We start from the raw sequence: 144179 nt of genomic DNA, 5'->3' as shown, positions 1-144179 counted from the left end.
CATAAGGTTTAAGCTGAGAAACATGAAAAACCGGATGGATCTTCCATGTATGGGGTAAGTGAAGACGGACAGTGACAGGATTGACCAACTGGAGAATACGGAAAGGCCCATAGTAACGAGGTGTGAACTTGTTTTGAGAGAGACGTGAGGGCAAGAATTTGGAGGAGAGCCAGACTTTATCTTGCAGATGATAATTTGGATTGGTTGTACGTCTCTTGTCTGCAGCCTTCTTCATATACCTCTTGGTATGTAACAAATTAGATCGAATTAGTTTATGGAGTTGGAGAAGGCGTTTGGAGAAATAGTTAATAGCAGGTAGAGGAGAGTTGGATTGTGGAGAAGTAGGGAAAGAGGTAGGATGAAAACCATAGGAACAGAAAAAGGGAGTGACCTTGGAGGCACTATGGACTGAGTTATTGTAGGAAAATTCAGCTAAAGAGAGGTAAGTGCTCCAGTTACTTTGGGTAGAATTGCAAAAGCATCGAAGATATTGCTCTAGTCCTTGGTTCAGACGCTCAGTCTGTCCGTTGGTCTGAGGATGGAACCCTGAAGACAGGGCTCTATTCATATTCAGTGTTTTACAAAAATGCTTCCAAAATCGGGAGATGTACTGAGGTCCTCTATCAGAGATTATGGTATGTGGAAGTCCATGGAGACGGAAGACATGATCTATGAATATTTGACCTAGTTCTTGGGAAGTAGGCAGCTTTTTTAGGCCAGTGAAATGAGCCATCTTTGTGAAAGAATCCACTGTGACCATGATAACCCGGTTTCCTGCTGATGGTGGGAGCGAACACATAAAATCAGTAGAGATAGTATGCCATGGGGCCGATGGAACAGGCAAAGGTTGTAGTAATCCTGCCGGTCTGGTGTGAGGTATTTTGACTTGGGCACATATGGGACAGGCCTGAACGTATCTTTCCACATCCAGTTTCCAGGTAGGCCACCAAAAAAATCGTGAAAGTAATTCTTGTGTGGCCTTGATGCCTCTGTGACCAGCTACAGGGGAATCATGGCACATTTGTAATGCTTTCTTTTGCACCTTGTTTGTAGGGAGGAATATCAGGTCTTGGTAATAAAAATATCCTTGTCTTTTGTACAATAATGGTCTTAGTTCTTCTATGTCATGGTCCGATAGGTTGGCGTATTCTTGTTGTACTTCTTCCAGGAAAGACTGAGCCACTCCAATGATCTTACTGGGTTCTAGAAGATACTGGGATGAGGAAGGAGAACACTCTGGATATCGGCGAGACAGAGCATCAGCCAGAATGTTTTGAGATCCTGGAATATATGTAATATAAAAATCGTACTGACTGAAGAAAAAGGCCCAGCGGGCCTGACGACTATTCTGGCATACAAAATTTCTTAAACATTGTAAATTACGGTGGTCTGTCCTCACCTCAAATGGTTCCTTGGAACCCATCAGAAACTGCCTCCACTCAAGGCAGGCTGTTTTCAGAGCCAATAATTCCCTTTCAAGTACGGAATAATGTTGTTCAGCTGTGGAAAGGATATGAGACAAATAGAAAACAGGATGTTCAAGGCCATCATCCTCTTGTCGTTGGAGTAAGACAGCTCCGATGGCTCTCTCAGAAGCATCAGTTACTACTATAAATTGCTTGGTGGTATCTGGATGTCTTAAGATGGGGGCTTGGGTGAAGGCTCTCTTTAAGCTTTGAAAGGCTGCTTCAGCAGCCTCAGTCCAGACAAACCCCTTCTTTAAATTGTCCTTCTTTAAGGTGTGAGTTATGTGGCTAGTCTGACTGGCAAAGTCTAGAATGAATTGTCGATAGAAGTTTGCTAAACCTAGGAAACATTGTGTTTCTTTTATGGTAGAAGGAGAAGGCCACTCTAGGATAGCTTGTACCTTTTCTTGATCCATAGCTATGCCGGTGGGACTTAAATGATAGCCCAGATATTTGACTTCCGTTATGTCGAACTCACATTTCTCTGGTTTGCAAAATAGTTGATGATCACGAAGTCTTTGAAGAACTTGTTTCACATGGGAAGTATGGAGTTCAGGATTTCTAGAATAAATAAGAATGTCATCTAGGTAGATCACGACTGTCTGATTAAGTAGGTCTGAAAACACTGAGTCCATAAATCTCTGGAAGATTGCCGGGGCGTTAGTAAGACCAAACGGCATAACCCTATATTCAAAATGGCCAAATGGGGTCCTGAATGCTGTCTTCCATTCGTCGCCTTCTCTTATGCGTAAAAGGTGGTAGGCTCCTCGTAAATCCAATTTAGTAAAACGTTGGGCCCCTCTGATTGCTTCCAGTATGTCCCTGATGAGAGGCAAAGGATAACGATCCTTAATGGTGATTTTATTCAGACCTCGAAAATCCAGGCACGGACGAAGATCCTTAGTCTTCTTGGGCACAAAAAAGAGAGGGGCCCCAGCCGGAGACGACGATGGAACAATAAGACCACTCTGTATATTTTCGTCCAGATACTCCTTTAGAACTTCCCTTTCGGGTTCCGTGAGGGAGTACATCCTCCCAAAAGGAACAATTGTGCCGGGTTCTAATGGAATTGCACAATCATATTCTCGATGTGGAGGTAGCACAGGTTTTGACGGTTTTTGGAAAATATCCTGAAACTCCAAATAGTGGTCTGGGACCCCTTGGACCGTATTAATGGACATACCAGTGGCACCTTCAGTAGCTAAGGATCTTTTCGGAGACCAATACTTGTCGGAAGTAAAACAGTTCTCGTGACAAAATTGCGAAGACAAAGAGACTGTCCGGGTAACCCAATTTATATATGGGTTATGTCTAATGAGCCACGGAATTCCAAGAATGATGGTATGGTTAGGGGACGTAATAAGATCGAAGGAGATGTGTTCTTGATGGTTTCCCACCTGTAGACTTAACATCAGGGTAGTGGTGTCTACAGGACCAGAGGATATCAAAGATCCATCCACAGTGTGTACCTGTTCGGGTACTTCTTTTGCTTGAGTAGGAACTAGGTTAGCAGCAGCCCATGTCTTGTCCATGTATATACCACTAGCACCACAGTCTAGTAATGCCATAGTCTTTTCTTGACGACCGTCAGGAAGTTGTAACAGGACAGGAAAGATGAACAAGGCAGTTGTATTGTCATTAAAGGAGCTGATGGAAGGTATAGCTGTAGATCCCGTCCCCTCCCTTCTTACAGAGGACGGGAGGTGGCGTTTCCCGAAGGTCTGGACGGACGTACTGGACAGGTACGGAGTATGTGACCAGCAGAACCACAATACAGGCACAACCCTCTCTTGCGTCTGTCTTCTCGTTCACTAGCAGAGAGCGGACCTCGGGTAGTATCCACCTGCATGGGTTCCCCTTCGATGTCTCTAGCAGGAGTGCGAGGTTCCTCGGAACGCTGCAGGTATGCACGTGAGCTACTTGGCTGGGTAAACCCTCTACTCCTTTTCTTTTCCGATCTCCGTTCCTGAAGACGATATTCGATGGACAGTGCTTGATCCATCAGGCCACGAAGATCTTCCGCTCTGGTAGAATGCACTAGTTCATCCTTTATTTCTTCTTTGAGTCCTCTACGAAATAATGTTACCAGAGTACGTTCCACCCAAGTGGTCTCTGCCGCCAGCTGACGAAAACGGGTTATATATTGCAGGACGTCTTGGGAGCCTTGTTGGATGTCGCACAAGGCTTCTTCAGCGGAGGCTTCCAATCCAGGACGGCTAAACATTTGTTTGAAGCGACTCACAAAGGCGGAATAGTCTGACAATACAGGGTCGTCGGAGGACACCATCGGGGTTGCCCAGGCCAAGGCTGGGCCGGATAAGGCACTGATAAGGTAACCCACCTTGGTCCTGTCGTGGGAGAATTGAGTAGGTCGGAAGGCGAAATACACCGTTAAAGCATCCAAGAACTCGCGAAGCTTGGTTGGTTCACCAGAGAAACAAGGGGTAGAAGCGGAGATTGTCGGAACATCACTGGTGCGGAGGGCCAAAGCCTGTCGTAACGCAGCATTTTCATTACGTAGTTGTTGCAACTCCTGGGCTTGTTGCTGAATCGTGGTTAACAGAGATTGCTCCGGATCTGCAGCAGCCGCCACTGTATTATCCATGGTGTTTGAGGACGTCGGAATGGTTGGGCGCTGCAATCTGTCACGACTCACGTGCTGCTTGCGCCTGGAATTTGCAGATCTGGTGGCGTAAATCTTCAATGTTCGGCTTTGGCCCAAAAAGGGGCGACTCTTTCTGGTAGCCACGGTGCTGTAGGCAATGGAGACACCAAGAACAGACCGTGCCCTTCAGAAAGTAGCGCCAGAGGGAAAAACCCCTTCCAAAGGGGAAAAACCTCCAAACAGGAAAAGTCCTGGAGAAAAACAAGAACAAACAAACAGGAATCCAAAAGGAGCAAAATTCAGAAAACACAGAATGCTGAGTCCAAAACCAAAAGGCAAGGAAATCAGGAGCGAAGACACCAACTGAGCAGAAAGTGTTGCAGCGCAAGGAAAGAGGAAAAACACAGCCCTTATATACCAACAAACAGGAAGTGACCCACAGGAAGTAAAAGGACACCATCTTAGATAGGGAAACAATATATAGAACAGAATAGTAGAGGAACCATAGAGAATAGGGAACAAGGAATGCTGGGAAAGCACAGGAATCTGGGAAGGAGGAAAAGACATAAAGAAAGGCACACAACAGACTGCAAACAGAAGAAAGGACAAGGAAACGAAGAAAAACAGGTAAGAGGGTTCAGAGACCCCTGGGACAGTGAAAGGCAGAAGGAAGAACGAGGCCCCAAGCAAATCTGGGGCCTCGAAACGCGCAGGAGAGGCTGGGGGCGCGCCGCGTCTTAATAACGCGGTGCGCGGCCCGAGCCGAACGCCCGGCCGAAGTCGAGCTCTCGGCTCGCGCCGCACCGCGCGGCGCGACAATAGGTGCTGCCCGGCGAGGGCCACATGTGGCGGGCACATGAGTATCACATTCCAGGGTAAACATTTGTATTACTATTGGCAGTCTCCAAAGCAGCAATATACAACATTGGTTCATTCTTCTCAGGTAACAGAGAGAACATGGCGGCCGGCTAACGCGGGTCATGGAGGACTCCCTGGACCGGCCCGTTTGGATATGCTGTGCGACGCGCACAGCGCTCCGTAGCCAAATTAGTTGCTGCAATATAATCAGGGGCAAAACTTACCTGCTCTGGAGGGGGTGATGTTAAGTTTCCGACCCGCAGTTTGGATGCGGGCTCCCTACTAAAGGAAAGAAAAGGCTAAGCTCTCACATTCTGGAATATTAAGGGGACATGAGGCCACCTTGACGGTGTCCTTAAAAATAATAGCAATTCCTCCCCCTTTCCCAACATCTCTGTCCAGCCTAATGATTGAATAATCCTTGGGCAAGGCCAGGGACACATCGGGTCCTGAACCCTCATGTAGCCATGTCTCAGCTAGGAACAATGCTGTAGGTTTCTGCGTATCCAAAAGAATATTGATATCTAGCTTATGAGCAGCTAGTGATCTACAATTTGCCAGAAGGAACCTACTTTGTAGGGCCTTCTGAGATGAGACTATGGTCTGTGCCGGTGTTTCCGGGTGCCCCTGATGGACTGGACTGGTCCCATACTGATTCCCTAACTGCTCAATTATATTTGATGGAGCGGGTCTAAGAGAATATAAGAATTCCGGGTCATACGTTATCCTATCTGACCTGATTTGGGCATAAGTACTGGCCCTTGGTCCTGACCGGGTGTGGCCGGGCGCAGAGAGGCTTGCCTAGGGCACGCCTTTGGCTTGGTCGCACTGCGCACACTACTCGGTCGCAGCATCGCCGGCTTTCACTGATGCCGATAATGGGAGAAAAAGGGCAACTAGCGCGATGACCTCCCAGATGGCGTGCATTTAGGGTGTCAATTGTGAGAGGGAAAGATGGCTGCCAATTATTACTGCCTCCAAAGGGGTATGCCGCCTTAGAGAAGTGCAGCACACAATTAGCGAACCAGCTGCCATGCCCCAGACACCACCGGCCTCTAAACAAGGGCCGGGGTGACCAAAGATCCACAGAGTGGAACAGAGAAAGCGAGGGTAAGGCTTTAAAATGCTAAAATCACACAGTGCCCTATGTAAATGCAATCAATAAAAAATAGCTGTGATACTCTGCCTAAGTTAAAAAATAATTAAACAATAGATAGCTCTATAAAATAACAGATTCCTTGGGGGCTAAATCCACTTGGAGGTACTGTCTCCTACCCGTCTGAAGAAGGAATTCAGCTGCACGGTCGCAGCATCGCTGGCTTTCACTGGTGCCGGTAATGGGAGAGTCAGGCAACTAACATGCTGACCTCCAAGATGGTGTGCATTTAGGGTGTCAATCGTGGGAGGGAAAGATGGCTGCCAATTATTACTGCCTCCCAAGGGGTATGCCGCCTTAGAGAAGTGCACCACACAATTAGCGAACCAGCTGCCATGCCGCAGACACCACCGGCCTCTAAACACGGACCGGGGGTGACCGAAGATCCACACAGTGGAACAGAGTAAGCGAGGGTAAGACTTTAAAATGCTAAAATTACACAGTGTCCTATGTAAATGCAATGAATAAAAAATAGCTGCGATACTCTGCCTAAGTTAAAAAATGATTAAACAATAGAAACCTCTATTAAAAATAACAGATTCCTTGGAGGCTAAATCCACTTGGAGGTACTGTCTCCTACCCGTGTGAAGAAGGAATTCAGCTGCGCGGACGCAGCATCGCTGGCTTTCACTGGTGCCAGTAATGGGAGAGTCAGGCAACTAGCGTGCTGACCTCCAAGATGGCGTCCATTTAGGGTGTCAATCGTGAGAGGGAAAGATGGCTGCCCATTATTACTGCCTCCCGAGGGGTATGCCTCCTTAGAGAAGTGCATCACACAATTAGTGAACCAGCTGCCACCCCCCAGACACCACCGGCCTCTAAACACGGACCGGGGGTGACTGAAGATCCACACAGTGGAACAGAGTAAGCGAGGGTAAGACTTTAAAATGCTAAAATTACACAGTGTCCTATGTAAATGCAATGAATAAAAAATAGCTGCGATACTCTGCCTAAGTTAAAAAATAATTAAACAATAGAAACCTCTATTAAAAATAACAGATTCCTTGGGGGCTAAATCCACTTAGAGGTACTATCTCCTACCTGTATGAATAAGGAATTCAGCTGCGTGGTCGCAGCATCGCCGGCTTTCACTGGTGCCGGTAATGGGAGAGTCAGGCAACTAGCGCTCTGACCTCCAAGTTGGCGTGCGTTTAGGGTGTCGTTCGTGAGAGGGAAAGATGGCTGCCAATTATTACTGCCTCTCAAGGGGTATGCCGCCTTAGAGAAGTGAACCACACAATTAGTGAACTAGCTGTCACGCCCCAGACACCACCGGCCTCTAAACATGGACCAGGGGTGACCGAAGAGACACACAGTGGAACAGAGAAAGCGAGGGTAAGGCTTTAAAATGCTAAAATCACACAGTGCCCTATGTAAATGCAATCAATAAAAAATAGCTGTGATACTATGCCTAGCATAAAAAATAATTAAACAGTAGAAACATGTATTAAAAATAACGGATTCCTTGGGGGCTAAATCCACTTGGAGGTACTGTCGCCTACCCGTGTGAAGAAGGAATTCACCTGCGCGGTCGCAGCATCACCAGCTTTCACTGGTGCCGGTAATGGGAGAGTCAGGCAACTAGGACGCTGACCTCAAAGATGGCGTGCGTTTAGGGTGTCAATCGTGAGAGGGAAAGATGGCTGCCAATTATCACTGCCTCCCAAGGGGTATCCCACCTTAGAGAATTGCACCACACAATTAACAAAACAGCTGCCACGCCCCAGACACCACCGGCCTCTAAACATGGACCGGGGGTGACCGAAGATCTACACTGTGGAACAGAGAAAGCTAGGGTAAGGCATTAAAATGATAAAATCACACCGTGCCCTATGTAAATGCAATCATTAAAAAATAGCTGTGATACTCTGCCTAAGTTAAAAAATAATTAAGCAATAGAAACCTCTATTAAAAATAACGGATTCCTTGGGGGCTAAATCCACTTGGAGGTACTGTCTCCTACCCGTGTGAAGAAGAAATTCAGCTGTGCGGTCACAGCATCGCCAGCTTTCACTGGTGCCGGTAATGGGAGAGTCAGGCAACTAGCGTGCTGACCTCCAAGATGGCGTGCGTATAGGGTGTCAATCGTGAGAGGGAAAAATGGCTGCCAATTATTACTGCCTCTCAAGAGGTATGCCGCCTTAGAGAAGTGTACCACACAATTAGCAAACCAGCTGCCACGCCCCAGACACCACCGGCCTCTAAACACGGACCGGGGGTGACCGAAGATCCACACAGTGGAACAGAGAAAGTGAGGGTAAGGCTTTAAAATGCTAAAATCACACAGTGCTGTATGTAAATGCAATCAATAAAAAATAGCTGCAATACTCTCCTAGGTAAAAAAAAAAAAAAACCAATAGAAACCTCTATTAAAAATAACGGATTCCTTGGGGGCTAAACCCACTTGGAGGTATGCTGTGAATAAAGGTAAAACAGAAGTTATGTCTTGGAATATGCCTGAGGATATGCCGGAGGGGAGTGCTAAGGTTAGCAGAGAGTTTAAATATTTGGGCATTCCGATAACAAGTGTGGTGGGAAAGATCGCAGAAAGAAATCTTAATAGAGTTATGACCGAGTCCTGTAAGCAGATGAGGAGTTGGGCTAATTTACCTCTGACTATTATAAGTAGGGCCAATTTGGTTAAAATGATGATCCTACCGAAAATGCTTTTTATTTTTAATGCACTTCCTTTGAGATTTGATAAAGAAAGGATGAATACATTTCAAGGTAAGATTAGTAGCTTTATATGGGGCAATAGGGGAGCATGTATAGCATGGAAGAAGTTGAAGCGGAGGAGAGAGAAAGGTGGACTAGCACTACCAGATTTAAAACTCTATGCATGGGCAACCTTTATTAAAAATATGAAGAGAGCTTTTGGTGGGTCCACAACCTCGGAACTGGGGGCTGATTCTAAAAGTTATGATGAAATTTGAGAAGGTTGTGGTTTCTTGTACAAATTTGAAGATCCAAAATTTTTCAAGAAAGTGAGGCTCAGAGTACGGTTTGATGCAGCAAAGGTTTGGTGTGAGGAAGGCCACAAATTTACCATATTATAGTAAACACACCCCTATAAGGACCTCACCGGGTTCGCCAGAATGGACCAAAGATGTTTTAGCTGTTTCTTTTAGGGAGACTGGGTTCCTGCAAAGGGGCCTATTGTGTACAGTGGAGGGTTTGGTTCCCTGTGAAGATCTTGTTAGAGACACAGGAGGAAACGTTTCTAAAATTAAATATATCCAAATAAGGAGTTGGGTGAAAGAGAGCAGAGGGGAGAGGGTGGTTCTAACGCGGTGGAAAGACTACTTCAGAAGGGCGATATGAACAAAAAAGAACTATTGAGTTGGTATTGTACTCTCTTGGATACGATAGATGGAGAATTTCTTATGCCAGAGGACATCTGGAAAGATCATCTCCCAGGAGTACAGAGAACAGATTTATGGCAAGTAGCTATAGCATTGTTGTATTCCACAGTCAAACCAGCATGTTTAAGAAGGTATCATCTGTTTTCAATCCACAGGGTTTTTTGGACCCCCGGAAAGTTAACAAGAGTGAAGTCCAGTAATAAGGTTAATTGTCGGAAATGTGGTCTGGAATCTGCAGATGATTTGCATATGTTCGTGGAATGTCCTTGTGTAAGCCGGTTTTGGACAGAGGTTGGTGACTGTATTAATAAAATACTATCCATTAAGTATAAGATAACTGCTTCTTTGATTATCTTTGGCTGTATACAGGGAGATAGGGTCAAAAAGGACAGTGTCAAGTTGCTGTTTTATATGATACTGCTGGCTAGAAAAGAGATATGTATGATAGGGGTCAGCCAGACTCCCCCAATATTTGTGGAATGGAAAGATTCCTTAATGTATAATTTAATGTGTGACACTAAGGGGAAGGGGCGCAGTGGGAAGAGGTGTGAGTTCTGGGGCCCACTAATCAATTGGTTTGCTGGGAAATAGTGCCTGTCCTATGATTATACATGTTTGAGTCCAAAGGAACAAAGTGCCACAGTGTTCCAGAGGGTCAACCCAGCCCTAAGACAAGGACCGCCCGTGATCTGATCTGATAGTCCCACATGGCAAACTAATTGGAAGGAATCTATTCCTGGTGGTTCTTTTGGTGGACCTTTCAGGCTACAGGGCTAAGCAAATGAGGACAGAAAAAATAACAAAAAGACCTTGGTTTGAAAAATAAAAAACTCTCCCTGGTTTAGAATGAGAAAGCCAGTGGCATCATAGCCTGAAAACGACTGCAGGAGATTGCGGTGATACATGTTTTTAACTGACGGATTGTACTTGCCAGCATGCCAGTAAAGAGTCAGTGCTTACAGGAGAATTGGGAGAACTAGGTGCCTGTTGCCATCTGGAGAGTGTCCCTGCTGCCACCAGAAAACCTGGAGGGAGCACATGCTGGCGGGCTTCATCGCAGCAGGGAGCATGGGAGCTGTGGTGCTGGGAGTGGCCACGCTGTATTTGACCCTTTGTGCTCAGAACAACTCTTAATGGGGAAAGATCACCACGTGCAGTCGGGTTTGCTGTTCTAAGTGCAACTCGAAGGGTCAATGATTGTACTGTTTGGTAATATTCCTCTGGTTACTTAAAATCCTCTTACAAGCACGTTGTATTTCTATATTAAGGGTCAATTATTCACGTTTCTGTAAAGTGCCACTCAATGTGTCACGAATAAGACCAGGAAATGTCACTCATTAGAATACTGCAACTATGGAAATTTCACATATAAGAAAATTCAAAACTTGAAAGCTGTGTATTCAGTGTCAGCAAATTAAGTCACAGCTTAGGAAAAATAAGAGTCAGTTTAGCTGTGGAGTATTAGATCTAAAAAATAAACGACACAGAGTACAACATATTGTGTAGTCCACTAAGTTTAGCTTTATTGCACTTAATGCTAACAATTTGTTTCTTAGCGGGTGGAGGTCATTGGTTAAAGGCAAGTGGAGCCTTGGGCGAGGGGGAGAGAGTGGGGGCAGAGGACAGGATAACCACAACAACCTGTCCTCTTTTTGGCACTTGAAATTGGTTAGCAGGATCCATGAAGTCTAGAGGGGGTGTTGTTGATGTAAGCACCACATGGTGCAGTGAAGAACTCCGCAGCACTGCTGAGGATACACGTCAGATATGTGCCTGCTGGGCCCCGAGCACCAAGGTGCCACCAGTAAAGCATTTATACCAAAAAAAGGGGTCCTGACTATGACCGGTCCCTAGTGGGAGGTATGGTCATACAGCCAACCAAACGCTTGGCCAGGCCGCGGAAGTACAGAGCCTCTTGTCTCGTCAGTGACACACGCCATTGTAGACAGGAAGGTTCAGCCTGCATTCCTCAGACTGCTGCTTGCACTGAGGTCTACCCAGTTAAGAAAGAATGGGAGCAGCAGCCAGACAAGCACAGGTAAAGAGAGATGTTCAGACTGTCAGGATTAATTACCGCCCTTGTACCTGTCTGCTCTGGCATAAGGCCCATAAAGGAAGTGAGTGAGGCACTCAGCAACATGAGGCCCAACTAAGTCACAGAGGCGCTATCCCCTTTAGCATGCCCAGCGGCACCAGAGAACTCTCTGCGCTCTTATTAGAAATCTAGTTATTGATGGGACTTAGCAGAAGCCTGAACCAATGTTACACAGACAGCAGCCACACATAGTATGTAAAATAGTATACCACTTTTCACAGTAGCTTGGAGGGTGAAAACAAACTTGGTCATGTGAAGGATAGCTGCAGCAGTAACAACTGTGTCCAGCAGTGCCTTGGAATTACTAGGGGACTTCGTCAGTATGCATAGCCCACTTCTCCCAGCAGTGCCTTCTCAGCACTTGAGGACTCTTGAAAAGTCAGCTTTTTTCCAGGTGTCTTTTCAGTGTTAAGAGATCCCATTCATGAAATCTTCATTTGTAAATGGCTTCTTAGTGACTTTGTGATCCAATATAGCATCACTGCGCTTCAGCGGTATCTTGTTGCCACTAGAAGACTCCTGAGCTTTTCTTCAGTATCTTGTTAGTATTACACGACATCCTCAGTGAGGCCTTACTCTCGTAATGCCTTCTCCCACCTTAGGATACTAACCAGGAACTGGAAGTGCCAGTTTCCTCTAGAAGTACCTTCTTGGTACCAGAGGACTCTTGTTCCATCAGCATCTTGTTCGTAATACAGACCATCTGGTCAATGCAACCCTCCTGGGCCCTGCTGCTTCTGGTATTGAAAACTTTGCTTATGTCTGTCCTCAGCAGAATTTTATGGTCTCCTTGCCCATGAGTTAGGGGTTTGCTTTTAGGCCTGTCTGGGCAGCCACGATCCACTCCAAAAGAGCCCATAGGCCTATTCTAGCCACAACCCCTTGGTATTGACTCCGCCCATCTAAACAGCTTATTGCCTTGCATGTCACCCTGTTGAAAATGGCACCCAAAACATAGCAAATACAATTCACAAAGCCATGAATCCGCACCTATATGTTTACTACCTCGCAAGGGCATTCACAGAGCAACAGCAGCTGCAAGGTTCAAAAAGTACTTCTGTAAAAAAATGTAAATTGCTATTTGCATAATACTTATCCTACCAACATTTGCATAATGTTAGAAAGCCCCTACAAATGATGTCATCTAACTATTATGTATTTAATTTACCACAAAGATATGACGTTAATGCATGGAATACTGAGAGCACAAGACTAAGCTAATAACCAACTAGTCACTGAATTTAAACGCAAAAAATTGGTCTCGGAGTAGCATGCTAACTGTGTAAAGTGTTTCAGTGTTTTGTGAGAAGTAACAAGCGCTATATAAATTCAGTTACAAAACCACCACCAATACTTTCTCCACAGTGCTTAATTTGAGCCAATGATTGCACGTGGGGCCACTGGCACTAATTTTCCAGCATCTATTTTCCCTCATCACACATTTCCCAAAGCAAGATAGGGAAAAACACACAAACAGGAAAAAAGTTAAAAGCTTCATAAAGGGAGAAACTGGAACCTGCAAGAGTGCAATAAAGAGTCAGGGTCTGAGGTGGATCCAGGACTGCACTGATTTGGTATTCGGCACGCTGACATTCAATTGCACCGACTGCAGGTTTCTGAATAGGGTTTTTTGCAAATTAAGCACTATCCTACCAATATCAGTCCCACCACCAATGTCAATAATATCACTACCCGACTCCACCAGGGCCACAACAGTATGATTTGTACCACCACCAATAAGATCACAACCAATACTGTCAATTATCAACAATGCCAAAAGCCAATAGCACCAAGAGCTCCACCAGTACCACCAGCAGCACAGCCACCAACGCCACCACCTGCACTGCCATGCCACTGCCACGAGGACCAGGCCCTTGAAAGCCAAACGCTCTGCACCTTGGCTGGCTTTTGCTCAGATAGTGCCTTTGGCAAAGCCAAACCTGGTGCAATTTGGGACCCTCCTCAACTCTGCTTTCACCAATCCTTTTCAAAGCGCTGTGGATAATAGGAGCTACTACTTAACAGAAAATAGTAAAGTTGTTGCACTATTCGTTTTCTACCGGACACAGGTGTACCCGTTGTGTGAGCAAGATGAACATTTTAACTGTTGATATTCTGGCTGTTGACAACATTAAGCATTTTCACTGGTATAAACACATTCATCAGCTGCCCACCAGTAGAGTGTGCCTTGGGGTATAAAAGGCGTGATGCTGCTGGCTAGTGACAGAGAATTAGGAGAGAACTACTTTCTTCAACTTTCATTGCCAGCTACTTTAACATTTTTCCTCCTCTTTCACCTTGCTCCTGCTGTGATCTTAGAGGGGGCTTTTGTGTTCGCGGGTCAGGCTGATTACATCAGAGCAGTGACTGACCTGTGAACACATTTCCAAATACCCTACTTACCTGAATCACTTATGCCTTCCACACCTGAGTTCTTTTGCACTGGCGCATAATTAGGATGTGAGAGCCTAGGGGAGAAGCAAGGGGGAACGGCAAGAAAGGGACAGTAGCTTAGTCGATAATGTTACAGGGTGTGAGTCTGAGATTTCCCAACAAGCAATGAGGTGTACCCAACTAAAGTAGGCGGCAAATCCATTAAAAAGGAAAGCATAATGAACTGAGTTTATTATCCTTTTGTTGTTAAAGGGGCGGGGCATTGGGGATGACAGGGATGAGGGGAGTGCACTGTGCACTCCCCTCAGTGCATGTGTGTGTTTGGCCATCCAAACACCATGCGCACTGTGCTCTCTCCAGCCCGGCACTACGTAGAGAGAGCAGCCACAGGCTCCCAGCTCTAAGCAGTGTCAGGATTGGCTGCAGGGCAGACTGGGAGCCTGTGCCTGCAGTGATGAGGGAAAGAAGAGTGGCGCACCGGCAGAACAGGTAAGTTTGTATTGTTTATTTTTATTAGTTATTAAATGTTTCTGTTACCCCCGTCCCTCCCCCCTCTGCGCTCCACCCCACCCCTTTAGAGAGCAACGACCTACGACTGAAAATAGGTAGTTGGGCCTGGGACAGCTGGATGAGGTAATGGACAGGGGTAGTAGCATTCGTTTTCAGTTACTTAGAAAAGTAAGGATAGTCAGCACAGGACAGGGTAGAACGTGTTGGTATAACCTGAAAGAATGTACCAAAACATAACCAACTCTAAGGTGTGGGGATATGTTATGTGCAGGATGAGGATAGGAGTTGTGTCTTATGAGTACTGATGTTGGCAGGGTGATGTGTAAATAAGGTTTAGTCTGAATGTGCTATCAAGCTAGCAAAAACTGAGCCTTCTGGATTGCTTTAGCAGGTTTATGTGCACACTGGTCCCAGAAACTGGGTTTCCTCACCTGCTGGCAATAAAGTGGACACCACAATGCACTACTTATAAGAGCATAACTTTAAGGGATATAGTGATAGGATGGGTAGATGAGGTGGATAGAAGATTGGTGACACTGAGTACAAGCCAAAACAAAGCACCACCACTGCCTGCACAGCAGATAATAAGGGCCTCTTGAGTAGAGGCAAAATGAAGGATGGTACAGGAGGAGGGAGCAAAGGTTAGTACTCAGGAAAAGTTTCCATATGATCCATAGTGGAAAAATCAACCCCTTCCCCCTCTCTAAGCAGATAATTTCAGAAATGAATCACATCACCCTAACCCAGCACACACCTGCCCTCCATAGCACAACAATGCTACAGATGTTCCTTCCTTTTTCCAGATCCTCCACAGATGAGGCTGAACAGATGGAACCCCACTACCAGCACAGGCAGGCCAGGCAAGGATCACAACAAGGTGGCAAAGGAGAAACATGTTTGTGTATAATTGAAGTACTACTAACCATTTATGTTGTACTATACAAACTGATTTTTATCGGCGCTTGATGGTGTTTATAGCTACACAGCCAAACAACTTTTGTATGTCTTAGAAGAATGAAAGACCGAGGGAAAACCTGCAGGTTCCAGTTTATGCCTTGATTGTGAGATGCAACTGATTGTAGTGGATGCATCATTCATTACGGTGTATTACTGTTCTGGTGATTCGCATGTTATACAAGGATCTCTGCAACAAAAGCATTAACCAACTGAACTATCCCACTTACAATACAAATCTAACCCCCAACAAGACGCGCTCTGCTGCGTGCACATTACTCCACCAAGGATTTGTGAGAATTGAAACTATGACCAAAGATTTACCAGTATGTTCCTGCTCGTTCAGGAATACAATTTGAAATACAATCTTAAAGCAGAAACTACAAAATGAAAACATGTCAAACGTATTTTAGAGTTGATGATTTTAAATGACTTTAATGTTAATAAAGTGGCACTACTATATTTAAAACGAATAATGAGATTTATGCAAAAACTGGTGTTTAAATACCATCGCATAGTCCTTGCAGAACCACAGAACATGCACAAATGTCCAGTATTTTCCTCTGAGAGAAGTGGCATAAGTCCAGTCCTGCAGATCATCAAAGAAGATGTGGACGTGCACTGGATACTCAGTCAAGTTCACTTGCTTAGTATCTATACCCACATGCACCCCTTGGGCACCAGCAGGCAGGTACACCACAGCATGTGTGCTTGTGAGACAATAAAAGGGCAGCTGCAAGTGTCCCTACCTCACATAATAGGAAGAGCACATCATCAGGGGTGTAAGCATCCCTTAAATAACGGGTGCAGCTTGACAGCAGCAGTGCAAGTTTCTCTCCTGCACTGCTCAGATACAACATAATAACATCAGTATAAGCTTTCCTCCCTGAGAGACACCTTCTAGCACTACATCAGCAAAACCAGCTTTCTAAATATAACAGGTACTGCACAGCCTATCCCAACAGTGCAAAAACTCTTACTTATTTGATGTGTTTGCTTCAGTATGGTTGTGTGGATTGGTTGTGTGGATCAGTAAGGGTGAACGGTTAATTATGGATGGGTAAAGTGGGAGGTGGATGGCTATAAGAATGTGTGATTGGATGGAGAAGCGAGTGGTAGAATGTTGGGGTGAGTTGGTGGACAGTTGGGTGAGTGGGAGGCTTGCTGACCCATGAATTTATGTTTGGATGAATGCTGAATTTGTGTGGAAGGATAGATAGATGAGTAGATGTCTGTGGATGGACAATGAATGTGAAAAAATGATGTCTGTGGATTGGTGGGTATTTGTGCAAAGGTGAGTGCTGGTCAGTTTGTGTGTTTACGTGTGGATTGCCACTTTGTGTATGACGTATATGTATGGTATGTAGGTGGCTGTAAGTATGGACAGATCTTGTGTCTGTACACACATGCACATGAATCCATGTACCATGATGCTGATAAACTTGGAGCTGCACTCCTTGGGACATGGTGCACTGTAAAAAGAGGCTTGTGACTTAGTAGGGCACTAATAACTCCATGCTGGGAAATAAAGCACTGTGAACGACTGCTATGGGACAGCACCACCACCTAATATCACTGTGAATCCTGATACTACGACTGTGATCCTGGCTTTTGTGCACTTAGGTGTCATACTCAAATAAAAGAAGATACTGAAAGCATGCTATCAAACAAGATGTCTTTCATATAAATCGGGGTCTCTGACGCTGCTGGCAGTACGATAGAGACATTACAAATAAGCTCATAACCTAATGCTAAGGCTATCTCAGAATGAAGTATACTATGTGGTAGCACTGAATTAAAGGGTTGACATCTACATTCTAAAAAGTAAGACATCTCAGATTGAGATCTAGCAGGCAGTAGTACTGATAATAAAGAGAGTGACATGGATATGCTAAAAAGGGAGCCATCTCATGATCAAGTATAACATATGGTAGCACTGAAATTAAAGGGTTGACATGCACAGTCCAAAATGTGATCCACCTCAAAATTAAGTATAACATATGGTGGTGTTCGTAATAAAGGGGGTGACATGGACATTCCAAGAAGTGAGCCATCCCAGAATGAGGTTTAACACGCAATAGTAGTGAAAATAGAGGGGTGCCATGAACATTACAAGAAGTGAGCCATCCCAGAACAAGGTATACACTGGTAACAAAGAGAGTGACATGCACATTCCAAGAAGAGAGCCATCTCAGACATGCAATAGGACTGGTAAATAAAGTGATGAAATGGACATTCCATGAAGCGAACTATCCCAGAACGTAGTACTGAAATAAAGAGGTGACAGGCACATTCCAAGAAAAGAGCCATTTCTGAACAAAGTATACCATGCAGTAACACTTGTAAAAATGGAGGTACCATTCACATCCCAAGAAGTGAACCATTTCATAATGAGGTATAACATGGGGTAGCACTGAAATAAAAGGATTGACATGCACAATCCAAAAGGTGAGTCACCTCAGAATGAGGTAAAACATGTGGTAGCACTGGTAACAAAGTAGGTGGCATGCACATTACACAAAGTGAGCCACCTCAGAATGAGGTATAACATACGGTAGCACTAAATTAAAGCATTGACTTGCACAGTCCAAAAATGTGAGCCACCTCAGAATGAGGTTTAAATTAAAGGGTTGACATGCACTGTCCAAAAAGTGATGCATTTTAGAAAGCGGTATAACATATCATATGGTAGAGTTGATAACATTTGGGGTAACAATCCAAGAAGCAAGCCATTCCAAAATGAGGTATAACATGCAGTAGTACTGAAAATAAAAAGGTGACAAGCACATTGCAAGAAGCGAGCCATTCCAAAATGAGATATGACATGGGTTAGTACTGAAAATAAAGGGGTGACATGCACAATCTGAAAAGCAAGCCATCCCAGAGTTACAACATGCAGTAGTGCAGACATGTGCAGACATTTACATTCAAATTCTAAGATCGTATGCACACAACTGTAACTCCAACAAGCGTGTTAACCAACTGACCAGTTATCAAATCGCTCTTTATTTACAGTGCAGGGCTGACATAGCAAGAAGAGCTATGAGAACCAATCATCTCTGTATGCTAATAAACTTTGATTACCTGTACATGTTTGCTCTGCAATTGTCATGCAGTGCAGAGAACCGAGGTTCCAACTTTCACTGCTTGAGCCTTGTGCCCTGAGCCCCACACACAAGGTCTGGCAGTAGCTCGAAGCTCTGACACTGTGCGAGATCGGATCATCATCCCAGGCAGCATGGAGCAGTGAGGTGAGTGACAGCAAGGAGCTCTCGGCACCTAAGCCATTTATAATCAGATCAACGCTGTTAGCCCTGCCTGCACATCTGTGGCACTCAGGGAGCAGGACCCGACTGGCACTGCCAAAAATATTCGGGGAGCGGGAGTGCCCCATCCCATACACTACCCCTCACTGTCTGCCCCCTACTACAGGAAGGGAAAGAGAGCCTGGAGTCACTGACGGCCTGGAATTTAAAAAAATAGAATTAATATCAGCTTGCTAAGTAAGTTCAATGATCCACTTGTTAATGCTGAGTTTTTAATGAAATTATTAATATATATTAATGTATTTTGAGTGTTAAATTTGCGTAGAAAAAATAATAATCTTAGAGAAAAATAATGCACGCATTTGAAGGTGCGTGTAGGAAAGTACCATCTTGCCTGGCATGTTACCCCCATTTTTCATAAGTGTGCCTGAATGTGTTACCTGTGTAGTGACTAACTGTCTCACTGAGGCTCTGCTAACCAGAACCTCAGTGGTTATGCTCTCTCATTTCTTTCCAAATTGTCACTGACAGGCTAGTGACCATTTTTACCAATTTACATTGGCTTTCTGGAACACCCTTATAATTCCCTAGTATGAGGTACCCAGGGTATTGGGGTTCCAGGAGATCCCTATGGGCTGCAGCATTTCTTTTGCCACCCATAGGGAGCTCTGACAATTCTTACACAGGCCTGCCACTGCAGCCTGAGTGAAATAACGTCCACGTTATTTCACAGCCATTTTACACTGCACTTAAGTAACTTATAAGTCACCTATATGTCTAACCTTTACCTGGTAAAGGTTAGGTGCAAAGTTACTTAGTGTGAGGGCACCCTGGCACTAGCCAAGGTGCCCCCACATTGTTCAGAGCCAATTCCCTGAACTTTGTGAGTGCGGGGACACCATTACACGCGTGCACTACATATAGGTCACTACCTATATGTAGCTTCACAATGGTAACTCCGAATATGGCCATGTAACATGTCTATGATCATGGAATTGCCCCCTCTATGCCATCCTGGCATAGTTGGCACAATCCCATGATCCCAGTGGTCTGTAGCACAGACCCTGGTACTGCCAAACTGCCCTTCCTGGGGTTTCACTGCAGCTGCTGCTGCTGCCAACCCCTCAGACAGGCAGCTGCCCTCCTGGGGTCCAGCCAGGCCTGGCCCAGGATGGCAGAACAAAGAACTTCCTCTGAGAGAGGGTGTGACACCCTCTCCCTTTGGAAAATGGTGTGAAGGCAGGGGAGGAGTAGCCTCCCCCAGCCTCTGGAAATGCTTTGTTGGGCACAGAGGTGCCCAATTCTGCATAAGCCAGTCTACACCGGTTCAGGGACCCCTTAGCCCCTGCTCTGGCACGAAACCGGACAAAGGAAAGGGGAGTGACCACTCCCCTGACCTGCACCTCCCCTGGGAGGTGTCCAGAGCTCCTCCAGTGTGCTCCAGACCTCTGCCATCTTGGAAACAGAGGTGCTGCTGGCACACTGGACTGCTCTGAGTGGCCAGTGCCACCAGGTGACGTCAGAGACTCCTTGTGATAGGCTCCTTCAGGTGTTAGTAGCCTATCCTCTCTCCTAGGTAGCCAAACCCTCTTTTCTGGCTATTTAGGGTCTCTGTCTCTGGGGAAACTTCAGATAACGAATGCAAGAGCTCATCCGAGTTCCTCTGCATCTCTCTCTTCACCTTCTGATAAGGAATCGACTGCTGACCGCGCTGGAAGCCTGCAAACCTGCAACATAGTAGCAAAGACGACTACTGCAACTCTGTAACGCTGATCCTGCCGCCTTCTCGACTGTTTTCCTGCTTGTGCATGCTGTGGGGGTAGTCTGCCTCCTCTCTGCACCAGAAGCTCCGAAGAAATCTCCCGTGGGTCGACGGAATCTTCCCCCTGCAACCGCAGGCACCAAAAAGCTGCATTACCGGTCCCTTGGGTCTCCTCTCAGCACGACAAGCGAGGTCCCTCGAATCCAGCGACTCTGTCCAAGTGACCCCCACAGTCCAGTGACTCTTCAGTCCAAGGTTGGTGGAGGTAAGTCCTTGCCTCACCTCGCTGGGCTGCATTGCTGGGAACCGCGACTTTGCAGCTACTCCGGCCCCTGTGCACTTCCGGCGGAAATCCTTTGTGCACAGCCAAGCCTGGGTCCACGGCACTCTAACCTGCATTGCACGACTTTCTAAGTTGGTCTCCGGCGACGTGGGACTCCTTTGTGCAACTTCGGCGAGCACCGTTTCACGCATCCTCGTAGTGCCTATTTCTGGCACTTCTCCGGGTGCTACCTGCTTCAGTGAGGGCTCTTTGTCTTTCTCGACGTCCCCTCTCTCTTCAGGTCCAATTTGCGACCCCCTGGTCCCTCCTGGGCCCCAGCAGCGTCCAAAAACGCCAAACGCACGATTTGCAACTAGCAAGGCTTGTTGGCGTCCTCCCGGCGGGAAAACACTTCTGCACAACTCTCCAATGCGAGAGGGATCCGTCCACCAAAGGGGAAGTCTCTAGCCCTTTGCGTTCCTGCAGAAACCTCAGCTTCTTCTGTCCTGTAGAAGCTTCTTTGCACCCGCAGCTGGCATTTCCTGGGCATCTGCCCATCTCCGACTTGCTTGTGACTTTTGGACTTGGTCCCCTTGTTCCACAGGTACCCTAGATTGGAAATCCACAGTTGTTGCATTGCTGGTTTGTGTCTTTCCTGCATTATTCCTCTAACACGACTACTTTGTCCTTAGGGGAACTTCAGTGCACTTTGCACTCACTTTTCAGGGTCTTGGGGAGGGTTATTTTTCTAACTCTCACTATTTTCTAATAGTCCCAGCGACCCTCTACAAGGTCACATAGGTTTGGGGTCCATTCGTGGTTCGCATTCCACTTTTGGAGTATATGGTTTGTGTTGCCCCTATTCCTATGTTTCCCCATTGCATCCTATTGTAACTATACATTGTTTGCACTGTTTTCTAAGACTATACTGCATATTTTTGCTATTGTTTATATATATCTTGTGTATATTTCCTATCCTCTCACTGAGGGTACACTCTAAGATACTTTGGCATATTGTCATAAAAATAAAGTACCTTTATTTTTAGTATAACTGTGTATTGTGTTTTCTTATGATATTGTGCATATGACACTAGGTGGTACTGTAATAGCTTCACACGTCTCCTAGTTCAGCCTAAGCTGCTCTGCTAAGCTACCAATATCTATCAGCCTAAGCTGCTAGACACCCTATACACTAATAAGGGATAACTGGGCCTGGTGCAAGGTGCAAGTACCCCTTGGTACTCACTACAAGCCAGTCCAGCCTCCTACATTGGTGGCAGCGGTGGGATAAGTGCTTGAGACTACTTACCACTCTTGTCATTGTACTTTTCATAAGAGAAAAATATACAAAACAAGGTCAGTGTATATACACATAGCCAAAACGTTTTGCATTTCCTCTTTTCTCTCTTTTCTAAGTGCTGAAAGGTACTTCTAAACTTTCAAAAAAGTTCTTAAAAGTTTAAAAAGTTTTTTTCTGTCTTTCCAAAAAGTTCTGAAAACTTTTTTCTCTTTTTCTATCACTTTAACTCTCTCTAAAAAATGTCTGGCACAGGCCAAACTGTTGATCTGTCCAAACTTGCATATGACAACCTTAGCTGGAAAAGAGCAAGGAGTCTCTGTATAGAGAGAGGTTTGAGTGTAGGGAAAAATCCTTCCTTGGAACTGTTACTTAACATGCTTAGAGAACAAGATAAGGCCATAGGTGCCCCATCTGTTGAAAAAGTACCTAATAGTTCCCATTCTGATTCAGGGACTCCCCCAGGAAAAGATTCAGGAAAGAAACTTCCTAGCCTGCCCATTACTAGACATTCTAGCATAGATGGTAATGATGATGAGCCACACCATATAAATAGTGTTGTCTCACATCATAGCAAAAGCATTTATTCTCACCATACTGGTAGTAATGTTTCTGTAAACCAAGCTGTTAGGGTGGCTTCTGTAAGGGACAGGTCTACTTCTGTTCATTCCCATCATAGCTCTGTTTCTAGAAATGTCCCTCCCACCAACCCTGATGACAGAATGTTAGAGAGGGAACTCAATAAGTTGAGGGTGGAACAAACCAGACTGAAGCTTAAAAAGCAACAGCTGGATTTGGATAGACAGTCTTTTGAATTAGAGAAGGAAAGACAGAAGTTGGGTTTAGATACCCATGGTGGCAGCAGCAGTATTCCCCATAGTCATCCTGCAAAAGAGCATGATTCCAGGAATCTGCACAAGATAGTTCCCCCTTATAAGGAGGGGGATGACATTAACAAGTGGTTTGCTGCACTTGAGAGGGCCTGTGTTGTACAGGATGTCCCTCAAAGGCAGTGGGCTGCTATCCTATGGCTATCATTTAGTGGAAAAGGTAGGGATAGGCTCCTTACTGTGAAAGAAAATTATGCTAATAATTTCCAAGTTCTTAAGAATGCACTCCTGGATGGTTATGGCTTAACCACTGAACAGTACAGGATAAAGTTCAGAGAGACCAAAAAGGAGTCTTCACAAGACTGGGTTGATTTCATTGACCATTCAGTGAAGGCCTTGGAGGGGTGGTTACATGGCAGTAAAGTTACTGATTATGACAGCCTATATAACCTAATCCTGAGAGAGCATATTCTTAATAATTGTGTGTCTGATTTGTTGCACCAGTACTTGGTGGACTCTGATCTGACCTCTCCCCAAGAATTGGGAAAGAAGGCAGACAAATGGGTCAGAACAAGAGTGAACAGAAAAGTTCATACAGGGGGTGACAAAGATGGCAACAAAAAGAAGGATGGTAAGTCTTCAGACAAGGGTGGGGACAAATCTAAAAATGAGTCTTCATCAGGCCCACAAAAACACTCTGGTGGGGGTGGTGGGTCCAAATCCTCCTTTAATCAGAACAAGGAAAAGAAACCATGGTGCTATTTATGTAAAATAAAAGGCCATTGGACAACAGATCCCAGTTGTCCAAAGAAAGGCACCACTGCTCCTACCACTACAACCCCTACTGCTACACCTAGTGTCCCTACTAATAGCAGTGGTGGTGGGAGCAAACCTACTAATAGCCAATCCAAGGGAGTAGCTGGGCTCACTTTTGGTAACTTAGTTGGGGTTGGTCTGATTAGGGAGACCACAGAGGCTACTTTAGTCTCTGAAGGGGCTATTGATTTAGCCACTTTGGTTGCTTGCCCCCATAACTTGGAGAAGTACAAGCAACTAACCCTAATAAATGGTGTTGAGGTCCAGGCCTACAGGGACACAGGTGCCAGTGTCACAATGGTGATTGAGAAACTGGTGCACCCTGAACAACACATACTTGGACACCAGTACCAAGTAACCGATGCTCACAACATAACACAAAGCCACCCCATGGCTGTTGTAAATCTCAACTGGGGGGGGGTAACTGGTCCAAAGAAAGTTGTGGTAGCTTCAGATTTACCTGTAGACTGTCTATTAGGGAATGATTTGGAGACATCAGCTTGGTCAGATGTGGAGTTGGAGGCCCATGCAGCAATGCTGGGCATCCCAGGGCATATTTTTGCTTTAACAAGGGCTCAGGCCAAAAAGCAAAAAGGACAGGGAAGCTTGGATCCTGGAACAATGGACCAAGTGCTCCCTAAAGCTAGGGCTAGTAGAAGCAAACCACTTCCTACTATCCCTCCCTCTACAGTGGATTCAACTTCTGAGGAAGAAGAATTCCCTCCCTGTGCAGAACCTACACCAGAGGAGCTGGAAGCAGACACTGCTGAGCTTTTGGGTGAAGGGGGGCCTGCCAGAGAGGAGCTGAGTGTGGCACAGCAAACCTGTCCCACATTAGAGGGTCTCAGACAGCAAGCTGTCAAACAGGCTAATGGGGATGTCAGTGACTCTCACAGAGTTTACTGGGAGGACAACCTCTTGTACACTGAGCATAGGGATCCTAAACCTGGAGCTGCCAGGAGATTAGTGATTCCTCAGGAGTACAGAAAGTTCCTCCTAACACTGGCACATGACATTCCCTTAGCTGGGCATCTAGGACAAATGAAAACTTGGGACAGGCTTGTTCCCCTGTTTCATTGGCCTAGGATGTCTGAGGACACAAAGGAATTTTGTAAGTCCTGTGAAACCTGTCAAGCCAGTGGCAAGACAGGTGGCACCCCAAAGGCACCCCTTATCCCACTGCCTGTGGTTGGGGTTCCCTTTGAAAGGGTAGGGGTTGACATAGTTGGCCCCCTTGACCCTCCTACTGCTTCAGGCAATAGGTTTATCTTAGTGGTAGTGGACCATGCCACAAGATATCCTGAAGCTATTCCTTTAAGGACCACTACAGCACCTGCAGTGGCAAAGGCCCTCCTGGGAATATTTTCCAGGGTGGGCTTCCCAAAGGAAGTGGTATCAGACAGAGGAAGCAATTTCATGTCTGCATACTTAAAGGCCATGTGGAAGGAGTGTGGTGTAACGTACAAGTTCACAACACCCTATCATCCACAAACAAATGGACTGGTGGAGAGATTTAATAAAACTCTCAAAGGCATGATTATGGGTCTCCCTGAAAAACTCCGCAGGAGATGGGATATCCTTCTACCATGCCTCCTTTTTGCCTACAGGGAGGTACCCCAGAAAGGAGTGGGCTTCAGCCCCTTTGAACTTCTTTTTGGACACCCTGTTAGGGGTCCACTCACACTTGTAAAGGAGGGTTGGGAACAACCTTTAAAAGCTCCTAAGCAGGATATTGTGGATTATGTACTTGGCCTCAGATCAAGGATGGCTGAGTACATGAAAAAGGCCAGTAAAAACCTTCAGGCAGACCAAGAGCTCCAGAAGCAATGGCATGATCAGAAGGCTGTTTTGGTTCAGTACCAACCAGGGCAGAAAGTGTGGGTCTTGGAGCCTATGGCCCCAAGAGCACTCCAAGATAAATGGAGTGGACCCCACACAATTGTTGAAAAGAAGGGTGAAGTCACCTACTTGGTTGACTTAGGCACTGCCAGGAGTCCCCTTAGGGTGCTCCATGTCAACCGCCTGAAACCCTACTATGACAAGGCTGATCTTACCCTGCTCATGGCAACTGATGAGGGACAGGAAGAAGACAGTGATCCTCTACCTGATCTCTTCTCTTCCACAGAACAAGATGCTCTTGTGGAAGGTGTAGTTTTGGCTGATTGTCTTACTGCTGAGCAGAAAGATAATTGCATAAATCTCCTAGATCAATTCTCTGAACTCTTCTCTACTGTGCCAGGTACCACTTCTTGGTGTGAGCACACTATAGATACTGGAGACAGTTTACCTGTCAAAAGTAAGATCTATAGGCAGCCTGACCATGTCAGGGACTGCATAAAGCAAGAGGTCCAGAAAATGTTGGAACTAGGAGTGGTTGAGCACTCTGACAGTCCATGGGCTTCTCCTGTGGTACTGGTACCAAAACCCAATTCTAAAGATGGAAAGAAGGAAATGCGGTTTTGTGTAGACTATAGAGGTCTCAACTTGGTAACCAAAACTGATGCTCACCCTATACCCAGGGCAGATGAGCTCATAGATACACTGGCATCTGCCAAGTATCTAAGCACTTTTGATTTGACTGCAGGGTATTGGCAGATCAAATTGTCAGAAGATGCTAAACCTAAGACTGCATTTTCTACCATTGGAGGACATTACCAGTTTACTGTAATGCCTTTTGGTTTGAAAAATGCACCTGCCACTTTTCAGAGGTTGGTGAACACAGTCCTGCAAGGGCTGGAAGCTTTCAGTGCAGCATATTTGGACGATATAGCTGTCTTTAGCTCCAGCTGGGATGATCACCTGGTCCACCTATGGAAAGTTTTGGAGGCCCTGCAAAAGGCAGGCCTCACTATCAAGGCTTCAAAGTGCCAGATAGGGCAGGGTAAGGTGGTTTATCTGGGACACCTTGTTGGTGGGGAACAGATTGCACCACTTCAGGGGAAAATCCAAACTATTATTGATTGGGTTCCCCCTACCACTCAGACTCAGGTGAGAGCCTTCCTAGGCCTCACTGGGTATTACAGGAGGTTCATTAAGAACTATGGCTCCATTGCAGCCCCTCTTAATGACCTCACATCCAAGAAAATGCCTAAAAAGGTATTATGGACAGCAAACTGTCAGAAAACGTTTGAGGAGCTGAAGCAGGCCATGTGCTCTGCACCTGTCCTGAAAAGCCCTTGTTACTCTAAAAAATTCTATGTCCAAACTGATGCATCTGAATTAGGAGTAGGGGCAGTCCTATCACAACTTAAATCTGAGGGCCAGGATCAACCTGTTGCTTTTATTAGTAGAAGGTTGACCCCTAGAGAAAAGCGTTGGTCTGCCATTGAGAGGGAGGCCTTTGCTGTGGTCTGGGCTCTGAAGAAGTTGAGGCCATACCTGTTTGGCACTCACTTCATTGTTCAGACAGACCACAAACCTCTACTTTGGCTAAAACAAATGAAAGGTGAAAATCCTAAATTGTTGAGGTGGTCCATATCCCTACAGGGAATGGACTATACAGTGGAACATAGACCTGGGAGTAGCCACTCCAATGCAGATGGACTCTCCAGATATTTCCACTTAGACAATGAAGACTCATCAGGTCATGGCTAGTCTTATTGTCCTTCGTTTGGGGGGGGGTTGTGTAGGAAAGTACCATCTTGCCTGGCATGTTACCCCCATTTTTCACTGTATATATGTTGTTTTAGTTGTATGTGTCACTGGGACCCTGGTAACCCAGGGCCCCAGTGCTCATAAGTGTGCCTGAATGTGTTACCTGTGTAGTGACTAACTGTCTCACTGAGGCTCTGCTAACCAGAACCTCAGTGGTTATGCTCTCTCATTTCTTTCCAAATTGTCACTGACAGGCTAGTGACCATTTTTACCAATTTACATTGGCTTTCTGGAACACCCTTATAATTCCCTAGTATATGGTACTGAGGTACCCAGGGTATTGGGGTTCCAGGAGATCCCTATGGGCTGCAGCATTTCTTTTGCCACCCATAGGGAGCTCTGACAATTCTTACACAGGCCTGCCACTGCAGCCTGAGTGAAATAACGTCCACGTTATTTCACAGCCATTTTACACTGCACTTAAGTAACTTATAAGTCACCTATATGTCTAACCTTTACCTGGTAAAGGTTAGGTGCAAAGTTACTTAGTGTGAGGGCACCCTGGCACTAGCCAAGGTGCCCCCACATTGTTCAGAGCCAATTCCCTGAACTTTGTGAGTGCAGGGACACCATTACACGCGTGCACTACATATAGGTCACTACCTATATGTAGCTTCACAATGGTAACTCCGAATATGGCCATGTAACATGTCTATGATCATGGAATTGCCCCCTCTATGCCATCCTGGCATAGTTGGCACAATCCCATGATCCCAGTGGTCTGTAGCACAGACCCTGGTACTGCCAAACTGCCCTTCCTGGGGTTTCACTGCAGCTGCTGCTGCTGCCAACCCCTCAGACAGGCAGCTGCCCTCCTTGGGTCCAGCCAGGCCTGGCCCAGGATGGCAGAACAAAGAACTTCCTCTGAGAGAGGGTGTGACACCCTCTCCCTTTGGAAAATGGTGTGAAGGCAGGGGAGGAGTAGCCTCCCCCAGCCTCTGGAAATACTTTGTTGGGCACAGAGGTGCCCAATTCTGCATAAGCCAGTCTACACCGGTTCAGGGACCCCTTAGCCCCTGCTCTGGCGCGAAACTGGACAAAGGAAAGGGGAGTGACCACTCCCCTGACCTGCACCTCCCCTGGGAGGTGTCCAGAGCTCCTCCAGTGTGCTCCAGACCTCTGCCATCTTGGAAACAGAGGTGCTGCTGGCACACTGGACTGCTCTGAGTGGCCAGTGCCACCAGGTGACGTCAGAGACTCCTGCTGATAGGCTCCTTCAGGTGTTAGTAGCCTATCCTCTCTCCTAGGTAGCCAAACCCTCTTTTCTGGCTATTTAGGGTCTCTGTCTCTGGGGAAACTTCAGATAACGAATGCAAGAGCTCATCCGAGTTCCTCTGCATCTCTCTCTTCACCTTCTGATAAGGAATCGACTGCTGACCGCGCTGGAAGCCTGCAAACCTGCAACATAGTAGCAAAGACGACTACTGCAACTCTGTAACGCTGATCCTGCCGCCTTCTCGACTGTTTTCCTGCTTGTGCATGCTGTGGGGGTAGTCTGCCTCCTCTCTGCACCAGAAGCTCCGAAGAAATCTCCCGTGGGTCGACGGAATCTTCCCCCTGCAACCGCAGGCACCAAAAAGCTGCATTACCGGTCCCTTGGGTCTCCTCTCAGCACGACGAGCGAGGTCCCTCGAATCCAGCGACTCTGTCCAAGTGACCCCCACAGTCCAGTGACTCTTCAGTCCAAGTTTGGTGGAGGTAAGTCCTTGCCTCACCTCGCTGGGCTGCATTGCTGGGAACCGCGACTTTGCAGCTACTCCGGCCCCTGTGCACTTCCGGCGGAAATCCTTTGTGCACAGCCAAGCCTGGGTCCACGGCACTCTAACCTGCATTGCACGACTTTCTAAGTTGGTCTCCGGCGACGTGGGACTCCTTTGTGCAACTTCGGCGAGCACCATTTCACGCATCCTCGTAGTGCCTGTTTCTGGCACTTCTCCGGGTGCTACCTGCTTCAGTGAGGGCTCTTTGTCTTGCTCGACGTCCCCTCTCTCTTCAGGTCCAATTTGCGACCCCCTGGTCCCTCCTGGGCCCCAGCAGCGTCCAAAAACGCACGATTTGCGACTAGCAAGGCTTGTTGGCGTCCTTCTGGCGGCAAAACACTTCTGCACGACTCTCCAAGGCGAGAGGGATCCGTCCACCAAAGGGGAAGTCTCTAGCCCTTTGCGTTCCTGCAGAAACCTCAGCTTCTTCTGTCCTGTAGAAGCTTCTTTGCACCCGCAGCTGGCATTTCCTGGGCATCTGCCCATCTCCGACTTGCTTGTGACTTTTGGACTTGGTCCCCTTGTTCCACAGGTACCCTAGATTGGAAATCCACAGTTGTTGCATTGCTGGTTTGTGTCTTTCCTGCATTATTCCTCTAACACGACTACTTTGTCCTTAGGGGAACTTCAGTGCACTTTGCACTCACTTTTCAGGGTCTTGGGGAGGGTTATTTTTCTAACTCTCACTATTTTCTAATAGTCCCAGCGACCCTCTACAAGGTCACATAGGTTTGGGGTCCATTCGTGGTTCGCATTCCACTTTTGGAGTATATGGTTTGTGTTGCCCCTATCCCTATGTTTCCCCATTGCATCCTATTGTAACTATACATTGTTTGCACTGTTTTCTAAGACTATACTGCATATTTTTGCTATTGTGTATATATATCTTGTGTATATTTCCTATCCTCTCACTGAGGGTACACTCTAAGATACTTTGGCATATTGTCATAAAAATAAAGTACCTTTATTTTTAGTATAACTGTGTATTGTGTTTTCTTATGATATTGTGCATATGACACTAGGTGGTACTGTAGTAGCTTCACACGTCTCCTAGTTCAGCCTAAGCTGCTCTGCTAAGCTACCATTATCTATCAGCCTAAGCTGCTAGACACCCTATACACTAATAAGGGATAACTGGGCCTGGTGCAAGGTGCAAGTACCCCTTGGTACTCACTATAAGCCAGTCCAGCCTCCTACAGTGCGCCCATACGAGTGGCCTCCACTGTTCACAAACTGTACTTATTAATGGTTTATTAATATGGAAAGTTGAGCTTATATTTTATATTAAGGGTTATGTATTATGTATTAGCTTTATTAAATGTAGGCCTTAACTTAGCGTTGGCCCTGGCCTAGTTGCACCGCCTCATGACAAGCTGTGTTTCTTAGGCGTTTAATAAAGTGTATGCTTCAAGAATTAAATTGTGATTTTCCTCTGTATTTGTGCTAGTAGCTAAAAGTCTTTCTCATGAGAGCTGCTTGCTAGAAGATGCTGTACTTGCTAATGCAACATTGTTTTATGTAATGTGTGTAAGACTGACTTTCTCAGGAGAATACAATGGAGACTCTCACTGGAGTATAAGCTGCAACAATATTGTTACCTGACGAGCCGGATGATGGGAACAGTACGAAAGGAGCCAATCATCGACATGTAAACCATGTACTAGTAAAAATGTAGATTTGAAGTTTTAGTTTTATTGGACAAATTGTGAACATGCAATCCCTTGACCAATAGGGATATGGGAAGCAGTTTTAGGAAATCCAACTTAACCAGACTGCACAGAGAGGAGAGACCACCATTTCTTTTGAACTGCCCAACGAGCTACTTTGGCCTATTTTGCCCATTTTCTGCCTTGAGAAGAGACATGCTTAACTTTATTGCTTAAATGACTTTGCCTTTTCTGAACCTTGATGCTGAATCCTGACACCTTGCTGACGACACTGATGTCCTGAGGATGAAGACTGTCACAGCTTGCTGATCCAAACTGAGGATAGGTGTATTGACTATGATAGTGTTTGTCGTGTCTATTTGCTTTTGTTTCTAGGTACCAACCACGCTAATTTCGACAGAGCCATAGTTAGATGTTTTCCAAATTTGTGTGACTAAATTGTTTTGCATGAAGCCCAACCATGCTAATTCTAATCTGATGTTAGTTAGGGATCTCACTAATGAAGTTTGCTACATGAAATAACAGCTGATGTCTTTTCTTTGCTGAAACTAAATATATGTTATATCATTTGTGCAGTTCTTCTTGTTATTAATTTGCACTGTAACTTTGGAATGTGTAGAAGCTCAAGCCTTGATTAGATTGTATTTCTTTCACTGCTTCGGACAGCCAGTATTGTTTCTGTATGTTTATCATTTGATTTTGAGATTAACCTACATTGCCTTGGCATTGTTAATATAGGGAAACAAATATTCTAACTTTTACATAAAGATGTGGTTATTCACAACTGCAAGGTCATGGTGTGTGATAATTACTGACTCCTATTAATTACTGATGTTGTTGATTGTCATTGATTATTGATCTGCATGTACAGGATATATGGTGGTAACATCTTAAGCGTAGTCAAAAGGTTCATCAACCTATTCACATCCCCTTCTAAGTTTACTTATTAAGGTCAGACGTGCTAACAGAGATGGTAGCAGAGGGCGGTTTGTCTCCTTAAGAGCCCATCATAGAGGCCCGGGACGTGGTCTTGTCTTTCAAGAGCTCATCATCACTGAGATTTGGATTTATTTTTTCAAGGATACAGATTAGAGAGAAAATGTGCCCCTAAGTACCTTAAATGACTTCTCCCAGAATCTTGAAGCTTGTCAATGGTTGTTTGAGGATGTTCTCGGCATTCTAGAGATAGTGTGAATGAAGTAAGTTTTTGCGCTTGCACAGCTTATGCAAATCACAGGTGCACTGTGATGTTTGTGAGGGTTTAGGGAGTTTGTGTACTTTAAATAAAGTTGTAGAAGGAGTGTGCGTACAGTGTGAGGGTAGGGAAGTCGTCGAACTTCACATGTGTGTGGCACTTTGTGCTCAGAAATTGTCCACATGGTTGTTGATGTATGGACTCCGGAGTATATTGAAAAGTGTATGGGACACTTGGTTTTTGTTGTAATTTGTCTGGTTTAATAGGTCGATCTGTCGTGGTCGACAAGTCAAAGTGTGAGTCAAAGTGAGTGAACAGATTTTTTGACTGAGATCTGGCGAACCCTGTGTGCACCAGGACAGACCCACTGATCAGTTGAGAGTGAAATTTGCAGGTCGAATTTTGCTTGCTAATCAGGGAAACTGAGAAAGGAGTAGCCGTCCGTGGAAAATCCGTAAAGTTTCTGAAGCAATTGTGTTACCTTACCTTTAGTAAACGGACAAATTGGGATTTGATTTTGTTTAGTGCTCACAATAATTTGCATTAGATCATTTGTGAGTCTGAGTTTTGGGAGGACAAGCCGCAAGACTTTGTCAGCCGCAGTACATGTGAGTGTGATGTCATTAGAGCTGCGCTGGGATAGGTTGGTTAGTGAGAAGGGTTGGGAACAGATTGGCAGCCATCCGTGAAGCGCGATTGGTTGAGAAAGTGGGTGAAGAGAATTCTGGGATTAAAAGTCACTTCCTGATTTGATTTTGAATAAAATAAAGGTTGCAAAGATGACATTTTTTCAAAGGTTTAAAGAGTGCTTTAAGGGGAGATAAGCACATTACAACGAGCATAGGAGATATTTCTCCGCCAAAGGGTACACCAGCTTACATTGTAATCAGAATAAAATGGTGTTGTGCCATGTCTTTGGCTAAAGCAATGTTGCAGAGTGACAGAGAAGGATGGGAGTTTAGTGTTTCCGGCCAACAGAACCTTTAATTTGAGGAGCTTAGAGCATTTGAGGAGGGTGCTATATGATCTGAAACCCCCTCCGAGACCAGCCCAGTCGAAGCATTAGCAATCTGGGAACTAGTGGCCAGACAGCAACAGCAAGGGAAATTTGAGAGGAGAATGAGGAAAGCAGAAGACACTAGCAGAAGCTAGATGGGCTCATGCTCAGAAATTTTGGAGAACCGTGACTTTGAAGGGGATTAAGTTATTCCCGGAAATCACTCAAAACAGCGAGGGAGAAGGAAGGAAAGCTACCAGGAAAACAAATTGGAGCCCTTCTGAGAGTAGGGAGGAAAGACTAAAGGAGTCTAGAAAATCATTGACATATGAGGACGAGTCAGATGATGAGTTTATTTTGCAGTTATTGAGAAATCGTCCACCACCATATGCAGCACATGAGAGTGCTCCGAGCACCAGTGCTGATCCTTCAGCTCCAACTGAGGTTAATGTGAGTCCGGTGCAGGTTAATCCTAGCCCAACACAGAGCTCAATACAGAGCAGTCTTGATGTACCTACTACTCCAGTAGTCCAAAATCAGGTGCCACAGCAAAATGTCTAGAGAATTTACCCAGATGTGCCCATTGTGGAAAGTTCCACAAACTTAATAGTGCCAACGGGACAGGTTTTCCTGAGACCAATGTTGGTTCAGACAGAATCAACTCCACTTTTACTGCCTCAAGTGCAGACACAGACCATGCCAAAGTACACTCTGATTACAGGGACCCAGACAGACATGTCTGTACTAATGACTCAGAATATGGGAACTACGCAACCACAGAACTCAAGTACTAGACCAAGTCCAGATGCTGTATCTGTACCTGTTACCATTGGTCCGATTGTGCCTTTGTTCACACAAGAGAAGACCAGCGCAAATGGACAGGGAGTCCTGGGTCAGAATTCAATGGGAGGAGGACTTAATGAGAATGTCTGAGTAGTCTCTCCTATGGGACAGACCTTTGATGGATCGAGTTCTTTGCTAGACCTTAGTTCATTTGGAGTTCCTTCAGATACTGTCATAAGGTTGAATGTTAGTCAGAGCTTGAAATTATTGACAACGCAGACCCTGAATACAGTTGTAGAACAGGCGCCACCAGCACAGGCTAACAACATTTAATTGCAGGGTTTGACTGCCCAGCAATTGACTGAATGGTTAGGCAAGATAAATACCCTGCAGAGTGCTCCTAAGGGTGAGGAATACTTGAACTACACTAGACTAGGAATGGAAGTGGGTGAGGGGACTATGGGTTTGAACAGATTAGAGTTCTACACAGAAGCAGAGTTAAGATATCTGTGCCAGAAGATTACGAGGGAAGTAAGTAATGTGCATCAAAAGCTAGCAGACTTGGCAGAAAAGTACGGCACAGAAATAGAGAAAACCAAGCATTTGAAAAGGAGTTACAGGTTAGATTTTGAGACAAAAGATTTTCAACACATGAGATCTGCTGGAATGAAAGCACACCTTAGGGAGTTGCTTCAAAGTGCCCAGACATGGGGAGCATTAGGCAGATGGGTAAAGAAAAGAGATAAGAGAAAAGCAAGGATCCTGTGGAAATTTTAGCAAAGGGGGAGATTCCCAGAGGGAATTTTGTTCACGGCCCTTGGAGCAGAAGTGACATTCAATCTTTTACAAATGATTATCCCAGGTTGGGGGAGAAGCCAGTAAAATGGTACCAGCAGAAAGACAGGTTTGTGAAACTCGCAAAATGCCTGTGGGAAGACTTGAACACTCTTTTAGAGATAGTAGTTCCAGCTGATCTGTGGATGGAGTATAAGAGGAGCATAGATTGCCTGAGAAAAGAACCAGAGAGAGATCAAGTTACAGGTGCGCTGTCTCCTGAGGTAATGAAATATTATTACAAGGTGATTGAATTCCTGAAGATGAAAATTTCGCCTGCATTGACTGGCAGAGAATAGACAGGACAGCTCAAGAAGCAAAAGAGTCGATACATTTGTATTATGAGAGATTGTTGCAGGCGTCTAAGCATTACAGTGGGACAGAAACAATTGAGCCGAAAAGGCATGATTCATTTCGTGTTCAGAATTATGGAAGGATTGAGACCTGAAATCAGCCAGATGATTAAGAGTCATTTGATTTGCTGACAAGCAAAACCGATTGATGAGGTGTTCCAGTATGCAAAGTATTGTAGCGATGAGATTGAATTGAAGCAGAGAAAGCTGAAAGAGAAGGTGATGGTGATGGTGATGCAGATTCAAGCAGCACAAACAGGGATGCAGGGAAATTTTCCACAGCAGCAGCAGCAACAGGGAAATATGGTGTTTCAGAATCAGATGAGAGCTAGAGGTCGCGGAGGTAATGGAAACCTAAGTCCTTATTTGAATACTGTAGTGGTTCAGAATGATGTACAGGGGACGAAGAGAGTGTTGCCTTGTAACTCTTGCGAAGCGATCGGACATTAGAAACAGGAGTGTCTGATGATGGTGCAGAAAGGTGTTGTTCAGCAAACTAATGACATTAACTTGTTTCAAAACATGACAGGACCGAGAATGAGAGATCCTAATCTGAATTTTCATAATAATGTGAATCAAATGTAGAATTTTCAATCCATGCAACAGGTGCAAATGCCACGTGTACAAATGACACAGTTGCAGCCAATGCAACAGCACGTTCCCATGGTACCTAGATAGCATATTCTAATACCTCAAGGCCCAATGGAACAGCAGCAGGTGATGCTTCTTCAACAGGTCACAGGTCAGAGATCTAACCAAAGTAATAACACGGTACACCAATTCCCGTTACACAGTGAGATTGGAAAAAAAGATGATTGGGTGAGTGAAAGTACGGATGAGGAGGAATGCGTGCTTGCAGCCTCCTTAGAAATAGATCAGAAAGGTCCCTATGTGAAGGGAAAAGTAGTGGGTCACAGAGTTTCATTCTTGGTTGACACAGGAGCTACATGTTCTACACTAAGATCTGCAGAAGTTCCAAATTTGCCCCTTTCAGGAAGGACAGTCCAGATTGTAGAAGTAGCAAATCAGTATTTGACCAACCCAATTACAGATCCAGTACAGGTTAAGATTGGCAACTTTCAGGGATTGCACAAATTCGTAGTCTGAGATTCAAGTCTGGTATCCCTATTGGTAAGAGACTTGCTGTGTAAAACCAGGTTCTCGATTACTTGTTCAAACGATGGAATCGAGATACAGAGAGAATAGTGATGATGAAGATGGCCCTGCTTCATAGACAGAGTGTAAAACCACAAATGAGGAATACCCCTGGATTAATTTCTTTCCAGTGTTCACAGTGAAGGAGCTTCCTCCTGATTTACAGGGAACTGTTAAAGAGAAGGTGTGGGATCTGACTGGGAAAGAAATAGGTCTGATAAAGACAGTTGAGCCAGTGAAAGTTCCTGTAAAACTGAATATAGTTTTTCCTCCGAATCCCCAGTACCACATGCCACAGGATATTCTCATAGAGGTTGCCCAAATCATTGCAGAATTTGTAAAACAAGTAGTCCTGAAAGAAGTGTTGAGCAGTCCATGTAATTCACTGATAATGGGATTAAAAAAGCTCTGTGGAAAGTTTGAATTGTCAAGGATTTGAGAAAAATAAATGACAATGTGATTAAATGTTGCCCTGTCGTACCAAATCCAGCTGTGATGATGTTTCAGATTCCATGTGATGCTGAATGGTTCACCTTCATATACTTGTCACAAGCCTTCTTTTCTGTATCTCTTCACGAGGACAGCCAATTTCTCTTTTGTTTTCAAAGTTTTAGACCGAGTTTACGGTTGGTGTTGAATTCCTCTAGGGTTTTCAGAGTCACCTTCAATATTCAATCAGATCTTGAAAAAGAACTTGGAGTCATTGGAATTGCCTTTCCAATCGACCCTGGTACAGTACATTGATGACTTACCGATTGCGTCCAAAACAAGGGACGAGTACAAGTATTACACAATTGCCTAGTTGAACCTTTGGGAAAGAATGGTCATAAAGTGTCACCACTCAAATTGCACTACTGTCAGAAAGAAGTGAAATATTTGGGTCACTAGATTGAAAAGGGATCAAGGAAAATATCCAGAGAAAAGGTCACAACCATATTGCAGATGAATCCCCCGACCACACAGAGAGATGTCGGGATGTTGTTAGGTATGGTAGGCTATTGTTGCCAATGGATTCCCATTTTTTCAGTCATTTCCAAGCCCTTGCAAAAGCTGATCCACAAGGAGGTCACCGATCCCATAGTGTTAGACCAGGCTTGCAGGAAAGCGTTTTCTGAATTGAGAGAGAGTCTGTGCAAAGCTCCGACTTTAAGTATGCCTGATTACACTAAGTCTTTCACATTGTTTTGTCATGAGCATGATGCATGTTCATTGTCTGTCTTGACGCAGGTCCATGGAGGTGTAAACCGCCCAGCAGCATTTTTTCAGCTACTTTGGACCCAGTTGCAACAGCTTTACTAGGCTGTTTGCATGCAGTTGCAACAGTTGGACAGAGCCTCACACAATGTAAAGGCATTGTGATGGGGGCATCCTTTAACTATCATGGTTCCTCATTCTATTGAAATCCTACTTACAAAAATGAAAACCCAATACCTAACAGGTGCCAGATTGACCTGATATGAAACAAGTATTCTAGGGTCACCAAATGTGTCCTTGAAAAGATGTACCTTGCTGAACCCGGCAACTTTACTTCCAAATGAAAATGTTGAAATTAAAAAGGTGGAAGACATTGAACATGATTGTCTTGAAGTAACTGACTTGTGCACAAAACCAAGACCTGATATTAGAGATACCCGATTGGAAGAGAATTACCAAATTATCTTTGTTGATGGTTCTTGTCTAAGAGACAAAACAGGAACACTGAGAGCAGGATGCTATGTGCACAATTTCTGGTATCCTGGAAATGTCTTGGCTTCGAGGAGTATATTTGGCCCAGGTAGCGGAACTGGTAGCCCTTACTAGAGAGTGCCATGTTTCTGCTCAGCTAAAAGTTACCCTCTATACAGATAGCCAATTTAGATTTGGAATAGTCCATGATTTTGGCCAATTGTGGTCAAAGAGAGGTTTCATGACCTATACTGGTTCACCAGTGAGAAATGGTGAGAGAGTTAAAGAATTGGTACAAGCTATCCAAATGCCTGAAAGATTGCCGTGGTGAAATACAGTGCACATCTGAAATCGCAAGATTTTGTGTCAATGGGAAATGGATATGTGGATCAAGCCACAAGGTTTTGCTCATTCAACTGTATATCGTTCAAAGATAAGTGGGAATTGCTAACTGAAGAAGTTGAGACATGTCCAAGTTATGCTTTGAAAGTAATAGAAACATTGGAAGACTTTAATATTTTACAGAATAATGTTGACAGGGAGGAAAAACGTTCATGGAGCAAAATGAAATGTGTACAGAGACAGGATGAACTGTGGGTTTCAGAGAAGAGGGCCAGTTGGTTTTGCCAAATAGTCTGTTGTCTCAAATGGTTAGGAATTATCATGGTCAAACACATGTTGGAAGGGATGCCATGATTTGTTTGTTTAAGCACAATTGGTTCAACCCAAGGTTTAGAAAAGTTGCTGAAGCAGTTTGCCATTTTTGCGTCATTTGCCAGCAAATAAACACGGGGAAAGGGACAGTGGTTAACTTCAGCCACATTGGAAGAGCAGGAGGTCCATTCAGCAGAATGCAAATGGATTTTATTGAGATGCCATTGTGTGGAGGGTTGAGATATGTGTTGGTGATTGTCTGCATTTTCAGTCACTGGATGGAAGCATGCCCTACACATACAAATGACAGCCTCACAGTAGCAAAACTACTCCTTAGGGAACTGGTACCACGATCTGGGTTGCCGATCTCTTTAGAATAAGATAGGGGAAGTCACTTCAACAATGAAGTAATCAAATTACTGTGTGCAGCATTGAACATTGAGCAGAAGTTGCATTGTAGTTACCGCCCTGAAGCATCAGGACTAGTGGAACAGATGAATGGTACCTTGGAGTCAAGAGTTGCAAAGATGTGTGCATCCACGAATCTGAAATGGCCTGACGCATTGCAGTTAGTACTGATGACAATGAGAAACACACCAGACAGGAAGAAAGGATTGTCGCCACATGAAATCCTCATGGGCAGAGCAATGAGGTTGCCAGCGGGGCCTGCGACTGCGCTTGTGAGAATTACAGATGATATGATGTTGGACTACTGCAAGGGTCTGGATGATGTGGTTTGCTCCTTCTCTCAGCAGGTGGAAGCCACCGAACTGTCACTGATCCATGACCCAGGGCACAATCTGGGAGCTGGTGACTGAGTTGTGGTCTGGAAACAAGTGCAGAAGACATCTTTGGAGCCTCACTGGAAAGGACCATTCAAGGTAGTTCTGGTTACTACCACAGCTGTAAAGTGCACTGGAGTTCCGAACTAGATCCACACCAGCCACACGAAGAAAGTGTCATGTTGTTTGGACAATGAAGAAGAGTTGTTGAGAGTACCGACAACAACGAACAGACAAGCATCAGAGCCAGAAAGAGAAGAAAGAGAAACTGAGACGGGTCTGAGCCCATTGAGGACAGGTTAGTCACCCCGGTGAGAGACAAAGGAGAAGACCTCCAGGAGGTTGACAGTGAGTCAATCTCAATTGAAGCTGCAGGAGACTCTAGTCAGAGGAGATCTCTCCCAGAAGCAGACAAATTTGAGAGACAAACAGAGCAAATGCCAGACCCAGAGGGGGAAGGAGTTGAGGCGGGTCAAAGTCAATGTGGTCTGACTCCTCCTGAACCAGTTGCAGGTCCGTCAAGAGAAAATCCTGCAGAGCAAGAAGAAGTTTGAAGTTCAACACTGAAAAGAGCATTGCCAAAGCGTCCACTGAAAGGAGATAAGTGGCCGGAGTCACAAGCAAAGAGAAAGGAAGCAGTTGTTGTGATATCAATAGAGGAAGAAGTAGATACGACAAGGAGAGAAGATCTAAGTCAAGGAGAGTTGAATGGAGATCGAGAGTTGAAAAGAAAGAGAATAGCAAGACAAAGGTATGCAGGTCCTGAATGGGAGTATGCAACTACAAGTGAGTCGCAGAAAGAGTTTTGTCTTTTTGTTTTGACCGATACATTCCAGGACAATATTTTGGCACTTCAAAAGGAAGCTAATGAACTGAACTGTTGAAACAATCTGAGAAGAGTGCAAAGAGAAAGAGACTGTTGAAGTTACCGGAAAAGACTTTGATAACCAGATTGACTTTTGAAAACCTGATCTGACAAGCTACTAAACCGATTTTTGACAAGCTTACAGATTTTTGACAAAGGATCCTGGAAATGAGACTGAAATCTGTAAATAACTGCTGAAAGAAGGTTTGTGTTTTTTGTTTTGGGATTTTGCTGCATTTTTCTAAATTTTCTCTTCTACTTTCTGATTCTTTACAGATCATGAGTAACATTAGCCAGCAGGGTAGGAAGAACACGTGCTGTAAATACATAAGTATTGGTTTGGCCATTGTGTGTGGAATATTGTTTGTGATATTGATTGTGGGTATGACTGTTCTTGACAAAAGGGATGCCAACCATACTTCATCTTTAGAGACAACTACTGCATTAATAGCTATAGAGAAGTTTAGATTAGATGAGAAGTATTTGCACAAAGGTAGTAATGCACAAGGGGAACTTTCTTCTAATGTCTTATATCGCTTGCTGAGTGAGTATGTTGAGACGATGGATGCGAAGAATTGTTATCTGTGTATGCAGATTCCTTCATCAGTCGAAGAAGGAGTTACTTATTATAGTTTGCATCTTACTTATGGGATAAGTTGTAGTATGTTACTAATAGGATTCTATAACCAGGAGTACATTCAGTACTTCTATTCCAAGCATGATGTGGTGTTTTCATTTGTCCCCATAATTAGGTACCTAAGTAGAGTAGCTAAGGATAATGACATAGTATTCGTTAGAGGTTTCTTTGAGCCTACATTAACTTTTGGGAGAGCTAATGAGCACAGAAATAACCTGACATACTTGCTTACACCTTTAGAGAAGAGCTTCTTAGATCACACAGACCACAGGACAAAAGGCATTGAAGGAGAAGTCAGAAAAGGGTTTAGAGAAAAAGACTTTTAGAAATGATTATGCTTATACTTCAATGAAAACACAAGGGAAATTAGCTTTAGATGCGCAATATGTAGGGAAGCTTTGTGTGTATAGACCTAAATCTAGCACTGACACTTTATTTGTGGGAATGAGTGAATGTAGACATGTGTTTTTGTTTCAGAGTAAGTGGACATTTATGTTGAATGGACAGGATCCAGCGATTCCTGGTATATATTACATCTGTGGGCCTACAGGCTTCCAAGAGGATGGTATGGCACTTATTATTTGGGAATAGTTTTCCTAAAGATCTTTCAACTTGACGACTTAAAGAAATTTCCGAAAGTAACTGAGTTACATCACATTAAACAAAGGAGAGAGTCTCCTTCTAGTATAGTGGGAGATATATTTTGAGTAATGATTCCTTCAGTAGGAGTTGTTCTGAATTCAATAAAGATTTGAAAGTTGTCTACTATTGTGGATAACATGCTGACAAATTTTTCAGGAGCCATGGTCCTGATAGATACAGAATTAGTTGCCGAAAGAGCTATGACTCTTCAGAACCACCTTGCGTTAGACATTCTTTTAGCAAAGGATGGCAGGGTTTTCAAAATGCTTAATTTGAAGCATTGCTGTTCGTTCATTCCTGATAATAGTAAATAAATTAGAAGCTTACTTGCTAATCTGACTAATGAGAGTACTAATTTGAAAGAATTGAAAGAACAAGGTGTTTGGGAGAAAGTTGGCAAAGGATTTGCTTCAGTATGAAATTGGCTCAGCAACATTGGGAAAGGGATACTGTTGAAAATAATACAGGGGATACTGGTTGTTGTGATTTGCCTAATTGGAATATGGGTAATATGCAAATTGTGTAAAAGGATCATATTAAATAAGATGGAAAAAATCAGAGGAGGAAAGAAAAGAAAAGGGAAAATTTGTTCAGGGAAAATGTTAAAAGGGAACAAAGATTTGAAGGGACTGAAATTACAGAATTTTAGCTGATAAAACAAAATGTGAGTGAATGTTTAGTGTGATGACATTAAGTCATCAGAGGAGGGATTGTTAACGTTGAGTTTTTAATGAAATTACTAAGAAATATTAATGAATTTTCAGTGTTGAATTTGCGTAGAAAAAAATAATAATCTTAGAGAAAAATAATGCACACATTTGAAGGTGCCTCCACTGCTCACGCACTGTACTTATTAATGGGTTAATAATATGAAATGTTGAGCTTATGTTTGATTAATGTAGTAACATGTCATATTAAGGGTTATGTATTATGTATTAGCTTTATTAATTGTAGGCCTTAACTTTAGCGGAGGTCTTGGCCTAGTTGCACGGCCGGCCTCATGACAAGCTGTATTTCTTAGGCGTTTAATAAAGTGTCTGCTTAGAGAATTTAATTGTGATTTTCCTCTGTATTGTCCATGTGCTCGTTAACTAAAAGTCTTTCTCAAGAGAGCTGCTTGCTAGAAGATGCTGTACTTGGTAATGCAACATTGTTTTATGTAATGTGTGTAAGACTGACTTTCTCACGAGAATACAATGGAGACTCTGACTGGAGTATAAGCTGCAACAATATTGTTACCTGACGAGCCGGATGATGAGAACAGTGCGAAAGGAGCCAATCATCGACATGTAAACCATGTACTAGTAAAAATGTAGATTTTAAGTTTTAGTTTTATTGGACAAAGTGTAAACATGCCATCCCTAGTCCAATAGGGATAGGGTAGTAGTTTTAGGAAATCTAACTTAACCAGACTGCAGAGAGGAGAGACGGCCATTTCTTTTGAACTGGCCAATGAGCCACTTTGGCCCATTTTCCGTCTTGAGAAGAGACGTGCTTAACTTTATTGCTTAAAAGACTGCCTTTTCTGAACCTTGATGCCGAATCTTGATGCCTAGCTGACCAGACTGATGTCCTGAGGATGAAGACTGTCACAGCTTGCTGAGCCAAACTGAGGATAGGTGTATTGACTATGATAGTGTTTGCCATGTCTATTTGCTTTTGTTTCTAGGCGCAATCCGCGCTAATTTTGATAGAGCCATAGCTAGATGTTTTTCAAATTTGTGTGACTAAATTGTTTTGTATGAAGCCCAAACACACAAATTCTAATCTGATGTTAGTTAGGGATCTCACTAATGAAGTTCGCTATGTGAAATAACAGCTGATGTCTTTTCTTTGCTGAAACCAAATGCATGTAATAGCACTTGTGCAGTTATTCTTGCTATTAATTTGCACTGTAACTGTGGAATGTGTAATAGCTCAAGCCATGATTAGATTACATTTATTTTGCCATTTCGGACAGCCAGTAATGTTTCTGTATGTTTATCATTTGATTTTGAGATTAACCTACATTACCTGAGCATTCTTAATATAGGGAAATACATATTCTAACTTTTACATAAAGGTGTGGTTATTCATGACTGCAAGGTCATGGTGTGTGACAATTACTGACTCCTATTGATTACTGATGTTGATAATTTTAATTGATTATTGTTCTGCATGTACAGGATATATGGTGGAACATCTTAAGTGTAGTCAAAAGGTTCATCGACCTATTTGCGTCCTCTCGTAAGTTTACTTATTAAGGTCAGACAGCTAACACACTTTGAACCTAGGCGCCATGGGCTTGGGCCAAGGTCGCCCATACCTAAAGTCACCCTTGCAAGTCTGTGCTGGGATGCATGGTGCAGTGTGGGCTGTTTTGCAAATTCTTGCAGAGCTGGTTTTGTTTCCAGTCTGCCCCCGCCGGCATGAGAATAGCTCTACACATACAGCGGCCTGGTCCCGGAAATTCCCACGTGGCACACAACTCTGCCAGTGCGAAGTGGGCTCGTGTGCCTGTGATCAGCTTGTGCTAAGATCACCAACCAGGACTTTAATACTTCCGAGGGCCTGGAGGCGCATTGACTGTCAGTATACGCTTTCTCCACTGAGTCGTTATGTAATATGTAGTTGCTCTGGTGCTCCTCTCGATGCCATCCTGACACACCCTGCGCCTCATGCCACCGAGACCGTCACCGCCAGCGCAGCTGTTCCCTCATAGGTTACCACGGCCACTCCTTCTTCCGGTAACAGCTCTGAAGCATCTTCGTGAGCAGGTATTTCTGGCTGGAGATGAAGGCTGGACAGGGGAGGAGCGCACGGACATCGGAGGTGATGCAAGTGTCTCTCCCACGCCTACATATATCGGATGCCGCGGGTGGCCTAGACACAGAGTGAGGTGCATTGCAGGCGACGCAGACACGACTGACCCTTCCAGCGGCACGTCCACGTCACTGAGGGACTGGTCAAGCCCTTCATCCGAGAACACTTCCGACGGCGAAACCGAGGCAGACGTTGAAACCCGAGGACTGGCGTTCTTCGCAGAGATGGCGACCCAGGCAGCGTCCCCTTCAAAGGAGGGCAGGTACTGGATTTACGGGACCCTTCCCCTCCCTTTCAGACCCTCCTGTTAAAAGTTATCTACGTTCATTTCCCTTCAGTATTTGTAATTCTAACACTTTAGCCTTCTCTTTGTGAGTGTGTGTGTGTAGTTTTTAACTTGTAGAACAAAGTAAGTCCGAGCGCCCAACGTTGTTCGCGTGACCGCACTGCTGCCTGGTCTTGAGACCACCTCATGCCTTGCTCTTCTACCACCTACGCTTCATGTTTCCTTGTCACACTCTTGTAGTTTCTGTTTTGTCCTCGCTTTGTTCCTTTGACTGCCTCTCATTTTTCCCGTCTCCCTTTCCTTCCTCCGTTCTGGCTTTTCTGCATTTCTCTCGCTTGCTTTGGGGCGAAGACTGGTGATGGATAAAAAGGCCGGCTCTCCTCCAACGAGGTCTGGTGCCCACCACGTGCATCCACCTGCACACCGGTCCATTTGCGTAGGTACCCAACACCTGGAAAACGTACAGCAATAAATAAAGGATCTCTGGGGTAGGGCATTAGGAAACGTTGCTACTAAATAGTTTATCGCCAGGAACATCGTCCGTTAGCCTGTCTCTTTAATCCAGCATCCGCTTGAATCTAGGCAGTGATTAATTTGTAAATAAAAAGGTGCCAGTGCCCAAAGCCCTCCTCTTAAACACGCGGCTGCTGCCGTTAAATGTGCGAGCACGGAATACTGAGGACACGTAATCTTGAAGCCGTCTCCTCTTCAGTCCATATAAGGAGACTCCCTGCCCCTTCAGCCCACTCATGCAGCTTTCTTCCTTTGTGACGCAATCCGGCCAACGCGTGCCTCGCAAACGCATCTGCTGCAGTCTGAGCATCCACACATTTGAAAATGCCTTTGGTCAAACACATTGCCAGTGGTCCCCATCAGTGCATGTTTTTATTTCACTGGAAATATGCAAGGTCATTTGCAATAAATTGCTGTCATGAACATTTCAGATAGATAACACTTACCAACTGAACTCAGAGCTCTAACATTTCTTAGTTCCATGCATAAGTAACTCTCCCATGCAAGCTTTAACTTTTGGTTCTGGTAGTTGTAGTCTTGTATTTACAATTATAAAAAAAGGACTACACATATCAAGTGCATTGAAAACTTATACCAGGGAACTGCAGAGCGCTGGGGGCATCCTATACCTTCCACATAGAATGGCCATGCCTATATCTGAAGCATGTATATTCTAAACCACAAAGTCTTATTATTTAGATTTACAATTTGAGTCACAGGGAGATTAAGATGATGATTTTGAGGAGGGCAGAAACAGAGAATTTGACAAAAACCATGGATTTCCCATCATCATTTCTGGTGAAATAACCACGTTATGTGTTGTATTGTAATGTATTGTATGTTGACATAGGAACCACCCCTAGCCGCAAAGCGTTGAGTCATCGCCGGCAGACATGGTGGTGGAACAGAGGCCCAATCTTGGCTGACTGGGCTGCTATTGTGTTGCATAAACATGCAAATGGCGATAATCTTTAATTAAAACTAATGCATTATGGGGCATATTTATACTCCGTTTGCGCCAAATTTGCGTCGTTTTTTTAGACGCAAATTCGACGCAAAACTAACTCCATATTTATACTTTGGCGTTAGAAGCGTCTAGCGCCAAAGTTCATGGAATTAGCGTCATTTTTTTACGTGAACACCTTCCTTGCGTTAATGAGATGCAAGGTAGGCGTTCCCGTCTTAAAAAATGACTCCGATGCTATTGCGTCGTATTTATACTCCCGGGCAAAAATGACGCCCGGGAGTGGGCGGGTCTAAAAAACCCGCATTTGCGCCGGATTTTAGCGCCTGGGTCAGGGCAGGCGTTAAGGGACCTGTGGGCTCAGAATGAGCCCAGAGGTGCCCTCCCCTGCCCCCAGGGACACCCCCTGCCACCCTTGCCCACCCCAGGAGGACACCCAAGGATGGAGGGACCCACCCCAGGGACATTAAGGTAAGTCCAGGTAAGTATTTTTTTTTATTTTTTTTGTGGCATAGGGGGGCCTGATTTGTGCCCCCCTACATGCCACTATGCCCAATGACCATGCCCAGGGGACAGAAGTCCCCTGGGCATGGCCATTGGGCAAGGGGGCATGACTCCTGTCTTTGCTAAGACAGGAGTCATTTTAATGGGGGATGGGCGTCGTAAAAAAATGGCGCGAATCGGGTTAAGACGATTTTTTTGCCTCAGCCTGACTTGCCCCATTTTTGGACGCCCAAACGCCATTCATCCCTACGCCGGCGCTGCCTGTTGTACGTGGGTTTTTTTCACGCACACCAGGCAGCGCCGGTCAGCTAACGCCGGCTAACAACATTCAATAAATACGGCGCCCGCATGGCGCTTCAGAATGGCGTTAGCCGGCGCTAATTTTTTTGGCGCAAAACTGCGTTAGCGCAGTTTTGCGTCAAAAAGTATAAATATGGGCCTATGTTTCTGACATGCTGAGACACGCCCCAGTATGTTAGGCTGACGATTATTTCGGCCTCTCCTGTGTTTCTGACGTGGAATTTCCACCTGCTATGGTGAACGTTGGAACATTTTCTATCAAAGACCAGCACAGTGGCTCCCCCATTTTTGAAGCAGCCACTTTGTTGGTGAAATATCTGGAAGGCAACCCTAAATGTGGTGGAGTTTTACCCGCTGTCTTTGCCGGCGTTGTAAGTCCTCGGCAATGGACATCAAAGACGCCAGAAGCAAAACTCGAAAGCAGACTGTAATGCTGCACCTCTCCTCGGGGGCAGAGTGTTCCAGTGTGATCGGGTGCAAAGAAGAGTGGTACGGGAGCCTCTGTAGTGAGACACAACACATGTGGCCCATTACATATGTCATTCACACACAACACTGGGGGATACTAATACGCCCAAAGTAAAAGCACAATCATCATATTGTTCCGAGCATGGTGGTCTTTTGTGCACACACGGTGTACAAAAGTGATTTCTCAGCACAGACAGCTGCTTCAAATTAGTTTCACCATTAACACGTACACGTAGGAGATATTTCACAGTTGTAAGTAAAGTCACCTTCTTATTGCCGCGTCGTTAATGCTTGTTCATCTTTCGGAAAGTATTTTTTCGAGGCGGTGGCTGTTTACCAAATGACTCATATTTCCTCTGTGGAACTTGCAGCCAGTTCAGGCCTTTCAGGCAGCAGCAATTTTGCAGCAGTGCGGCCAAATGCAATACAACAGTCGCATTGAAAACACCCATAATCACACGAGATAAGTCATGTGTGCACGTCACAGCAATTGCCAAATTTGGGTGTGTGGCCCCCAAATAACTCCAACATATCAGGTCGCAATTTAACTTACTATGCCAAGGGTTGACAACTGTGTGCCGGTTCTGTGTTAGTAGACTATCCAGTCCATTTGTGAAAGAGAGCATTCTGGTACTTGTAGTATTTTACTATTGGTAATACATGGCTGTATGTGCAGGAATACCATATCAGTTGCAGAAGTGGCTCCACGATTGGCTCTCGGCATGTAGCTGCTTGACATCTCTCCACGCGATATCAGGACAGTCAAGCATAACCTTATGGTGTTGTCTCCTTCCATTGTAAGTGGGCCACATGAGCATCTATATGTGAAAACGTACAAGACTTTCATTCTTATTTTTCAAACATGCATCACCGCCTGGGTCTCGAAGTTCAGGAACAAAACTTGTGTACACCATACAGTCCCCAATGGGGACCCAAATACTGCTAGCTGTGCTACACACTGTATCCCTACCCACAGACATAGGAGTGCCTGATTCAGAGGAGCCATGTAAGCCATCTCACTGCCTGCCTGTCTGTTCATCCAACTGTTTACATGACCACAGTCCGCCACATAGTGGAGTCACATACAGCATATCGGGTCCATTCAGGGAACACATACGTCCGGCATCACTCACTCAGTGCATTGTCGCTCTGAGTGACACCAAGGTAATGTAATAATATTCGTTCTTAAGTTCCTTGCTTTGGGACTGGGACATCACAATCCTTCCTTGCGGCAACCCAGGAGTGCTTTAACCCTTGACTGGTGTAAACCCAGTACCAAATGGAAGAACTGGCCCAAGACACCGAAGAGGAGTGGCACCGCAGCCAGTCTAATGGAAAAGGTACAGTCCCTGGGAAAGAGTGCACAGGTTAAGTAAATGATGACCTCTAGCATTCCATGCCAGGCTACTGGTGCGGCAGAAAAGCCAGGTCCCACCGGTAGCCCATACCACTGGGAAAAGATCGTTGCTCTTTTACATCTGCCAGTGCCTGCCTGTTGTGGAGGGTGAGTACCCAAGATACCCACACGAAAAGTTTGTGTTATCCATTGCTGCTGAAATTGACATCCTTGAACTGGGGAAACTGGTAGCTTCCCAAGGGATTCCAGACAATTCACAAGCCAACAAAGGAAAACAGTTCAAGGGAGACTATGTCGAGAATACCTTTAACAACTCGGAGTAAAGCATTATCCCAAGACAGAATCATGCAAGCCACAGAAGAATCAGGAGGTAGAGATAATGCAAACTTGGCATAAAGATCTAGTCAACGCACGAGACAGGGCACTATGAGAAAATGGTATACACCAACTTTACAATATGATGTAACGACACAAGGAGCACGCAGCCGCTGTCATGATTCACCACATTTTCTTGTGCAGCCAGATCAAAAAGCTTCTGTCCAATCACAAGTGGAGAGAGGGCTGTGGGAAAAATATTCCAAGGGGAAATGAAGGAGGAAGAAAAAAACTGGAAAAAACGCAACAAAAAGGTGAAAGCAGAAACCAGAAAGAGTGAGCTAAATTGTTAAGGAGTATTTAGTGATAGACTAAAGAGATATGAGGTGACATCAAGACTATGCACCTTTTGTGTTTGGAACGCCTAAGCGCAATAGCGCTGGCTGAGGGCTTCCAAGCAACACTTTGGGCCCCAGTACCTATACTTTTGCAAATTAAGTACTGTGGGTAAAGTCACCACTGGTTCTGACATCCCCTGGAGAAAATTGGGCTGGCTCCTTCTGTGTAATTCTGTGCAGGTATCTAACCCTTCTTTTACGTGATCCGAATGTGCATTCATAATTAGAGACTAAGGGTATGGGCATGCGTTGAAGCACAATTTTTTAAATGTTTAATTAGTAAAAATGAATCTATCACATATGCATACAAGGCTGTTATTTTAGTTTTTTACTAGCCACCAGAGGCGGCCCCTCAGCCAGGGGCAGCTCCTCCGCAACGGCGGAGGAGTGTCGCCTCACATGCTAAGAGCCAGCAGCAGAAAAATAAAACAATACTTGAATATTGTTTTATTTTTTTGCTGCTGACTCAGTCAGTATGTGAAAAGGGGGCGGGGCTGGGCAACTGGAAGTGGGAGGGGGGTGAGAAACTAAGTGCGCATGTGTGTTTGGACTGCCTAAGACGACTGTCCAAACACACATGTGCACATAGGTTTCTCCAGCCCGAGTGTGTACAGAGCCAGACTGTGGAAACTGCACAGGCCACAGGGTTGTGTCTGAGCGGCAGTCCGAGCTGCTCAGACCAATCCTGGCGTGGCTTTCATGCTAGCTTGAGCATGAAAGCAGCACCAGGGAGCCTGTTCTGGTGTCACAGAAAGAACGCGGCAGGAGAGGACAGCGGCGACGGCGGCGAACAGTGTTTTTTTCTTACATTTATTCTCTCCCGATTCCCCAACCCCCCTGATATCTGCGGCAGCTACTGCTGCCCTCCGCTAAGGCGGGGGAGTGTCGCCCTCCTGCTAAAAGGAAGCAGGGAAGTAGAAAAATAAAATGATAATAAAAGCATTTTATTTTTTCGTGTAGGTAGGGCGGGCCAGCATCCTCCTTGTCAGCGGGGGGCAAGGAGGGTGATAGGTGCACTCTAAATGCGCATGTCCGTTTGGCCATCTGTCTGAGGCCAGCCAAACCAACATGCGCACTTAGAACTCTCCACCTGGGATGTGTTTCACAGCTGGGTGGAGACCAAGCCCAGGCGCCCACTCCCTCACTGAGTGGAATTTCAGCCTGGTCAGGCCAATCCCAGCGCTTCTCTCATACTGAGTAAAAGCATGAGTAAAGCATCTGGATTGGGTGGGGAGGGGAGCAAGGCAGAAGGACTGAGGTGGAAGGAGCGGCTGAGGCGAGGCAGAGCAGCAGGTATGTGTTATTTCATTTGATTTTTTTATTACTCTCCCTCCCCCCTCGATTCGCGTGCTGCCCCAGCAGTCTTTCCTGACAGCAGCCGACCATGCTATCCACTAACATTTTAACATCATGGTCAAACCCCTTACAATGGTATTGCCCAAAAACAAACTGCTCTGACACATACTCATACACACTGAGTCATGCCCTGCTATAGCTAGCACATTGAAGGAACCTAGATTGGGGATCATTTGTTACTCCACTCCATATGCCATATGTTGTTCTGTGTCCAAGGCTTTACTGACCGGCACTTAGAGCGGCCCAACAGTGATAGGGAAATATGGAAACTAAAGAGCACTCATATAGGCCTTTTTAGGTCTCGCCTCAGATGGCCCATGCACTATTGCTTGCAAGATCTTTTGTTAACAAAAAAAAACTTAGAGGTGGAATAGAGACCGCCTATTACTTATCATTGGTTGACTTCATCCTCACAATCAATTTCTTGCTTCTCATTGGTCCGTTTGTGCTGGTTTCACTTTCTTATTCATCTGGATCAAGTACAGATTAATTACTTTATTATTGTCTTTCTGCAGCTCGCACTGGGATTCACGTACTTTTTAGGGTCGACCGTGCAAGCTCTCTAGCCTGCTGTAATCTCTCTGTGGGCTTTTAACCTCGACCACCACATGCCCATCAGTTTTGTTAGTTCAGTTCGTGGGATTGCCTTTTAAAATTCGCTTGATTTTATTTATGAAAGGCATGCATATGTCATGCCTTTTCCGGTGTTTAGCCCTCCTTGAGCGCACCTGCCAACTAATGAAAACATACGAGGATCAATGTTTTCAGCATGGTTTCTGGACTTTTTCTTTGCTATTCAGCGCCATCTTGCTGGGTAGTAGTCGAGCGCGTTGCATGACATTGACCCTGTTACATGGATAATTGCACTTTTGTCGATATGTTTGACTGCGAGCGAACTTCTGTTTCCTTTTGTGTGTCTCCTTCATGCTCATGGTGGCCGTCGCTTATGTAAAACTGTATTACTTTTCATTTTCATTTTATGTGGCAATAAAAGTCTGGTTAGGACTTTACAACACTAATAGCTCTAAGTCGAGCAAATGCGAGACCCATTTCATTGCAAATGCTTGTTTCTACTTTTTTCTTCTACTCATTTCTTATGCAGATTGATACGAGTATAAAGTTCTCTTCCCTGGGGATGCCTTGGAGTTGGAAACACAGCTGTGTTTCGATATAGTTGTTTATGGAAATCATAGTGCAAAGTCCCAGGGAGCAGGATCCGCTTTCCAGGAAAAAATAAAAATGTCCTGCTTTATTGGTGCAGTACTTTTCTTCCTATAGAATATTTCCATATTCTACCTATAAAGGTGCTTACAAACCTGCACTGCAGGACAATGGAGGGGAAGCGATAAACACATCCTGCAAGAATTGATCCAATGAAATGAGACCAGGAGCCACCAGCTGCGCCCTAAAGCATCGGGCAGTGATTGAGATTCTTATTCAAGGATAACTGTAATAGGTTTGCCTGGCAAGCCTCCGGTGCCTGGTGCTATTATGCTGCTAGGGCAAGCGCCAGTTAAATGGAGGGATACATGCACCAGCAGGGCACCACGCAGCATTCAGCAGCTTGGCACCACTCCCTCCCTCCCCCACACCCAATCAACCTACATCTTTTTCATGCAACAGAGACCTTCTTCGAGAGGCTCAGTTTACTGGAGTATTCCAGAGTATCCAAAGAGTGTCAGAATAACTGAAACAGTCCATGGACTACTGCATGCCCCAAAGATATTTGTGCAACCTACACATCTCCATTTGGGATCTCTGCTAGACTAACTCCGCGTTTCATCATTCTAAGGTCGATAAAAATGTGTGCTAGAGAGTTAGGATAGTGAAACAGTGGGTACTCAACACCGAAGCTGCACACACTAGACAGTAAGTACACGATGAACATACAGCAGGTTGGAATCCCGATTAGGCCAATGCAGTGGTTCATCATTCTGCCGTCAATGACCACGTGATCAGACATCTTTCACTCTCCTTTGCTCCACTACGTAAACAAGCCCAGCCACACGTCTGCAGCACTGCAATATGAGCAGCCTCTGTCAGGCACAGAGTGCATTAAAACACACCCTATTTCTAACCTATTTTTGCTCCAGAAGTAAAGTGCATAGATGCAGTGACACATAAAATGATAAGAGCACAACTCCAATCATCACAGAAGACCGAAACACTACTCACATATGCTGCACTACAAACCAACACATTTCCAACCAAGCACAACCTAGCGAGTAGCGTGCTACCCGCCTGCAAAGAGCTATAGGACCTTGTCAGGAGGGATGAAGCACTATATAAATGCCTCTACATTACATCTTAACGAATTTTAGTATCCGTAGCCTTGATTTCAACGCGGAATCCAGCTTATTAAAAAAAGCAGAGCACAATTGTCTACAGGGAAAGCCAAGCCTCAATGCACAATCTCCTCGCTGACTGGGAGTGATATGATAATAATATTGTAGGGAGAAGTAGGTAATGGGCACAGGGTCCTCCATGATTGTACTTACTCCCTATTGCTCTGTAGCAAGACAGCCCAGCCCTTTAAATATAGAACCGCCAAATGTGTATCAATTCTAGTTATTTTTCCCCACAAAGAAATCCATTGTGTTGAACCTTAAAATGCACCTTTTTCCTATTTTTACTGAGTTTAGCAGATGAATCGATAGAATGCTACATACCCACACAGTCCGAGAAACTGCTTTTACTGCTGTTATACATACTTTATCGACCAAAGAATGGTGACTAGCCAACTTGGCCCTGCAGAGATAAAGACCTGCGACGTGCAGGCTGTACACAGATTTCTGCAGCAAGACACGCCCTAGAGATATCTTGCTGGGACTGGAATTGATTGCCTTTTAGATACAAGTTCATCTGTGCGGTAGGCCCATAAAACCTATCCCCATCACGTCTCCCAAAGCCCACCGATTTATCCCACAGCTCTTTGAACATGTGATCCGCTGTGCACAGCAAATCGTCAACAGGCATTTCAACAACATAAACTGTCTTACTGTGATAGACACACGGGATCTCGTGGTCACACAGGTAACTCCGCAGCAGGCAAACGCGCCCTGAGTGTTTATTACTGGAATTGCAATCGGAATACAACCCCCTTTAGCTGTCTTGCTGGCAATGGACAGTGTACCATTCACACCACAAACAGGCATCTTGCAGTAGGTGCATGAACCTCCCATGCTGACTTGGTAGGATCGGAATCTGTAATTGTGAGGTTACACACACACACAGTCACACATCTCTGAAGTAGGTACCTTAACAAGGGGAGATAGTGTACTGGCTTTGCAGGACGTTAAGTGCACGTTACACGCACAGATCACTGATCGAGAAGTTTAATACCTGAGCTAATTGCTGGTGTTGTGAGGGCCTAGAAGTATTGGAAGCCATTTTATATTGTTCTGTTTCAAACTACAGACGGTAGCACAAGGTAACAGGTACACAAGGTAACAAGGTTACTTCTTGCAACATCCGTGTGAGGAGGATAAACTTTATTTATTTATTTCTGTGATATGCCATACTGCCTCGACCGCTTCAAAATCTCACTTTTGTGATGCGCCTCTGTATCAGTGGCGCTGCACAAACTCACAGATACTCAGAGATACTCATTACCTCCATGTCCATCTCCCCTGACCCAGTCCTTACACGTGAGATCTCATCTCCTTTTGTCAGGAATGTATCGGGGAAGACTTGGACCTGGAGTGATGGAGATTACCGGTAAGTAACCGGAGCATTGGACGTGGGCTGAACGAGGCAGCCCCTAAAGAGATGGGGTCCCTGAAGTGCTGCCCCCATCCCGAGCGCAGCCGTGTGTTACGCTCCTGCCCTATACTGAGAGAGCTGCGTGTCCCAGAACTCGACTCTCAGGGGTCACTGCCGGTCAGGATTGAGGTGCCCTTAGAAGACCTCTGTGTCGCCCCAGCGTTGTGAAAGCACGCGGGCAGAGCGCCGCTTGATTGAGTCACTTGCACGGAGCGTTTCTCAGCTAGGCCTACAAGGACGGAAGTGGGTGGAGGGGTGTGTGTCTGGCATCGCCACTGATGATTGGCCCGTCTTAGGAGGTGTGCGCGCGAATTCCTCCTCTCGTTGCCATCGCTTCTGTGTGTTATTCAGGCATGCAGCATCTGGAACGAAGCAGAGCGCAACCGATGACAAAGAGTAAATTCACGACCAGCCAGCTGGCTGGAATAGTGCAGGCCCAGTCCTTAAAGAGGCAGCTAAAAGTGTGTGCACAGTCACCTTTACCCTCCTCTCCACATTGCTCCCCCGCTGTCCCTCCTCCATACACTCTGCTCTACCTCACTCTACTCCTCATTGGAGGTCAAATCTGAGTTCAGGTTGGGTTGTAGGTGGCCTGGAATATTTGTATTATAGCACATTTATATAGCCCTTACCACCACGATGTGGGGCGCTGAAACAGTTCTCAGCCTTCCCCTGAAGCTCACAGCACATACTTTGGTTCTGCCCTCCGGTTTGCGGGATTCTCCAGTCTGAGAGCCCTGACTCCTAGAGCCCGATTCGCAAAGCCATTTGCATTCTTAAATCAGACCGTACTTATGATGGCACGGAATTCGCAGACGGTAACTCTGAAAGATCTGAATCCTTTCACTCCAGCTTCACAGTACCCCAAAATTGTATAATATCCCACCCAAGCAGTGGGGTGTGGGTGTTCCAAAGCACTGCAAGTTTATGATCACCTACAAACTTGTGAGTTTGTGGACATTCACAACATCCTTTCTGTCCATTTGCCCTCCTGGAAATGGTCAAAGATGTACTTTTGTCAATAGCATTCTCTACCCTTCTGAAGGACAAAACGCACTATCCTCAACTTGGTCTGGAATCACACTCCAATAAAATATAAATCCTTAAGGTTCAAGAGGGGTTCTGGAACTTGGTGAGGAAGTTCAGGATGCTCAATGTCTGAAAGATGACATCCAGCCGACTGTTGGCTGAGTTCGAAATAATACATGGATTAACCAATCATTGTGATACTCCCAACCAGAAGAGCTACAGTGTTTGTAAATAATCAGTTTTTTGTCAAAACATAAGTGAGAAGGGGATCTCAGTGACCTCCAAAGTCCCCTCAGGATCGGGAAATGTAGATATATATCCTTCCAGCCAAAGAACGCTACTAATTCTTGCAGGAAGCTCAGAGGGTTTGTTTTCTGTGTGATATGCATCTGGAAGAAGAAATGTACTCATTTAAAGTTGGTGATTATTTATGGTGATTTATTGCTTTGTGAAAATTAAAGCCTCCTGATGTCTAGGACGTGTTCTACTTCTGGAAATTCAGTTTCCTCACAAAGGTGCCACAACCAAATTAATCAATTCCCTGAAATGCAGTTGGTGGCTGCAGTCTGTCATAGGTGGCCATTCCTCCACCAAATCATGCTCAGGGGAGTTCTGTGACAAAGGAGTGAAGGAAACCAGAAAGCGGCATTCTGTGAGTATCCATCCTGTCCAGGGCCTTAAAACTACGATGGTCACCACCAGACATACTTGCGTTCTAGCCTTCAACAGGCACAAATAAGAAAATGTCTGGTAGAGCCACGTGGTTGCTGGAGGTGTGCCTCAGGGAAAGACATCTCATAGGAGCTAAAGTCCTTGTGGTAGCAATACATGTGCCAAGTAGGAAATGAACAGTGCCCTCCTAAAACGTCTCCACCACCTGTCCTTGTGGACCATGCAGGGCTAGATGAAATACCTAGGAAAGGATAATCTCCACTTTCTCCTTCCTTGAACCAGATGATGTAACTCAGAAACAAGGTCTTCAAAGGACAGACAAGGCAACAGAAGAAGTTGGGGCAGTAGTAGCATTTTATGCTGGGGAATGTGTCTGAGGCATCAGGGTACCTGGTATGATAAGTGCTGGCACGACATTATGTGTGACTGAGGATCTCCTGGCTCCCTTCCCACTCTATGAGATCATATGCTGGAAGGTAAAAGGATGTAGCAAATTTGATTGCCTGGAACTCCAGGTATGACAGTAAGACCTGAGATAGGCCCTTTCCCAGTGACAAACACCCAGCTTACCACCACAATAGTTAAGTTTACGTTTTCACAAAGGCAGAGTTCATCGCTGATAGGTAATTAAAATGTACGCAGAACCCACCCCCTCCACGAACACCTACCATACTATTTATTGCTGCATTCTTATCTGCTACAAAGTGCTTCCCTTGTGAGGGAGACCCACATTGTTTACCTAACTGGACTCTCACCTAGGAAAGACACTCTATTGATCTCCTACTTCGTGAACTAAGAGCATGCTTCTCTTTCCTGGAGGCTACATGGCCAAGTACTATACACACAACCTCCACACCTGGACCATACAATAGTTTGAAAAATATGTGGAGGCAAGCAACAATCTACACAGTCGGTAGTCAGGCTTCAGAGTGCTCAGACACAGCAAATTAAGTGTTTTCTAAAACGAGAGAGGACTTGCTCTTGTTACTCAATGAAGAATAACTACAAATCCATATCCCCCAGGGTCTATCAGCTGTTTCTGACACAGTGGACCATGAAATCCTGCTAATGCATGAAACACTGTCCCAACCCTCTGGCATTGGCCTAGAACAATGATCACCATTTATTCCAAACCCAAATATTAAATCAGAGCCAGCAAAGTGCACCGCCTATGCTATCCAAGGCTCATCTCATTATAATTGCTGTTTTTCAACAGTTGTGTGTGTCCATAGCATTGATGATTTGTTTACAACAACTACAGTTTAAAAATACAAATGACTTCCGAGTGGATATCCAGCTGGGAGATACGTCTGTATGTTGAAAAAATATCACTAACTGCCTGAGACACACATGCCACTGGATCACTAGCTGAAGAAAAGCATACGGTGCCAAGAGGAAATGAAAACAAAGTTCATGATCAAGGGTGATAGCAGCTTATGGTGGTGTACCACCTTCAATGCACAGACACTGAAAAACCTGGGGCTGTGGTTGGAGTCAGGTGGCATCCAATCAGAGGTCTCAAAAGTTAACAATTTCCAACTAATGACGCTGAGAAGGGTCTTCCTGCTACTTCTGTTGAAACATCTCATTAAGTTTACTAGGTTCTTGGTTCCGTCCATGATAGTTTATTGCAATAACATCTGTGACAAAGCTCAGAAAAAAACAATTTCAGACCCTCCAGTGGGTGCACGGGAATGTCAACTAATCTATCTTAGTTATGTGATTGTAAATCTGATCACCCAAGCTAGATTTAACCAAAGCTACCATGGAGTAGAACTGTGAGAGTACCCAGCCGGAAGCTTGGTGCTTTGAGCCCACATCTAAAGAACCAGCCCAAACTAGCTAGCCTTCATTCGAGCCTTAAAAACGAACATCTTTTTTAGAGCTTCCACAAACACCAGCACTGATCAGTGACTCCCCCAGCAGCAATCCTGTTGAATGTTCACCAACAGGAATCCATACGAACATTAGCTGACTGATGGACATGGTGGACCTCCAGCCCGAACACCGGAATCACCTACTCTCCACTGCATGCATGTTTTCTAAAGGTCTGAGTTTTGAAGTCATTTACAAACAAGCAAATAACAAATAGGTCAGTACACTGAAAAAGCAGCTCTGAGGCTGGAAATGTTGTGGGATCACTTTGTGAGATCACCTAGTATATCTTTTAAGCATGTGGTACAGTGTGTATAAGGTGTCGTATATCACTAAAAGTCATAAACACTACGTATTCCAGAATGTTTCTTTGTTTGATCAGGTCTATATGGGTTGAGAGGCATATACTGTATTTTGACATCATTCACTAGATGATCCCTTTAAGAAGTTCACAACAGGAGGATAAATCAAAACTTTTCCTTTAGTTAGAAACTCCAGAATCTTTTGAAAGTCTGCTCGGTCCAGCTGAAGAATAAGCTCCAAGACATGGCACTTGGCCACCAGCATAAGACGTCTTTTGTTTTAAGCATTCAAAGGCTGACCTGAGCGACAGCAACAATAAAGCATTGAAGCATGATCCATAGCATCCCAGCAGCTACGACGTGGCAAGCAAGACATCTCCATTAGGGGGCACTTAAGTAAGCTTGAGCCCTCTGATTCACCTCAGTGCTCCCTGACCTTACGTTTCTCCAAAACGTTAAATTCGAATGTCTGCTGCAAATAAGTCCCTGGCCTAGTAGTGGTTATAGTTTAATGTGCGAGAGCCAAGCTCACACTGCACCTGGATACAGGTAAGACAAGATGTTGGGTTGGATAACGTTTGTTGAAGGTACGTCTGATTTACCTATGGAGACGACAGGTCCGAAGGTTTCAGCCAGGCATAAAGTAGGGGCGCAAGAAAGTCACAAAATAACACAACACACGTGATAAATAATGTAATGCCTAGACAGAGGAAGTGAAAAATACAGGGGTTTAATACTAGACACCATTTTTTGACCAAGAAGGACCAGCCGCCCCCTAATGGAAATTCCTGGTTAGAGGCCTAGAGTAATTTATATGTATACATGTATGGGGAGGTGAAAAGTATCTGAAAAACGACTACATTTTCCTGCAGCGGGTGGTTGGCAATGTTTGTGAGAACAGTGTCATAAACCGGAATTTCCTGCTCAACAAACTGTCTGGGAGTTACAGATTAATTAGAGCAGGCACATTTTGGGCTTGTATGAAAGAGTCCTTTTGCAAGTGCCTGCAGGGTGTACTATACACTGTTCTCCAGGTTATGTATTTAGATGTAGGGAAATGTGTTTCAGATGAGTTTCAAGACTGTGCATTGTGCAGGCAGATAAGTGGGGCTGGGACCGCATGTAACATATGCAGGTAGTGAGAAAACAAGCAGCCTAGCCTTCATACAAGGGCAAAAATAACAGCATCACTTGGCAAATAACAGTGCAGTACAGACATTCTACAGAATACATGTTTATTCCTTATAAATTGTGAGAAATATTTAGGAAACCACCAATTCCACCAATTACATATGGTGCTTCAATTACCCGCTGTTGCAAAGACATTCCGTACCATACTCCTACCCTCGAAGGCTGCCATGCTAGCATACACTGGCAATGCACATAGATGATGTGATTGTGATGTGATGCTTTGCCAGAGACGATAGCAGGCAGGGCTCGCATGGCAGCTAAAAAGAGAGAGTGCTGGCAAGGCTGTACCACAGTCGCTGGTGGATGGATCACAAGGGAGCCATGCCCAAGCCCCCAAACCGGTTTGCTGCCAGGTCACTCAGCTTCCTTATAATGCATTAAACTCCTCTGACCTTATCACAAGACTTACCAGAATACTTACTCTGTATGTCATGTTACTTGCAATGCTTATTGCTATTTTTATGATTTTGCAACCTAAACCGCCCGTGCGGTTTAGGGGTACAGATAATTTTGACCAGAGTAAAAATTCTCTGCTGACCTCGTATGTGGCTGCGTTAGGTTAGAAGTGACTGTATTGAGCCCACATAATTTGTTGAGACAAACGACAACACTTAGCCAGCAATGTGAATTAAGAAGTGACTGCACTGCCCTATTAAAAGTATTAAAAGCTCACAGTCCCTTTATGTAAAACACCTAATGAAGGAATATTAAAACAGTACGTCATGTTATCAGTATGACTATAGCGCACAGCTGTCAGTAGTATGGACTAGTAGTACATTGGTCTACCTGAAATGTATTTCCACGTGATTGCTTGTCTTGTTATGATGTGTTTCAAGAAGTGTGAGGGGGTCCATTACTTTATGTGGAAGTTTGTGTACATGCACTGTATATACCAAGCCATTATGATATCAAAATACATGGATTTGTCTTGTATGGTTATCACTGCAACAGGCTTACATAGTTTAACAACAGCAACACTACCTTCACCCTTCGATGTACATTAATTCATTGTACCTCTGAAGTCTGCTTTGGGTGTATGTAGAAGTGGGAAGTAAATCTGAAAAGGTTAAGTGTCACACCTCAGCGTACAGTTTCATGCTTCCTTTGTGTCAAAGAACAAACTGACTCAAGCGGCCTGTCCCACATTTCCATTTCCTGTTTTCTGTTAAAAAATAACTTTTGGTTGAAAAGCCTGCAATTTCTCCCGTGTGAACTACTGGACCTTGAGCTGTAATTGAGATAGCGCAACCATAATATTATGTTTTTTTTGTTGCTCTGCTGACGTTATTACCTATGCCCTCATCAGCCGCTGGGGATGTTTAGATACAGAATGTTCCATAAACAGGTCACTGTGACACCATAACAGAGCAGGGCCTGGCTAGAAAGTTCTAAATTAAAAGCATGAAGAAATGGACTATAATTAAGGCCTGGGAAGATAGGCCTCAGCCTATGACTGGGAAAACAGGCTTCAGTCAAAGCCTGGAAAGCAAGACCACAGTTCAATGCCTGGGGAGTACATCTAGGTTTAAGGTTTGGTTTGTAATTCCTCAATTCAAGGACGGGGAATGATATATCAGTTCAAGGCCTGGAGATTAGGAAGTTAGTCCTGAAAGGCTAGGTCCCAAGCAAGCTATGGTAGCTTGCCCATGGTTAAGGCCTGGGGAAATAGAACCAGGCTTGGTGAACAGGGAAAGCTTGGTGGCTGTTACGGTCAGCCTTAAGACTGACCTTAAGGCTATGAAAAAATCTCGATACACTGTTCCAAAAGGAAAGGGACAAGAGAAAAAGTACAAAGGAGTCCTAATATTTAGTGCAAAAACCTCACACACCCAAATGGGTGTCATGCTTCATCATCGGAGTTGCTCCTCGTCAGACCGGCGCTGCAATGTCTCACGGGCACCCCCAGAGGGGGCTCTTTGCCAGAGATCTTTTCTCGATGAAGCCAAGACCCCAAGAGTGAGTTTGGAGAAAAAAGGGGAGGAAAGGAGAGAAATACTATAGTATAAAATTGACTCACGACCCTAACTTAAGAGTAACAAATGTATTAGTCCATGTAGGGTATGGGCCAAGATTAAAATCAGTAGGGAGAATGCACCTGAAATGATGATCAGGTACTCTCAATCACACTTATTGAAGCAGAGGAGGCGAGGAACTACCAGACCTTCCCTGAAAAAAAGGATCTACATGTTTCGTGTCTCTATGGTCCAGCCGGATCCCATGACGCTTCTTCAGGACCAAAATAACATATACTTCTCCTATCACAAATTATAATACTGACAAGATTCCTATAACCTGCAACTGTCAGTTATAATGTCTCCAGTCACTTACACATTATCTGGTGTAACTTGAATGTACTAATCCTACATGTCGCCCCTCCCAATTTGAGGAACCCGAACCGCACGGGGTGACCTACCCCTGGCCGTGCTCCCGTATTACTCATACTCAGATGATGAAGTGGGTGTGTGAGGTTTTTGCTCCTAAATATTAGGACTCCTTTGTACTTTTTCTCTTGTCCCTTTCCTTTTGGAACAGTGTATCGAGATTTTTTCATTGTATCAATTGAGGGAGATTATACACTGGACCATTATTTCTCCCTATACCCCCATATATTTTCTATCTTGACCTTAAGGCTAGCCTTCTTCACAGCCTGGCTAAAAAGGTCTTGGTTAAAGCCTGGCCAACTAGTTTTTGATTTAAACCTAGCCTCTGTTTAGTGCATTTATGTCCTAGGGAGGAATTAGAGCTTGTATTAGGACTAAATAATTCTCATGGTGGCCTGTAAGAGTCCTAGGTCTGCAAAATCTAAGGCCAGAGGGAGATGATTCCTTCGACATTCTAGCAGTGTCTGCAGCCATTCTAACAGTGCCTACACTTAGACTTCTTCCGATGCCTCTCCCACACTAACAAATTCACCTTCGAGCCCTAAAGCAGATAAAAGATATGGCGGAGTTACAGATGAAGATTAATAGGCACACTCCCCTTCATTTCCCTATGAAAGTAGGCATAAGAAGAGAGGGAATGAGATAGAAGTCTTAGGAATAGAATTCACTTTCACAATAAGGTTGTCTCTCTCTGTCCCTGGGTATTTTGACTTCTGAGAGGGAAGAGGTATCAAAATTTGAGGACGACTGCCCTTCGGAATAACATAGGTCATGCCCAAGCCCAAATCAATATTAGCGTGACTTAGAATATGCTTCCAAATCTTAAGATCTGACCAAACCTGCCTGAATCGCTGCTTGTTAAAAATCCTATGCCCTTATCCCACGAGAGGATGAGTTTAGGTTAAGGTGGGTCTGGGAAGCTGTATGATTTCAAAAACAAGTAGTATGACAATTATGGATTACATGTTCTTGGGATGGTGGCCGAGTACTGGACCTATGTCTAATAGTTCTTTGGCATAGGAAAGAAGCTTTGTAAATGTCTGCATAGACATTAGATTTTTCTAGAAAAAAGGGGTAGAGGAAATTATATCACATACCCTTTCATATTGATGACATCATAGCGTGGATCCCTAGTCCAACTCTTAATCCCTCAAGAGTTGCCTATTATTTACTGATGGTCCAGGTGAAGGGTAAGAAATGCTACAGAAATGACCCAGGGTTGCTTTATGTTTTTTGCTGTTTTCATGGCCCAGAGATCAGCAGCAGCCAGAGCAATGTCAGGGTTACCACAGAGGAAGCCAGAAAAAGCAGCTGCTGCCCCTCAATACCTCTAAATGATGTGCAGTATGGAATGATGTAGGGTTTGTGGGAAGGAGAGTTAGCATTGGTTCTGTACAGTCTCAGCAAAATGCTGCAGCTGCTGTCTGGATAAGATGTAAAACATGCACAGTTAATTTTAAAATAGTTTTCTTGTCATTCTCATCTAGCAGCTAGTGCATGCTGACGCATAGCTGTTTTTGAAGGTTTTTTTGGTGAAAGTATAACAAAAATACTCCCAATAAGACCAACATTCAAGAGCATCTATAAGCAAGCACAAGCAACCATTTTCCAATGATTTCTGCTGTAGTTTGACACAAATATTGGTTGGTGTTGTGTCTGCAAGGATGGGCAGCCATCTTGATATTTTTTTGCCAACCTATAGAAGAATGATTGCAAGATGGCCATGCTCATGCATCAAGCCCATCTTGATAGTATTTTTTGTTACACTACATCATTAATTTACTGTTCCATTTTCAAACCTATATTAAAAATAAACGATGGCTGGGATACCACTTAAAAGTGTACATGTGAGAGACCTGGTAGCAGGGTTTAGGCGCGACCTAAAAAACAGATGTCCCAGTTCAAGCAATGGTACGCAAAAAACAATCACACATTAACATTTTACAGCATGTGGATTTTTTTCCAGTGCGCATATGAGACAGGCTTTGTTAGCCTATCACACATTAAATTGTGCCCTGCTCTGCAAATGAGAAGACAAGCATGTTGAGTTATCACATACCACAATATTGACACAATTATAGTAAGTTAAGGAACACATTTTTGAAAACTTTAAAACGCCCTTTATAAAATGAACTTATCGATGATGTTTAGACGTGACCTGTACAATTTGCGAGCATAGTAAAACACATTCCAGAAACAAAATAAACATCCATCGAAATAACAGTTAGTATAAAGCTCAAATCTGCAGCAACTACTTTGCATATTACAGACCGTGGATCTGAGCCTTCAAGTTGATTTTATGGATAATGTATTGGGCCTGATCCCTCCTCCCCCGGACATACTTTAAAAAACGTAATAAATGTTATTTAGCACTAAAGACCAAAGAGCACACTCGACAGTGTTCAGTGTGACTGCTCATCATAATTGATAGAAAAAATCAAATACAGCACATTACTAAGCCAAACTAAATGTAATCAGACTGAAACAACACTAAAAAAACGATCTACACAAAGTAAAGAATTAAATATATTTATTAAGCAGTCGATGCCCTTAGTGTGCAATGGCGGTTATCCATGCATTAATGTCATGCACATATATACTGTTTCAAGGTTGCCTCGCTTGAGGAAAATACCTTAGTAGATGGGATAGCAGAAAAGCAAATGAATTAAAGCATCTTGAATTAATAGGAAATATATCTGTACTTCATAAAGAGCACAACGACAAACTATGAGTACATATTTCACACATTCTGTAGCCTATTTCGTACAAAAATGAAATTTTGCTCTGTTGATATTAATTAATTTTCGTACAGACATTTTTCAAGGGTACATCAATATACCGCTTTTATGCTCATGTGTTAGCTGATAGGAAGCTGCCACAAATGATTTTTACCTTTAGATACATCGGGCAAGAGATATCAAAGTCTTGAACTGCATATTGATTGTCATCCAATTTACATTTTAGAGGCATGAAAAACTGTTGCTGCAGTCTCCGTGTCTTTCGCATATAACACATTCGCACCTCGTTCTACTTTAAAAAAAAAAAAGCCTTCTAAAACGCACATCTGCCTGCTCTGTTTGCCTTCATGAACAAATTGCTACGCTGTACTGCAGCAATAAAAAGAGGTCATGTGGATGGAGACTGCATCTAATGGCTGCTGCCATTTGCCTTGCAAAGAGGTGACTTGATGTTAAAGTGAACAATGGAGTCTTGTAATAAGATGTGTTGCTATCTGTAGTGGGGACCGTATTACCAACAATTAAAATCCTACAAAACATATCGGGACATACACGTGACAACATTCGTAAGTGTAAAAGGTCATTTATTAGGACAGGATTGTAACAATAAACATCTTTAAACTTTAAACGCATACTCCAACTTTAACATATCCTCTCTTTAAACCTTTCCCGCTCATCTTTCTACTTCAAAACCCCCCCTTTTTCCGCTAAGCACTCCCCTTTATTTTTCATGCCCTAGTTGTTTCGTGCATCCCCCCCGCTGTGATCCTTTTCCTTGTTCTTTTTCTCCTGGAAGGGTGGCCAAGCCCGCACCTGACTCTCCACCCTCCCCTATCTAATGCTCCCACTCTTCTGACTTACAACCTGCCCTAACTGACTCCCCTCGGACTTCCTCCTCCCTGCCAAAAAAAAACCCCCTTTAAACTAAAAAAACATAAATGACTCCTAAAACCTGCCGGGTGGGTGGGCGGCCAAACTTTCTCTAAACTAGTTTTGGCACGGAAGAGGCAGAGCCCTCCCCCGCGCCACCTTTTATACCCTAACTAAGACCCACCCCCGCTTACCTAATATCCTGCCCTACTCCCCCATGTCACTTCCCTTCTGTCCCGAATATGCCCGCGGAGACTAGAGCGCGTCTCATCTCCGCGGGCCCCTCCATTCAAGCAACGCAAAATCTAAAAAGCACTGCCAACACCAATAGGCTTCGCCTTCGGAACTACGGGCTTTGCCAGTGGGTTTTTAGCTACAATGCACAACGCTGCACAGCTACTGGATGATGTCAGCATGTTTAAAATTAAAAGAAAAACATTTGAAGCAGCCGCCCACGTCATTTTGTAGACGCAGGCACCATGCAGGCACACTCCTAACAAAAGTTCGCGGGTGCTGCTTTCTTTTTAGTTATCGAGTCTAGTTGAATAGGTAACTAGAAGGAAAAAAAAAAAATGATTTTTTATTAGTTTTTTTAATTCGGTCGGGGGAGCTTGATGCAGCGTCTGTGGGTATGTTGGGGGGTCGGAGGGGGTGGGGGGAGTTCAGAGCAACATGGAAGCCAGACACAAACAGGAGCACAAGCAACACGAGACGATGAAGCAACACAGTGGAGGGCGATGGGCAGAGAAGCAAACGGGAAGGTAGAAGCAGCACAACAGCACAAGATGAGCATACAACACAGGGGAGGTCAGGGGTGGAGAAGCAACAGAGGACGTGAAAGTAACACAAACGAGGGCAAAGGGGCATTGAAGCAACAGTTGACATGGACGAAACATAGGGGATGAAAGGGGAAGAAGCAACACGGGGTTTGGAGGAAAGCAACACAGGGGGCACAGATGGCAGAAGCAACAACAGGGAGAGAGAAGGTAGGCCTTGGTGGGGGAAGCAACACAGAGGATGCAAGGAAGCAATGATGAAAGGCACACACGCAAGTGTACCATGGAGGGGTGGAGGGATGCACACAGACAACAGTGCACCACTAAAGTGCAGGGGGAAGAGTAGGACACATGGAAGACAGCTTTAAAACACATGCACTCTCACTGAGTGCTTAACACAAAAGGAAAAATTGGTACTTGAAAACCAAGGAGTGGAAGCAGAGATGCCAGCCAATCAAAAGTGAAGGTAATGAGACAATGCTTCATTGGAGGGACAAACCCAATACTGACAAGCTGGGACACAAAACACAACGTGCAAAAAGACATCTTTGTTTACAAATTCAGCAAATCATACACCACACATCAACAATACAGGACCAAAATAATAAAAATAAAAATAAACAGCACTCCATTGTTCAAACAAGATTAGTGTATAACAGTGTAACATCCATTGAGCTAACATCCTAACGTGTGTTAGATGTGTTGGTGTCTGTAGCCTTGTGGTACATGCATGGTGTGTGTAAGTGAGCGAGAATAATGGAGGCCAGTAGGATCTATTCTGTGGCCTGACCTTGTCCAAGAAGGAGGGTGAGTACTGTGCTTTCAGATAGAGGAGGTATTTTGCTCACACTCCTTTTGCAGGAGGGAAGAGGCCTAGTCACTGAAGTGAGGAGGTGTTGACAAAGCTTCTTTAGATAATCTGTGAGGATTTTGGTTAGCAAGGAACTGCTTATACGTTTGGCTGAACGCTGCCTGGTGGATGGTAGTGGTGAGGGGTGAAACTGTAGACTCTGTTGTAAAAGATGAGGAAGCCCTTAGGTGAGTCCTGACTTTTTGTCTTTGCACCTGCCAATGTGTCTGAGGCCCATGTGGGGCTGCATCTACTGAAGTACTGAAGCCCTGTTTGTGGGCTATTCCTGCTGGTCAGTCAGTCTAGGTGTGGGCTACAACTACAAATCGCGAGGCCCCTATGGGACCTCACCAATTGGCAGCCTGAGTGGGACTGCGCCATCTTAGAATGCCAATCTTGAGCAACTGCTACGTGAAGGCTGAGCGCATGAGGTTTACTGATGACTGCCAGTGTGCCATTGCACTCCAAGGGACTGGGTGCAAAGCTGGAGCACCAGATGGCCTTGGCCCAATTATGAGAGGAATTCCTTATCCTATGACGAGGCAAGACTGCAAAGGCTTGAGCCTGAGTGCACATATGCATTTGGCGATTATTTAAACTGCATCTGAGCCTTAGTCACACCACTCCTATAGTGCCCAGAGAGGCGGCCATTGGAAGGAGCCTGAGAAAGATGGGAGTGGGATGGGTGAAGCCCCTGCAAGCTATAGCACCCAGAGAAACCAACTTATTGATGATTACTTGATTATGTGGTACAGCTGTGATTAAAGTACTTTCTTTTTTGCAAAGGTAGACACTGGGTTGTACCTTCACTTTATTCAGTCTGCTGGTCGATTGTTGAGCTCTGAGCCAGAGCTTTCCCACACAACCTGAATGAGAAGACTGTGACTGCTTGCCATTGCTACCCTGAAAGTCTAGTACCGAATTGTTATACTTGGCCCCGTTTACAGAGCCATAGCAGGGTGGGCTCTGGAACATCAGAGGCAAAATACCTCAACCCCCATGCTTGAGGTACCCTAACTCCTGCCTGCTCCCTGCTTCCTGAGTAGGGCGGTCTGACATACAGCAGTGTACATTTCAGTCTGCATCACTGGTATGGTCGTGGCAGCACCTGTCATGTTTCATGAGTTTGTGATACATGGTGGCAAACCAGTGCCCTGAAATGCATGCACTATGCCTCCGTTTGAACGGAGACAAGACAGATATATTGCTTGTTGGTAGCCTCTCCTGGTCATGGTCCTTGGATTGGTGGCCAGGTGAACTTGATCCCCTCCCGCCTCGGCAAACTCAGCTGAAAACTTAGATAAGTCCTAGGCCTTTTCCAAACAAATACCAACGTAGCAGACTCCTGTTTTGCCATACTATCTTCTCTCCACACAATCCTTTCTCTCATCCCCACCTACTCCGGTAAAACAGTAATTCAGGCGTTTATTGCCTTCTGGATAAACTACGGTAACTCACTCCATTGAGAGACTCTGAAATATATTCCTAACTGACTTGAATTCCTACAAAATGCAGCAGCAAAACTTAACCTCAGGATTCCTAAAAAAAAAGTCTGTTAAACGTCATCTTGACACGTTTCACTGGTTCCCCTTCTACATAAAAATCTTGTTCAAAACTTTATGCATCACACATAAAGCCATTCACCGTGCAACCCTGGATTATTTGCCTTATATCTTTGACAAATGCACCCATTGCAGAACCTTCGTTCGGCCAACCAACACTTACTCCTTGCTCCTAAACTCAATCTGAGCAGAATAGGAGACAGGTTTTTTTCTTACCTTGCCTCCACATAGTGGAATTCTATGCCACAATGTGAGCCACCCGTCCTTCAGGAAAAATCTTAAAACCTTGCTCTTTGAGCTTAAGTGGTAACCACCCTCCTGAATAGGGCTGTATCTATGGCGCCGGGATGCCTTATGGTAGCTGTGCCCCTTGCAAATTGGAAATAAATAAATAAAATCATTTGTATTCGAGTTCTATGATCAGATCAACATTGACTGTAACATGCTTCTCTGTTACACAGGTCAGTCTGGCAAATGGCCTGTACACGTAAGTAACTCTGATGGTAACATTGACTGACAGGGGGCAGGCTTAATTTTCTGAGCATGGGTTTGTCATGGTCCCCTATAGCTCAATTACAAGCGGACGGGGATAGAAAAAAGAAGGAAGATATGGGGCAATAGGAGGGAGGAGAAAGGTGAAAGAGAGAAGGAAAGTTGGCAGGAAACTAGAGGAGAAAGGAAGCAGGGGAACCAAGGAGAACCAAGGTAAAGAGAGAGTGAGAGAAGCGAAGGTGGAAAGAGCAGTAGATAGTGCAAGAAATTAGGTGTGAGGATGAAGGAAACAAATAAAAGGAAGAGAGCAGAGGATGAGAGGAGAACAAGGAAAGAAGACTGAAGTGAGAAAGAGGAGTGAGGGGGAGAAGGAGGTGGGGAAAAGGGCAATATATGATTACAAATATTTTGCAAAAGGCACTATTGAGCCTCTTTTTTTCAGTGGCCGGGCTTGCTGCTGCACTCGCGTCTCGGAATGGGGTCTGGTATGAAACGTGTGAAGGCTGCTACTGGTTTCCAGGTTGGAAATGTCTAACAAATGTGTGTCGTGATTACTGTTTCCCTAGCCCTAGTATCTGGAAGCAGTGAGCAATCAGCATTGTCCGCCGCAATCTTCCTTGAAGTCAAAGAGTTGTTTTCTGCATGGAGGATGAGGGCCAGAGAGAAGGTGTAAAGAAATTAAAGGGGGGCACAGAAGGCAGAGAGCTACCAGGCCTCAGGGAAACGGTTTGCAATCTTGGCCTTTCATTTACTAAACAGTCCAGTGCCAGATTACGAAATAGGCAAAGTAGGCACGGGCCTATGGGCCCACTCCTTTTAGGGCCCCCGCAACAACGGATTAAAAATAATATTGGTTTGATCTTGAAAGAAAATTACACTCAAGCTTTCTAAAATTGTTTCCAAAAATAGAAAAAAATGAATCAACTCAAAGAAATGAAAACCTTACATTCAAGACTATAGAGAAAACACAGTATTAATGTAATGTACCCATTAACAACTTAAAGTACATAAACCATAGACATCAGATTCACATAAAAGTTTGTCTCTTAAAAGCTATTCTGTCAACTGTCAGTTTGGAAAAAAAATGGTGCTAACTACGTACGTGTAATGTTTACTTCTGTGTAATAAAATTGGTTTATTAATATTGTTGATTGGTAAAATTAAAAATGTAGTGGAGATAATTAGCGAGGGGGGCACTGAAATGTCGACTGCCTAGGGGCCTCCACAGGGTTTAATCCAGCACTGGTTTGTCCTGGGAGTTGTAGTATTGGTTCAGTTCAGTTGAACTAATTGGGCTTATGCACCAGAAACCCATTCAGTAGTCCCGGGCTAGATAATGTGTGCCGTGGTTGCACAGAATCAGGGGTCAGACGAAAGGATAGTGGAGATGTAAGGAAGGGGGTAGTAAAGGATGGGAAAGTAGAATTATAAATTGTAATTTAAACGAACTACCAGTATTGAATAAAAGTAAAATCCACAGATGGTAAGTAGGTGGGCATCGCTGAAATCTGTAAACAGGTTAAATAGAAGGGATCATGGTCCAGGTTTCTTTCTCAAATTGTCCACAAAATCGGCTGTTGTGCCCAATGTGAAACCTAAATTGTCTGAGGGACAATGCGCACACAAGTGAAATTTGAAAGATAATTTTAATAGTTTCACTTTATGTGGGCAACGACAAAGAGAATACACACCAGATGGCACAAATGTCTCTATATCATGCACAGTTGCAGACTTTGAAAATGTAGATAGCATTAAATGCTTGCTCCACAGACCTGCCTCTAGCCCACCCTCAAACTCCACCTCTAGCTCACGATCCAGCACTGGTTTTATGTAAAGAGCACTGTTGCCCAAGTGTTTAAGACCACTCTACACCAATACTTTGAATATAAAAATTATCTACAAGTAGGTTGCTAAAATAGCTCATTAGACAAGAGCGCTATTGTCTTCAGGATATGTGTTCAAAAATATTTTAATGACTTTTATTAAAGCATTATAGACAATTGCCCAAGGCAATAGCAGTTGTAAAGGCCCTACACCTTTGCTATAACACTAAGGCAGAGGAATATATGAGCGTAAGGTCAATACCAGCCATGGTTATTACTGAGCCAAATCAATGGGGCTCCCAACCTTCCACATTTTTAATAAATGATGTTACCCTGCCGCTGTATTCCTCCCTACCTTGGTGGTTCGAGTGTGCGCAGTTTAACTTTGCGGCTCCTGTATAGACCGAACCCTGTCTCAGTTGTGACTCATGGCGGACGCTGTCAGCCCGGACGAATTCATTCCCCGGACTGTGGCCTAAACCCATAGGAGCCCTCATGTGGTGTGCAGGGAAAACCACAAATAGGTTTGCCACCTCACCTGGATTTTATCGCCATAACCAGCATTTTATTGTTCCGGTTGGTACAAAAAATTAAGACAATAACAAAAAGCCGGTATTTTTTCTTATTCTCAGAAAATTTCAAAAAGCAAATATAAAGAGAAAGCGCTTTAAATGTTTCCTATAGCTACCTTAATGATTCGTGACTAATAGTTAAAGCAAATGAAAACAGCAAAGCCATCTTAAAAATAAATAAGGGCGATTTAATATGTACAGTCCTATTTGAGAAAAACGTCCGGGCCTCTCCAGAAACCTACTACATGAACAAAGGCCAATAGTTTTCTTTGGGAAAGGTGGTAAACCTAGCCACAACAGGAAGCAGAGCCCCGGTGGGCAAAAACTGAATTGCGCCGACCATATTTCTCCAAATGGTTAATTAAAGCTTGCAGTACCAGTTTGCAGCTAGACAGATCAATTAAGTAACAACTGTTTCAAAGGGTGTGTCTCGAGTTGTGCAGTATAAGGTTGTGAAAAGCTACAGAGGTTTTGTGGTTTTCTTCCTACATAGCACTTTTGACGTGAAAATGACACTCGTTCTCTTGATCTGAAAAAGATGAAGTGTGAGAAGGACCCCAAAGGGATTCCTATGTAGGATATTCAGGTTAGACGCACGTACATACAGCAGGCGGTCAACTCACTGAGTAACTAGCCAATTTATCACTGTACCAAAAGCAGAGCTATACAGAAATAACATGAAGAATTTCTGAGTTTCCATACAGTTTCAGTTTGAGTCTGAAAATGTGCATATTGAATTAAAGGTGCATGTCTATTAAAACTGGTAGATAGGTTAATCTTCTTGTAGAAAGAAATACATGTTTAACTGGTCACATGCTGATCTCTCAACAGTGGTTAAATGAGGACTTGATGTGATATACATATTCGGAGGGATTCATGGAGGCAGTTCTCCTGGCCCAGTCTTGTTGCTTCGTGAGGGATCTCCAAGCAGGGCTGCATCCTCAGGAGCCTCTAGTTCACGCCTTGCACTTGATGTCCAAACCAAGGTTTTTGTACTGTTGTGCATGTTTTATCTCATATGTCTTTGTCTGATGTCTCTGTCAGACACAGTACCAGTTCTCTTTTCCTAATGTCATCTATTACTTAGGGGTTCTGGAATGTTGATGGTGAGAGCAGCTGTGGCACTGAAGAGATCATTACACAGCTCCGGTGTCTCCCTCATTTGATGGGTATGTTAAAATAAACTACAGTTACTTACCATTTGGCGTGAGATAATAATCTTTACAGTTCTTCAAGCTGTTGTCACAATTTAGAGGCTCCCTCCCTCTAGTTTAGTGTGCTCTGACTGTTGCAAGCTAATGGCTCCTTTTCTGAGAACTCAACCCAGTATTCACCTATATCTTCACTGGTGCCTAAGGTTCATGATTCTGTGTCCTGGCCTCATCTTGCTTGCTTCAGTGCCTCAGTATCATGACTCAGTGTGCCTTAGCATAATGAATCAGTGTTTGAGGACTCACCAAAGGCAGTACTTTGGCCATGCATGCCTCAGGATGTGGCATTCTTTCAGAGCACACCCAGATTTGTTTCACAACAAGTTACCGAACGCTCTGCACTCTGTCTCTGAAGGGATTCTTTAGGCATATCAAGTTTCTGAAGGCTTCTCTTGGGGCTTACTTTTTCATTTAATTTAGTGAGAAATATCTGCTATAAGAAGATTCCAGAATGGGTATTAACAGGGATGCCCTCGCAACCAAAAGAACAGAAGTAGTTTCATACAGTGCTTCAGAAGGAACGTTAGAGCCTTGGACACATTCAGTAACAATAGCAAGTAACCACCTGCAATAGGCACAAAGCATCAATACTCCTCTGCTGGCGCAGTCACAAGTGGCTATATAGAGGGTAGTAAGTTCTATTCACAACATACTTTCACGCAAACCCTAGGGTATTGCAGTGCACAACTGATAGAGCTAAAGGCCCTGGTGATGGCACTGGAACATAGGATCCTGCACAGCTAACACTGATTGTCTGTGATTCGTACTATTGTGTCCAGTCCTTCAATGAATATCTGCATTACTGGCGCCAGAATGGGTTGAGAGATTTCAAAGGTAACACCATCAAACACAGACTTCTGTGGGGGAAAGTAGCAGATCTGAGGGAAACGCTATATAATGTCCATGTTGTACATACACTTGGACACCAGCACGTTGGAATACACGTTGCTGGAAATACATTGGCTGATGAAGCAGCCAAATCAGCAGTAGCTTGGGCTTCTGTTGCTGCAGTAACTCGTTCTAGAAGGAAACCAGACGATGACATATGGGCTGCCGTGAAAGCCACGGCTGAAGGCACGCCTTTACCAAAAGCATTTCCTGCTAAATATTCCTTATAAATGGGAGGCTTCTTAGACGAGAAGTAAAAATACAAGGCGTGGGAGTTCAAGTAATTCCCATGAAAGACCTAAGACCAGAGTTGATTAAAGCAGCACATGAGGGGGTTGCCTCGGCCCATGCTGGTGTGGTGGCTACAATATCATTATTGCAAGCTCGTTATTGGTGGCCAGGTCTTTACAAATAGATCAAGCAGTAGGCACTTTGTTGTGATATCTGCCAATAAATAAAGGGGTCCACCATCAAATGCACACAGCAGACACCCCTCCTAATTTCTAACAAACCATTACAATGTGTGTACTTGGACCATTGTGGTCTCCTAACACCGAACAGTACATACAAATTCATTCTAGTTGCTGTTGACTCCTGCTCCAGATTTCTATGGGTGTGGCCACAAAGCTTGTCTGATGCTCGGACTGTTATTAAAGATTTGCAAGTTTTTATCAGCACATTTGCTGTTGCAGCTTTCCACTCGGACCAGGGCCGTGCTTTTGCCTCAAGGGCATTCAGGGATGCCATGGCTTTGTTAGTAGTTCAATTCCATTACTTGTCTCCATTTCATCCCAAGAGAAATAGTGTCATGGAGCGACACAACCGAGATTTAAAGCAATCCTTAATAGCCAGAGTATTAGGTACGGGTTGTAGTTGACTTAATTACCTGTAAAGAGTCCAGAGAGCACCTAATAATCTGGATAGACGGTCCCCGGGGGGTCGTACTTCATATGAGTGCCTGTTTGGAACTCAAATGTATGTTCCAGATCTTGATGGTCCTTGCGTGGAGGCAGCAGAAACACCTTTTAACATAAATAAATATGTCACTGTCTAGCAGGCATTACAACAGTTCCGTGATGACAACACTTCTGCCAGTGCTGCCTCCTTAGGAATTAGGGATGTACCAATAACATCTACTGTCTGGATTCCAAAGGTTGGGGATCTAGTACGTGAAAAAATTGCTGTGAAAAAGGAGTTTGGTCCTTGCTATTGTGCACCGGTTCCAGTCCTTGGAATACACAGTATCAGAACTGTTATTCTACCACCGCTGACTGGTTCTAAAGAAATCCGCTTTGTCACTATCGACAATGCCAAGTTATACCATGTGGCCGATCCTGCACAGCAGACCAAGAGGAACATCCAGTAGTACCCGAATCCTTCTCACTACTGGTCAAGATGTCCCTCTACAAGTTTTGAGTAACAATGCTGACACCTCTTCGAGCTTGGGGAGGGTGGAAAATGATCTTGCATTAGTTCCACTAACATCAATTGCAACAAGTAACACAGACATTGCTGATCGATTTGATTCAACCTCTACACAAACGGATGGCGTCATTTACAGCAAACCACCACGGGAGACTCCTACCAGTTCTCCCCCTTCAAATACAGCTCCAGTTTTCGCACAAACTGCTTCTGGATACTTTGCCGACATCACTGACACCTTTTCGGACTCATTTGCCTCTTCTGCATCTGAACTACCAAAAACACGTAAGCTGATAAAATGGCTTAAAACAAATTATTTTATTTTCCCATGTAACTATCTGTGGCTTTTCTTGACTGTGTTAGCCTTCCTTCTTTGGATCGGCTTTGTTATTACTTTCTTTCTACTGATACATGGTCATTACCTTCCTGAACGATCAACCGCTGAACTAGTGGATGAGGTCCTAAAACCCAATTTTTCTTCTCACAGAGTCTGCAGAGACTTGTCTTTCGTTAACATTTCCGCTATACCAAATCCTGATTGGACTGTTTGAGATAAAGTCACATTTGACATATATGGCCCGACGGAGGTCATTCAAATACCATATGTGTTTAAACTTTCTATGAATGATGTAACAATACCCAGAGTTGTTTCTGATGACGGGGATGTTAAAACAGTTCATTTTATGTTGACTGAGTTGCAGTATTTTACTGTATTCAAAAGTGAATTAGGGTGACATGTTTTGCTATAATTATTATGGAGACCATTTCATTCACAGAGTAAGTACCCCAAAGACTATTTTTAACTACACACAATGGGAAAATTGTCCAACTCCACAAGAGAGTTCTAAATCATAGTCTGAAAATGTTACAAATTTCTCTGGGCACAATGTAAAAAATGCCGAGTAATAGTATTTCAAATTGCCATTGATGGAAAATGTACATATATTATTGACAGATACAAAATTAATTTATTCAGATTCCTCTGTTTCCTGGTTGGCTATAGAAGGCTATGAATATTGGTTTAAGTCAATTGACTTATAAAGTGTGTGGAGAACAAAAATTGGCAAATAAGGGGAAATGAAGCTTTGTTTAGAGCATGCCTGATACCTGTTCAAATGATATTTTTAAATGAAACTGTACAACAGACAAGTTGTTTAGGCTTAGCAAAGATTAAGGATTTGAATGCACCCAGTATTCCTGCCCCTGCCAATAATGTACAAATGGCAAAAGTATATAAATGCAACTGAAGATCATCTTGATGAACGGGTCCAAAAAGGCACATTTAATGCTTCACTTTTGCGTCCTGGTGGGTGGTTATTGTGGCCAATAGATACCAATGGGTGTAATAAACGTTTTGTAAACTCCACTGGGGTTTTAGAACAAGTAGGCCTGACCCTTGCTATGTGTCATCTGAACATACGGCTATAGTAACGACATACAGTGTAGGGAAGTTATTCCAACAATGGTTGAAGAGTTCCTCACTAGATGCTGCTAGAGAACATCTCAGTCTCCTGTCTAATAATACTGATTTACAGGATTTCCTGTTAGGCCCCAGAAAACAACACAGAAGTCGCTTCTTATATGCAGTCTATAATGAAATTTGGAACCTTCCTCAACAAGAAGCTGCTGCCCGGTTAAGACAAATAGATCAGGAAAACTTACAGAAGGCATTAGCTATTGTAGATAATGGGATTAATACCCTGTCCGACCAAATATACACCTTAAACAACATAGTTTCCTCTGCAAAAGACATACTACATAGCAACATGTCCTCTTTACATCATGGACCGAGGCAACTAAGATCCATTATGCAGTTAGGTTGGACACTACAAAAACTGAAGGCAGGTGGCGTTCCCTGGCAACACATCAGCGCAAGGGTCATATTTTCCACATTTAATTTAATGCAACAAAAACAACTAATGGCAAAACAAGAAGGGACTTATGTCATGTTAAACATTGAGAAATTAGAAAAGTTGTCTTTTACTGTGGCTGAAATACCATCTGCTGAGAGGTTAATTCACGGGGTCATCAATCTGCCTATTTCAACACTTCAATTCACATCCTGCTTGAAACGCATTCCAGTGGGCAGATATGAAAGAATAGGAGATAGTTACATCCATGAGGTGTGGGAGCTACCCTTCTCGTACAAATGTCTCAGTGGCATGAAAGAGGTCTTTCTTAGCGGTATCGAATGCAAGACTTCTGTCAGCCATTCGATGGTTTGTAAACAGCTGTCCTTTCACAGGGCGTGTAACGCTTCGACAGCAAACTTGGCTTGTTATCTGAAGGGGGTCCCAGTCGCCTTGATTAGACCTGCGTTCCAGGTGCTCTCGAATGGCAGCTATGTTCTCCTCAATAATGAGAGCTGTTGTGGGATGCGAGCCGGAATAGTTTTTGTTGTTTCGGTCTCTAAGATTGTTACATGTTGCGGGAATGTACTTTTTCCTCCTACACGAGAGAGGGAGATTCCAGCCAGATGACCACAACTGTATGCTGATTGCTGAGTGCTTCGCTACAGCTGCTTGTGTAGACTACAGGCCCCTTGCTCAGGTATGAGGAATGATGTCTTCCCAGGGGGAACCTGAAGGGCAGAATTAGAGCTTAACATGCTGTGCTCTAACATAGCCTAGGTAGGAACTATCTTTAACAACCGTAGTAACAAACATGGTAGCGTTATCTTTGTGTTTTACTCTCCTTGTCACAATTTTAATCCTATTGTGCTTCATCGTCCTAGTTATTGCAAAACATGTCTTATTATCTAAGATGCAGTTACTTCAGTAAAACTTTATTGAACTCTACTCTGCCTCTGATCATCCTTGCATATGGGACTAATGTAATTGAGAGAAACAGATGAGATTGGAGTGACAACAATTCCCCTGAGGAGTCATTTGTGTCATGCGCCCGGCTGCAGGTTTTGCTGAGCCATCGGTGTACGTGACTCTTTGATATTGATCAATAGGCAATGTATTTACTGGAACTGGGTATTCTAGTTCATGTTGCAAGAATTCTTGAGTTTGTAACTTTGGGTCAAAAATACAGTCTACATCAGTGGCTGTCAGAGACGTTGCCCATTGGATCCAACGTGGATGTAATGCCTTAGTGTTTGAAACACTGGCTTTGGTAACAGTTTCAATGGCTGGGATTGGAGATACGACAACAATGTGTTTCCCCTGGGCTAGTGGTCTTTCTTTAATGACAGCCATCTGAACAGCAGTGAGAATTTTCTCAGTGGGAGCAAAACGTTGTTCTGCTTTAGAGTACAAATGTGATTTGTATGCAATCGGGACAGTCTCACCTTCATTAAATGTTACATAGGTGAATCCAATGGCACCAGCAATTACTCTGATGAACAGATGTTTTTTATGGTCCCTTGTATGTAGGTGTTGTGCTGCAAGCATGTCTTGTTGCAATGCTCTGAGAATTCGTTTGTGTTCGACTGTCCAGAATTTACTGAAAAAGTCAGGACGTATTAAGTCATATAAAGGTTTAATGCGAGATGCGTAATCTGGAATGTCTGTTCTGCCAAAATTTATGAAACCCAATAGGGATTGGAGTTTTTTAATAGTATTTGGAGGTTGTAACTGTGCACATTTTTCTAAGAATTGTGGCGCTAAGCTCTTTCCTCCACTTGATAATTTGTATCCCAGAAACAGGACACTAAGGAAGGCAATTTTTGTTTTTCTGAAGTTTAATTTATAGCTGAATTTGGCAAATCCCACAATAATGCGGGCTACCTGTCTTACATGTTGCAGTAATTCATCGTCCGTGAGGTAGATATCATCTACATAGGACAATGCTTCAGAGTCAATGTCATGCAATATTGAAGTTACACAAGAAGCGAACAGTCCTGGACTGGTCTTATACCCCTGTGGTATAAGTAAAAATACACAAAATACAGCAGACATAATCAAAGTAGTATTAGAAAAAGCACAAACCACGGCCCGTCCCAAGTGCTCTCTCATCATCAACCATGATACCACTCCTATGCCACTTACCTGTTCCCTCTACTCATCCCCTTCAGTTTCACCTTAGGATAATTGTGAGATCTGTGACAGCAACTAAAAGGCCTTCTCCTCAACACCCAGTCCACAAATAGAACAGTCTTAATACCTTTGACTAGATCTCAGTCTTTTCATAACAGAAACCTTGCTTAGCAACAATGCCTCACCAACATGTCATAAGGTCGTCCTCCTATAATATAGTATAATCCGTAGCAACCACCTAAAGAAGAAAAGGAGTTGCACAGTTGTTTAAAAACAAACAATGAATACAACAGGTATTGAAGATTTTTACCATAACTGAGTGTGAATCTGTGCTGGTAAGACATTCTCCCATTCCTACTTTTTCTTGCTCATTCCCTTTGTTATAAAGCTCGCCCCAAATGACAGGAGTTTTGAAGATGCCTTTAATCATGTCATAGAGACCACATTACACCAGAGCAAATTATGTATTTTAGAGGACATTGCCATTTGGATTGTCCATCTAGGTTTAAAAAAAACAAGGCTTTCAACTTCTATGAACCTGTCCTAAGATCAAATCCTGCAGAAATAAACATGCTGAATGTCATCTTTATCTTTTAGGTACATACCACTGTAGCAGGAAAATGCACAATAATCTACAGCAAACACCAGGTTATTTCTTACAGCATTAACATCTAAGCCAAATGAAGTTAGACTGAGGTGACCCAGAGCAATATGAGCTAAAGACTAAAAAACGAAGCCTCAGAACGTTGGATTCATACCTCACCCAAGAAGTGTACAGAAGTAGCCAAGTTCTACAGCTGGCTCGCTATTGGTGTGAACAAATAGATACCAGAGAAGTCTTCCATTGAAGCTTAAAACAACAAAGAAAAAAGTAAAGAAACTGAAAACAATATTTTGGGCTTTAATAGCGCAAATGGGGAAGGTTGAATGACAAGAAGGGTAAAACCCTTTTACTAAGCAATAACCGGCATATAAACCAATACTCAAGACATCATAGAGACTACACTACGCAACACCAATAGTCAATGAAGAATGCCCATTCAAATAATTACTCAGAATGCCTGCAGAGTTAAGCAACCCATGATGCATCGCAGAGTGCTGACACAATTTAATATCTTTTGAGATGCAATCTCCAGTGAGCTTATCCCCAAAATAAAGACACAAGAAGACTACCTTAGGAATACACCAACAAAACGTAAGACAGGGAATAAGATGCTATGGTCCAAGTACTTTTCTGGGAGAGAAAAAATGAAAACACCAAAGACACAACTATATGTTACTCAAGCAAAAACAGTCTCTGTAATATTGGATCAGCGTTCCATCATTCAGAATTTGTCTTACTTGAGAAAATACTAAGGGTTAAACATGAGTTCCTGAAACTCTGTACTAGAAGACACATGGTGGGAGTGATGGGTAGAACGTTGAGCAACAGCAGTTTTGGGTGAACGCAGTGTCTACACCTAATCATCAAGAACTCTCAAGCAATCAGTATTAAAAGAACAAATGTGTCTCTTCCTTTCATCTGAAAAATGGGGAATGTGTCCTGTTCTAAACTGAATGCCATTTTACAGAAACGATACATTTGAGTGACTGTTGGCTTCGATAACAATAGACTATGAAAGGAGGAACATGTCCATAGTCTAGCTAGGCAGTTGCAGCTCCTCCGCAATGGCAGAGGAACGCCCCCCCCCCCGCAGTAGCCACTGCAAACCTTTAACAATGAAATGATAATAAACTATGTTTATTATTGTTTCTTTGTTAATGGGGTGGGGCCATGGGGGATGACGAGGGCGCATGCATGTTTGGCATGCCGTCTCGGGCCGGCCAAACACTCATGCACACTGTGCTCTCTCCAGCCTGGCACTGTGTTGCCAGGATGGAGAGAGTAGGCACAGGTTCCCAGTTTGCCTGAGAGCGCCCAACCAGGGCACTTCAGCCAATCCTAACACTGCTTTCCTGCAGCGTTAGGATTGGCCGCAGGCTGGGAGCCTGAGCCTCATGTGACCAGGAAAACAGAGCAGCAGCACGGCAGCAGCGAGGCAACTAATTTTTTTTTTATTTTTAGGGTCGAGCCTGCGTTGCATGCGCTCGCGCATGCGTATCGCAGCAAGACGCTTTTGTATTTAGAAAAGGGCTCGGAGCCCTGTCAACTTCACATCAGTGTTTTTTATTGGTTCGTGGGCTTGCCTAATAAAATCTGCTAGCTTTCATTAGTCGGAGGCACACATAGGTCATGCCTTTTCCGGTGGCTAGCCCTCCTCGAGCGCAGTGGCCAAGTACAGAAAACATGCGAGGCTCGCTGTTTTCCATCGGGCTCGTGGACTTTTTTTTCTCTAATTTACGAGCGCAATCTCGCTTGGCAGAAGTCGAGTGCTTTACATAGTTAATTTCACCTTCTCGGGTTACGTACATAAATGCACTTTTGCCCGATAGGTGAAAAGTCGGGTTAGGAGTTTACAACGCGATCAGCTCTAACATGAGCAAATGCGAGACCCGTTGCATTGTAAATGCTTGTTTATTTAATGTTTATTCTGTCCCTGCCCATGTGCCGCCCTACCCCTTAATCGCGCAGCGAGCCACGACTGTAGTTAGGTACTGCAGAAGAGGGTAATAGCTAATTATACACCTTTCCCTGCTGTCAGTCAACACTGAAGTACTATATGTGAGTGCTGCAGTTGTTCTTGGAAACTCCTAACATTGCAGACTAATTGGCACTCCCTCATCCTTCCTGACCTTTCTACAACACGCTCAGACTAGACAGATATATACCCATCAGTCACCCAGCCAATCATATTTACATATTTAACGTGTTAGCAGTCAGCACCATGCACACTCTCCAAGGCAGTCTCCTCTTCGATCACCTTTTGTTAAGGGCAGTGTATCACTACCCCAACCACAGAAAGAACACCCAAGTTACAAATGACATCAAGAAGAATCATTTTTAGCTTGGGATTGAGCTCCCTCCTTGAATCAGATTCACACCTGAAACTGAGCACAGTCTGAACGCAGCCATTCATTTTCTGTGTATATAGAGCTATTACATCATGTGTGTGCACTTTGCATTGCAGGTATCGCATAATGACACTTATTGAGAATGAGGAGGCAGAAGCAGCAACTGAACTTACATTTTTCTACAGGGCTCTGGTGAAATGTGAGATTTAGGGGTTCCGGAACATGGGTCTCCAACATTTTCTGTAACAAGAGCTGCTTATGTTTATTGAAAATCATCCCAAACTATTAATATTTTAAGTATTGTAATAGTGACCATATCAGGCACAATTACAGTAATGGCTACTTCTTTCAAAATTGTCAGTAGGGATTACCTAATTGAATCAGTCAAGGTTACCTGCAGTAATGTTAAGAAAGCTTTATCAATTTGGAATGCATTTACATGAGTAATACCAGGGGTGGTTGCTCCGCTATGGCAGAGAAGCATCACCCCCACGCCAGCAGCTGCAAAACTTTTACAATAAAACGATAATAAGCTATGTTTATTAACGTTTTCTTGTAAAAGGGACGGGCCACAGGCCATGACAGGGACAGAGGGAAGTGCAGAGCACTCCCATCACTGAGCATGTATGTTTGGCCAGCCGGCCAAACACACATGTCCACTAGGCTCTCTCCAACCCGGCACTGTGTTGCTGAGTTGGAGACAGCAGGCAGAGACTCTCACTTTGTCACTTTGCCTCGGAGCGTCCTGGCGAGGAGCTCTGTCCAATCCTAATGCTGCTTTCATGCTGTCAGCAGCATGAAAACTGCGTTAGGATTGGACGCAGGGCAGTCTGGGAACCTGTGCCTGCAGTGGAGGACCGAGGTTGCGGATTGGAGCAGTGAGAAAGGTACTTTTTATTTTATTTTATACATATATATATATATATATATATATATATATATATATATATATATATATACAATTTTTTTTTTTGATTGCCCCCCGCCACGCTCCTTTTCCCTCCCGCGAGCCACCACCGGGTAATACATCATGGCCATAGATGGAATGCCCCTGGCATCCAGAAATAATTTGAGCAATGAGTTTCTCCACTGCAACAGTTGATTATGCATAGGTCAAACTTAAATATATTTTGCAAATACAACAATTTTTCTCCAAACATCAGCTTCTGAAAAAAGTTCTGAAACTCAAATACTTGCTAATAAGTTTTGGTGTACATATATTTAATTATGCAAGAGCTTCTGATTTAGTAGCCTGGGCTGCACACAGGAGAACTACTTACAGGTAGCTGGAGAGGTACAAGTAGCTCACAGGCTACTTGTTGGAGAAGCCTGTTGTAGAAACTAGTACTTGGAAACACTGTAGGAAAATGCACTTTTAAAATGTAAAACATGGATGTAAAACAGCAATGCGTTGATCTAACTTCAACCTCACAGCTGTACGTACATAAAGTACACGTGGCATGGCCTATGTCGTCGATGACTAACCACCCAATCCCTTCCAAAAGCTCGACCTCGCCCTTGGCGAAGTCATGGGAACAAGGAACCCTTGTTCCCCTCCCCTTTCCGCCCCCGCCTCCAAAAAAGGCCAATAGCGAGCTGTGTCAAAATGGATTTTCACATATGTCGCAAGAAGAGACGGGGAAAAATTGTAAAACATGAGAGCGGAAAACTGTTTTCGCCGGACGATGGCCATATTAAGTCACAAGGTGTTGCCTAAATAAGGGGTTGTTGCTCGCCAGCGTCGCCATGGTGCGTTTAGCCGTGGTTGATGTCTGGGTAGGAGCCATGTTGGGGTCAGGCGGACGGAGCGAAGACTGTTCCGTGTTGTTCCAGAGGGGGCTCGGCATGGGAGTGCCCTGTGACGTTGTAGACTGATTTTACTAAATCCTGTTGGCTGTGTGATTGCGTCTGGTATTGTGACGGCCGCTCCCTCCCTCGTGCTATATCTGACACTTGCTGGTGATTTCCCAAGCTCGTGGTCTTTGCTGTTCGTGGTCTGCGCTGCGCCCGTCTCGTGCCCCGTGCCTCGCGCTACGGTGATGGCCCCACAACCACCCTGCCCCAGACGGGAGGAACACAAGGAGCCCGGGGAGGAGATGCGCTCGAGCAGCGGGTGAGGATCAAAGTGGAGAGGGGGACAAGAAGAGGAATTTAGAGGGGAGATATTGGATCATTTCAGTGAGTTAGAGTGGGGACTGAAGGGAAGGCACAGGGCGAAGCCTGGGAAGAGAGCGGGTGTTCAACACGCGTAGAGCATGAGGGAGGGCGGGAGGACGCCCTGGGTGAGAACCTAAAAAAGGGAGCGGGAAGAGTCTGAGAAAGAGAGGAGGTGGCATGGTGAGAGGGCGGTTGAAGGATGGTGCAGGGGCCAGAGGGAATTTACCAGGACGTGAAAGTGGGACCTTTGGGAACAACAAATCAAGGGAATGTATTTTCTTCAGTGACATGCTGAATGAGAGGCAATTTTGGCCTGGGGACTGCTAAATTTATGCAATTTTTGGCTTCAAAATTATGGTGTCTCCCTCCTTTCGGAATCGGATCAGTTGGAGAGATGAACGAGACAACACATTAGCAAGGAGAGCCGACCCAAACCAACGGTCTGGCTTGGATCTTAGAGCTCTTGCATGAGCCGTACCCCGAAAATGTTTGCTATGTAAATCCTACAACAAACTGGGTAAATCATGGTAAAATCTATTCAAAAGTTTTATTTCTGTACACGTGGAATCCTTGACATTAATACGTCACTGAGAAGCAGTTAGTAAAAGTGAGAGTTTTTAAACACGAACCACTAGTGAACTAAAAAGGCAAAACGGTTATCATGTTAGTTTGTAAGACATGTATATGGCCAAGATTATTATAAAGCCACATTACCTCAAACTGAATAGGTTTTTGTATAACTGGTGTTTGAACTCGCATGTTTCAAAGTGTTTTCATAGACACTAATGAGTAAAAATGAGTTTTAGTGAAATAAATTGAGTGTTGGCAAATATTTTAAGTGGGGAAGCCATGATTTAGCACAGTTATTTGGTTTTTCTTTGTACGAATCAACCCATAAATGGGTATTTATTTGTCTGTCTTTTATTTAAAGATATTTTTTTACCTTTTTGTGCAGTTTCTAAATAGTGTGAACTGGACTTAAAGGTATTGGGTCGCATCACACCAGCACTTGTGACATTACAGATGGTCATTATTCATAGGGATGGGAAAATTAAGCGATTTGCCCAGAATCACAGGATGTTGATCCAACAGAGAGACTTGAGCCTGGTTCTCCGGTTCCAAAGTCTGCAGATCTGGCCATAACACCACATCTAGGCCTACAGAAATGGGAGGCAGGCAAGCCACACAAAAGCTTGGCTCATTATGGACTCATGGTTCCAAGAAGACCTCGAGCAGAGCCAAGCTTTAGGCTTGACCCGGGCTTGAGCGTTCAGTGGTTCGCCCTTCTCTAGTCTGTTGGCATGTATGACGTGTGTTGGCATGTATGAATTTAGTGAGGTGGCTGAAAGCCAGGCATAGGCTGAAAGAAGAGAGTTATAATAGAAACTGAAATGAAAAGTGTTGAGAGGTTTAATATAGTGTGGAGGCATAAAAAAGAGAAAGGAGGCTGGAAGACCAGAGAGAGATTGTGGTGAGAGAGTTGTTGGTAGAGGTGGGGGAGCCAACAAATGAGCAGGAGCAACTGGGTGAAGGGTCTGGCTGGGCTGTAAGAGGCTCTGCATGAGTTGAGCCATGACAAAGTTTTGGCATTTAAATCGTACAGCATACCTATGTAAATCCATGATGACAACTCATCCGATTAAAAAAAAAAAAAAAAAAAGTGTATTTCTTTAAAATGCAGAAGCGTTTTACTTTCTTGCATCACATTATATTACAGCATTAAGAGGCATTTACTGAAACTGACAGTTTTTAAACATGAATATAGAAACATCCATGAACGGTGTAGTAAATCCTCACAGCGATCAGATTACTTAATTCCTTCTTTATTTGTACAGGATATATTAACAGAGATGTAACTGCCTTAATGCACCTCTAGAAGAATGAATTATAACATTCACCTCCAACCTTCTTATCCCCCACATCACTACATTCTAGATGCCATTTTGCTACTACATTCCATTGCATGCTAGTCACTACATATCCCCTTTTCTACCATTAAAAAAACAATATATTCTATATAAACATTAATACTAACAATACACACTATTACAATTACTTCAACAACTCCCACTTCCTTCCATCGTAACAACTAAGAAAAAAAAAATCACAGAAAAGCATTAACCTATCATTCACACAGAACGTTTTCCAGCCTTTTTGTTTTTTTCAACATTCTTCCAAATTCGCTCCTTCTGTCACCCATCGTTTTTACATTGTCATTCTTCTTATTACTGTTTTCATCACAACCATCACCAAAATTATCAGACCCTTCTTCCACATTCTGACACACCTTCTTCTACATCTGTTCTATAGTTCTCTTCATTTTCCTGATCCAAATTAATCCACCAATATTTGTCATATTTGAATCTTTGTATATCATTTATTTGTACAGTATCTTCCATACTCCGTATTTTCACATGCCCTCCTAGCCAATGCAATACGATTCATGTGATATATATTCCTATCTTCCAATTCTGTTATATTTTTCCTGACTGCTTTAATCCTTATAGGTTCACTGAATCTGCTCTCACCCTTAGCCACTTTCCTGACAGATTTTACTCTCACCCATTGTCCAGCCTTTAGATGTACCTCTTTAACATCATGTCTGCTGTCATAATAGACCTTATTCTTTTCCTGAGACTTTAAAATATTTTTCCTTACAGCCTCTGTGTTCCAAATCCATTGCTTGCTCTTGCACATCCATCCTGGATTTAATTTGGAAAAAGGTTCCTGACCCCTCATTAAACCGTGTTGATCTATATGACCATAGCATTTTCTTCAGTTCATATTCCCAATTCTTAGTTACTTTTTAGCTATTTGTACAATATCTTTAATAACTCTGTTCACTCTTTCCACTACCGCATTACTTCTAGGATGATACAAGGCTGTGAATTTTTGCTCTATACCAGCCAACTTCATAACATTTCTCATCTCTTCTCACTTAAACTGTACACCATTGTCTGTTAATATGGTAGCTGGAAATCCTTCTCTTATGAATACTTCCTCTAAGAACTCAGTTACATCATTAGTGTTGATCCTTTGAACTACTTCCATTTCTATCGATCTAGAAAACATATCCACAAGAACCATTATGTATTTGCATGTACCATCCTTCTATGTAATGGGCCCATTATATCCAAAGCAACTTCCTTCCACAGTACATCTGGACACCCTAATGACAACACAGGTGGATTTAATGTTTTCTGAGTCTTGTCACTTGTCTCACAATCCACACAGTTACATGCAAATCTTTCAACGTCTAAATCAACAATAGGCCACCAATACAATTCCTTTATACTTTTCTTTGTACAAGTTATTCCTGAATGTCCTTCATGGCCAATAGCTATCAAACCTTGCCTAACACCACAAGGAGGAATAACTTTCCCACTCCTACATACAAAAGTTTCTTCAACACCCATTTCATCCCTTATTTCCCAATATGCTTTTGATTCCTCTTATTTTTGCTTTTTCACATTCTTCCCATCCATTCACAATATTGTTTCTTACTTCTTTCAACACTACATCTTTCTCATACTCTTCCATCCAAACATCTTTTTATATACTTGTTTCAACCCCATCTGTGAAAATTTCAGCTACACACCACTCATTCCAGGGATCCTGATCTAGTTCTTTCAAAGGGAATGATATTCTGCTAAGAAAATCCACAGTCACATTTTTTTTCCTGGTACATATTGCACTTCATAAAGGTAATATTGCAATCTCATTGACAACCTTGCAATTCTTGCAGACGCTCTAGACAGAACCTCCGTCGTCAAACGTTTAGTAAGCGGTTTATGATCAGATCTTACAATGCATTTCCTACCCCAAACAAACTTGCAAAAATGTTCCAGTGCCCACACAACTGCTAATGTCTCTCTTTCTATAACAGAATACTTTTCCTCACTAGGTGATAGTGACGAGAAGGGAATGTAACAACGCACTCTTTTCCATTTTTGTTCTTTTGTGTTAAAACTCCACCAGTTGGTGACGATCGCTTGTGCTTCCGGGTTAAAGCCCTGCAAAAGTGGAACCTTTACAATTGCCTCGTTTATAACTTCAAAACTTTTTTGACAATTATCACTCCATACGAACTTTGCTTTGTTCTTCAATATAAACCTAATTTCATGCGTTTTGTGAGAAATTTTCTACAAACTTCGATTAAACCTAAAAAGGATCTCAAATCATCCTTCGATCAAGGAGGGTGCATTTACAATGGCTTCAATTAATTTCTTTTTAGGTTGAATTCCTCCTTGGTTAATTTCATGACCTAAATATGTAATACTCTTCTGAGCAAACGTGCACTTACTACTTTCTGCTGTTAAACCTTTTCCTTGCAAAATGGATAAAACTTTCCTTAAAATGTCATCATGTTGTTTTCTGTGTTTTCGTATTACTAAGATGTCATCCTGAAAGAAAGTTACTTCAGGTATATGCCCAAATAGTTGTGTCATCTGTCTCTGAAATACTGCTGTCGCTGATGCTAAACCAAACAACATGCGCTTGAACTGAAAACATCCAAATGATGTACAGAAAGCTGTAAGATGTCTACTGCTACACTCTAGAACTACTTGGTGGTAAGCCGTGGACAAGTCTAATGTGGATAACCACTTAGCTTGCTTAGTTAATGATATCTTCTCATCGATTCTAGGTAATGGAAATTGATCCACAATGATGTTATTGTTTAACCACCCCAAATCCACAGATAAACAAACCTTTCCATTTGATTTCTGAGCTACCACTATAGGTGAAACTCATTCGGACGCTTTCACAGGTTCAATTTTATCAAGTTTAAGCAACTTCTCTAATTCTTTTTTTTATTTCCTCTCTTACTATTAAAGGAATATTCCGATCCTTATGAATTTTTGGTGTGGCTCCTTCCTTCAGCTGAATGTTATGAGTGAAACCTTTGGGTCTCCCAATACCTTCTTCAAAAACTCTAGAAAACTCTTGGAAAACCCCCGCTTTAGTATCTTCTTCCTCACATGCAACTAAGACTTGTTCTGTGCTATTGGGGTCCAAAATTATATGCAACAACTTTTGATCCTTCCAACCTAAAATAGAAGGTCCATCTTTGGCCACATACAGTTTACCTACTGCCTCCCTGTCCTTAAATTTAAAAAACAGTTATCTGAACCCTACTATATCTATGCTAACCCCAGTATAACTTTCTGGGGAAATATCTGGGGATTCTAGATGGTCTCTTAACTTGTTAATGAACAAATTATACCATATATTCTCTGATATAATGGAGTACCTGCATCAGCAGCAATTTGTAAAGATACTCCTCCAAATGATTCCCAACACAATGGCTTAGTACCCTTTCCTTCGGCTATATTCAACCCTACTTTACTACTTCTTCTGTATTTGACCCTTTCATCAGCCTCCTCACTCTCTCCTGATGACTCCTCTTCATCATTTTTTTTTTCACACATGCAACCATCTTGTCACCACTCTTCTTGAACTTCTGTGTACAAACTCTGGCTAAATGTCCAACTATGCCACACTCAATACACTTTGCATTTTTCGCTGGGCACTTTTCAGATCTCGCTGAACGAAACGTGCTACCACATCAATAACAACGTCCAGTAAAGGTATTAAAACCTTTAACTTGACTTATGTTGTTTCTCTTTTTTTTCCCTTTTTTAACATCAACATCATGTCATCTAGTAGGTTTATACTTTTGTCTTCCAATGAAACCTTATTTACCATTTCTACATTACTTTTTTCTTGCGCTAAAGTAACTTTAGCGCAACAATCTGATAATGTGCACATGACAAATTATGTGCCTCTTGGTTTCTAAAGACATTGTTGTGAGGGCTGGGAGAGAGGGGTGTAGTGACTAGCATGTAATTGAATGTAGTAGCAATGTGGAATCTAGAATGTAGTGATGTGGGGGATGAGAAGGATGGAGGAGAATGTTATTATTCATTCTTCTAGAGGTGTATAAAGGCAGTTACAGCTCTGCATAAATATCCTGTACAAATAAAGAAGGAATTAAGTAATCCGATCACTGTCAGGATTTACTACGCTGTTTCGGAAACGCATGTAGCAACGCATGTAGCAACATTATAATTAAGGCTCCCAGTTTTCAGTTTTTACTGCTTTTTACAGGTAAATACAGAAAACGTGTGTTTCATATCTATATGTCTAAAAGCGTGAAAATACAAAAAAATTGGGCTTCTTTTCAGCGACTGCATGCTGTCATTTATGAATTCCAAACAGCTGAGCTAATTGACAAGAGGAGTTAAAAAAAACTGGTTGAGATTCCCTTCAATCAGTCCATACCTCAACATATTTTTGTTGTACAATGTGAGTATTTTTTTGTAGTTGCATTGTTTTATTATATTTGGATATGTATTGTGTTAAAATCTGATCGGCAGCAAAGTTAGAGTGCCTATTTATCAGTTAAATGTGGGAATATACAGTTTCTGAAAATGTATTGAGAAAACACACAATAAATATGGATAAATATCAAAATGATGACGAAAGAATAAATATGGATAAATGCAGGCGAAAATTTTACCAAAATAAATACCATAAAACTCAATAAATATGGATAAATACCAGTTAGATGGCCAAAGAATAAATATGGACAATTGCAGACAAAAATGTTAAATAAATAAATATCATAAAACCGGGAGCCCTTATTATAATCTACTAAACCAAACACAAGACCTGTCTATATACAGCACGTCTTGTACTCACAAATTTCAAGGTACTCTTGTGTGATAATGAAGAAAAGGAGGCATTTGAAATAAAATCTTTTTTGCCTAGGATCATTCAGTTTGGTCAAGGGGAAGCTTTTTTAATCACAGGCCTTCTAGGTTCACTTTATACAATTCAGTCATTATAGGGGTATCGCTTTCGCTCACTTGTTTTACATCAAAAGTTAATGCTTTGTCTTTATTTCTTAGCATATAAAATTAGAGCATGAGTGGGAGGCAGAAGCCACCTAAAAGCTTAGCTTTCTTTGAGCCAAGAGGATCTCGAGCTGAGGCAAGCATTTGGCTTGAGCTTTGAGTGGCTCTCCCCCCTTTAGTCTTTGAATGCCATTGGGCGAAGCGGATAGCAGGTGGATATTGAGGCGAGAGAGGTGGAGTAAAATATATATGTGGCGGTTGGAAAGAGAAAGTCTCTATCAGTGCTGGAGACTTTGTAGAGGCTACTGTGTATGTTTGTTTAGTTATGTAGAGGCTGGAGTGTGTGTGAATGTGTTTTGAGACTGGAGTGTAACTGTGAAGAGGGAGGGGCATGATGTGTAATGGAAAGCCTGAGGGAGAATGAACGTATGAGGTCAAGAGAGGGAGTACAGATGTTGATGAGATCTCTAGAGGGGAGGCTAAAGAGAGTTTCTGGACTCAGATGGGGGCAGTGAAGGGTGAGTAGATGCTGAACAGAGAGTGCATGTGCTTGAAAGCTACAGAGAGAAAAGTGGGTGGGGGTGAAAAAAGTACATGTGAGCCTGAAATAAGTGCCTGACACTGCTTTTCTGTCTAGAGGTTTGTGCGTGTAAAGGGTTGTATGTGACAGTGTGTCTGTAGAGAGTAGTGTGTGTAGAGGCTGGAGTGTGAGACTGAGTGAAGAGAAGAGGCTGGAGTGTGAAGTAAGCTGGAATGTTATAGTGGGGGAGGCTGGACTTCAAGAGCACTTGTGTATGTGGAGGAAGAGGGGTAGAGATTGTATGTTTATCTGGAGGCCATAGGAGAGAGTGAAATGAAGGTGTGGAGGCAGCGAAAAGGCCTTTGTGTGGAGGCTGCGAGAGGTGATATAGTTGGGAAGGCTAATAGGTGGGTGTTCATGACAGGGCGCGATTTCGAGCTGTGAAGGTGAAACTGAAGATGGTGCACGTTTTTCACAGTGCCTATTAGTGGGTTTTAAAGCTGTTGAGACTACGTACTCTTCCAATCCTTTCCTTCTGTGTAAAGCACATAAAGCAATGGTCACGTTCCTTCTAATTGAAATTATCATTTAATTTGAAAGTGTGTGGAGGAGCAACACTTATTGAACTACTGACAGTGGGAAACATCTGGAACGACGACTCTGGAACAACAATAACATTAACGCAAGCAGAACCACGCTTGCATTAACAACAACTCCCTTTTTCTCATCCTTAACCACGCATGTGCTAAACAACGCACATGCATGGTTAAGGCAGAGAAAAGGGGAGAGAGCATCAAGAGAAGACGCAGTCAGTTAAGTGGGGCTGGGTCAGGGTTGGAAGGTAGTTTTTAGGGGTGAGGTGGATTAAGGGCTTGGGTTGGGGGGTCAGGGTTGTTTTTTTTTTTGGGGGCTCGGTAGTTCTGGTTTTTAGGGGTGGGGGATCGGGCTGTTCTGTTTTGAGGGGTGGGGGTGGGAGGATCGGGTAGTTCTGTTTTTGGGGGTGGGGTAGTTTTTTTTTTTTTTTTTTATAGGGGTGGGGTAGTTTTCTTGTGGGGGGTCTGGGTAGTTTGGTTTTTTGGGAGTGGGGTTTTGGGGGTGCAGGGATCGGGGTAGTTAGGTTTTTGGGGGTGTGGGGGGTCGAGTCGTTTTGTTTTTGGGCGGGGTGGGGGTTAGGGTAGTTTTGTTTTTGAGGCTGGGGTATCGGGGTAGTTTGGTTTTGGGGGTGGGAGATCGGGGTACCTTTTTGTTTTAAGGGGTGGGGGATCAGGTAGTTCTGTTTTTGGGGGTGGGGGAATCAGTAGTTTGGTTTTCGGGGGGGATTGGGGTAGTTTTTATTTTTGGGGGGTGGGTTGTTTTTATGGCAGGAGAGGGAGGTCGGGAAAGGATTTCGGATTCATGGTGAGTGGGCGGTGTCTGGGGTAGTTTTTGTTTTAGGGGTGGAGGGTCGGGATAGTTTTAGAATTAGGGGTGGGGTCCTGCTGGGCCTTAGGGCAGGTGGAGGTCGCATGCTAGAACCACGCATGTCATTCCCACACATGCCTTCACTAGGCATGCTTGTACAACGAAAAATTGTTGTAAATGCATGTGTGATAAAGGCATTTGTCGTAACAACGCAGTCGTTGTTCAGGCATGAGTGGTACCAGCATTTTTTGTTCCAGCATATATTCACTGACAGTACCTATGAAAAGAGAAAGAGATGATGTAAGGAAGTGCATGTGAAAGACAGTGATGGGGATGATGTGTAGAACTTGTATATGGAGGACTTCACAAAGAGGTGTGGATAAAATGGCAAATGTGTCTAACAGAAGTGGTCTGGACGGGAGTGATTGAGAAACTCCCAATCCTGCACATCTTCTATATATCTTGGTAGTGTTTAATTCAAAATCTCATCATTACAGAACTGAAAGTCGAAATTCTAATTCAAAATATTTTCATTGGTACAAGTTTGTCTGATAATTCTAAAAAGCACGGCCAGCGTCGGTAATCACAGCTTATTTTAAATGTATGTGTTTTGCTGTAGTGTGGTATGTCTGGATTTAGTAACAGAAAACTCAAATGTGCACCAAAATGCTGGTCAGGTTATGCTGTGTGAAGAACAGGATTACAGTTCACATGTTGTAAGTCATGCCCTTAATTACATAGGCCATGCCTCTTGCAAAGGATTCCTAGTGCACTTCTTTGGCCACAGTTTTTTTTTTTTTTTTTTAAAGAACTCTCCCCCCTCCAACACTTTTTTACATCCCCCCCTTAATGCACTGAATTTTGCAATTGTAAGCATCACTCCTTACATGTGTTAAGGATGAACAGCTGGTGTCTGTATCTAATACAGTAGATTTCCCAAAACCATAAATTGCTGTTTGCCTGCTCCTCCACACTTCTTCATGGTCCTCCCAAATCCAGCATCCTTGAGCTAGGCCTGGAGAAGGAGCTGAAGGGGTAGCAATTTGGTAACTGACATTAGACCAAAAGCAAATGTAGGCTGAAGGCAGTGCAGTTGTCAGGGAGAGAACGAAGGCCGGAGCAGGAGTGAGCAGAGACTGAAGAGAAAGAAAGTGAAGGTTTAAGAAATCAAGTGAGACTGAAGGTGAAGCCAATAAGAAGGCTGAGTTGACAGAGAGTGGAGGTAGAAGGAGGGAGAGAGAAGACTGCGGGAGAGAGGAGGCAGTGAGAGGGGAGGGAGAGAGTGTAGTAAGTTTAGCTTTTTTAAAGCTACTCGCAACAAGGGAGGAGATAAGAGGCTGGGTTGCAGGAAGTGAGGCTCTACTGAGACAGTCTTTTTTGATAACAGCCTTGTAGGTCTACTGATTATTCAGTAATGTTCTGTTGGCAGGTTCATAAAGCACTTCATTGTGACCCGGTGTTCTGATAACAGCTTCATAAAATGCTATAGCCTGATCGCTGGACGCCATAGTCTGGGATTAGATCACATTATACAAAGGTTCAAATAAGAAACTTTCTTTTCAAGTGCTGGCACCTTGCATGGGGCCAAAAGTACAATTTCTACCATCTCACCTTGTGGGCAGACTGAAAGTGAGCAAGTTCTGGGACTTGAAGAGAGTATATCATGCCTGGAAGAGTCCATTATTTCGAGAGGAGCATGGCAAAAGCTTACCAAGCAACCACATGTCGAATAAAAGTACACTTTATTATATTAGGCATAAAGTACCCTCTACATTAGTTATTATATTAGGCATAAAGTACCCTCTACATTAGGCATAAAGTACCACCTGCATTACATTATAAGGATAGTGCAAGTCTCTGAGGAGTTCCATAACCATATACAGGCACAAGGCCAAAGGCAGAGTTCCTTTACAAGGTTATGTAACTGCGAGGTGACTTGCACTATACTTACCATGTACACTGTAACGATATATGTTTTGACCACTGACTCCACTTGCTTTTAGCAATGCAGCACGCCCTCACATTAGTTACCACCGGATTAATTTTGCCTATTGACTTTCTTTTAGTATTAGCCACTGCTATGTTAAAAGCTGCAAGTAGTTTTCCACATTGTACAGTGTGCACATGTTTTTATTTTTTGTGTTCTTTCTCACCAAGAGCTTAGGCTGATAATACTGTACGAAGACGGCAGAGAACGGTCTTGTTTTGAATTGGCACCTTGGGATTGTGGCCAAGTCCTGACGTGTTATTTTCAAAGCTGGCCTAAAGCAATTAACATATTTAGAATAAATGCACTTCTGCAGTGAGTGGGAGGTGCTAACATTTTCCTCTCTTGTTTGTTCAAAGTATAAGAGGCCTAGACCAGGGACAGAGAGTGTTTGCAGATCTCAGGCATATCCAGGACGCTGGAGTGTCAACATTCCTGTGCGGATAATTGATCTCTCTCTCTTCGATCGATTCTGGAATCTGGCGATCTGATGCTGAATAGGAGGGAGATGAAGCAGTTTTGCCATTGCCTCATGGTGATGCATATTGTTATATGTATTATTTGCTTTGCATTATAGTATAGGTACATATATTTGCTGTGTATATTGCAGTGGAGAATCATTTGTACATGTTTTCATTTAATTGCTGTGACCATTTTTAAAAGTGTGCTTTGTGCTTTCAACATACTAATCTCCTTTTAGGAACCCTGCGTAGTGAAATAATAAATGTCTTTTTTGGACATTCCAGAGATTTTTGTCAGTACATATAATACATGGTTACTACATCACCTTTCCCACAAACCACTTAAAATCTTGGCACGTAGCTCTTTCATATGAAAGAGCACGCATGTTTGCAATCATGAAGAATAAAAATGAAACCTCAAATGCAAAATTAAACGCATCAAAAATCAGGTATTTGTTGCACACAGATATTAGAAACAGTTCTACACAAGTCAGTTTAAAAAAAAAAAAAAGTGCAGAAAGATTCTAGCTTTTCTCTATATAAAGAGTGCCTAAAACCTACTTGTTCTGCTTGTCCTTGTGAACTTTTAGAATAGAGCAGAAGAAAGAAAAGTTCAGTTTGTTACTTTAAACAGGTGCTTCAATTATACATTGTGACCTGACCTGCCTTTCACCTCTGCCTTTCACCCTTGGTGCTGACTGTCAGCAGGCATTGTGATGTCAGTACTCGATTGTAAAAACCTTACAATAGTCAAGTTGGAACATCTTTTCTTTATAATCCATGATTTGGTGAGTCACAAGTAGCTGTTTATAAAGAAATTAGTGGCTGCTTATACAGGAATTACAGAATCCAATGAATTTTAAAGATTTAACAGCTAATGATCTGCCATGTGGTTTTAGCTGATTAACAGTGAAGCAATGAGTAACATGTATTTCCTCATTGTGTTTAGCTCGTACTTCCTGACTCACTGAAAGACACTTCCCTTCAATCTGGCTCCAATATACAAATATTTGTTTTGTTTAGGCCTGTGGCTACTCAACTGGCTGAAGCAGTGTTGATAATATGTGCCTGTCTGTGTTTGAAAGTCCTCTGTGTTACTAAGGAATGATGTTCTATTTTAAATAGCGTTTTAATGCTTAAACATAATAGTTTATTTCTTCAAATGCCACTTGAAAGCGTTGAGGGTCCGCGAAAGAAGAAAATTGTACTGATAACTATCCTTCTTAAAAGAAACTCTCCTCTCACTTTTCACTTGTGTTGGGAAGTAATGCAAGACATTCAGGAGTGGTTATTCATTAATGCAGTTTACTTGAAGGCAGGAGACATGGTGGAAACGCATCTTGTCTTTTGCCTTCAAATAAATTGAATTAATGCTGCTTGACGCTGCAGTGACTTGCATTACTTCCCAACACAAGTAGAGCATGAGGGGTTTTTGTGTGTGTGTGTGTATATATATATATATATATATATATATATATATGTATATATATATATATATATATATATATTCAGGTAAAAAAAAACAAAGTGGTGAATTTCTATGGTTTTGCACGTTTACAATGTGAGCCTAACTATAATGTCCCTGTAACATTAGTTTTTTTGAGTACATTTCCGTGTTTTTTTTTTTTTACATATAGTAATTTTCATTACTATCTGTTAATCCAACCACTGCTGTGCACAGCCTTTGACCTTGCACGGCAGCGGTTTGCCGTAGGGCCTGGCCTGCACCCAGGCCCTGACACCAACTCCCTATAAGCACCCAACCTTGCACCCTGCAGCCAGACCCTGTGGCCAACCTCCCTAACCACCCAATCACACACTGCGTGTGTCCCTTTGGCCGTAGCCTGTCTCTCTGGGTGTGAGAATAGATGTAAGTGGGTGTATCTCGGGATGAGAGTAGCTGCGAGAATGTCTGGGTGTGAGAGTGTAGGCATCCATGTCATAGTAGGTGTGTCCGTGGGTGTGTGAGTCTGAGTGGGTGCCTGAGGGCCTGAGTGGGTCTCTGAGTGGATGCGCAAGGGTCTGAGTGAGTGCATGCGTGCGTGAGTGGGTCTCAGAGTGGCTGTGTGAGGGTCTAAGTGGGTGTGTGTGTGAGTGAGGGAAAGATAGACAAAGAATGAGAGTGAGAGGGAGAGAGAGACAGAGAGAGAGAACGTTTTTTTTAGACTTTGATGGATGATATATTTAGAATTAGATGTTTCTGCCCCATTTGAAAAGAAAAATGTATTTGTCAATTCAAAAGAATAAGAGCAGCTTTCAGTAAGAGCCTTAAACATTTGCAGTTGGAAAAATAAATAAAGGAGGGAAATGACCAGGAATATACCTGGAACTGAACCCTAAACTCTCATTGTGAAGGTCCATGTCCTTCACCCTTGAGCTATTCATGTATTTTTTTTTGCCCTAAGGCTTCCCCTGCGGTCCTATTGCTCCAGCAAGCAGGCAGCTGCTTTTAACAGCAGCTCCCTGGTCACTGGAGCAATGCTTTCATCTCTGTTCCCTGCATGCATCTTTGCAAAATGAGCCCTGTGGAGGTGGTGGTCCCCAGGGCTGGGGGAGTCCAAAACGGCCCCCTTTCTATTTTTTTTCAGTTTGTCCCGGAGAGGTGGTGATCCCCGGGGCTGCAGGTGGCCGGTTGTCGTCCCTTCAACTCCCCCACTCCCCTAGCATTAATTTTTATTAACACCTCGGAGGTGGCAGCCACGGGGCTATGGAGGGGCTGGGTGCTCAAGCCAAGTCCCAAGATGGCTGTCAACACTTTTTGGTTTGAAGTTTTGGCAGCCAATCAGATCTCAGCACAAGATCAGAAGGGTTGCGTCCCCAGATATACAAATTTGGATTTTCCTAAATTTCTCCAAAACTATTGAACGGATTTACACCAGATAACAAAAAGGTATTTTTCTGGACCAAGAGCTACCTTTCTGTCAAATTTGGTGTAATTGCGTCCAGTAGTTCTGTCGCTGTTCAGTTTTTTCTAATGGAAATTAACATTGGAAACACTATAAATGTCACCCCTCCTTTTATCTCGCCCTCAGCTTCACAGATCACCCCGAAACGTTCCAGACATCAGTTCACGTGACTGTCAAATTTTTGGGGAAATTTTCATGACGATTTTTCAAGCAGTACCAAAGATATAGGCAAGCCAAAAAACAGCTTTTTCTATAGAAAATAGTTCCTAGCTATAACTTCTTAGTTCTGGTCGCCACTAGGTAATAGTATATGTATCTGTGCATCTCTCTATATAAAAATAGATAGATAGATGGATAGATTATGGTCAGTACTTTGTAGTTATGGTTCAGTTGCACTTTTCCATTGAAAAGCTTTATTTGATTTCCCTAGACGTTTTGATCTTTTTGCACCAAATTCCGCTGTGTATTAGCTTACTTAGCTAAGCTTCCGCATGCCACTTTTTGTGAACATAGGTCCATAGGTTAACTGGTGAGTGTATACAGTTGATTTACAGACACTTACATTTTGATTTGTTTTTAAAAAGTGCTATCACTTTGCAGTCAAGGAAAGAAAAGTAAACACAAGTCCTCCTGTTAAAAGAATAAAGAGGCATGTCGTTTGATCTGTCTTTAAGTGTGATAACTTAAACAGAGAATTTAAAGCCATATTTATTTATTTATTGACCCACCAAAAATCAGCTCGCTGAACCAACAGTGGGTCACGATCTACAGTTTGGGGAATACAGTGCTAGATATAAAGGAAAGAATAAAAAGAAAAATTAAGGGTAAAAGGATGGAAGGAAACATGAGAAAGGGAAGAAAAGATGCAAGGGAGAAATTGAGAGGAGAAAAAGATGGAAGGGCGAACAGGTGGATAGATAGATGAATGGAAGGAGCATGAAAGGGAGAAGTGAACTGTTCTAAGGAGGATCGGGTTTGATCCGTTTGCATGCTGGGTGTGATTGGCGGCATGATTGCAGTGGTGTGAATTTTTTTTTTTTCTCGCTACTGTCTTGAATTCGAATGTATTAGGATCCAGGTGCTTCCCTAACTTTGTTTCCGGGCACTCTCTGCAGCACTGACTGTTATCGCTCTGTGTCTGATGTTAGAGATGAGGTCTGCTCCCCTCGCTGCAAGTGAAGAAAGTACACGGAACCCAAGTCAAAGCTTCTGGAAGGGATCTGCAGACTACAGTAGGAACGTTTTAATTATTAAGGGTGGATGGCCAAGGAGTCTCTTCCTTCGCTTGCTGCTTCTGGATCATATCCACGAAGGATTGATCCACGAAGGATTGCTCGGTTGGCTGTATCTGACCAGCTATGTATACCAGTCGTAGCCTTCAAGTTGCACTTTAGCTTTCTGCGGGAGACCTTTGTCTGGTGCTGACATTTATAAGTACAGATAGAGGGTTAGCAAAGGAATCCGTATAAACCTTTTTGCTTCTTGAGCACTTATGTACGCAGTTTCTCAAGCACAGAAAATTATCCCTTTTACATTAGATCATGTAATCACCCCTTTGGGTGTGCTTGAGTCCTGACCAACGCACTGACTTTTTAGGAGCGAACAACTCAGTTGTCCAGCCCACAGTGTGGTGTCATTTCACTTGTTTTTCAAATCTGTTCCCATTTTATATGACAGTATAGTGCCTAAACACTAGGCCTGGTTTGTAAGTTGAATGGAAGAAAATGGTTAGTCAAAAGCGTACCCTAACTGCCAGGTTTTAAGTTGTGTTCTGAAGGAGAATCGGTTTGTAGTTTCTGAGCTTTAGAGAGTTCCTTGGATGTGAGATTGGAGAGTGGCTGCATGTAACTGCTTTAATGAAGATGGAAGGGCTATGGCTTTATGGTCCAAGCTGCCTCCTTTGAAACTGGGGAACCAAGTTCGAGTCCCCGCGCCGGGTAAACAGCGGGTGATTCTGAGCAAATCACTTAATTTCCCCATCCCTTAAAATAAATGTCGTTTTCTGGTGTAGCTGGTGCTCATGCCAACAACTCCAATATTTTCGGGCCGAGTTCGCCCTATATAAAAGTGCAACAAAAAATAATAATAAAATAAAAATGAGTGAAGTGATCTTGCAAGAACTTGTGGGGGGTGCTGATGTCAAATACGTAGTTAGGTAGTTTGCTGGCCTGGATCTTAAAAGTTCAAACGAGAACCTTGAATTTACATAAGTGTTTTTATTGGGAGCTCGTTGAGCTCTTTCAGGATCGGCCCAGTCCAATTAGCAGGTCAAGTAAAAAAAATATATATATGTATACACACATATATGCATGCATACGCACACACACACATACACACACACTGCTATCTGCCTTCCGTTGAGAAATGTATTAGAGGAAAAGTGCGTGCGCGGTCTTAGACTGCGTGGAGGTGCCATGTCCCCTGACTGCTCAAATAATGACTCACTGTGGTCTCTGCCGCGTCTGTTCCTGGTAGAGGGCGGATGTTTATGTGACGCACGAAGCCTTCAGAAACCAACGTGGATGACTCGTGAACCGGAGTAACAAAAGCCCACGCAGCCCCCTCGGTGCGGGGGGAGGCGAGCTCCAGGGTGCCCCCTCGGCACAGTACACTGTGCACGGGCGGTAGGCCCCTGCCTGTGTCCAGGGCCAACAGATACTTTGCAGGGGATGGGGGCTTAAATTTCGTTACGCTACTGGTGAACATTCAATGAGTGAGGGCACAATTACAGTATGAACGGCGGGGGAAGGCAAGGATTATGTACAAAAGCCATTTCGCAATATCAACGTAGACACGCTTCCTTTAAATGCCTTGTTGGTGAGTCGTCAAACACGCCGTTGCCTTGCGTACAATAAAAACCGACAAGGGAATGAAGAAACATTAAACAGCGTGCTGACTGGAGCACTTAGTGATTTGTGACATATTTAGGGATTACATAAAAGGAGAATGTATCCCTTCTACATTGGGAAACACCATCACACACTATCACAAAGAGTGTAGGGTCAGACGGAATAAGAAATGTTGAACCTCCTGCAGAGCCTATGTACAGTATTGTGCCTGGTGGTTCTTGGGTCTTGCGAAATTCTGATTCTTTGAAGAAGTCTCCCAACCTCTTCTCACAAAATCTATCTCAGGCAAAATCTATTACGTTCAAAAAGACTTTTCTGGTTCCACCTGGTTGGCTAACTAGGCCGACTCCATTAAAAGCTTTTGGCAGGAGCACAAGCAAATGAGGGTATTACTTCTCAAAACATGTAGTACGTTTGTATTTGTTTATCTTGAAGTATATGACTAGGAGGTATAAGGCAAATTATGGAAGATTCTGCCTTCTAATACCTACCTTTTGGCGCATGTTGCCTTACCCCAAGTTTTGTTAGTATTTACAGTGACGCTTAGAGCTATTGGGAACAATGTTCATTTTTTTTCAAACAAATACTGTTCTTCTTTTTTCTCTTCAGCCAGAACGTTCGGGTGTGTGTTTCCTCGGTACTCAGCGGCCTAGGGCCTCACCTTTTTAATCTTTGTATGATCTCTTTGTCACATCTCATTCAATCCTTCGCTTCTACATGTTGAGGTATGCCGTTGACACAAATCATTCCTATAAGCTCTCTAATTAAACAGGGTATGCCATTAATCTACATGACTTCTTGGAGGAGGTTGAGGTGGTACACAATGAGTCGCCCTTTCAGATCCAAAGTTTCTTTCCTCCCCCAAGTCCCAATATTCAGATGCTCTGTAACTGGCAGTAAAGCTTTTTCGTTTGGCAGCTGCCTCAAATTGGAATTGCTTTCCATTATTCTTACGTTCGGGATGTATGGTGTTACAATACAAGCCATTACAATACATGCCTTTACCACATGTTGGCCTTTCCAAAGTGTTACCACATCACCTGTACCACTTATTTTTGTGTTTATATATTTGGGGGGCAGGGCAAAGCACTTTATTTAAAAATATATATATTTAAAAAGTATATATTTCTTTGGGAGAACCCACTCAGACTCCCCACCTCCCTTTTTAGGGTCGAGCCTGCTTTGCATGCGCTCGCGCATGCGTCTAGCAGGGAGACTCTTTAGTATTTAGTAAAGGGCTCCGAGCACTGTCAACTTCACGTCAGTGCTTTTTATTGGTTCGTGGGCTTCCCTAATTAAATCGGCTTGCTTTCATTAGTCGAGGCACGCATACGTCATGCCTTTTCCGGTGGCAAGCCCTCCTCCAGCGCAGCGACCAAGTACAGAAAACATGCGAGGCTCGCTGTTTTCCATCGGGCTCGTGGACTTCTTTTTTTAACTAATTTACGAGCTCGATCTCGCTTGGCAGAAGTCGAGCGCTTTACCTACTTGATTTCACTTTTTCGGGTTACGTGCATAAATGCACTTTTGCCCGATAGGTGAAAAGTCGGGTTAGGAGTTTACAACGCGATCGGCTCTAACACGAGCAAACGCGAGACCCGATGCATTGTAAATGCTTGTTTTAACTATCTTCCCATGAACACTTCCTTCTCCTAAACTCTAACAACACCGTTATCTCCCTTTATCTCTAACCAGGGCACAAGTCCTAAAAAAAAAAAAAGAGGGGGACTTACTATGTTGGGGAGTATGCAAGTGACTGAGGCACAACACCACAGTGCGTGGCATCACAGGCAGTGGTATCGCAACCTATGACATCACTGGAAATGACAGCATAGTGTGATCAGATAGTAAGACCGCTTGCATATGTTTAGCAGTCTATCACAAGTACATTTGAGCACATTACAGTACCTAACACATTAGACTTTGCATCAGGGTTGTGTAAAAAAAAATTATGCTATCCCAATGCAAAATATGGGCCTTAACACGTGTGTGTGTGTGTGTGTGTGTGTGTGTGTATATATATATATATATATATATATTTTTTAATTCTACCACAAAGAAATTGGATCGAGGAGGAACGTGGCAATAAGTCTGTTCTGCTTAATTGGCTGCAAAGCCTGCATTTTAAAATATATTATGGTGTTAAAGCACCTGCTACAGGGATCTTTGTGTGCCCAACAAATCACAGGGCATAATCATGACAAGGTAACTCTGGAGGTTAATGTATTTTCTGGAGAGATCTGTGTTTTGTCTGGTCCTAGTTTTGAGTCAAAATCACATAGAGGGTTAATATGTCTCATGCAAAGCGCAATATGTAACAGGCAGATGGCAGATTTTTATTTTATGTAGGTAAGTGGGTTATTGCCTTCAACATAGATCATTTTGTTACTTGCAGTTCATAAGTTGTAATACTAAAACAACCCAGTGAGCAATGAAAAACGTGTGACTCTTACACCATGTAACTCTCACTGTCTTATGTAACACATTCTGTACATTGATTTACACCTTTATATTATTATTTACACCTTTATATTATTTATAATGTATACGTGTGATGTAAAGTGCTCTGACACTGCATTGGGTGAGTAGAGCTATAACAGAAATAAAACAAAATAGTGGTAAATTGTACTCTTGTAAATACTGGGACAGACCAAACAGTGCATGCACATGTTTTACACACTGGGTCTGAACAAAGACACACATGCCTCTCTTAAGTACTTGTAATAACAAGCTGTGTGCCTTTGTTTCTCCTCCATCGCATTTGCATCCAAGTGTGAGACTCTAGATAGCTCGTGCCAGGATACCAGAAAAAAGAGGCCTGATGGCCCCTTAAATTAGGCCTTTGTTTTGGGCCCAGCTGGAATTTAAAATAACAAAAGTCCCCTCACCAGCTGCATGTGCACAGACAGAAAGCAGACAACTTTCAGGCACTGCTGAATGTGTCCTAGTCTCGGAAAATGACACCAGGAGCGGTTCAGCATATTTTAGTGGGACTCTTCTTCTTGGTGGGGTAGACTATGCCCACCCTGTGAAAAGAGTTTGTAGACACCCTCTAGATAATTCAGATGGTATTCAGTATTTATAGCTTGGCTCCCTTTGGTATACATTTTCAGCATCACAAACTTTTTGGTCAAGAGGGCTTGGCTCCAGCAAAAGATCTTAATTATTTCTCATCACTAACCCCACCCCTGCTACCCCTAATTTCTGGATTTGCATGAGATTTACTGGTCCGCTGCTGGAATGAGTTGGAAAAATAGCAGTCTCGTTATCACACCTCTTCTGGTAACAGCAGTGCACACACTCATTACTTAGACAAAGTAAGAGTTAGAAACAATATTTATAAGGCTCTATAAAGATATGTTTCCAAAGAAATGTATAATATGTAAATATTAGAAGAATATATATGACACTTTTGTTTTGATACATATATTTTTTTGCTTGAATTGCATTGTATCGGGTATTTACGTCCTAGTTTGCAGCCAGTGGTATGGCCAACGTATCATCGTCCTGATGGCATGTCAAAACGATGAGGAAAAAAGCAGCAAGAGACTTATTATGTCAAGTAAGCAGTAGAGTAAGTAGGATCTCTAGAATGCATACAAGTGTTGGTACAGTAGCTTAGTTAAGTGATCTCAGTACAGAATTGGTGTAATCCGAGGTCAACAGTATGGCTAGTAGTGAGGGTTGGTGTAGCCCAGTGACACTCAAAGTAGGGCCCGCGGGCCACTTGCGGTCCTCCTGACCTTTACATGCTGCCACCTGCTGAACGATCCACTGGGCTGTTGTTTGCTGAAGAGACCACTAACTTCTAGTGAGATGTTAAATAAACGGGCAAGCGTTTACTTACAAGATAACTGAGATTAAAAAAAAGAAACACAAAAAAGTGTCCTGCACCACTTTCATTATTAATACATTTTGCAACAAAGGTGTAACAAAAATAATGAGTCATTTAAAAATTCAAACAGTTTATTCAGTAAGATGCAGCAGCCTTCCATCTTAGTACATCGAGTATTTCCATCCTTTGAGAAGTATTTTATTTTTAAAGTGACATTTCTCAAAAATGAACTTAGAAACATTCATGCCTTCCTCTCACCCTGATAAAAATGCCAGTAGTGAACTAAGGGGCAAGTCAGTTGTCACGCTGACCCTTCTGGGCGGCCTGGGCTCTTGTTATACATAGATCACGTTATAGTTTATTAAATCAGACACAGTAAAAGGTTTTGTACCATGCATATCCTGAAAACATATTTTTCAAGGACCTCTTGCATGTGAAAAGAAACAAAGGGAGGGTTGCTGAGGATCACATAAATTGGTCAAGGGGGGAAGCTGGGATTAATCGTAGATTATTTGGTTTTACATTGTGCAATTCACTTTCATTCCAATTCAATAATGAAGTTACTTCTTTTTTAACACTTGACTGTCGAGGTATTGATAGCAAGTAGAGAAGGATGGTAGAGGAATAGCAATTCAGATACTGCATAACTCGGTACTGTCAAATCTTTGACTCTTCTAGAGACTAGGGTATTAAATTAGAAGGTAGTAACAGACAAACCCCCCAAAATAACTCCTTTACTCACTGACCACCCCATCGACAGGCTTCACTTTCCCAAGGTGCACCTTACCTCACACCTTGGCCTGCAAAGCTTCACTCCCACCCCACACGCAAACCAGAGACCATGGGCCAGATGTATGAAAGCTTTTTGCATTCGCAAACGCTCCGAATGCCCGTTTGCGAATGCAAAAAGCCCTTTCAGAATGTATCAAAGGCCTTCTGAATGCATTTTTAAGGAATCGCTAAAATAGTGATTCCTTAAAATTGCAACCCTGTTTAGAGAGTCGCAAATTGCGACTCTAAATAAGAAATCGCAAATAAGGAATCCTTATTTGCGATTTCTAAAGCACATGTATAAAGCAATTCCTTAATGCGAATTGGGCATTAACGAATCGCTATTACCACCAAGTTGATTTTTTTTTAATTTACATGTAAAGCACACATGCCCTTTTGGCATGTGTTCACCTTACATGTTGTTAACAAATGTTTTGGGGTGCAGCAGAGGGGGCCTTAGGCCCCCAGCACCCTGGACTTTGCATTTCCCAAAATTGCGAATTCCAGTTAGGAATTCGCAATTTGGGACATGTAAAATATTCGCGAATATGGGCCGACAGGCCCATAGATGCAAATGGGGGCCGGAATCGCAATTTGCGATTCGGTAATAGCATTTGCAATTTTTAAGAAATCGCTATTACCGAATCGCAAATATGATACATTGCATTTTGTGAATCAGAAATAGTGATTTCTTAAAAATTGCTATTTCCGATTCGCAAAAGGCTTTTTTCATACATCTGGCCCCAAATTTTGTGGCCCCTAAGAAAATATTTGCGAGTACCCATGGTTCACCCTTCTGGAGCGAATGGAAGGAGTGTTATATGTTTACCTATTTTGCGCTTTCCATGCTTTTTGCCAGGCTTGAAGCCCTTTGCCAATAGTAACAAGTGGGTGCTTAAAAGGGGGGTAGGGCAGTGAATGGTACAGTAAAACCAGCTGGAGAACAAGGAGTGGGCAAGGGACGACGTTCACACGGCACACCGTCTGGTGGAGGGGTGATATTACAGTTGCTTGGGAGCAGATGAGTAGGAGTGAAATGCTGTCCCTATGATGGAGGCGGCTCTACGGCGCATGCTTCACCCACTTTTAGGATGGTCTGCTTCGAAGGGAGTATTTCTGATGCTTACTTATCTCGTTAGTCTTTCTCCTTCTTTTACACTTCGATCTCCCCTGGACTAGCTGTACCCCTCCTGCTCATAGTGTGCCTCACCTCTGGGATTGTGTTCATACTCTAATAAGTACATTACGCATGGAACGTCCTCTCCTGCTGTATGTTGAATACTTGTCCGAACTGGTGAGATTGAGTGTGAGGTGGCATGGATCCGAATGTTCTACCTTAACAGTGTGTTTGGTACTTTGTGGACAGAACAGCTTGACTGTTGTGTGGCACCGAATCCAGAACATTGAGTGCCTGCAGAAGATGCTGATGCCTTGAGCTCATTTCGGAGCAGTGACCTGTTGGGCACCTCCCCTCGCATGTAGCTGTTTTCCAGGAGCTAGGCATTTTATGTGGTATTGATACACACGAGGACGACCTTGCTTTGTGACAAGACATGTCTTGTTACAAAAAACACAAAATGCCGACTGTACAGTAAAGTAGCTGTGTGCCAGACCTGCCTACCTCGAAAACGTTTTCATTGTGAGTGAAGTGCACGGCCTCTGTGAGAGGGGCCTTCCAGCTCATCCCTGACTAAACAGACCTGGAGGGGGCGGGGTTTAAAACCATAGTGACCTTAGAACTCCTTTCTCATCCTATCAAAGGGAAGAAACAAAGGCTTCTAAAGCTGCCTAGGGCAGCTTTTATAATGTTTAATGGTGTTTAACCCCCACAAAGCCTCGGGCACGTGAGCTGGGAATCTAGTCTATGCAGTGGTTTGCATCTCACTGACCGCCTGCCATGGATTACCTCATGAAAAATGCCAATATCATGTGACACACAGCAGCAGTGTGTATTTTGGCAGGTTTAGTGTTGTTGCTCAAAGCCTTTGGGCATAAAAGATAATGTTTGCTTGATCACAAAATGACTGCATTTTTTTAAATGTATTTATGCTTTTGTGAAGGGCTGGGGTATGGGTACAATGTTGGGTCTTATGATAGAGACAGGTGGCTAAAAGAATTATTGTGGATCACCCTTTTCCGTATATGAAGTGTGTGTTTTTTTTTCTTCTTTTTTTTATTTAAAGATATTTTCACACTCAACCAATCCTGGCTCTTAAACCTAAGATCGCATGCCTTGTGACAAAGTTCAAGGTCCTAGGATGCTAGAGCTTCATGGTCTGTTCCTTCATGGTGCTATTTATTGACGCAGATAATCGTAACCTTTAAGCAGAAATCCTCGCGGTATAGTTGTTTGCTAACCTCTGTCCTGTTTTCTTCCAGATACAGCTATGAGGAGTACAAAGAGACAGCCGATTGGCTGCTGGCAAACACTGAGCACCGTCCCATGGTGGCTATTGTCTGTGGCTCCGGGTTGGGAAACCTAGCAGATCTTCTAAAGGAGCAGGTGGCTTTTAAATATGAGGATATTCCTAACTTCCCCAAAAGCACAGGTAGGAGTACAGCATGTCTTTTCCCCTAACATGGCTTGTAAATGATTTGACACAGGATTTCAACTTGGGGTGATGGAGCAGGAAGGGTTAACCTGCTGAACAGGCTAGACTTGTGGATGCACGTGTTACAACTTCTATATCCTTATATACCGATAGCTCTGGGGCCTGGGATTCCTCCTCTGATTGACCAGGTGTTGGGGGAATCTTTTTTTCTAATTTATATATCTGATGAGAATTAGAGTGTTCATTCTCCTGGCGAGGAGTGTCGTCTAAGGTAGGACCTTTAGGTGCAGATATATGAATTTGCAGTGAAAAAGGAAAGGCCTTCCGGTGTGGCAACTATATTTCCTCCTTTACTGTTTTCTCCTGTCAGGTCAATGGAGTGAGGTATTTTTCAGAGTGCTGACATACCTGTTCCGTGTGACGCTTCTGAAATCTTTGTGGGAGCTGATGATAACACTGAGTTTGGGGTGACTGCATCCCACACGTAATCAGGCAGGAACTGTGTGCATAGTGTCATAAGCCACCAGGGCTATGTAGCCCAGAACGATTACACACGTTCTGTTCATGGCATTTGTTTAAGTGAGAAAAAAGATGACTTACTGCTTCTGATCATAACAAAATGTCCCATTAAACCAAGGGCCGGATTCTTTAATGGACTTTTCTATATTATACTGTATGTATGTATGTTTTTAACACACTGATAAGGCATTACGATGCTTTCAAGACATGGACGTTTAGTTATTGGAAACTGGCAGATAATGTTCAGTCAGATGTGATCACAAGGAGAAAGAAAGAGAAGAGGGCTCTTGTACGGTTGACAGAAAAAGTAGGTTTTAATACAGGGAGTGCAGAATTATTAGGCAAGTTGTATTTTTGAGGATTAATTTTATTATTGAACAACAACCATGTTCTCAATTAACCCAAAAAACTCATTAATATCAAAGCTGAATATTTTTGGAAGTAGTTTTTAGTTTGTTTTTAGTTTTAGCTATGTTAGGGGGATATCTGTGTGTGCAGGTGACTATTACTGTGCATAATTATTAGGCAACTTAACAAAAAACAAATATTTACCCATTTCAATTATTTATTATTACCAGTGAAACCAATATAACATCTCAACATTCACAAATATACATTTCTGACATTCAAAAACAAAACAAAAACAAATCAGTGACCAATATAGCCACCTTTCTTTGCAAGGACACTCAAAAGCCTGCCATCCATGGATTCTGTCAGTGTTTTGATCTGTTCACCATCAACATTGCGTGCAGCAGCAACCACAGCCTCCCAGACACTGTTCAGAGAGGTGTACTGTTTTCCCTCTTTGTAAATCTCACATTTGATGATGGACCACAGGTTCTCAATGGGGTTCAGATCAGGTGAACAAGGAGGCCATGTCATTAGATTTCCTTCTTTTATACCCTTTCTTGCCAGCCACGCTGTGGAGTACTTGGACGCGTGTGATGGAGCATTGTCCTGCATGAAAATCATGTTTTTCTTGAAGGATGCAGACTTCTTCCTGTACCACTGCTTGAAGAAGGTGTCTACCAGGAACTGGCAGTAGGACTGGAGTTGAGCTTGACTCCATCCTCAACCCGAAAAGGCCCCACAAGCTCATCTTTGATGATACCAGCCCAAACCAGTACTCCACCTCCACCTTGCTGGCGTCTGAGTCGGACTGGAGCTCTCTGCCCTTTACCAATCCAGCCACGGGCCCATCCATCTGGCCCATCAAGACTCACTCTCATTTCATCAGTCCATAAAACCTTAGAAAATCAGTCTTGAGATATTTCTTGGCCCAGTCTTGACGTTTCAGCTTGTGTGTCTTGTTCAGTGGTGGTCGCTTTCAGCCTTTCTTACCTTGGCCATGTCTCTGAGTATTGCACACCTTGTGCTTTTGGGCACTCCAGTGATGTTGCAGCTCTGAAATATGGCCAAACTGGTGGCAAGTGGCATCGTGGCAGCTGCACGCTTGACTTTTCTCAGTTCATGGGCAGTTATTTTGCGCCTTGGTTTTTCCACACGCTTCTTGCGACCCTGTTGACTATTTTGAATGAAACGCTTGATTGTTCGATGATCACGCTTCAGAAGCTTTGCAATTTTAAGAGTGCTGCATCCCTCTGCAAGATATCTCACTATTTTTGACTTTTCTGAGCCTGTCAAGTCCTTCTTTTGACCCATTTTGCCAAAGGAAAGGAAGTTGCCTAATAATTATGCACACCTGATATAGGGTGTTGATGTCATTAGACCACACCCCTTCTCATTACAGAGATGCACATCACCTAATATGCTTAATTGGTAGTAGGCTTTCGAGCCTATACAGCTTGGAGTAAGACAACATGCATAAAGAGGATGATGTGGTCAAAATACTCATTTGCCTAATAATTCTGCACTCCCTGTAGATTCTGGATGGATGTGACACATGGCTGTATGGCCCACCCTTTGGTAACACACACTTTGAATTGAATCTTATGTTGGGTGGTGAGCAAATGGAGGGCCTTCAGACTTCAGCAATCGTGTTATGACTTCTGTTGGCAAAGTTGTAGAAGGCCAGTAGCTTGTTCATAATGTTTTTTTGGGGGGACAACGCTTGGATTGTTTTATCTAAGGAGAACAGTGGCTGTCACCTAACAAATGGTAGATTTGTCACAAACCTGTCGTGCCCTTTTTGTAGCAGTGGCAGTGGACAGTTGTTGAAGAGTTCTCGTTTACTAGGCTGCTGTCTGTTTTTGAAGCTTCCAGCCAGGTGGCAGTGGTACAATCCACAGTGGATAGGGGGAGATGAGTACACACTGCCTTTTTCTCATGATTGTTTATTTTTTCTCGCAGTCCCTGGCCACGCTGGGCGGTTGGTGTTTGGTAACTTGAATGGCAAGCCATGCGTCTGCATGCAGGGACGGTTTCACATGTATGAAGGATACCCGCTGTGGAAGGTGAGTGTGTTCACTCTACTAGCTTTGCTCACGGGAACCACCTTATTTGTAGGCACGTACTGTCAGAATGTCGACTTTTAAATTTACCTAAAAAAATATTGACTGCAGAATATAGGCTACCACTATTATCACCAAGGTAATAATATACACGTACGTATAAAATTACTATTCTTATCATCAAGGTACGTAAATGAGGAGTAAAGAATAGTAAAACTAAATGTGTGTGTGTGTGTGTGTGTATGTATATATAAATATATATATATATATATATATATATATTTTTTACCTTGACTATATGGCCCATATTCTGCAGTCGATGTTTTTCTTTGACGTGCAACTTTGATATCCTCCCCAGGGATTTGCAGTTTGATTTGTGGGTAGGATCAGGTCAGAAGTGATAGTCCAAACCAGGGTGTTGCTGATAATGCAGAAGGAGTCAGTGCATCTGGTCTCTTCATCGCTTGAAGTGACTTTAGAGTCCTGAACAGTGACCGTTTTGGAGGTAATATTCAGCCCCCGCCCAAAAGATGTTGAATGATGCTAGTGGAATGGTGCCTGGACGTCTGTCCCAGTGCACTGCCAAGCAGGGTGAGTGGAGGACTTGCAGAGTATCTATCTTATGTGAGATTTGCCAAATATCCGAGCTCCAGAATTGATCTGTCCTTGTTGTGAGAAATGGCATGTGTATTTAGGGAGCAGATCTATTAATACTGCTTGCACACCTGGAGAAGCGAGGTGACTGTAACAGTTTGCTTCTCTTTTATTAAGCGGGGACTTGAGAGAGAAATCTACAAATGGCATCTTGCTAGTCCACATGGTTGTATATAAGAATACGGCTAGCGACATTATCCTCTTGACAGAAATATCGTGCCCTAAATATTTTTTTACTGAAACATTGTTCCTTTTCATGTATATTTTCTGTTGTTAACTGCAGGTGGGCAATATTTTGGTAAACGACATTTAGGACACAATGTATCAGGTAGACGAGATCTTGGTTCTGCTATTGTGGTACCACACTGATCCAGCGGAGCAGGTTCTGACTTGTCTGTCCCTTGTTTTAAGGTGACGTTTCCAATTCGGGTCTTCCACCTGATTGGTGTGCAGACTGTCATCGTAACCAATGCAGCCGGCGGCCTGAATGAGGATTACAGAGTGGGACACATAATGGTGATCAAGGACCACATCAACTTTCCGGGCTTTGCGGGACAAAACCCGCTAATGGGTCCTAATGAGGACAGGTGAGGAGACCTGCCTCTTGGACAGGAGATTGTACTCCCTCTCCCACTTTTACTTTCTCCTCCTGGGTTTCTTAGCTGACATTTATTTGTTGCTCTTCTCTCCCTCACTTGTTTTCTGTATCTCCCTGTTCCTCCCCCCCTCTTCTTTACCTTTCATCATCCACGCCTTTCCTCTTCCCTTTTACCACCCTGTCTGTTCCCTCTTACCGCCCCACCCTTCCTAGCCTGTACCATCCTGTCCTTTCTAATTTTCATTTTCCTTCTCCCTTTTCACCTTCCCCTTGTCTGAGCCTCATTTATTTTCGAGTTCATCTCCTTCCTGTGCGCTTTACATATTCTCTATTCGATTCCAATACTTTATTTCGATCTCCATATTCTTCTTTCCCACTCCTCCACTTTTCTTTTCTCTCTTCAATATCCTTCGCTTTTTCTCTCCTCTCGCCTTCATCTTGTTCTCCTCTTTCCCTTCCTTACTTCTCTCATGATGGGCTTCCCTCGTTTCCTTTCGTTCGGTACGTTCTCTTCTGTTGGTAATTTGCACCCCCCCTTCTTTGCCGGCGCAGGTTCGGCCCCCGGTTCCCACCCATGTCGGACGCCTATGACCGTGACCTGAGAAAGCTGGCCCTGTCAGCCAGCAGAGACCTGGGCTTTGCAGCAGAGCTCCACGAGGGGGTGTACTGCGGCCTCGGGGGGCCCAGCTTCGAGACCATCGCAGAGTGCCGCTTCCTGAACCGTTTGGGGGCGGATGCTGTGGGTGAGTGTGCCACCCCGTTTCTGTTGGACGTCAGATGCAGAAATATTGATTGAAAGGAAAGGGGCGAGAGAGTTCACACCGACAAAGTCGCTCTGCCTTAAAAACTGTTGGCGACAGCCCAAAACAGAAATTATTGTTTTTTCTCATTCTCCCTTGAAGGAGATGAATCTTTGTTGCAGGGAACAGTATGATAGGTATAAGTACACATTTAGTGCCCCACCCATCTCGTCTTGTTATTCCCTGCACTTGTTTACGGAACGCTTTCTGTCTCTAAGGTTTTCAGCCCACTGGTACTCATTACAGTGCCTCCTTGTGTCTCCCCTCTTCTTTCTAGGAATGAGCACGGTGCACGAGGTCGTAGTTGCCCGTCATTGTGGACTGCGGGTGCTCGGCATTTCCCTCATCACCAACCAGGCTGTGATGGATTACAACAGCGAGGCCCGTGCCAACCACGAAGAGGTGCTGAAAGCTGGCAGGGAGAGTGAAAAGATGATGGAGAAGCTGCTGACCACATTGCTGCCACGGATTGAGACTAACAATAATGTCAACTAGATGCCCCTGGGGGCAACTGTGTGGGGTAGTAAAAGTTTGGGATCAGTGGCTTGCCCAAAGTTCTGTACCTTGGATGAATGTCAGGCAACCTTCCAAAGAAAGCCCTGCACTCAACTGCTGTTAGAGCAGAGACCTCAGCTCACGGTGATGGATGACTTGATAGCTTATAAAGGCAAATATCCAGACCAACGACTTTGGAAGTAAGCAACAAAAGGTCAAACTCTGTTACTCATGTTGCCTCTTTTCAAGACTCAAAATTTGACTTGTGGATCTTTTGATTCACTGGTACCATACTCTGATAAAGACTTGGTGGACCCAATCCCCAGTAAGCTGTTGACCACCCAGATTTGCCTAGAAGGGCCTGTTTCAGATTCACTAGAGTTCAAAAGTGTTTGGTGCAAGTGGCATATGTAGTCTCAGAGCTGGTCTATACATTTAAAAAAAAAAATGTAGGCCTGGGAAGAATTACAATTATACCTGAGGAATTTAGGTAATTACATGTTACTCTTTGTTGTAAAATTACCAATTAAAATGCTGTTACACCCACTTGCATAATTACACGAGCACATTTAGTGAGCACGAGCAACTGCTCCACTTGCTATTAGTGTTCTGTTGTGTTTAGCGCAATTTTTTAGTGCAAAATGCATCCAATTGTCTCCTGGCATCAAGCCTGTTTAGTTTCTGGAGTTAACCTCATATTAATTGGTACAGTATAGAAATGTTTGTTTCCGAACACTTTTTATTTTTTATATATTGAATTTTTTATTTATCCCCCTTATTAATTATGTTTTAACCAAGTTTCCCTTTATATCTGTTATCCTGTCATCCATCCTGCGTGAGTTGTGAATTGAGGCAGTGCAGTTGTGGTACCAGGACTCTGCTCCTCCGCACCTAGCCCTCATACACTGTCACAGAGCCTTCTGCTCCTAGGGCCTGGTCTGCGCATCTTAAAGCAAACTCTGCACTTTCTGCTTGTACTTCGACTTGAATTCATGAAACCAAAAAATTGCATGTAGAGAATGTTGAATTGCTTAGCACGCTTTTATACTGTGTCTCTTGCTAGCTGGGCCTGGCAAAGTGCTCCTTTGAATTATGTGAATTCCTTGCAGCTGCTCCTGTTGGCTCTCCTTGGGTGAAAAGGGCACCAGTTGCTAGATTGGTGCCAACCAAAGGGTCCTCCAGCACAGGGACTAGTACATATGTGGGATCTAAAAATACCTTCTTAGCAGATGAGAGCAAGAAATTACTGTATACCTCAGTGTCACTAACATCACTCTGTATGTGGGCCACTGCAAGGTGCGGGGCATTAGCCCCAAACAAAACGTGGCTCACTTTAGTGCTACTGAGTAGTCTTGAACTTCTGAAGTCCAGAGTTCAGTGCCTATGTTGCTTTCACTTAATTCCCATAGCATCTGCTGTGGCCCCTTCCAGTGTGTACGGCTCTCCTCACACTCTCCGTGTACCACCTAACTGGAGTTTAAGCACCAAGAGACAATTCCCTTTGTGGTGTGTCCTGTACATATAGCCACTCCTGTAATTCCACCTAAGCGAGCACAACGGTGCAGTTCCTACTGGTTCCTGCTAGTGAAATAAGGATGTTTGCATACTGCGCACCTCCATAATCTCGTATGACTGTACAAACAACTACTGTGCAGGTTGTCTGTGGGAACACAACCAGGGCAGGACAGTTCACATTTGGCCACGTGCACTTATGAATTATATTTTAAATTATGAGTTGAGTCTGTCATTTTACCTGAAAGGTAGTGCCCTCAATGCAGACACCCCACAGAAAAAATGCTTTTGTAAGATTTATAGACAGGCGTTGCCTTTTTGGCGCCCACAAAAAGATTGGTGTAGAGCACTTCCATGGAAAAAAGTACTGCACACCCACCCCCATGCAAGTACAAAGTTCCTACCATGTATCCTCTGTACGATCCTGCTTTCTTATGTTGGCTTGTCTCACTGGAAGGAGCCTCGACCACAGGAGCAGCCTCAGAGAGGACAGTACCTTGTAATCACATTTCAAATTCATAAAAATGTGAGCATGTTGGGGTTTATATTTTTGATTCCTTACAATAGCATGCTTTACTTGGACAGTGCAAAAATCTGGCCTCTGATCATCCTTATGTGCAGCAAACACCAGTTGGGTTTACCCACTGAGCTGTAAGTTTATGTCCAGAAGTAAGGAGCGCCCCCAGTTAATTGAGTAAAGATACCCACGCACTTATGATACTCTATAATGGAACCTGCTGGCAGTTATGCGGCATTGAAAACGGTGAGGTTGTGTATTATTACTGTATGTTAACTATAATAACCATATGTATTTATCTATTTAAATGCGGTTGTTGGAGCAGTTCTCTTGCAAAGCTATGCCTTTGATGCTGAGAAGATTACCCAGTTAATTTCAAAATCCTCCCCCAGGAGGTAACCTGCAGCCTTGAGGAGAGAACCACAAGCCTGGGTCTACTCTCAAGCATCACTAGGAACACTGGGACAACCATTAATCTTTTAAACTCTTCTAAGGCTTATCCTTTATGGTTGGCATGTAAAAGCGTGGGCTCAAAAACATCTACTGTCAAAATACCTGTTGTACATACATGTGCCATTTTACATGCACCTTAATGTCTCTCCTGCACTTGTCCCCAGACATACAAGGACTGAAGTTGTAAACCTTTATCAGCCCAGTCCTACAAGTGCGACAGGAGTTATGCTGTACTTCAGCAATTAAAACCAGCTCACTTTTTGTTGAGAGTTATTTATGTAGACAAGAGATGTTTTAAGTCTGTATTTACACTCTTCTCTTTCGGTGCTTTCACGTGTCACCTCTACAATCTCTTGCTGCAAATTTCTTGCTTAAGCTCCTTTCTTGCAAGGTCTTTATCATAGGCCTTGTGAGTAGCTCCAGCTACTCTTGGATTGCTGTGTGACTGTGCATAGTGTGTTTCTGCTTCTACAGTAAATGCAGCTCCCGACAGTCCGCCTGACTGTAGCTTTGGGTTTATGAATGCACTTAGTGTTTTCTACTGGCAGCTGCACTCCGCGTCCGAAAGGATTATCTCCCGAGAGCGGGCATTATATTTTAACTCCACATTCCGCAATACAAATATCTTGCATTTATCTCTGCAAGGTCTAGTTCTATTTATAGAGGCTTGTCTTGTACTTTATTTAATTTTCACTTTTAATAAAAAAAATAAAAAAAACTTTGTGTGGCTCTTATTTCCCCTTTCATCAGCTGTAAAATGCAGACGTAATCTGCAGCATGAATTTGTTGTGTTAGTGTTACTAAATTATACCGCTTTTTACTGAAAATGGCTTGCTGCACTTTACGAGTGGAGCTGTTAACGATATTGTGTTGAAATTCCTATTTCAGTGACAGAACACGCTATACTTTAAAGGATACTTATTGAAGTGCACTTGGCATCTGTCTCTCCCATCCCATGCAGGTCAAACTCCCACGCATTATTCGATCAGATGTATGTAATGACATGTAATACCAGTAATGTGTTTCTTTTTAGGTCTGGCTTTGAACAGCTTTAGTGTATAACATAACTTCTGCAAACAATACACAGAGAGGAGCAATACAATACAGATCAGCCCCTCCCACATTGGTTGTTATTTATGATTCAGAGTATTTTCCCTTCACAAGCATATAGTGATTTCATCGCACATTAGGCTTATACATCTGCTGAGAGCGATTAGTCAAATTCCACTTGAATAGCGCATTACTGACTGCTGTATATGAAGAAATTGTATTGGCACTGCAATGCAATAAGCCAGTGTTAGAAATTAGGTCTCTAGGTGGCAGAGGTTTGCACTTTGTCCAAGTAGGGACTTCAGTCCTAGTCAGGGCAAAAAAGATACACTCTAAAAGTTTACCTTTGCTCACCTGCTGGTAGCTTGGCACAGAGTAGTCAGGCTAAACCAAAGAGGCAATGTGTAAAGTATTTGTGCCCACACACAGTGACAGTTAAAACACCACTTGAGGACTCCACACCAGTTTGGAAAAATAGCCAATATCTATATGAGTCAAACAAGACCAAAACAACAAAAATCCAACATACACAGTCAAGGTTTGATTTTTTTAAAGGTTAAATCAAAATGCAGTACTTAGCTGCAGTTGGAGCTATTGTCTTCTATCTGGTCATGCTGGACCAGGGCAAATCAAAAAGTGCAGTCCGAATGCGATAAATTGCATGCTGGGTACAGGAGTCACGCAGACCCGCTGACAGTAAATTTGTTGCGTTTATGTTTGGTAACGAGCTGTTGATCCAGAGGAGGGGGTGTCAACTAATTTCAGGCCATGTGTTGTTTCCTGATTGTTGTTTTTCTGTTAATTCACACTATCTTTCTCAGTCATATGAGAATGAAGTCTGACATTCTCAGTAAAACATGAACTTCCAACATGAAGTTGATTCACAGTTGATCCCCTTGTGTTCTACTACAGCATGGGTACTCGCAAACATTTTCACAGGGGCCACAAAGTTTGGTTTGTGATGTGACCGGGGGCCGCATTGATGCTAGGTGGGAGGCGGAGGGTGCAGAATGGTGGGTGAACTGCATAACATGAAACCAGAAAACCTGGTGTGATTCCTAGCTTCCCCACTTTAGCAAAATGTGTGATCCTAAACAATTCTTTTATTTCACTTTCCCTCCATTTTCTTCATTAGTGCATATAAGAGAACTTCAAAATTCTTGACTTCAGGATGTGTGCTGTGCAAAACCTCCTGTGTTTATTTTAATAAACTATACTGTTCATGTGTAATAAGAACCCAGGCCAATCATGGAGTGCCCATAACAACTGACTTGCCTCTTAGTTCACTATTGGCATTGTTTTTAAGGTAGGTAGGTGGTTGTGAATGTTTCTAGATTTATGTTTGAAAACCATCACTTTAAAAGAAAATACTTCTCAACGCACTGATATAATCTGATGTACTAAGTTGAAACGACTCTGTATGTTAATGAAATACAGTTTGGATTTTTGAAGATACCTTATTATATTTATACAATTTTGCTGCAGTATGTCTTTAGAAATGAAGGCTTTCCTAAAGGTGCAGGACAACCCAGTTACTTCCTTTTTTGCCTCCAATTATCATTTAAATAAAGTGTTTCCTTTTATTTAACATATTTTTAATTATTGTGAGTAAACAGCAGCCCAGTCCTGCTGTTAAGCAGGGGGCCGCACGTAAAGGTCAGGAGGACTGCATGCGGCCCCCGGGCCGTACTTTGAGTATCACTGTACTACAGCCTCTGAGTGTTCTAAAGAACAACTAAACTAGCGAGCTAATAGTCTTATGACAAAATTGTGACACACCCGAAGCCATCTTGATTGAATCAAACTGGTAAAACTTAACACATTTAATTTAGAAAGGAACAAAATGACGGGTTATTTTGTGATAGAAAGTATAGTTAGTGCTGTAGAAAGAAAAATTAGGACAGGTTTTAAGTGAGTTCCCAAATATCATCCTCTTCTATTTCATTAAAACATTCTGACATGCAGACTGAAACATGCACTTTCAAAACCACCAGACTGCAGGTTAACTTCCTAGCGATCAGTAGCTTCTTTGCAGAGTTCTAATGAGCGACAGTGCTAACTAGCATGAATTTATGCCAAAATATGAACGCCATCTTGATGGAATAGAAGTCAACTGAAAGCATTTTCTACTGAAGATACTTCAGTAATTGGGGTGATTCATAACCAGTCTCCCAAGATGGCCACCAGAGGAAACAAAAAGCCCAAGTGTAACATAAATATCACCCAAATGTAGCCCAAGTATAGCCCAATGACAGAAGTGTGCAAAACACGTAATTTTATTTTTATAACGCAGACTTGACCCGAAGGTACTGGAGTTCTTTAGATGAGCATCAGTTACATTACACTTGAACATTTTCATTTTGGTTTCAGGCATAGGGATAGTAAGTGATTTGCCCCTAATCCCAGGATGTGGAGCTGACGCTGAAACTTGAACCTGGTTCCCCATTTGCAAAGTCTGCAGCTCTGGCCATAACGCCACATCCTCTCTCCTAAGTGACATATATAATCAAGTGATAAACTTGATACAAAAATAAGATAGCAAATAATTTAAAAGAGCTTTGAAACTATTTGGGAAATCAGATGATATGTCCTCATTTTCGTTTTTTAGAGCACTAACCATAATTTCTATGGAAATAAAACCCTCTCATTTTCATAATTTCTAAAATGAATGCTGTAGGTATTACAGTCTTGATTGCATCAAGATGACATCAGGTGTGCCACACATTTGTAATAATATATAATGTTAGCAATCTAGTTGTTCATTAGAATACTGTGGTGAGGCAGAGATCAGGGGCATGGACTCCGATTACTGAGGGCAGCAAGTATGGTGCAGAGTCATCAAGTTGATCAGGAGGGGCAGCGGCACCACAACAGATAATGGAGGGCAGGGCAATGGGGGGCAGCGGCAATAAACCAACTATGCTGGACAGATGAGAGGCTGTGCCAATATAACAGACTATTGAGGGCAGAAGGAAGAGGCAGTACAACCCTACAAGCTAACAGACCCGATTCAAGCAGGAGACTCCTGATGTTTTTAGCCCAAAAGGGCTTTATCTGTCTCCTGACTAAAATTTCCTCTTTTTCAATTTAAGTCAATGGGGAAAATCAATTTCCCAGGTTTCTTTTTCAAAATCTCCCTCTCACTAAGTTCAAAATGTTGGCAAGTATGGTACATTGGTACATTAGATCACGGAGGACAGGAGGAATGGGGTAGGGACATGGACTTGGATGGGGGTCAGGGGTTGCAACACCACAGTACACCACACAAGGCAAACAGGAAGGCAGTGGAGCACAACACACCATGGAAAGCAATAGGGAGGGCACAGGGCCACACACATGGACATCCGAGGGGAAGAGGTAAGGGTAACAAACTGATCATACCAGACATACAGGAGGGACAGTTGCAGCATAACGGACCATGAAGGGCAGGAGGGAGGGGACAGGGGCACAACAGTGGACCAGACAGGGCAGAAGAGAGGGGATAGGGGCCTACGCATGGAAAATGGAAGGTAGGGGGCAAGGGCGAGAGCAGTCAGCTAACCATGGAGGGCAGGCGGGATGGGCACTGAAAGAACACCCCTTGGAGGGAAACAGTGGAACTATAATGCCATATACACAGACAACAGAGGGAAGGTGGGAGGGGAGTTGGGGGCAGCAAGCTGACCACACAGGGCAGGTGGGAGGGGCTGTGACAGCACAGATCATCATGCATGGCAAGCTGGAGGGGTAGTGGCAGCACAACAGCCATTTTGGGCAAGAGGAAGCAGGCAGGAGCATGCACAAAGGACCATGGAGGACAGAAGGGAGGAGTAGGGGCTGGGCATAAACAAGAGAGAGCAGGGTAAGGGGCTTCCCAACTGACCGCACAGGACAGGCAGAGGGAACCATTGCAGCACAACGGAGCATGGAGGGCTGGAGGGAGTGGCAGCAAAATGAACAATGGGGGTCAGGAGGGAGGGCCTAGGGGCATGGAACTCAGACAGGCAGGGTAGGGGTGGCAGGGTCAAGCAGCAGCCATCTGACCATGCTAGGCAGGTGGGAGGGGCAGTGGTAGCTCAACAGAACACTGAGCAGATAGGAAGAGCAGTGGCAGGTCTATGGAACATGGTGGGGAAACATGAAGGGTATGAGCAGCAAGCTAAATACAGAGGCAAAGCAGGAGGACAATCACAAGGCATAGAATTGGGCAACGAAGGGCAGGAGGAGTGGGCATAGACATCAAGCTAAATGGAGGGCGGTGGCAGCACATCAGACCAGGCAGGGCAGGAGGAGGTGGCTCGTGCATGGACTCGGACAACAGAAGGTAGGGAGGAGGTGAATGGGGCAGGGAGAAGGGCAATGCAATGGCCACACAGGGCTGTAATGAGGGAGAAGAGGCATGAATATGGACAATGAATAACAAGGAGGAGCAGCAAGGTTGGATGCGCCAGCACAATGTCAGGCCAGGCCCTGCGTCCAACACCCCACCCGTGCATTGCGATGGGCATCTTACTAAAAAAAAAAAAAAAAACTTGAATGAATAAAGCAAAGGTTACAGGGACATACAATTTAGGAAACACTATTTAAAAAAACTTAAACACACACTAAAAAACCCAAAGGTTAAAGGGATGTTCTAGTTACGTTCAGATTTTACATGCACAAAACCATTGAAATTCAGCTGTTATAGTTAGTTATTTGAGTAACTATAACTTGTGCGTCAAGGTAACTATAACACAAGCCTTTGCCATGCACTGCTAATTACCTTAGATATTATATCACTCATAACATCTTCTGTGACATCATTGATAATATCACTTTAACATTTGCAATAAAATTATTGATGAGAAAGCTGTGCATGGTTGTGGCGTGAGTAATAGTTACCTAGATGACTGGCTGTTGAAGGCTCCTTTGCTCTAGGCTGTCGTCTCCCACCTTCAGACTATGGCGAACCTCCTGCATTCGCTGGTGTTAACTATAACATGCAGTAGCCGCACCTGATTTCCTCTCAGATGTTCCCTTTCATCGGAGCTGTTCTGGACACAGTGCAGTTTCGGGCCTATCCTCCAGAGCAGCAAGTCTAGAATATTCAGGTTATGATTCTGATGTTTCGTCCTCTATCCTGGATTTTGGTGAGACAGACTGAAGCTGCTGGGCCTCATTGCCTCCTGCATCCTGTTAGTCAAACATGGCAGATGGCATATGAGTGCTCAGCAGTGGGACCTGAAGTTCCAGTAGGCACAGCATCGGTGAAATCTCTCCGAAATGATTCAGATCTTGGAGGAAACTCAAAAGACCTGCAGTGGTTGTTAGTGAACTGTGATTGGGTCAGAGGCAGACTCCTTTCCTTTCACCAACCAGATCTCACAGTAGCGACAGATGGTCACTTCTGGTATGGGGGAATGGGGGGTTGGCACCTGGGAGCGGTGGAGATCAGAGGTCTCTGGTCTCCAGCAGAATCCGGATTCCATATCAATGTACTGGAGCTCCAGGGGATCAGACTGGCATTGAAAGCATTTCTACCTGTTGTAAAAGGGAAGATAGTGCAGGTGTTCACGGACAACACTACCTCAATGTGGTACTGCAACAAGCAGGGCGGTGTGGGGTCGTGGACCCTTTGTCAAGATGCCCTGAGTCTCTGGACATGGCTGGAACAGCAGTGCATAACCCTGGTGGTTCAACACCTGGCAGGTTCTCTGAATGCCAGGACAGACGAACTCAGCTGTCAATGCCTAGCGGATGGCTTCCCGGAGGTGGCACAATGACTCTTTCAGCAGTGGGGAGAGCCTTGGTTAGATCTCTGAAGAGAATGCGTAATGTCAGCAGTATTGGGTGCTGGAGTTTCCAAGGTGGCACTCTATCAGCAATGCTTTTTTGTCGCGATTGGAGCTCAGGCCTCCTGTACGCCTTTCCGCCCATACCACTTCTGCCCAGAGTTCTCAAGAAGATCAGGAATGACTGGGCCCAAGTAATCGCTTCTGAAAATGAGCATAGATCCTCCAATCAGGCTTCCCCTTTGGGAAGATCGTCTGTCGTAGCAGCAGGGGAAGGTTCTCCACTTGAACCTGTCAACTCTGCGCCTTCATGCGTGGAGGTTGAGTAGCAGCAGTTGCCTTTTGACCTTCCTCCCGAAGTCTGTCAAGTTACTTTGTCAGCCAGGCGTCCCTCCACTAAAACAGTATACTCCTGCCATTGGAAACGCTTTGTATATTACTGTGCAGAAAGATCTATTGATCCTCTTTCTGCTTCCCTCTCTCTGATATCCTCTTCATCTTATCCCTTGCCCAGCAGGGGTCTGCACTGGGAACACTCAAGGGATATCTTTCTGCCTTATCGACTTTTGTCTGGCTGCACAAACAGCCTTCTTTATTCAAATCTGTTATTGTAAATAGGTTCCTTAAAGGGTTTGTATATATGTTTCTTCCTATGTCCTATTAGGCCTCAGTAGAACTTAAATCTGGTTCTCACTTTTCTCATGTGTGCTCCCTTTGAGCCTTTGCGCCTTTGCACAATTGCCCCCTCAGGATGCTCGGCATCAAGACAGACTTCTTAGTGGCAATAACATCTACCAGAAGGGTGAGTGAGATGCAGGCTGTCTCATCCAAACCTCCATGTCTCATCATATTTTTCAGACAAAGTAGTGTTTTGAACTCGTGCCTCTTTTCTCCCTAAGGTGGTGACCCCATTTCACCTAGGTCAGAACATCACCATGTCCACCTTCTTTGCTCCCCCACATTCCTCTAAGAAAGAGGAGCGACTCTATTGACTGGACTCAAAAACAGCATTGTCTTTCTACCTTGACCGCGCAAGAGTTCCGGGTGGATGACCAACTCTTTGTGGGGTACGTGGGAGCAAGGAAAGATCAGGCAGTGCAGAAAAGAATCATTTTGCGCTGGGTCATTTTCTGCAAAGATATCTGCTGTGATCTGGCCAAAACGGAGCCCTGGCGGACTTGAAAGCTCATTCCACCAGGGGCAAAGCTGCTACCACTGTGTTAGCAAAAGCTGTACCAGTCCTGGACATCTGTCAGGCTACAACATGGGAATCTCTGCACATGTTTGCCAAATATTACTGCCTGGATAGTCAAGTCCGCAGAGACGGGCACTTTGCCCATTCGGTCCTGCAGGACTTTTTATTTTGACGCAAATTTGTCCTCAGCCCACCGCAAGGAGATTATGGCTTGGGTATCTATTCTAAAGGTAAGGAATCTGCAGCTAGAAGTTTCTATCAGAAGAACAAGTTACTTACTTTCGGTGATGCATTAGCTGGTAGAGACTCTATCTAGCTGCAGAGTCCTTACACCCACTCATGCTTCACCGCTCTGCGCACTCATTTACTAGGGTTAAGGATTTTCCTTTTCAGGGCCCTAGTTTTTGGCACAGACAAAACTGTCAGGTCTTTCCATAGCTCTGCGCTTCTGGTGTGGAAGTTTGTGGAAAAGTACTGACGCATACACACCTGGGTGATGCCTTGATAGGCGACCGTGACATCACAGATGGCTCCGACGACACCAATGATGCCACACGGATCCGAATGAAGCCACCCAATGGCGCGCAGGGGTATTGCTCAGCAAAATTTAAGGATTCAAGCTGACGGCTGGAAATTCTAAATTGTTACAATCTTTTTCCCCATGCTGGTAACTACAAGGTTATCAGGCTTGCCTAGTTTTGTGCAGTGCAGAGCTTCCCTTGGTCACAGGATAAAGTGCACTTGGAGTGGGCTGGGCTAAGGTATTGCGGCTGTGCCGTTCCCCTGATTTGTTTTGGGGCCTAATCAGCATCTCCCCTACCAGTTGAAATGGTGTCCTTATGATATTATGATGCTGGCAGACCAACGTGACTGTTGTCTTAAATGTTGAATGTTGTATTCGTTGTCAATGTTTAACGTATAAATGAAGATATTGTTGATTTGCACAAATAGTTGTTTGATGCCAAATTAAGGCTTGCTATTTTGTTACCAGATTGCAGGCTGTTGTGAACTAACCAATGCACTTCTCCTAGGATGGTGAATCTTTATGCATTTGTTTGTTGAATGTTTATTTTGATGCATCTGTGAATAACATTATGCTCATTTCCCCGTGTATATCCTTCCCCCACCAGATTACGTTCAGTAAACCTCCTGTGTGTGTGTATATAAATATATACATATATATGTCTATATATCTTCCACTACCGGAATGATGCAGTAGTTCCTTTGCACATACGTTACGTTACCAGAATAGAACATTTGAAATCTACAAAAACAGAAAAGTGGCAACTAGAGAAGGAAAACCCTATAAAAATAAAATGTTAGAACTCGCATAACTTAAAAATCCCCTAAAGAACCCAAATCCAGAGGAGTAACTATCCCCTGAAAAGAGTACCTGAATACCACCACAGGTTCACCTTGAGAGCACATGCAGAGTAAGTTCCCCACTCAGGCCAAAAAGCTTAGCAAACCTTACACGCACATACCAAGGCTCACACATTCCCGTAACCAAACAGAGGGAACCTTCAACACTAATATAATCGCACACACAAGGACATATATACTAACAAAATATACAGGGCAAAAGAAGGACAAAAAGGAAACATTGCTACAGCTTTGGGCCATTTTTTAGGAAGTCCAGGCCCATATCCTTGACCCATCACCAGCAAGCGAGGAGTCTGCACCTCCCCCACCATATGTAGGTATGGAGGTGCGCTCCCCAATGCCTGCTATACCCATGTTAGGATACACTAACCAGCCAGTCGTGGGACCTTGAGGGGCCCTTACCCAACAGAAGGTTGTTGGGTCTAACCATGGAGGGCCGAGAGGCCAACAGACCCCAACACTCCCTGCCCCACTCCTGCTCTAGATCACCCCGAAGCTCAACTTCCTGTTGACTCCGGTCAGAGACCAAGCCGCATCAGCATGGAAAACACGTACCCCTGCTGGTTCTAGAAAGCATATGCGGGTAACAGGGAGATTCTTACCAGCCACGACTAGCGAAGGTGAGGAAAAGGATCCAGGTTTCCTGGGATTTGATGACAAGAACAGGTACAGTCGGGCTCAAGTGCACCGCAATAGCGGGATAACCCTTCAGGAGGTAGTGACAAGAAGCGATTGGGAGTCCTTTGCACACCCATTTTGCGACTTACTGGCAGACTGGACTGAGGAAAGGAACAAGTTTGACCAGTCCTGGCCTAAGGGAGGGTTGTTTGAGCCAGAGTACATGACTATGGCGGAGGACGGAATTAGGTACGGGAAGGGAAATCCTGACTGGAGTTTCCCCTACATGCAGCAGTGCCTCCTCAAATGGGAGAGAAGGCAAGCTAAGACAAGGAGGGAAAGGGATAAGGCAAGAAGTGGTTAGGATGGAACCAGGTCATCACTGCAAAATCCCTCAGCTGGAAGCAGACTGTCCTGGTCAGAACAGCTGTGACCACAATGACGCAGAAGGCAGCACCACCACCAATGAGGATTCCACCGCAAAAGTTCAGGAAGGCCAACGCACGTAGTAGCGGAGTCCAAGGAAACTGTCAAGGCCAGGACCGGGTTGCAATACCTCTTCAGCAGCCATATGAGTCACAGGACCAATGTGGGTCCGCCCTGCGTCCAGTAGATGCCACACAATCACCCATTCTTGCGTGCCCCATACTGTCAGTAACTAGACAGTCCGAGGAAGAGCCCACAGTAACAGTACTAGTAAATAACATGCCCTACTGCTTCCTAATAGACACAGAGGCTACAAAATAATGTTTAAAGAAAGGGATCATGCCCTTGTCCAGAGAGTCCAAGGACGTGCATGGGTTTTTGAGCGCAGATGAGGATACCCTTCACCAAACCCCTGGAGTTAGATGTGAGAGGCAGCTGCATTAAGGTGCGGCTGCTATATCTTCCCTGATCCCCAAACTAACCTCCCAGGGAGAGACTTAATGGCCAAGCTAAACATGACCATTAATTGCTCTGAAGACAGGACTATGACCTGCTCAACCGCTGGGGATTACCCCATTGCAACTTAAGTCTTTAACCTGCCCACACTGCACAGACCAGCCAACAAGAGCTGCGCCTGTCGACCTGACGGCCTTTACTAATGCAGTCCTCACCATCGTCGCTAACGCACCAGAACTTCTGAACCATAAGCGGCAGCTGCCCCGCACATACATGTTCTGCCGGGAGGGTCACCTTGATACGGAACTCCAAGGGGAGGCACTGCTTTGCCTAGATGCCTTCGAGGGGAAGTCTGAGTATGGGGTCTTGCTGGCCATTGACCAGGCAGACGCCATGTGGGCATGCATCATCTTCATCACACACTGGTTTTAGTGTATGAGAGGTAACTGATGAACTACTATTCAAAGAATGTCCAGGAGCCTCTGAGATTCCTTTCCCACTCAGTTAAGGTTAGGGCAGAGCTGCAAAGTGAGACTTTGTCAACCCAGGGCTGTGTTGACAACAGGACAGGAGCAAGACTTGTTGGTAGTCCCACCGCGGTTATGAGCGAGGGGTCCCTACGACATGGGCTCCTCAATTCCGCCGAGCCAGTGTAGATAACACTATGAGAAGGGGCCTTTCTACCCTGAGTGCGACAGTAACCTCTCTCCAAGAAAGCTGATGCGGGTGTAGTGCTCACAATACAAGCACTGATTAATCAGGAGGTCCTCCACATGAGGGTATCCCCGTGGAATACACCGACCTTCCCTGTCAAGAAGAGTAAGGTTGGAACCTTGCGCCTGGTACAAGACCTGTACCCCCTCAATGAAGTTGTGGTCCAGGAATTTCCTGTGGTACCAGACCCCTCCATCATACTTATCAGCATACCTGCTGAAGGCCACTATATGTCTGTGATCGACATTAAGAATGCATTCTTTAGCATTCTACTGCACCCCGACAGTCAGTACCTGACTGTGTTCACTTTCCAAGGGGTTCAGCTGCTATACCGAAGAGTACCACATTAGTACTGTGAGTGCCCCAGTATCTTTAATAAGATACTGAGGAAGGACAATGCCAATAGTATGCTGACATTTTCATATGCAATAACAAAGAGTAGCAGGCAGGGACAAATCTACTCATTACTTTAGGAAACCAGTATTCACTATTGATTTAATGGGTAAATTACTTTCCCTTATTTTTTAATTTATTTGTAAAGGACAGCATAAAACTCGTCATAACATCATCCATCACATATTCTATCTCTACAACATACATATACACATCACATTTACATCACAAACATTTGACACATGAATCAACAAAGATAACATAAATAACCAAACGGAGGGCTATGCCCATCAACATTACTTTGTATTGCGGTCACTATTACACAATTAACAATGTGATCCCATAAGCTGTGATGATCAAGGGTTTTAACTGCACTCAATTGAGGCATGTTCTTCTGTTAGGTGCTTACAAAGAAATTTCACCGAAGGGATATTGATGTAGTTTGGGTTAACTTCGACACTGATACATATTACACTTGGAGATGCATGATGTAGATATTTGTTGAAGAGGTACGATTTTAATTTGTGTGTTAATTTTTGTAGAGGTGCCAGTGCCCCCTGACAGTCCTGATGAGGCCCTGAATGACGAGGCCGAAACGCGTCAACATCTTTCTAGTGGGATCAAGGGCTTTGAAGCTAATGAATTTATAAACAAAATTGTTGTTGCACTACACAATACCTTTGAAAAAGTATTTAGGTATTCCACAGCTGGGTGCAGTTAAAACCCTTGATCATCACAGCTTATGGGATCACATTGTTAATTGTGTAATAGTGACTGCAATACAAAGTAATGTTGATAGGCATAGCCCTCCTTTTGGTTATTTATGTTATGTTTGTTGATTCATGTGACAAATGTTTGCGATGTAAATGTGATGTGTATATTTATGTTGTAGAGATAGAATATGTGATGGATGATGTTATGACGAGTTTTATGCTGTCGTTTACAAATAAGTTAAAAAATAAGGGAAAGTAATTTACCCATGAAATCAATAGTGAATACTGGTTTCTTAAAGTAATGAGTAGATTTGTCCCTGCGTGCTACTCTTTGTTATTGTATTTAGGTTAGTACCCAAAGCAGGCTAGGGTTACAGGGTATCCCCTTTGTGATTGACGACATTTTAAAATGCAGTCTCTCTGAGGACCCATGTTGTCCTGACTGCACTTGCTGAGAGAGGGTACAAATTAGAGAAGGGAAAGCTGCAGGACATACAAAAGGAGGTTAGTTATCTGGCCCAACTGATATCACTGGCTTTTCGGTGGGTCACACTGGAGCATGTAAATGCTCTCAGGGCTATGCCACCACCTAAAACAAAGGGTGACATGAAGAGGTTTTTAGGCCTGTGCTACTTTGTTCAGCACTTGGTCTTCTAGTACAGCACACTCATTGTCCTCTTGGTCAAGGCCATGAAAAAGGCAAAGTCTGGCCACGAGGAACTAGTCTGGACGTCTGAGATGTATGACGGGCAAACTGAAGACAGAGATCACACATTCCTCTGTGTTAGTGGTGCTGTATTATAGGAAAGAGTTCTTCTTATTAAGCCACAGTGATGGGGCGAGTCATGTTAGCAGTTTTAACACAAATCTATCTTTTGGGCGCAACCCTCCTGCGTATTATAGCAGACTCTTAGGCTCTTAGAGGCATTTTGCATGCGAATAGGCACTAGCAGCAGCGACCTTTGCTGTTGACAGAAGCACCTCCATCTTGATGGGGGCACTTCTGACGGTATATGTGGCACATTCAGTGTTTGTCGTAATACAGACGAGCATGAGCATGCTTACTACGCAATGTGTTTTGGGTTACAAGCTGATTCGCTCTAGGCCGTTGCTTAAGGTAGTAATGTGCCACCTAGTGAACCCCAAAAAACTGATGGGTTTAACCCAGATCTGTGACTGGGGTTGAATGATTGATTTGTTCTGCATTCCGTTCTTCAACTGTTCTTTTTGCATTTGTTGCCCCAAGTGGGAAGGGTATGCCCAGATGTGGGCCCTGTGCTCACTATGCCACCAGATTCAAGCTAGCCTGGTGGAAGAGGGGTGATACCCTGAAACCGGTCCCAGGATGCTTGTTTCTGGTCCAGGGAGGACCTGGTCTGGCAGTTTGGGCTAGACTGTTCCCATGGGGAACAGGGTCAAGGCTGATTTGCATATGGCCGAGTCCAAACTGGAATGGCATGGTGAGAAAAAAAACTAATGGATAAAACCCAGATCTGTGACTGGGGGTAAATGTTTGAGTTGTTCTGCATTCTGTCCATCAACTCTTCTTTTTGCATTTGTCGCCCAAGGTGGGAAGGGTATGCCCACACGTGGGTTCCGTGCTCACTATGCCACCAATTCAAGCTAGCCCGGCTGAAGAGGGGTGATACCCCGAAACTGGTCCCAGAATGCTTGTTTCTGGTCCAGGGAGGACCTGGACTGCTCCCATGGGAGCAGGGTCAAGACTGATTTGAATATGGCTGGGTCCAAACTGGAACGGCATGATGGGCAACAAAACTCATGGATTAAACCCAGATCTGTGACTGGGGGTGAATGTTTGATTTGCTCTGCATTCCGTCCATCAACTGTTCTTTTTGCATTTGTCATCCCAAGTGGGCAGGGTATGCTCAAACGTGGGTCCAGTGCTCACTATGCCACCAGATTCATGTTTGCCTGGCTGAAGAGTGGTGATGCCCTGAAATTGGTCCCAGGATGCTTGTTTCTGGTTCAGGGAGGACCTGGTCTGGCAGTTCGGGCTGGACTGTTCCCATGGGGAACAGGGTCAAGACTGATTTGCATATGGCTGGTTCCCAACTGGAATGGCATGGTAAGCAAAAGGACTGATGGATTAAACCCAGATCTGTGACTATGGGTGAATTTTTGGTTCATCAACTGTTCTTTTTACCTAGTGAACCCAGCCACCTTCTTAGCCCAAGAGGTTCAGGAAGGGGAAGAGACCCATGACTGCGCGACATACACCCCTGACGGGATTAGCCAGGCAGAGGAGGATCCCATCGTGGACAGTGGGGCACTGTTCATAGAAGGTTCCTCCATGATCGATCAAGAGACAGGAGTAAGACACACAGGGGCAGTGATTGCCATGGCTTGTAGCCACGCACCCTTAGAGAAGCTACAGGTTGTCACACAGTTAACGCTCCCCCCCACCTCTCAGCACAGGTGGCAGAACTGACCGCACTAATGGAGCCCTCACCCAAAGCTCTGAAAAATGCACTAGCCGACCAGGTTGCAAAAAGGCAGCATATGGCACGGTTGAAGAGGCTTGTGCACTCCCCACCAGATTGTAGAGTCAGAACCCCCTCAGGACAAGCCATATGTGGAAACAGCTAGACTGTATTTGAGGGACTTACAAGAAAATGCATTTCTCAAAGAAAAGGAGCGATTGATAGCCAGGGACTGCACACAATCAGCGCACAACCTCATATACAGACACCCACCCACAGGGAAGCCTGTTAATCCACAGAGCTTAGTCAACATAGGTTTGCCCCAACTGCATCTAGCAAACACACACAGCCAAGAACAACATGATGGAGGACGTTCAAAGCGATTGGTTTATTCCCAACCTCTTGAGAATATTGACAATGTACTTAGACGAATGCTCCATCTGCCAACTATACTGTCCCAAACCTACTCTCAAGGTTGTGTTGTTGGCTATCCCTAGACCAATTGGGCCTTTCAGGGTGTTACATATCAACTTCATTGATGTGATCAATCATTGTGCTAACTACTGATACTTGAATTTATTGGTCTGCCCATACTCTAGGTTGATTAAAGCCGGTCCTTTGGTGCACAGTGCAGCTAAGGCAGTGCCAACATTCCTTGTCAAAGAAATAAAACCCAGGTGGGGGGTGCCCTATGTCATCCAGTCAGACAATGGAAGGAACTGCCTTAATTCCATGTTTCACCATATCTGTACCCTATTAGGTATTTCACATAAACTAGCCTCAGTATGCCACCTCCAAAGCAACAGTGTCATTGAGAGGCTCAACGACCTACTGAAAAAATTATAAGCAAAATTGGCACCAGCCTCAACAAGAAGTGGCTCCATTGTCTGCCCCTAGCCTTGTTCGCATTGAAGAACACACCCAGCAGCGATCACCTCCTCACACCACACCAGATAGAAACAGGTAGATTGATGAGGACACCAATCCCCAAAACTCAGACTAAATTGAGCGCTGAGATGCTCTTATGCACTGGGGGAAGAATTTCATGTATATCTCTCAGAGCTAACCAAAACAGCCAAGTTCTTATCCAAACAGGTCACACATTGGAGCTCAAGAGCACCACCACCAAGCTACAATTTCAGCTACCTCAATCTGGTCAAGAATTGTACAATCAGAACTTTTTGAGAAAATGGAAGGAAACCAAATTTGAAGGACCCTACCAATTAGCACTCACCACACCTACCGCCCTTCAGACGGAAGGGAGAGATGCATGGGTCCACCTTTCCAATGTGCGGCTGAAACCTTCCATAGCGCACCCCTCATGAACTGCACAATGAACGTCCTTTGAACTGTTAAAACCATCAAAGTCAAACCCCCAGAGTGCTACAGACATCCCCTCTCTGGACGCATCCCAAGATGATCAAAGTTATGTATTACTGCATTCACACATTTTCTCAGGTTGTTAGGGATGCTACCCCATTTGCATATTTCCAATAAAAAGACTTAAATAATATAGTCTATTCATGAGTTGTCACACTTCTACAGGGACCTCACTCATGTTACCTTTAATTACACTGCACCAAACAGTAGCATCCCACACACACTACACAGCACTCTTTTACACAGCACTCAGTACAAGTACATTACTGCCATAGGCTCTAAGACATCAGCCGGGTCATAGGGTACAGATATGGTCAATCATGGAGTTAACAAAGTTCCTTCCATTTTGTCAATCACATGCAATAGACGCAGATAGATTGTAATTATGCCAAGAGGTAGCCCCTGAGAAAGCGACATATCTTCTCCATCTGTACCTGTGTAGAATTAAGGCTAAAATGGAACCTAGTAGAGTAGAGCACCATAGGATAGTAGTAACTGTGACATGTTATGAGACCAACTCTACAGCACTGTATCTTCTTACCAAGCTTACTGATATCCAAACTGAGCTACATAGGATGCACAGGAGGGTAGCAATAGTGAAGGACACGGATTGAAACGTGAAATGTGGTCCACTGAAGTAAATTCGCCGGACAAAGAGCCTTCATGCGAGATCACTGACGCCGATCACACAGTGAGTGAGCTGTTGGGAAGCGGCTCGGTAGTTTGACAGCCGCTTGGATTGCGGGCCGCTTTGAGTCCTGACTGCAACTAGCGTGGAGCGCCTCGGAAGCTCAGAAATAAGAGCAGCCCTTGGTCTGCTCCTGGGCCCCCTTGGACCGCCCGGAATGTGCCCGGCTTATCCAGACACCTGCGGGCTGTGTGCTGTGCATGTCGCCGAGGGGCCACTGGTGTCTGAGCGCATGGATCGTGCCCCGGCAGCCACTCACTGACCCCCAGCCCATGCTGAGTGGGGCCGAGAGCCCAGCCATTCCCAGCGCACAATCTTGCTACCGGTGCTGGGAGTTTGGGTCATTGAAGGCCTGTGCATGGGGCATCGGAGGGTGCAGAGGTTGGATGCCTGAACTCGGAGCGTATTAACGACAGCAGTGGAGGTGGCTGACGACAAATACAAAAGTTACCAAAATGGAGGCAGTAAGGGCGAAGCCCAGGTAGGAGCAGCGGTGGAGTGGGCTTGGTGTGACTGCTTCTTGCATTAGAGTGGTGCTGGTGTACATATTGTTTCTCACCAGGGGGGCGGCCCAACGACAGTTATAGCTACAGATACAGCCACAGCCTCCCAATAGTATAGAGCAGCCTGAGAAGTGTGGAATAAGCATGTTCGTGTCCCCCCCTTGACAATTGGCAAAGTGATAAAGGGAAGTGAAGGGGTTTAAGTGCAGCACGCGGCAGGGGGTGAGGCAGCGCTCAGAAATTCTAGACATTGTCCATCATTGCTACCAGCATTCATCCAGCACTCAAATCCTACCAGCATTTACTTCCAACTAGCAATTAGCAACTAATCTCCAAGGCGGTTATTAAGTGTGCACAATCCAAAAGTTCACAAAATCATTGCAAGTCCTTGCAAAATCTTGAAACTCCGAAAACCAGAGGACCAGAAGCCACGTGCAAAGAATCACGAGGAAAAAAAAAGAAATAAAAAAAACATTGGAGTGGCAAATTGCTTTATGACATCCTTAGACTGGGCTCAGCCGCAAGGACAGGAGGCAGAGCTGGAGTTGGAGCGGTCCAATGAAATAACGATCTTACAACCATTCACATAAGTACTTACAACAGGGGCAATAATAACACCATTTAGATCAAGCTCGTTGTAATAAAGTGAATCCACACCAGATGAAGATATGTGGTAGGAGGTATTTATTACAGCCTCAACCAACAGCCAGCATATCAACTGTCATGTAGAGAACCCTGCATCACAGAACCTCAGAACAAGCTGGTTCCATGCCCAGTGTTCTGGCATGGAGCCATGTTACATCATTACACTTCTTCCTCTTTACATTAGAACAGAAGTAACATGAGAACAAAAAAACACATTTGAACAGAAAGAAAAAGAGGGTAGAAAGAACTACACAAAATCACGTAAATGTAAAGGAAACCTGCGTGTTCTGACACTCCTACGAGTATTATCAGACCTTAAATCAATGTCAGAGGGAAAACAATAAGAAGTATCATCTCTCCTGTCGGCCACACCACACCCCCCAAAATGTGCTACACGACTATGATTCCAAATGCGACCATCATCCGTCTTGACAGCATTTTTAAACAAGTGAATCCACACCAGATGAAGATATGTGGTATAATCCATTGTGCTTTGCACGCGTGGGTTCGGATCCCATCCTCGTCGCCAGTGTAATAAAGTGAATCCACACCAGATGAAGATATGTGGTAGGAGGTATTTATTACAGCCTCAACCAACAGCCAGCATATCAACTGTCATGTAGAGAACCCTGCATCACAGAACCTCAGAACAAGCTGGTTCCATGCCCAGTGTTCTGGCATGGAGCCATGTTACATCATTACACTTGTGGCCTGTCCTAATTCCTCCAAGCACTCTAAGCCCCCTAAGTCCCCCCAGGACATCGGAGGACAAGAACCATGACACAAAAGGCACAAAGGTCACAAAGGAAGCAAAGGCTGCAGGCAAAACAGCTAAAGGAGGCAACTCATAACAGACAGAAAGAACAAAGGGCCTGCAGAATATTTGGTGATAACTGGAAGTTGGCACACAGAATCTTCACCGCACCCAGGGAAACCAGCAAACCAAGAAGGCCACCTAAGGCAGCAGAACTGTCACAACCAGGTTGCAAGGCTTTGGGACTGCGCAGTAAATCTAATATGTCAAAAACAGGAACAGGAACCAAAAAGCATCTGTGTCACACAAGCCCTTCAAGACCGGCCGGCCCAGTAAGTCCCTTGAGTCCAATGATACCGTTGACAAAACCCCTAGAATCTGTGAAACCCACAGACTCCACAGTTCCCACGGATCTGATCAGTTGTGTCGGGTATGTCAAGGAATCGACTTCGGATAAAAAATCGAAGTCCCAGGAGCACCAGAAGGATCTAAAGAGGAGCCTGAAGCAGAAGGTTCCAAACATTAACCAGCCATATATACACAACTATTTCACAAGAACAAGGAATGGATTAAGCACCACAGAGGAAACAATTAAATCTACTATTTCCAAGGGCAATCAAGGCTCATGGGCTGCCTCCGCCTTACCGAACCTGGCTTTTAATCCAGTAATCAAGTCAATGCAAATAGAGCAAGTACAAAATGAGACCGGTTGCGCTGCAGGCACAGAGAGCAACCTGGACGCATCACTTATTGGGGAGCTAATAAAGTTGGCGGCCACTGCAACAGGAGGAAGAATGAGCAACACTGAAACTAACATTGGTAATCATACTAACACCAATCAGATGGTCGCAGCATACCAAGCTGAAGTAATGGGATTATCCCCAATGTCTGAAGAGCCATTTAGAGGGCAAGCAGCGCATCCAAATAACAGCCAATTGCAAACAAAGGCAGAGATCCATCAGACAGTACTATCCCAATCGGCGGAATTGCATGTACAAAAGTCCTTTGACAATAGCTGGACCCTCTCCCCCCACCCCTGTTCTGGGGTCACAGAAGGTCTTGCAGGTTCCTCATGACTTAATAGCCCAGAATTGCAGGAAACGGCAAGAAACTACGCTGGAGGAACAAGGTTGTGAGGATGAGTTTAAAGGAGATTCCGGAGAGTATATAGGAGAAGAAAAGATGCCCAATGTGGGGTGGGTTGCAGTGGGCAGTGCTGATTGCATTATAAATACTATCAACAACTCCCTATTAGCGGCAGTGAAGGCGCTCGCTTGGCAATCTCATAAAATGGAGATTCAATTAGAATTAACCCACATAATGGCTCAGAATGTACTCTTGTTAGATAACAAACTGAACGCACTAATGGGGAAGATAGAAAGGTGTGATCACGGATGTACATCTGGCAAGGGAGAGGACGGGAGCAATACGGAAGCAATCATAGACAAATTATCAATACTGGCAGAGCTGCTAACTAGCCTAATCCAACACTGCAATCCAGCTGGGGAAACTGACAAAACTATTAGTAGCATGTCGCCTGGAGGCAAGAAACATGACATAGTATCCCTTAAAGCAATTTGCAATGGAAGGCCCTCCACCCCCACAACTAATGACGAGGGGTTTGAAAGCAAGGAGAATAAGCCACAAAATGAGCCTCCTTTCATGGTGCACCCACTCTCCTCCACTATTATCGTGGCAAAAAACAGTCTAGAAGTGCCAAATCCAGAGATAGTCTCGAATCAGCCGTGCAAGTTGGACATTTTGCCCTATCAACAGCCACAACTAACAAGAAGACAGAAGAAGAGACAAAAAAAAACACTCAAAGCTACAAAACAAACTATCAGACAAAAACACACTGGGAAAAAGTCTAATGACACCAGTAGCTCCCCAGATTTGTTGGAGCTTAATCCAATCTTTAGGCAGAGATCGGCGACTGCTCCCACAACTGGTATTTGCTCAATTGGGGAAGATCAGACAACCAACGTTGAGCCTAAGTTTAAAAACATTGACAATAAGGATGCTCCAGCTCGCAAAGAAGATCAAAACCCTCCACTGGTCATCTCTGCGATGGAGGATTCCATTGTAAAACTTGGCTGAGCGCCCCCCATAGCAGGAGGCCGGCCCAGTGGAATAGACGATACAAGGACAACAAAGAGGCTGTCTCAGGCCAGAGGGATAGAGTCTGCGACGGACCAAGAGCATATGGGGGGGGGTGGAAATAGCACACAGGGCCATCCCTATGACAAATCCTCTGATATATCAATTGGGCATGGAGGGTAAGGAGGAGTGCCATAGAAGGCAACCTGGAAGGAGGGCCGAACAATAAGCCACATGTTAAAAATGGGGGCCTAGGTCCAAAACAAATAAGTGACAGAGATAATCAGATGCATGCCATTGATTGGATTCTGACCCCTGAAAATACTACACTTGACCCCCATAGGCCAAAGGGGATAGAACCTTGTGGGAAACAAGAGGCAAGCAGCACAATACTGAAACAGGGAAAGCAAAATAGAGGGCTGCAAGAATATAAAGACTTACAAGAAATGATCCCATCCACAGGAAGATCAGGGACGGGTCAGGTGAGGGCCTGGAGTAGAGAAAAAAGTTGTCGACCTCTGATAATACATAGTCCTGAGCCCAACCAGGAATACATTAGGGCACTAAGCATAAAGTCTGCAAACTTTCAGGAAATCATCGATCAGTTGACTATAATCTTCACTCCATTATATGTTTCTCAGGGGTCATGGGATATTCTCAATAGATAAAATATTTTACGATTACTACATTACATGTCTGTTTTTGAAAATATTACTTCGGAAGACTTACTAGCCGTGAACTTTAACACCTACACATGGATTAGTCACAACAAATCCACACTGACTACATGGTCTGAACAAAGTAATATTGTTACAATATTTGAATACGAAGGGCTCCTGGAAAACTGGGGTATCAAAATTAGTAAGCCAGTCACAGAACGGTGCCCACGAGTTTTGGCTGCTGGAAATCAAGTAACACACCTGGACAGGAAAACTTCCAGCGCCTTGAGAGGAACTCCTCTATTGTTAGAGGACAAAATAACCATACAGCTGACAAGGAACACAGGTGAGCCCTATTCTGATGGGATAAGGAACACAGGAGAGTGTAATTATGATGGGATTAATGACGGTTATGGTATTGTGAGGGGGCAAGGATGGGAATGGCTCCCTGCAGCTCTGTCTATCAAAGGGAAAACGTATATTTAACTATAAATGTTGTCCCTTAAAATATGAATATAAAACTACTAAAATAATTAGCTGGAACATGGCCGGCTTGGCTTCCCATATAGCCAGCTGCAGCATTAAGAACTTTGTAAATGATGTTGCTATTATGAGCATCAGAGAAACATGGTCAGCAGAGCCTCTGAGGTTTTACTACAATCCAGCCACTCACCCACAGAACAAACTTGTTTGGAAGATATATTGGAGGTCCTGCAATATACGTTAAGTTACATTTGGCTATCAAAATAGTAACTTGGGAGAAATCAACACACAACATGCAAGTGATAAATATTCATGGCTTAGCCTTATGTAAAAAAAGCATCCCGGTAACAGTTGAAACAATATACATCAATCCCCATCGAGGAAAGGAACAGATGATGATTAAATCTATTTTGGACTTGCTGAAGGAATTTGTATACGAACATCCAGGTCATGAATATGTGATAGCAGGAGATTTTAACATTCACCAGTTTGGTCAGGAATCAGGGCCCCATCGAGACCCAGTAAGATCAGTTATAGATCTTTTTTTTAATGATCATTATCTCAAAACGACAGACTGCAGCAGCTTAATAGTGGGCACATCCATTCCAACTTTTAGAACTATATCCACAATAGATTATAATTTCTTAAGCCCAGCACTGATGTATAGGTGCTTAAGTCACAAGGTGGTTTATAGAACTGAAAGTGACCATAACCCGTGGTAATAGAAGTAGATCTTGGCGCAATGGGACATGAACTCTATAAAGCTGGTGGCCGTCAACTTATGGCAGGCTTATGCCCATTAACAAAACTAATTAAATGGAGTTAAGCCTGCATAACAAAATATGAGGCATTGAAGCAGGCTAATGGCCCAATATAATTCCAACATGGGGCAGGTCAGATAAATGACCAATGGGGGCACATGCTTAAGAACCTTCAAGTTCACCTTTGTAACAGAGCGCAAGCTGGCCATACTAGGGGTAAAAAACAAAGGGTGGATAAGCTGCCAACAACCAGGGAATGTACCCAGTACAAAAGGAGGTGCCGGCAGGCAGAAAGGCATTATAAGAGGAACAAAACCCCTGCACTGGAAGTCCTAAGGAGGCTGGCTCGGAAAGAGTACAAAAGAGCACTATGGTCATCGAAGGTAAAAGAGACTGAAGAATGCTTAAAACCCCTAGTCGCACTGCTGCCCCCTAACAAAAGCAGAGAATTCTGGGTCTACATCAGCCCCTTGCTCTATGCATCCGAAACCAGTGCTAATGTGATCTCTGCCAGTTACTGGGAAAAGCACGTGGGAAGTCTGTATGTGGACCCAAAGTATGCAGAGGTTCAAGAACTCGTTAGCGGATACTGCAAAGCAGATGGGTCAGATGACAAGACAGTAACAGTCACTTTTAAAACTGTGCAAAAGATCCTTGGTAATATGAGGCGAGATGGGGCTCCCGGCCCCGATGGCCTTCCAGGGAGTAAATTCAGAGAGGATCAAGTGTTTTGGGATGAACCTCTGACCGCTCTATTTAATGACTGTTTACATTTTTCAGTGATTCCAGAAACCTGGAAGGGCTCAATACTTCAACCCATTTACAAAAAAGGGCCTACTACCCGCCCTGAAAATGATAGGCTGATAGCATTATTAGGTGTAGATGGCAAAGCCTACGCAGGGGTCTTGCTTCAAGAGCTAGAAAGCTGGATATCAGCAAATAACATAATTCCCTCATATCAAACTGGCTTCAGACCTGGCTTCTCCAAGTTAGATAACGTCCTAGCACTTTCATATCTTGGACAACAAGCATTGAAATCATCATCTCACCAGCACTTTGCATGTTTTATTGATTATAGTGCGGCCTTCTATGGGTGGTGCACCACATCCTCTGGAAGAAACTGGCGACCTGGGGGATACCAAAGAAACTGCTTGCATCAATAATGGCACTATACTCCGACACATGGGTACGAATACAAATCACAAATACTCATGTTACCAGGAAGATTCTTACCAACAAAGGTCTAAAGCAGGGCTATGTTATTGCCCCCACCCTTTTTAATTTATATACAGCTGATATGGGTGCTGTGTTGCTCAGAGGAAATACGCTCCCTCCGAGACTGGGGCAATCTGTGCTCCCCATAATCCAATATGCAGACGATTTGGTTTTGCTTGCCCAAACTCGGATTGGGCTAAAAAGGGGCCTTGACATGCTGCACAGTTACAATGAAAGAAATGCCTTAAAAGCAAATGCATATTACAAACCACATGGGGTAACCCATAAAGAACCCAAAGGATCTGGGTAAATAATTTTACAAGACAACATTGGTCCATCAGGAAAAGAGAAAAGAAAAATTACAAGAACCCTTATAGCTATCATACAGCATAGATATAAACAATCATTTGAAATCCATTGTTTATTTTATATACAAAATATATTCTCTTATCATAATCAGTATTCATAAAAAAAAACCTACCATATCAACACAAAGGAAAGAAGGACTTAAAAAGTGCAAAGAAATCAAGTGCTCGTGATTAGCAAGACAAACAGAGACAATTAATCTCCCACCTATCCACTAAAGATATAGACTTAAAAAACAGCCTGTTGGTTAACCTTTTTTCCACACTGGATCCACATTTTTTTTAATATCAGAATTCAGTTTCCCATTTTGGTCCTTCACTTCATTCCAAGAAAAAAAACAAATCCAGGCTATAGCATCATCGTTAACATTTCAACCCCCTCTAACTCTTGGGCCAATTCCGGGCTCCACAACAGGCCTTCCTCAGGACTAGTAGTTAGGGGACATCCAAACTTCACTCAATCTTGTAGACCAACAATATTCTACAATATAACTTCAACTTTCCACAGGTCCACAGTACATGAGATTTATTATTCCTAACTTCTTCCTTTGGTCATATTTTGTAATAGAATAATTCCATATATCCTGTCTTTCGGTCTTATTTCCTCCAATCCGATCCCTTTACAATGCCAGTGCAACACTCGCCTATATTCAGAAGCCGCTGCTTGCCATCTATAGGCCAGGCAAAAAAAACAGCGAAGAACATGGAATCTTGAACAAGTAAGTACAGAGACAGAAGATAAATATCACTACCTGGGAGTTTGATTATCAAGCACGGGGAGAATATCACACCTGGCAGTGGCAGCGACATCTGAAGCAGAGAAAATCTCTCATGCACTAGCAAAACTCCATCAACGGCTTAAGGGACACACATCAGAGCCAATAAGGAGAGTATTAAAGGCGAAATTGCTACGTGCAATTACCTACAGCCATCTTTCATTCCCTGGTAGATTGACAACCACAGTGGAGAATTGCCAGATGAGCGCCTATAAAAGGTCTTCAAGATCTCCAGACCAACTAGGCATGCAGGGATATGCCTGGAACTAGATATAACAAGAATGGATATAACGTGCAAATGAACATGATAAAGTTCCATCAGAGTGTTTGCAAGGCGGATACCGCTAGCCTGAGGGGGGGCTTTAAAGCAATCTTCAAAGACAAAACAAGCAGTTGGGCCATCTACCTAACACAGGCCGAAGAACAGTTCAACCTGGCACCCTCCTATACTACAGACCCCTTTATCATGAAAGCGGTGCTGAAGAAAAAATTGAAAGAGATAGGCATGCTAGCCTCCAGAGACAAAGATGTCTCAACAGTGAGGGATACCAGCAGAGCTGATGGCTTGCTTGAATCCTACGCAGCCACCAAAGGACAGCCTTATTTGAAAGCACCTTTAGGACAGCGAGCATTCCAGAGCACCCTGCAGATGCTCCTCTTAACCCTACCTGCCTGGGATTATCGACGTAAGTGGAAGATGGCACAGGGGCACTTGCAGGAATGCACTCTGTGTAAACATCACACTGAATCTATAACACATCTTGTATGCTGTTGCCCATGTTTGGCCACAGAAAGACGTCAACTTTTAAAACCCCTGTTCTTGAAACACGGAGTGAGAACATGTAATGAAGCTATAAGACTCATATTTACTGCAGTGGTCCCCATGGAACTAGCCTGCTTTGGGAAATTATTTTATAACCTGAGACTGGTTCTACACCAGGCAAGGGCTAAATTAGTGTGGATACTCACAGAAGGGGTGAGGTCTACAAAGAAACAGCACTGACGAAATGGCTCCTACCATTCAAGTCGCTTCACATTTCTTCTTGATGGCTCTGGGTGCCAGGAAGATGAGATGTAAGAGGTCACCCACTGGGTTGGGTATTAAAGCAGGTTCGGGCCCATGGGAGTCTGCAAATGATCTAATAATTGGATGTTTATTTTGTGCAACACTAGAACCTTAGGTGGTTGCGCGATTGGTTTATTTTTCCGTATTTTAATGTATTTTTTCAGGAGGGTATGTGATATAGGCACCCTTACGGGTTTTATGTGGGATTTTGTTGGTTTTTAGTTCTTTATTTTAGGATCGTTCTTCCCTTTTATTGTAATTTGGTGCAACAATTTTAATTAATCATGCAATAAAGATGTTCATACTTTCAATAGGGAAGGACACTGTTTGGCCCCAGGATTTTCACATTAAGAGATTCTTGGAGGTAGCTAAACTACCTAACCAGTGCACAAACATGTCCGCCCCGCTTCCATCTGCAGTCCCAGGGTGGCCCTTAGTGGGCCTTTTGCTGTCTTTGTTACCAATAAATGGACCCCGACATGTTGTTTCAGTACAGGGCCATCCACTTCGATTAAATGAAGGGAAATGGGTCTTGGGTGATAGGGGGCTTAAATGACAGTATAGAAACCCTGTGTCAGGAGATGTGGGACACTGAGATAGACAGTTATACCTAGGTAGATGGGAAGGGGCAACCCCTAATTTACTGAAACTCACATTGTATTCCTTATGTTTCAAAGGCAAAGGAACAATTCTGCTGGGCATGAATAAGAATTGTGGCACAATACTGCACATTCTGGAGTTGCAAGAGGACACCTCCACGCTGATGGACACCTACTGGCAGTGCAGCAAGCTCGCTTACACCGAGCTCATCCCTGGATGGTATGGCCTCTGCTCCCTCGTCACCACACACACCAACCCTGGTCATCCCTTTAGAAGCTCTGTCTGAACAGTACCAACACCTTCTGAGGAAGGAAACAACACTGTTGCATCAGGGTTGTGCTCAGCACAAGGACATTCCTGAGAAAGATTGACTGATCACTTATGCTCAAGTACTGGTGGGAGAGTCTATAGCCTTCTTTGCCTTGCAGATAAAAGCAAATGCCTGCTGGTTGCAGATAACACAGTGGGAGATGTTCAAAATGATGAACAGTACTGAGCTTGGCCTTAATACCATCAAAGAAGAACTAGGAGCCATTCGCCTCATGGTGATGCAACATCGGTATGTTTTGGACTTGATGATCGCAATGGAGGAGGGGGTGTGTGCCAAGATTGACGCATCCTGCTGCACCTGGCAATAATATGGACAATGGAACTTTGACATACCATTCAAGCATTGCACTGACTGCAGAGAGGCATGCGTGAGGAGGGAGGTGCCCCTGAGCAAGAGTGGTTCACAAACTGGTTCTCCTAGCTCCCCCGGTGGCTGACTGGTTTGTGCACATCATTGTTACCCGTTTCCATCATGTTACAGTTTTTGTATGGTTTCTTATAACTGGGGATTTACTACTGTAAAAACGCAGTCCTCAAATTGGGTAGGGTACAAGTAGCGAGGGAGGTGGAATG

General features: G+C 43.9%; 1 protein-coding gene across 2 annotated transcripts; it reads left to right on the top strand.

Annotated features, from left to right (window-relative positions):
- The first annotated feature begins 43741 nt into the window (after positions 1-43741).
- PNP (purine nucleoside phosphorylase) lies at positions 43742-116847 on the top strand. 2 transcript variants are annotated; one of them, XM_069239068.1, is made up of 6 exons: positions 43742-44340; positions 108014-108183; positions 111016-111119; positions 112182-112357; positions 112921-113111; positions 113446-116844. In XM_069239068.1, the coding sequence occupies exons 1-6, from the start codon at positions 43934-43936 to the stop codon at positions 113661-113663; spliced, it is 1266 nt and encodes a 421-aa protein (XP_069095169.1). In that variant the 5' UTR covers positions 43742-43933; the 3' UTR covers positions 113664-116844. The 2 variants fall into 2 exon arrangements, with proteins under 2 accessions (XP_069095169.1, XP_069095170.1); XM_069239069.1 differs by lacking the exon at positions 43742-44340 and adding an exon at positions 83700-84003 and having other exon boundaries at positions 113446-116847.
- Positions 116848-144179: the final 27332 nt, after the last annotated feature.

This window comes from Pleurodeles waltl, chromosome 6, assembly GCF_031143425.1.
Source record: "Pleurodeles waltl isolate 20211129_DDA chromosome 6, aPleWal1.hap1.20221129, whole genome shotgun sequence".
NCBI classification, from domain to species: domain Eukaryota; kingdom Metazoa; phylum Chordata; class Amphibia; order Caudata; family Salamandridae; genus Pleurodeles; species Pleurodeles waltl.
The sequence above is the reverse complement of the archived record's forward strand: the minus strand, read 5'-3'. Positions and strand labels throughout refer to the sequence as shown.

Bases quoted from the DNA above. Each gene is read 5' to 3' on its own strand.
- PNP (XM_069239068.1), top strand. From the start codon at position 43,934: ATGCCACCGAGACCGTCACCGCCAGCGCAGCTGTTCCCTCATAGGTTA. The intron at 44,341-108,013 runs GTACTGGATTTA...GTTTTCTTCCAG, and splicing joins TCCCCTTCAAAGGAGGGCAG to ATACAGCTATGAGGAGTACA. The intron at 113,112-113,445 runs GTGAGTGTGCCA...TCTTCTTTCTAG, and splicing joins TTTGGGGGCGGATGCTGTGG to GAATGAGCACGGTGCACGAG.